Below are 144,179 nucleotides of genomic sequence, written 5' to 3'. Positions count from 1 at the left end.
TTTCGAAAGGGTTTCCATCTAAAAATATTTTCTATATTTTTTATGATGTTATGCATTGGTGAATGGTGTTGTAGACCTTTAATTCCTAATTAATGTGATTAAAATGTTTGAAAGTTCCAATACTAATGTAGCCTCTTATTTATATTAATAACTGAAAACGACATACATGCTCATATAAGACATCTTAAAGTCCCTACAAATAGAATTTATGGCTGCTTAACAATGACTACTCTAAAACATTAAAGCCCACTTGTGAATCGTGGATGGATCCACCAATGTCACCACGAGGATTTTGTCTTGGGATCAACCTAGAACTGGCTACATCAAGTTATGAAGAAACCAAAATAAGATATAAAAACTCTAGATGATCCAATATGCCTAGATCATATCCCCTTTAATAGGCTTGAGGGACTCTCTAAAAACATTATTTTATTATTTTCCCTCGAAAAACAAAGCCAAATACTAAGGGCAAATTCCATGGGAAAATACCATAGGTAAATTCATTAATTATGACCACATCAAGAAAAGGGATTATTACAAATCCTCCTACCCAACGATTGCTTGCCCTCAAGAAATCCACTTCTATCCACAACAAAAGAATCTATATATTGATACCTGGATCCCATAAAATCAAGTGTGTCATTCCACATCTCCATGATAAATGATCATCAATGGATCCTTAGATAATTGGATCCCAAATAATTCTTCGACCAATCCTGCCCTCAATAGATTCACATGGATCCTAATGCCATCTAACTCCCGGGACGTATGGTTTATGATACCATTCTAGCCCTCCATCATGGCCCATGCCTAAGGGCCCAAGCTACAATATTCCCTTCGCTAAGGGTATCCTCCTAGGAATCATCTTATCACTAGAGTTCCAACACATAATCTCTCGCCAAACCATCCTGTGGAATGGATCTAATGCATGAATTGATGCACATGGAATAAGTCTACTATGTTGATGTTGCCTGAGGCTCAACTCATGTTGCTCCACTTGGTCACCAAACATGATTTATTTGGATAAATTTTCCCTTCTCTCCTCAATATATAAAGGCGAGTTGGTGGTGTTGCAAGCCTTATCTATATACCCCTATAGAGGGATGTTCTAGAACTCCCAAATGTACTCCTCTTATTTCCTTGTGAGGGACTTGAGTTGTTCTTAAACACTAGATAGCTTGGGCATTGATTCAACACGTACCCCTATGAGCTCCTCAATTTTCCTATTCTCCTGTAAGACAATGTCTAAGGCTATCCAAACTCTCTACTTCAACATCATAAGGTCTGTATTGAAATGCATGATCTTTTCTTGAAATTCCTCTACTGGCAATTCTGGTGCCATGTTGAATGCCTCCATACATGTCTGCACCACATGCTTAACTATCATAGCTCTAGCTTGAACCTTTGAACGAATATCTAGAAATGGATCATCCTACATACTATGTTTTTTGTGTTGCACCTCATGATCATGACCATCATGATGGTTCAGTATTGTTGGCTCCTCACTCAAATTTCCCTGGCCTCCTCCATCTGTGAAGACAATATGTTGTCCACCCTCTCCAATTATCAAACAAAGATGCAATGTTGGATTGCTATCTATACTTGATTGTTCATATTCTTTATGGGCATCCCGCTTGAGACCTATGGATTTAGTTCTACAAGTTTCTACTACATCATTAGGAGGAATGACCTCCTTCCTTTCCCCACGTACTTTTTCAAGTTGACTGATCGGCTTGTCCTACTAGTCTCTCTTAATAACATTGTGTTGTTTCTCACCATTTGTTCTTGAATGCTTAGATCCTTCAAATGAGTCCTCATGTTTTGTGCTTGTTTCCTCCTTCCTTCCACCTGGACATGAGTGGTTAAGTGCCCAACTTCCCTTATAGATAAAGCATAGTCCTCTCCTTATCAATTCATTCTTTCTACAAGTTTTATTTTCTTTTTTGTTGCTTCTTCTATCATTCCTCTTCGAATTCTTCCTAGTCGACACTTTTCTGAGCAATTCTATGTTTTGCAAGACCAACATTTTAACTAGATAATAGGCGGCTAGTGATACAACTAGTTCATTTCTCCAATTCATCAACAATTTGGATCTTAGTATCTTATGGACATCGACACCTCCTTCTAAAAATAATGACATAATCTTCTACATGCTTGTTTTGACACGTTTTGGATGAGCTGATGTAATGCTGATGTAAAAGTTCTGAAACACTTGAAAGATTAAGTCTTCGAATTCCAAATTTAACATAAATGTGCCAAAGCTGAACTTTTCCATGAGTTCTACTATTTTGTACCAGTTCTGAAAGGTAGGAAGCATGATTTTTTTCAATCCCTAAAGGGTTTCCACTATCAATTTCAATATCTCCCTCATGAGATCATTGTTATAAGGAAATATAGCTCATGTTAGAGTTATGATCCTTCTAAGACAAGATGAAATTGTGAGCCTGAATTCTTCCCAAGCATGCTACTAGAGTTTGGGTTGTATCAATGCAAGCATAGATGGCTTGAGAGCCCAACTGAGTTTCTTCCATTGTGGTTGCCCCACCTAGATAAACATGTGTCTAATTCCTCTAGCTTATGAAGGTCTATGACTGACTTTGTTTGTTGCAATTCAGATCCAAGTTCAAAGAGACACTTACTTCTTACATCTCCCTTTTGGATATCCTGTGACTGTTGAAGGATAACACAACCCTTCTGAGAGCAAGGACTATTGTTCTATTATTTCTTCTAATCTGTACATTATTTCCATTTTTTATTCATAGAAGTATTGTAGCCCAGAGGATCCACTGATGTATTACTATGTTGATTTCTGAGGCGTTTCCAAAAGTTAAATGATGACATTATGATTTTGAATCAATGGATCTCAATACTTAGTCTTCCTTCTCTCCTTGGATTTATTAAATAAAAATCAATTTACATGCATTCAAGAAATTGATCTATGCTGGGCTGGAAAGGAAATAAATGATAAATCTTTAGCCTCCATCAAGACATTGAACCTCTGCAAATAATAGTGGAGAAATAGTAACCCAATGAAACAATAACTGTTGTAGAAAAAAACTCCTACAAAAAATTAAGGCCTCAAAATTGACCTCCTACAACAAAAGTTGGCAATAAATAATATTTTATAGAGATTTCCTTCAAATAATAAATCCCTGAACAATCCTCCTGATAAACCCTTGTAATATTAATATTCTCTAACAATAATAACAATGATTTGAACACAATGTTTTCAAACCAATGTTCAGAAAGACAATCTATTGGAAGCAACAATGAAGTAATTTCAACCTTTAATCTTGAAGGAGAATGATTCCTTTGGAAACCCTCTGATCTATGTTTTTTGTGATGTCTTATGACCCTACAAGCCCTATGCGACACATGGTATATGTGTATGGCCTCACGGCCTTAAACAACTATTCATGCTAGTGACAATACTAGAATTCCCTATGAGAATGTTTGTTACCTCTCATGAGGTTTTTGGCAGCTGACACTTTAACCCTTAGCCCACTTACGCCAATTAGCAATTGAAATTTCCTAAGAAATTCGACGTATCTTTCCTTAGCATCGAATAACTAGGCTATTTTTAAATATTCTTCACCAGATCCCATGAGCCGGCAATTGGCTCAGTTCAAGGATGCTTCCAGTCCTTTTTCACCAAACAAGGGATCAACCTCAACTAACAATGTGACAAATTTGTTGAATGAAGGCACCTTAATTTTATCTCTTACAATAGGTGGAAGATATTTGTGTTCAAAGAGAAGCAAATAATTAACTAGCTTCTCGGGCCTTCCCATCATTGCTTAATGACTGTTGGGTAGAATACCTTCAGCTCATAAATTAAAGCTCCCCAAAAATTAGTGCAATACTCCCCATACATATAAAGTGATGAAATATGAATAATAATAAATCCTTTATGTTAATGGAACATGGTATAAATTATGGTGATCATTGACCTAATGGGTAATGATATAATAGACTTATGTGACCATTCAACCAATGGGAAAATGATATAATGGTCAACCTAGTGAAATGACCCTTTTTACAAAATATATGTCAGTGATGACTCCTCCCTATAATGAAGACATGAGGAAACCTTAATGACGTTTATGGTATTTTCTCATGGCACCCTTGTTGTAGTTGGGATTGAGACTGTCTTATCTCCATATAGATTTTCATTAAGGAACAAAAACAAAAGCAAAAAAAATATCTGACGTCCTCTCTTCTGCATGTGAATATAACCTTGACTTTGGTCAGTTCGTGGCTGTGACCAAACCCTTTGGCAATGTGACAAAGCCTTCTACACTATGAGAATATATGCAAGGGTTATCAACCTTTGTCATCAGTGTCGCTTGGATATATCCACGCCTGCAGCTGACAGATCAGCCTAGCACCCCGAGGAAATCAAATCTCGACTCCAAGGATCCCGGACTGTCATGACAACACATGCAAGCACAACATCAACTAATTTTCATTATGACCAATTCAATGGATTTCAAAGTTGGTATTTATTTGGAGCACATCGATTGGATGTTAGGCAACATTAGGTCATCTGTGGTCTCTGCTTCCACCACTAATTTATGTTGCAAGCCCGAATGTTGTGCACCGGATCTAGTATCCATCATGTAGCTCCAATTCAACTGTGACTGTCCACAAGGGATAAGAGCTTAGTAATATTTGTGCCACTGATTCCGGACTTGTTACAGATTCAACCTGCCTTTGTTCCAAGACCCTGAACTTCTGTTGTAAACATCGAGCCATAGGAGGTAAACAGATTTTGATTCTTTCATAGATTCAACTTCACGAGATTTATCCTTTGGGTTTTCTAATCCAAAAGCTTGTGTATTCTGAACCTTTCATCTTCCAAAATCAACAAATGAACCATTGTGATATTCTTATCCTTCTTGTTGATCCTTCATAATCGGGTTCAACTTCAGGAATCTAAGGTTCGAACTTTAGAAATTTAAATCTCAGTCTTACCCAATAATTCGAAGATACTTGAGATAGGGTTGTAATAAAATTCTACTATCGCTCTCTGCCTAAAATAATATTAAAACAAAGATCTCGTTACCTCTTAATTGATACTCCTAATATAGGATCTAGATGCATCCAGAGGCACCCTGCTTTCTATACACTCAATTGTGTTTGGAAATAAATTTCTTGTTGAATGGATGTGTTTTCATATGCCCAGATGAAATTCATAATTCTTTGATCCGAGGTCCAAGCCGAATATGCCACATGTTGAATATGTTTGCGACTAGTTGCAATCGTTGACACCAATTCCAACGGTTTCGAGGTCCCAGATCAGTGATTTCTCGATGGTACCTTAAATGTAAGATCCCTGGAACCACTTGTAATCCGGCTTGCAGATAACATTAAATACTTAGTTAGTACTTGGAGAAAGAAACCCTCCTCGACAAATTTGACCAATGGGTTTGGATAAGTACAACAAATCTAAATATTTGATCCTTTGAGTTGAGCTCAACAATTTATAAAACAATTTTCTACAATGGTCAATTATGGTGGCTATGGAGAACCACTGAAATTGACAAGATCTTTAGCTATGGTGACCAAGGAGAATCACTGAATCTAATTTTCTTTAGTTGTAATTTAGAAACCCTCAGGATGGCAAGAAAACTTGGCTCTGATACTGTTGTAAGATCCCAAAAAATTAAATTTCCAATAGATCGGGAACACTTTAACATTTTAATAAAAAAATTTGCAATAAAAAACCATGAACACCAAAAGCATGTGAAAAATGTAGCCTCTTATTTATATTAATAACTAAAAAATTGATACATGTTGATATAAGACATACCGAAGCCTCTACCAATAGCATGTATGGATGCTCAACAATGACTAATCTAAAACACTGAAGCCCAATTGTGAATCCTGGATGGATCCACCACACCAAGGTCATCGTGGTGTTTTCATCCTAAGATCAACTTAGCACTAGCTATGCCAAGTTCTGAACAAAACACAATAAGGTAGACAAAATCTAGATGATCCTAAATGCCTAGCTCATATCCCTTTTACTAAGTTTGAGAGACTCTCTAGAAACCTTATTTTATTATTTTCCCTTGAAAAATGAAGGAAAATACTATGGTAAGAATCCATGGGAGCATACCATGGTAAGTACCATCGGTAAATTCCATCCATTTTGACCACATCAGGAAAAGGGAATATTATAGGTTGAGTGGTGCACAGAGGAGACTGGAGACTCCTTCAGGTTGGAGCATGAGAAAATATTCAATCTTGAGGGTGGTAGGGTGGTGTAAGGTGGATATTTAAGTCTCCTTCAAGTTGGAGCCCGAGAACACTTTAGGGTGGAAAGGTGGTGCTAGGGTAGGATATTGTTGCTAGGAGGGTGTTGGATCATCCTTCTAGTTATAGCTTGTAAAAGCAATGTGTTTGAGCATCCTTTCAATTCAAGCTCATAAAACTAGGGAGTTGGAGCCTCCTTCTAGCTGTTGCTAGAGAGTATTGGAAGTTGGAGCTTCTTATTAATGTAATCTTTAAGATATATATTTAAAAACATTAAGTGGTTTTTCTTCCGAAAGGGTTTCCATATAAAAATATTTTCTATATTGTTTATGATGTTATGCATTGGTGAATGGTTTTGTTAACCTTTAATGGTTAATTAATGTGATTAAAATGTTTGAAAGTTCCAATACTAATCCCCTCCCCCCACCCACCGCACCCCCCCGCACCCCGAGTATTGGTGAATATTACAACACTATACACAAAAGGGTAGACCCAAACCACCGTAACCTTGAACGTCAAATTACCCAATAGTAACAACTAGAGAAGGGACAAAAGTCCTAATTATACCCACTTAATACACGAACAAGAAATTGAATCCACAACTAGTAGGGACTCCATGTTGCCTTATTCTTAGACTAAGAGTTAAGAAATAAGCTCAATTATTAGTTTTCTACACAAAGGAAAACCCAAAAATTTATCCTTCCCCTCCTAGTTGCAATCATGAATGAAGGGTATCCCATATGCCAAGATCTTAGATGGCATACTCTTATGTTAGCTTTCCTTTAAACCAAATTAAACAAAATATTAATATTACCTCAATATTCTGGAATTCCCTAGGAGTCGCTCCATGAGTGCTTGGTTGCTTCCCCTTCATACCAAGAGTACATACTGATAGTAGCCATAGAAAACCTTTCTCCATTTTTTGATACCCAGGACTCTCTGTATACCCAAGTTTCATTGTAAGCCCCTTTACACTGACTAGGTTCAATAAGGGAAAAAAACATTGTAAATTATAACAACGCCGGACCAAAGTCCCAACCACCAGTGAAGACTCATAACCTCCATCCACTGCATCATCTTCATCAAACATAAGAGTGTGAACATAACAAGCCTATTCATTTTTTACCACTCCCCAAAATCTTGGTTTCTTTACTCATCCACCACATCTAAAAAAGTTATTTAAAATATTTAAATAAATAAATTTCAATAAAATAATTAATAAAAATATCATAATAAATATTGATATCATTTAATATAATTATAAAAATTTAGATTTAATTCATTAACTATAATATATAGATTAAATAGAAATTCAACTAATCTCTTTCTTTATATATATATATAATCAATGTATATTTTTTTTCCAATAATTAAATAATCTTATAATAAATTTGTAAATTTTATTAGAATTAATTATTATTGTATTTACACATTAAAATATATTTAAATGAAATGATAATTATCATCAATTAATATCAACTTAACATATAATCATTAAATAAATTAAATTAACTCTAAAATAGTTCAATTAATATTATTTTTTTATTAATTTAAAAATATTTATATTTTATATCTAATATTTATTAATATTAAATACAATCTAAAAAATAAATAAAGATGAAATTAGTAAATAAGTTAATTAAATGTATATTTGATAAATAATTTCTCAACATCTTTTTTATTTTTGAATTCAGGTTTGTGTGATCCATAATGAATTAAGAAAATTATTTTGGTAGAAATTGCATAAGAGAAATTTTTGGCCAAGGCGTTTTGAACCAACAAGCATGGTTCATCATTAGGACCAGATGAAGATGTAGACCAAGGAAAAGGCTTAAATAAAGAGCAATGTAGAGACCATAATTTCAAGTAACAACTATATATGAACACTTATATTTAAATTATGATATTAATTTATTAATATATTAAAAAAATATTATTAAGTAACGACTATATCAAATGACTAGTTTTTCAAAATTGATATTTAAATTATGATATTAATTTAGTAAAACCAAATATTAATAAGTAACAAATAGTTTTTGAAAAAAAATAAATCAAAATCAAACTCTAAACAAGGTGGAATATATATATTTTTTTAAAAGGAGTCAAGACCCTAATCGAGATATGATCAATAATGATTTGGAGATTTCTGTGGTGTGGTTTTTGAGATTGTGCACTCGGATATTCCACAATATGCATTTTTGTGTCTATGTTTCGAGTTTAGAAGAAGACTCATCCTCAGGACTGATTCTTCAAAGAAGCGAAACGGGGTTAGAAATATGATATGCTGTCAAAGTGGGGCGCCGACTAGCTCAAGGTGAATTTCTTGAGCTAGTTGAAGGCTTTGTGATTTTTTTGGTTATGTAGTTTATGCCTAATGCAGGCAAAGGATGGAGTTAGATTGGAATCGCGACAATCACATTCCCTTCTTTGTATCTTAACCCTCATTTGTAGAATCAGTCTCAAGGATGAGCCTTATTCTAGACTTGAAACGTAGACATAAAAATGCATACTGCGAGATAAGATCATTTAATAAATAAAAATAATTAATAGAAATAAAATAAACTAAAATAAAAATAGATAAATAGATCAAATATATATATATATATATATATTCAAATAAAAATAATCAATAAATAAAACAACATCAACAGTGTTATATGGGGCTAGCCCGCGGGGCTCTGGATTGATGGTGAATGGGTGCACTATTAAGGCACTCCTTGTGATAGGTCACTGGTTCAAATCCCCTATGGGTGCTTACCTACTAAAAAAAAAACAATATTATATGGGGTTGAGGCCCATTAAACAGATAAAAAAATACTAAAAGGAGTTAAGAAAGAATAGGATGATAAAATACTTAAGAAAACACAAAGGATCAAGAATATAAATTCTAATGAAGAATAAATCAACAAAAAATACTATAAAAAACAAAACTAATACCTACATAGATAAATAAACAAAAAAAATAAATCCCAAAAAGAAACTTAAAAAACTAGGAGTACAGGATAGGCACCCAACTTCTACTAATAATCAAATGATCGTATCTATTTAAATTATTGGGTCTTTTTTCAATTTCTAGGGCCACCCTTAGTTTACGATGATGGAAATTAGTAACCCTAGCAATGACTTAGGCATACTTAATGCATATGTGATGCTTAGATTAATCTGCATGCTCTGCCAAAGTAGAGGAGCGGGTCTTGCCATGCTTTATGTCAACGACATGCTCACGAATCGTTTGATTAATCGAGCGACAAGTCTCACTAATGTAGGGAGTCCCACAAGAGCATGGGATAACATAAACATTGTTCATATCCTTTGGGTTCACTGGGTCATTTATCGATCTAAGGGAGCTTCGGATGGTATTTAATGACCAAAAGTTTGAAGCCATCTTATTCTTCCTTAGGCTCCTCATAATCTTGTCAGTGGTCCCTTGGATAAAAGGAAGATGAGCACCAAAAAATTGATCCCTAGTATCTTTCTTAGCTCTAGGACCTTTTTCAACTCTGAGGAAAGCCTTAGTACATTGGTGTCTACTATACCCATTATTAAAGAAAGCACTTAGGAGATGTGCTTTCTCTTCATTGAGATGGTTGTCATCAGAAACTCTTCAAGCTCTATTCACTAAGTTGTTGAGAACACCAATACTTTGAGTTGGGAAATGATGAGAATTAACATGAAGATATTTTTTAGTATCATTTTTCTTATGAAATAACTGATGAGAAAAATAGCCATCACCATTCCTTGAGAGGAGGACATCAAGGAAGGGTAAACTACCATTACTTTCAAATGCCATGGTGAACTTTATGGAACTAGATTGATTGTTCAAATAGAGTAAAAACAATTCCAACTCTTCCTTACCATGGGACGAGATGACATAAATGTCATCCAAAAACCTCTTCCACATCTTAGGTAGAAGCCAAGAAGAAGTTAAGGCCTTTGATTCAAAATCCTCCATGAATAAATTAGCTACCATAGGGGAGAGGATGGAACCCATGGTGACACCGCAAGTTTGCTCATACAATTACCCCTTGAATGAAAAGAAAGTAGATGTAAGATAAATACCAACTAAATTAGCCATATTAGGATCCATAATGTGCTTGGTGAGTTCAATGGCCTCATTTAAATAATATTTTTCAAAAACTAGCTGTTTAATATAGCCGTTACTTATTAGTATTTGTTTTTAATATATCAATAAATTAATATCATAACTTAAATATTATTGTTCAAATATAACTGTTACTTGAAATTATGGTCTCTACATTGCTCTCTATTTAAGTCTTTTCCATGGTCCGCCTCTTCATCTGGTCTTGATTATGGACCACACTTGTTGGTTTGAAACATGTCGGTCAAAAATTTATCTTATGTGATTTCTACCGAAAGAATTTTCTTAATATTTTTTATTTATTTACTGGTTAGATTCTTATTCTTTAACTAGTTTTATTGTTTCTTGTTCTTGATACTGGGTAAAGTGTTCATTCGAAACATCTAACATTTCACCTCCTTATTAGACAATTTTCTCCAAAAATCACTTCTACATAAAAAAATGATTAAATATGCACTACATCTAGATTCTATTCATCTAAAAATTATATACCAGCCTAGATCCATTTTGACCCCGAATCTATCAAGCGCCGAGATGGATCAAATCACTCGACGTGCAAACCTATTTTTTGAGTGTAAAACTTGAGGAAAGGTTTTCACCTTGAGAGATTTGATCCCTCTCGTTTCTTGATAGATCAGTGGTAAAGATGGATCCGCAGTTAAGATTTGAGATCTGGAATGTTTTTATTTATTTATAATTATATTAATATTAATATTTATAGTTATAGTTATAGTTATAGTTATATTTATATTTATATTTATATTTATATTTATCAATACTTACATTGGTAGATGTATGTATTTATTTTTTAATAGTCTTATTTTTAAATATTATTTTAATTATTAATAATTATTAAGCAGATAGTATGGAATTAATCTCCACTAAATATCTTATAATATTTTTAATAGTAATCAAATATTAAAGTTGAGATTTATCTTAAAAGTTGTTATGCTTGATTAGTTAACAAAAAAATCATACAAAAAAATGTCATATGAAATGAGTTATGGTCCTTTGGGCATCTAATATTGATAAGCCATGATATTGTAACACGTCATTTTTGCATGTTAAGAACTTCCATGGTTAATAATATTGTTACATGTTTTTTTTGTATGTGTATATATTTAACTCACGTATTAATTTTTTATAATTAATTATAACAATAATAATTTAAAATAAAATTATAAGTTAGTTAACTTTCAAGATTATTTTAGTCTTGGCAATGTGAGATGTATAATTAAGCAAAGAGTTATAGTCCATATCCTTGTTTAATACCCATTTAATCTATATGGTTATCCTAGTAGGTGTATTTATTTTGGAATATGATGTTGGAATATGATTTTTAGAATTTTAATTTAATTGTCTACTAGTTCAACCATATAAATTAAATTCTTGGTAAATGTTGATAGAGATCAAAACTTAATATGAATCAAAGTATTTCATCATATATTTTAAGTTGCTAAAATTGAAATAATCATTAAAATTATCTAAATTATAACTTTATTGTCATTATTATTATTAAAATAATTTATATAAGTTAAACGTATATACATTTTAAAGAAATGTGATGATCTGGATTCTTAATCAATAAGTAGGCTTTGTTACAATACCATGAGCGAATACCATGACTTATCAATACGAGATTCTCGAAAAATCATAACCATTTCCTATAACATTTTTCATATCAAATGTTTTTTAATTCATCAAATTGATTGAATGGGAAAAATAAGGCATAACTATTTTGAAAAGAAGATATCATTGTATAATTTGTGTATATTACTAGACATATTCTAAAATATTTTTTGGGGGTTAAATCTCTATTCAAAAATAAATATGTAATAATAATTATTAGATCAATGGTAGGGATTCAACTATAATGTATTATTCTAAAATAATTTTACTAGCATTCACAATTAAAAGATTGGTATTTATCTTTGAAGTAGTTATTCCATTTTTCCCCTTTTAATTAATTAAATTAATTAAAGAAAATGTCATATGAACAAGTTTCACGGGATTTAGCTATAAAGTAATTTCCATTTTTCCATGTTAATTAAATGAATTAATTAAAGGAAATGCCATATGAAGAAGTGCCACACTAAATGAGTTATCATGGTATTGTAGTAAAGTATGTTTAAAAATTTTGAATCTCCATAGTAAAATACGGGTGAATCTCCCTGGTTAAGAATGTTGTGAAATGTTTTTCCTATTTTAAATAAATATATGTTTAAATTATATATTAATACTTTTTAAAATTAATAATAATAATATAAAATATGGTTATAATTTAGTTATTATTATTTTTTTTTAATTTTAAAAATGTGAGATATATATGTTTATCATGGATTGGTGTTTATTGGCCTTTACCAAACATTTAATTTATATCATTATGTTAATATATATGAATGGAAATCTACAATCCTAACTAGTGAAGGATTTTTTCCCTAATCACATTTATATGGATCTAATAAAACTTTTTAACTACATTTCATCTTTTCCATGCACCCATTATAGCATATAAAACACATATAATACATTTAGAGGCCAAAAATATAAAAAACATAGCAATTTAAAATGTTATGTTTGAATAAGAGTTAGTGTTAGAGAGAAAATATCATTAATAAGCCTTTTATAATAAAGATACAAGGATAATTTGTAATTTATTCAATACTTAATATGGATTTGAAAGTCATAATGTGGAAAATATGAATCATAAATAAAATATTTCAATGTCAATTATGTATACATTATATAAAATGAGTGAAAATAAAAAATATTATAGTATTAGTTTTATATATATATATATATATATATATATATATATATATATATATATATATATATAGATATTCCATATTAACTCAAGATTTACCAATCAAATCTCTTAAGGTGCAAACTTTTTCTAAACACTCAGAGAGATGTTTTCTTTGAGATAGATTTATGCTAATTTAAAATATCATATTTAAATTTGACATACCTAATTTTTTTAATTGACAATTATTAGAAAAAACATATTGGTAATAAAGATAACTATTTTTTTAAATTTATAATGATTTAATATCACATTTCAAATAAAATTGATGATATAAAAAATAACTTTCTAAATTATTAATGTTATAATATTATCACATATTTCAACTATTAACAATTATATCTATGTATATTTGTACTTGTAGGTTCAAACTACTTATGTAATATGCTAAAACAAAAGACTTGAATCTACTCTACTCATCAGCAGAAACAAAAATTGATCAATGAAAACACTAAGAAGGAAAGGAAGAATTTGAATCACACATAACACAATATTTTTCTTAGGAAAGAACTACTCAAAACCCTGACTATCTATATTGCCTTAACCAAAAGATCTGAGAAGAAAATACAATGCTTTTTCAACCTGAACAATTCTTGCACAGGTACAATCTATCTCGCTTCCTTACAAACCATCTCAAGTGAACACTTAGGCAATGTTGCATCCTGCCAAGCCCCTACTTCCTTACACAATTCTTGAGAGAATTATCTAATATTTTGTAACACCCCCTCCCAGGTATACCCAAAGTAACCATGCCAACCAGGGTAAACATGAGGAAAAATGCTACTATGATAGTATTTTACCCCCTATGTCACCTTAAGTTGGTGGAATCGATGGAAAATCGCATACAGTCAACCAACGTCATCAACAAAACCCTAAGGAGACAAGTGAGCCACTCAGATAACCTGTCCTTGGGTCCCACTACTATTCTATAAACCTTAGGCCATATTCGCTCTCATGTTATGGGTAAGTGATTGGCCGAAAACCTAATTTTTCTCTCACAGGCATGCTTGCTAGTGACTGTTGTCCAAAATTGCCAGTTTTTTGCTAGCAACACCGAGATGTAAGCCACTTTCAAGCCCAAAATCCTGGCCTCTACCGAGAACTTGTTGTAACTTCCAGAATTCATTCAAAACACGATAAAAATGTTGATCAGTCAAAAATCGCCTCAAAACAAGGCCCGAGCATATGCAATAGGGACTAACATTCTGTCAAACACTTGGCATCAACGATACCTACAAGTTTAGGATACAAGACAGAGCATAAATGACTAAAAAATCTTATGAACCATAACCATAACGATCACCTCCTTCTCCATTGAACTACTACATCATCAATTAGGTCTTGCATTAATCCATTTAATAGTTACAAGTAAATATATGAATAATCACGACATAAACCAATCATTTAATCATGCTTATAACGAACATAAAACCATATCAATATCAAAGATATGACAACCATTAAATCCACATATAAATGAGTACAAAAGTAGGATAAATTAGCTTTTATTAATCATAAGTAAATTAAACCATGTTTAGGGCTTCCACGTACCATCCAACCATAGACATGGTTGAACCAAATCTCTCTTTCAACTAGTCATCCTTGTGCCATATTGCAAGCATGAATGTGGGATCTCATAGAATAACCAATCCAAGACAAACCAAGGGAATCTGGTAGTTAAAACACTTCCACATTGATCAAAATGTGATCCCACCAAAATCGGTGTTCTAATCACAATTGAATCAAACTTGGAATGCCATCCATAATCCATCACTATCCTTGAGGAATTTTTGTCTCCTTGTCTCTCAAGCTTTATCGCATCCAAACACAGATCACTAGGACATAAATCGATATTTCTCCCTTAGGATTTACCATGTATCCAACCAAAGCCAGTCAAGGTATTCCTAGGCCTTTCAGAATGAACCTTCAGACCACCTCTGCCCTAGATTTTGAAATCCATCCGACAATTCCAAAGCTCAAAAACTGAAATAACATCCCAACAGACCATGGAATCTAGAAAGAGACTAGGCTAGTCTGAAATCCATTGTCATAACCCAGAAAAACCATGATATTGACTACAATAGAACCATACGCCAACATGAAAAGAAATGCATGTCCAAACCAGCTAGGAAATCACACATAAAAAAGGTTACCTGCAAGTATTCTTGTTGAAGCTACTTGAATCCTGCTTTCCTTTCCTTGATCCTTTCTTGCTTTTCCTTTCCTTTCCTTGCTTTCCCTTTCCTTTTCTTTCCTTTCCTTTCTTGATCCAAGCTAGAGTGCTCCAAGAAAACTTTAAGTGACCAAGAGGGAAAGACAGAGGAAGAATAATGACAGAGCTCTAAACTTTAACTGACAAAAGGTTGAATAGAAAAAAGCCATGAAGTGATCCTCAAAATCCTTTTTATGAATGAGGCCTCTATTTTCTTCATTCTCCATTATTTTCCTTCAATTTCCTCATCACACGTAACCTGTGACCTTTCACCTTAATTTTTTCCTTATTTCCTTTATTTTCATAAATAAATGTGACAAAAATGCCTTTTTTCCTTTTACTGCCTTTTCCTTAGCCTTTTCCAGTTTTCCTTAGCTAAAACACACATCCATTGATGCCCACTAAGATATATTTTCCCAATATTCAGCTTGGAATAAATTTCACTTAACAGTGATCTTATTTTTTCCTTTATTATCTTTTATTACATGAAATTTTCACTAGGGTTGTTACAAAACCCTCTCCCTTGGGGAAAAACATCCTCGGTGTTAAACCACACCAAGACCTTATCAAAACCATTGAAAATAAAATATATTTCTTATGGATCTTTATAACTTAGCTTCCTCCAGTATTTATAATGAAGAACCTGCTCAAAAGAAAAAAATCATGACAACATGATAAGATAATAACCATACCTCTTATTGGAGATTTATAACTTAGCCCATGGTGGTATTTACATCCATATACATATACATAAACAAATACCAAAACATGAGAAAAAAATATGCCAAACATAAACAAACATCAAACCAACACTTCTTTCCCTCAACTAGAAAACAATGAAGGATATAGGGCCCGCATATGATCTAGCATCTCCCATGTAGCTTCTTCTAGACCAAAGTGCTTCCATTTCACTTTAACTTTCTCTATGGCTCTATTCCTAAGAATGAGATGCTTTTGCTGCAATATGCACTGAGGCTCGAGCTGAAAATCTCTTTCTTGCTCTACTTGTAATATATACCAATCAATAACATGATCAACATCATTTATGTGCTTCTTAAGCAATGAAATATGGAAAAGATCATGGAATTTGATTATTAGAGGCAGTGCAAGTTGATATGCCCCTAGTCCAATCCTCTCAAGGATCTTGAAAGGCCTGCAATAGAATGGTGCCAACTTGGCACATGAACCAATCCTCAAAGATCTTTTCTTTGATTTGATGCACAAATACACATGCTCCCCAACCTAAAACTCTTTGAACACCCTATGTTGACATGCATAACTCTTCTATCTATCTCTTGTTGTCTTTAGATTCTTCTTTCAACATGTGTGATCCAATAAGTACCCTTTTCACTAGATCACTCAACCTAATGGGAGTGTTACAACTCCGTCCATATAACGCCTCAAAATGACTCATCCTCAATGACTCTTGATAACCATTATTATATGTGACGTCAACTAATGGAAAATACTACTCCCATTTCCTTTGTTGGTGCATCACCTACATCCTCAGCATATCATCCAAGATCCTATTGACCCTCTCCATCTGTCCATTTGTTTGTGGATGATAAGTTGTACTGAAGGTCAATTTTGCACCCAAGCCTGCAAATAGCTCCTTCCAAAACATGTAAGTGAACTTTGCATCCCTATCCAACACAATATTCTCTGGAACACAATGCAGTCTCACTATCTCTCTAATGAACACATGTGCTACCTGTTAGGATATTCCGACACATAGGAAATAGTTAAGTACAACTTGGTCTAGTATAAAGTTAGGTATAGAGTTAGGTAAAGTGTGTTTCTTTACTATGTACATTTTGTAACTTACAATCCGACGGTCACGATATGTAGTGATCCGACAGCTCATTCTCTCCTCGGTATTACCGACACTTGATCCGTGGCTTAACACCTGATTGGTCCATGATTTCTATTTAAAGCGCATGGAGGGTCATTTGTAGGGTAATCCATCTATGAGAGAAGCATATGTAAATTTTCATTCATTAATTAATAAATTGCCTGAAGTGGCCGCGTTGGCTCAGGCCGTGGACTGTTTCCCTCTTTGAGGGTTTTAACCACGTCAAAATACTAGTGTATTGATCTGTGATCTGTTTGTAAGTGGTGTCCTTTGGTGTTCTGTCTGAGGAACTTACCCTGTAAATTCCTACATGGTACCAGAGCTATTTGAGGGCCGCATCCATTGGTGATCCAAATTTGAAGCTGGTAGAACTGCATCCGACTACTGTTTCCTAGATCTACTGTTCATAACTACTTTCAGGCCGAGAGGACTGCTCTGTCATGTTGGTAGCATCTGTTCCAGTGAGGATCCCCTTTCGTTTCACGTGAAAAGGTTTCTGGTAGCCCTAGCTGTGTCATTTTTAAGTTCTGGAGGTATACAGTATTTATTTGCAGTTTACAGTCATTTTCTCTCTGTTTATTTTGGTTTTCGGTTTATTTAGCCTTTTTTATTACCAGATCTATACCTTTCATTTCTACGTATGCTCTTTGCCCTGTGACTCTATACGATCTGGGAAAATCAAAAACAGAAAGGAAGGATTTTTCTCATGCGTATGCTCTTTTCCACTGCGCCTTAGTGTGATCTCGGAAAATCAGAAACATTGAGGAAAATATTTAGTTTCTGGCTAAAGCTAACTTCGAGCCGCAAGGTTCGTTTTTCTTGTATGTCCATGTTGGGTTTTGGGTTTTTTGTTTTGTAGGGAAAAAGAGCTCTCTCAAAGCATGCACGCAACCCAAAGCATCCCCCCCCCCTCTCTCTCTCTCTCAAAATTTTTGTATAGCTCACTTGGTGCAAAGCTAATTTATGAGAGTAGAGGTCTTGGGTTCAAGTCTCCATTTTGTGGGGGCAGATTTTTTCATTTCTGCACATTCCCGCACTTCGTCGGCGACTTCGTAAATTTGTTTTCAAAAAGCCATAACTTCTTCATCTGGAAGCCATTTTCAGAACCGTTTTTTTTTAAACGTCCTAATTTTTCGAGATCTTTAAATTGGTACAGTTAGTTTCAGCATCTATAGCTTCTGTTTCTGTTAAAAATGGAAAGTCCATGCCAAGTCATTCTCTATAGCACTAACTACTTCCAATCGTGGTCCTACATTGTGGATTTACTTAGAAGTAAAGGTCTTTATAGAATAGCCACAGGCGAAGAGACCAAACCAAGAGATGAAGATAAGGCAGCTAAATGGGAAAATAGGAAAGACCAAGCACGTGGGTTGATAGGGATGTCTATTTCTCCAGATCTTAGATTCCATATTGCAGAACTTGATACTCCTGATGAAGCAATACAACAAATTACTAAAGTCTTTGGAATTAAAAATGAACTTAAAGCCCATCAACTTGAAAATGAATGGCTTACATTGGAACCCAATAATTTTTCTTGCATTGAAGATTTTTTGTCCAGGTTTAAGACCCTTAGACTTCTCTTGGAAGGTGTTAAGGTTAAGAAAGAAGATAGTAGCCTTATCTACTCCATTCTTACTAAGTTTGGACCAGCCTATTCTGTGTTTGTTTCCACCTTCCATTCTACAAGAGAAGCCTTCATTTCTCAAGGACAAACCTACAAGTCCCCTTCCTTTGATTCCTTTTGTGATTCTTTAATAAGAGAACAAGAAAAACTCTTACACCTTGGTCTTCTTCATCTTGGAAACTCTTTTAAGAAAGCGTTAGCCGCCCAGCAGCAACCAAATCCAAAGAATCCTAAGAAGTTGTATCCTAAAAAGAATGGTCCTAAACCAAACAAGGGTCCTAAGCAATTTCAGCCTCAAAATGAAAAATCATTTCAACAAAATGATAAGACAAATAAAAACAAAGGGAATAAGACTGATAGACATTGCACCTTTTGTAATCGAGATGGCCACTTAGAATCCAAATGCTTTAAGAAGATGGAAGCCTTGGAAGCAGCAATGAAGAAGCATAACATCCATTTGGAGAAATCTTCAACTTCAACTTCATCTTCAGGAATGGCACTTTCTGCATGTGGTTGTCAATCATCTCGGTCCGACTATGCACTAAATGTATCTTCTTCTTCTCATTCTCATGAGTCGCTCATTGATTCTGGAGCTTCTTATCACATGGCCAAAAACAAAGCCATGTTTTCTTCTTTAAATGATTGTAACACCAAAAATATATATGTTGGTGATGATAGATCTCTTAGTGTTGTAGGGACTGGAATTGTTCATCTAGACAATGGTCAGTTTAATGATGTATTATGTGTTCCAACCTTATCCTACAACCTTCTATCTGTATATCAGATAACCCATTCAGGTGAAGGTAAAATTGTTGAATTTTCACCTCACGATGTTGTAATTAAGGACCTAAGAGATCCTAGACAGATTTTAGCTACTGGCATTGCTGATGATTCTACAAGGTTGTATAAGTTTCACAACTTTGGGTCATCATATCTTCCCTCAGTATTTTTTGCTCATAATGATGAAGTGAGCAAACTTTGGCATGAGTGATTTGGTCACTTAAACTATCGCTCTCTTCAGAATCTATGTAAAGAAAATATAGTGACAGGTCTTCCAATGGTATCTTGTAGAGATGGTGTTTGTTCTGGATGTGTACTCGACAAACATCATCAGAACAATTTTGAAAAACGTGCCTCTTGGAACGCCTCAGCCCCTTTATAGCTCGTGCATAGTGATTTATGTGGTCCACTTCTAGTTGCTTCATTCTCTGGCTACAAGTATTTCTTAACTTTCATTGATGATTTCTCCAGACGCACTTGGGTATACTTCTTAAAACTCAAGAGTGAAGTATTTAACATGTTCTTCGCCTTTAAGGCCTTTGTTGAAAAACAATATGGACATCAAATTCTTAAGCTAAGATTTTATAATGGTGGAGAATATGTTAAAAACACATTCATCAACTTTTGCACTGAGAATGGAATTCAAATGCAACATACTGTTCCATATACTCCACAACAAAATGGTGTAGCTGAAAGGAAGAATCACACCTTAAAGGAAATGGCTAATTGTATGCTTCAATCTAAAGGACTTAGTATTAATTATTGGGCAGAAGCAATTAAATGTGCAAATTACATAATAAATCGCACTCCTACTAAGGTTTTAAAGAATATCACTCCAGAAGAAGCATGGAGCTCAATTAAACCAGATGTAAGTCACTTTCGTGTTTTTGGAAGTGAAGCATGAGCCCATATTCCAAATGAGAAACATAAAGCTTTAGAACCTAAGAGTGAAAAATGTATTTTTGTTGGATATTCTGAAGATGTCAAAGGATATAGACTTATTCCACTTAAGTCCAAAAATGTTATCATTAGAAGAGATGTAAAGTTTGCTGAAAATATATCGGCCTGCGAGCCTAGTTCGGCGGAAGTGCCACCTCTCCCTATCTCTTCTACCTTTGAAAATATTTCTTCTTCATATGATGAAAGCGAGGATGAAACTCCTCCCCCACCTTCTCGGGATCCTCCTTCAGCTCCTCAGCTTCCAAAATGGGTCTGTGCTACTCGGGATGCAGCAGGTGATCTTGCCGGTGATCCTACAGATCAGCGACGTACACATTCTCAGTTCGAGAGAGCCTCTTCTTTACTGGCTCAAGCTTCAATGAATTATGATCTTGACACCTTTGCAGAAGCTTCAGGCCATCCAGATTGGGAAGCAGCTATGAATGAAGAATATCATTCATTATTGGCAAATGATACATGGGATCTTGTTCCTCTACCAAAGGGACGAAAAATTGTTAGATGCAAATGGGTTTACAGAACCAAGTATGGACCAGATGGGAAAGTTGATAAACATAAAGCTCGTCTTGTTGCTAAGGGTTTTTCACAAGTTGAAGCCATTGACTATACTAAAAATGTCTCCTCTGCTGCCAAAATGAACTCTATCTGCCTTGTTATTTCCCTTGCTGCCTCTTTCAAATGGGAAGTCCATCAGATGGATGTTAAATCCGCCTTCTTGCATGGGGACTTGCATGAAGAAATATATATGGAACAACCTATTGGCCTTATACAAACAGACTCCAGCCTTGTATGCCGACTTAAGAAATCCCTTTATGGTCTCAAGCAAGCTCCTCGAGCTTGGTATGCCAAAATGGATAACTTTCTCTTAGAATCTGGCTTCTCTAGGTGTCATTCTAACAATACTGTCTACACCAAGAAAGTGGTCAAGTCCCTTATCATTCTTGTTCTTTATGTTGATGATCTTATCCTGACTGGTAGTGATCCCAACCTTATAAACCATGTGAAGTCTAGCCTTAAAAGGAAGTTTGAAATGACAGACTTAGGACACTTACATTATTTTCTCGGTGTTCAAGTCTTGCAATCCAAGGAAGGTATTTCCCTTTCTCAGTCCAAGTATGCCTGTGATATTCTACGCCACTTTCACATGGAAGACTGTAAGCCAGCCTCTTCTCCCTTTTAGTCTAGAGTCAAACTTTCAGTCACTTGTACTTCTCCTAAAGTTGATGCTATCTTATACCGTCAACTTGTAGGAAAAATTTTGTATCTAACCCATACTCGTGCTGACCTTTCCTTTGTTGTTGGCCTTGTTTCTTAGTTTATGAAAAACCCACGTGAAAGTCATTGGAAAGCAGCTAAAAGAATACTTCGTTATGTTCAAGGTACAATTCAGTTTGGGATTCATTACAGTGCCAAAGCATCTCCTCTATTGGCTGGTTTCACTGATTCCAATTGGGCTGGTGACGCTGATGATCGGAAGTCTACTGCAGGTTATGTGTTCACTCTTGGTTCAGGACCTATTACATGGGCTTGCAAGAAACAAGGTGCCATCTCTCTTTCTTCAGTAGAAGCAGAGTATCGTGGTGTCGTAGAAGCTAGTAAGGAAGCCTTGTGGCTTCGTCAGATCCTGTCAGAGTTTGGCTTCCAATAGCAGCATCCTACACTTTGGTGTGATAATCAAAGTTCCATTCAACTATGGAAAGATCCAGTCCAACATCAGCACAGCAAACACATTGAAATGCACATGCACTTCATCAGAAAGCTCATTCATGACCATGTTCTTGAAGTGCAATATTGTTCAATAGATGATCAAGTTGCAGACATCTTTACAAAGGCTCTCACAAAGGCAAAGTTCACTAAACTTCGATTTATGGTTGGAGTTCAGGAAGTTGTCACTAAGGGGGGATGGACTCTAGTGCCTCCTTCCTTCTCTTATTGTGTCATATTTGTAAATCCTTCAATCCTATCCCAAGTTGTTCTTAAAGGGGGATGGTAGGATATTCCAACACATAGGAAATAGTTAAGTACAACTTGGTCTAGTATAGAGTTAGGTAAAGTGTGTTTCTTTACTATGTACATATTGTAACTTACAATCCGACGGTCACGATATGTAGCGATCCGACGGTTCATTCTCTCCTCGGTATTACGGACACTTGATCCATGGCTTAACACCTGATTGGTCCATGATTTCTATTTAAAGCGAATGGAGGGTTATTTGTAGGGTAATCCGTCTATGAGAGAAGCATATGTAAATTTTCATTCTTTTATTAATAAATCGCCAGAAGTGGCCACGTTGGCTCAGGCCGTGGACTGTTTCCCTCTTTGAGGGTTTTAACCACGCCAAAGTACTGGTGTATTGATCTGTGATCTGTTTGTGAGCGGTGTCCTTTGGTGTTTTGTCTGAGGAACTTACCCTGTAAATTCCTACACTACCTCACTGGCTAAATATGTAGTCTTCGACGGAATGAAGTGTGCTACCTTGCTCAACCTGTCAACCATGACCATAATAGAATCATGCTTCCTCACTTTCCTCGGAATACCTATGATGAAGTCGATGGAAATGACCTCCCATTTCCATTTTAGAATCGGAGTAGGCTATAGTAGACCAACTGGATGCTTGCATTCCACGTTTACCTGTTGATAGTTAAAACATCTAGGCACGAATTCTGTCACTTCCTTCTTCAGATTCGGAAAATAGTAAAACTTATTCACCATTGTAAATGTTTTATGATATCATAAATTAACTGAATATGGTTTCACATGAAACTCCCTCAAGATAAGCTTCTTGAGGTCACTGCAATTCGACACATAGATCCTGTCTCAGAACCTTACCAAGCCTTTTTCCATGAGATGATAATTTGCATCCTGATCCCCTATACCTGCACATAAACTTGTACCCATGCTTGTACTCTTCTATAACCTGTGCATGATCTCAATGTATTTGTCGTCCCGCTGTCCTAAATGAAAGATCCTATCTTGTAACTCTATCCCATATGAGCTTATAGCTACTAAATGATTTACTTGTACCTTCCTTCCAAGAGCAGTTGCAACTTGGTTCTCCTTCCTTTGATGTATCTGATCTCGAAGTCAAACTTAGTAAATGTAACCAACCATCTAGCATGCCTCACATTTAGATTCAGCTGGTCAAACAAATACCTCAACCCACTGTGATCGATCATCAATGTAAACCCTCTACCTATAACATAATATCCCCACATCTTCAATGCATGTATTATAGTTGTTAGCTCAAGATCATGCATTGGGTATTTATGCTCGTGGTCATTCAATTTCCATGACTCATAGCACACTACCTGCCCTTCCTGCATACGAACTCCACAAATTCCCCTCTTTCAAGCATTTTTACACACTACAAATTCCTTATCTGGATCCATAATATTTAGCATTGGTGCATGTGTCAATAACTTCTTAATATTCTCAAAACTGTCTTCACATTCTGCCATCCATTCAAACTTCTTACCCTTCCACTGCAATTATGTGATAGGATATGCAATGTGTGAGAAGTTCCTAATGAACCTTCTGTAGTAACCTACTAATCCGATGAATGATCTCACCTCGTCCACATTCTCAGGAGTTTCCCATTCCATGACAACCCTTATCTTGTCTATAGCTACTACTCTGCCTTCCTTGGAGATAACATGCCCCAAGTAATGTACTTGAGTCTAAAATAAGATGCACTTGCTAAGCTTAGCATACAACTGATTCAGCATGTTCTTCCTCATTCTTAGAATATACTAGTGTGTCATCAAAGAATACAATAACAAACTTGTCCAAATAACGACACAAAACATTATTCATCAAACTCATGAATGTAGCAACAACAAACTCATAATGTCCATACCTAGTCTTGAACACAACCTTCAAGATATCCTCTTTTTTAATGCGTACTTGATGGTATCTCGATCTCAAGTTGATCTTAGAGAACACTATTGCTCCCTTTAGTTGATTAAACAAATCATCAATACTTAGTATGGGCTACTTGTTCTTGATCATTACCTTATTCAGCTACCTGTAGTCAATGCACATTCTAAGAGTACCATCTTTCTTCTTTACGAACAATAGTCATACACCCCAAGGTGGTACACTGGGTCTGATGTATCCTTTGTCCAACATTTCCTTTAACTGCAACTTCAACTCTGCCAACTTAGGTGTGCTCATCATGTAAGGTGCTTTCGATGTTAGAGATACCCTTGGCACTAAATAAATAGAAAATTGTTATGAAACCAGCTCAAGAAAAAGATAGAAAAGATATATCAACGTCTTAAAATTCAGCCTCTTTGAGGGGGCAACCTCCTTTACATTACAGAAATGAACAATTCTTGGATGATACAAATGATAAACCCTACTTTCTATATATAGGAGTCTAAGGAGTCACAATATAACCCAGTCGACCTAACAATAATAATATAAAGCCACAAAAATAACAATAGAGGGATTCTATGGCGCACAGTAATAACAATATAGGGATAATAGGGGCACAACAATATTAATAAGGGGTACAATTACAATAGTAATGGGGTAATCAATGGTATTATAGGGACCCAACTGGTGGGCCCCAATATTGCAACAATAATTTTGCAACTCCTGGAACTCCCTTCTTTAATTTTATCAACCCGGTAGTTCGTAACAAACTTGGAAGCGACTGTGTTGTATGCATAAGTACTAGCTCTTGCCACAACTGTCACTTGGTCAATTGGCACAGGTCCGTTAGGAGATTAAGCCAACTTCTATGAGCTTTGAGAAGAATTTTTTTAACTGATGGATGAAAGCTAACTCAAAGAAGGTTGATCTACTTGCAGAAAGAATCTGGAAAGCTCAAAGGAAACGTAAACCCTAGAAAACCCTAATTTTACCAGCTAGCCCTACTGATGAAAGAAAGAGGATGCAAGCTACTGGAAGAGATTCCATTGACTTCTAAGAAGGCAAAATGCGTGTGTCTAAGCTACTTCTATGGTAAAATCTGAAGAAAACATCTTTTGGTATTTTTGAATAAGTTATCAGAAGTATCATGCATGTGCTTTCACTGATTTTTGATTGTGCAGAGGTGGATTGGCGAGATGAAATGCTTGCAGACGGTTGTGAAGGTTCAAAGAGTTTCACAGAGTTTGGATATCAATAAACCGCTTTCATGAGCTTCTACAGGAAGGCTGTGGGGGTTCTACAGGATGTTTGAGAAGGGGGTTTTGGAGGGTTGATGAAGGAAGAAAGGTGAAGAAGTGGGTATGGAGGTTAAACAAGGGTGTGAAGAGGTCAAAGAATTGGTCGATGGAGCTAAGGAATGGCGAGGATGGTTGGATTTGTTCAAGGAGGAGTGGAGCATTGTTGCACAAAGATATGGGCATTAGGGTAAAGTGAGCAAATGGTAAACGTGAGGCAAGAATCCAAAGTAGAGGATGGAGCAAGTGGGATTGATGGAGTATGGGTAGATGGAGAAGTATTACAAGTGCTTTGCAAGTTGTTTTTCAAACGGAACAGACAATGACTTGAAAAACCGATGACCTAGATACTTTATTCTAATCTGGCCTAGGTAACAGCAAAGGAAATGAACAGAAGTTTATTTGCAATGAAACCATGTATAATAACTATGCAATGAAGCAAGCAAGAATCTAAACATGTAACGAACTTTTGCAAATAAAAATCGAATACTAATGATTGCATGGCGAAGCAAAGACAGTGTTTTTGGGCAACAAGGTCACCTTGATCCCAGCTCCTAATCCCACTGAGGGAGAGGTGAAATCAGAGGTGCTTGATGGACTTTTTCTGAAGATCATCCATGTTATTAACTTATCAAATCAATCTAAACATGAAAATCATTTTTAATCATCAAAAGCAACCTAAACCAAAAAACAAGATTTAAATCTAAATACCATATTTTATTCTAAGAATGCAGCAAAAACACATAAAGGTAAACAAAGGGGGTACTAGGAACTTGAGATGGGCCCAAAACCAAGAGCTACAGCCTCCTAAAAGAGATTAGAGCTGGTGAAAAAGTTGGATTCATCTTTATTGATCAGAAGAAATGCTACATTCCAAAAACTGTCCACAAGGAAAAGCTTGAAAATGCGCTAAAATGCAAAGCTAACCTACTGCCTAAGAAATTACTAAAATCGAACTACAAACTAGCTAACTTCTGCCTACAAAGTGACTAACTGAAATGAGGCCCTAAGCCCTCTTATTTATACAAATTGAGGACCCCAACAGCCCTCCTAAACTTTAGGAACTCGACTACCAAAACTTGTAGTTAACAGCACCTTTACTAGCCCTTGCTCGGCTGCCCTTGTGATAATTGATTTGGTGGCCCTTGAACTCCAAGATGATCGTGGAGAATTCGAGGTAAGGACCCATAAATGAAGGGGACACCTTCCTAAAAATCCTCTCCACGATTTTGGCTGCCAAGTGCTCATTTAGACCTTTGATTTTGTCTCCAAATTGACCAAAAAGACTCCATAAAGCACAAATTAGACTTGTTGGCATAATGACTAACCAAATTCACTCTATTAGCATAAATATAATAAAAAACATGCAATAAACTAATGAGAATGGTGGATAAAGTTGAATTCGGAGGCTAAATGAGCCCATATAATTATCCATTTTTGGGGCTCATCACCAACATGCCCCTCTCCTTCAAAAAAGTGTTTTCCTCAATGCTTGAATAGTTTTGGATACCTCTGTATAAAATTCTCATCCTCCCATGTGAAATCTTCAACGGATAAGTTCTTCCACTTGATAAGATACTCTGAAATTGATCGATTTCGTAGCTGTCAAGTTCTTGTTTCTGTGACTGCTTCCGGTTCCAATATAATTTTTCCTTCCTCGTCAAGTTCTGGCAATATTGTTTGAACTGGGAGCTTGTCGCCTATAACCTTCTTTAAACATGAAACATGGAAAACTAGGTGCAATCGAGAAGCTGCAGGAAGCTCCAATTTGTATGCCATAGTACCAATCTTTTGCAACACCTTGTATGGACCATAATACTTTGGTGATAATTTATTATCCTTCTTAGCTTGCTTGAGGGACATTTGCTTATATGGTTGTAGCCGTAGGAATACCCAATCACCTACATCAAAACTTCTTTCGCTGTGATGTTGATCTGCCTGTTGTTTCATTCTATTCTGTGCCAACACGAGGTTATCCTTTAAGAGTTGGAGGACTTGTTGTTGATGTTCGATGTGATGTTCCACTGCCTGAACCTTAGAATTTTCTCTTAAATATGATGTGATGGATGGTGGTTGATACCCATAAAGTGCCATAAATGGGGTCATTTTTGTTGCTGTATGGAAGGAAGTGTTATACCACCATTCAGCCAGAGGCAACCATTTGACCCATTGTGTCTGTTTATCAGATACAAAGCAACGAAGATATCCTTCCAAACATTTGTTTACTATCTCAGTTTTCCCATCAGATTGAGGATGATAAGATGAGCTATGAGCTAACTGAGTACCAAGACAAGAAAATAATTCTGTCCAAAAATTTCCAGTGAAAATGGGATCTCTGTCACTTACAATAATCTTTGGGTTTCCATGTAGCTTTTGAATTGTTTCCATAAATGCAGTAGAAACTGTACTGGCTTTAAATGGATGTGATAATGCACAAAAGTGTGCATACTTGGTAAGTCTGTCAACTACCACCATGATGACACTCTTTCCCTCAGACTTGGGTAAACCTGTGATAAAATCCATTGAAACCTCCTCCCAACGTTGGCTTGGAATGGATAAAGGTTGTAATAGATCCCATGTCTTAATTGTTTCAACTTTATTTTGTTGGCAAACCAAACAAACTTTTGAATATCTGATTTAAGGCCATCCCAAAAAAATTCCTTCTTAACCCTGTGGTAAGTTTTTAAAAATCCTGAGTGCCCTCCTAAGGGAGAAGTGTGCAATTCCATAAGAATCTTTTGTTTTAGCTGGGAATTCTTACAGAGGTATAAGCGATCTTTGTACCATAATGAATCATTTTGCCAGCTAAATGTATCAGACGTACTGGAATCTTGTTGTAACTTTTGAATAAGTGCCCACACTTCTTCGTCATTCTTCCATTCCTCCCTTGCTTCGTTTATCCAATCTGGTTGGATAATAGAAATGGCGCACAACAATGCTTCCACATCCTCATCCTTTCTTGAGAGTGCATCTGCCACCACATTTTGCTTCCCTTTTTTGTAGATGATTTCAAAGTCATAACCCAACATCTTTGTGACCCACTTTTGTTGCTCTTCAGAGGATAATCTTTGTTCTAAAAAGTATTTAAGGCTATCATGATCCGTTTTTACCTTGAAGTGTCTTCCCATTAGGTAGGGTCGCCATTTCTTAAGTGCATGGAGTATTGCCAACATTTCCTTCTCATAAATAGCTTTGTGTAAAAACTTTCCCTTGATTGGACGACTTTCAAAAGCAATGGGTCTTTCATCTTGCATTAGAACAGCACCAATTCCATTTCCTGAAGCATCACATTCCACAATAAAGGTTTTTGTGAAGTCCGGTGTAGCTAAGACCAGTGCTTGGCACATTGCCTCTTTAAGATGTTCAAAGGCCTTTGTTGCTTCCAGAGTCCATGAAAATGCATCTTTCTTCAATAATGTTGTTAGAGGTGCTGCTATTCTCCCATAATTCTTAACAAACTTGCGATAATACCTTGTCAACCCAAGAAATCCTCGCAGATGCTTTATGGATGTGGGGATTTTCCATTCCTTAATGGCTTTAATTTTGCTAGGGTCTACCTTAACCCCTTCATGAGATACAATATGACCCAGATATTCCACCTCTTGGACTCCAAAGAAACATTTGGATCTTTTTGCATATAATTTTTTTTCCTCCAATAGTTGTAGCACCCTGTCAACATGTTCAACATGATCCTTCCAAGACTTGTTGTAGATTAGTATATCATCAAAAAATACTAACACAAATTTTCTAAGGAATGGTTTGAAAATTGAATTCATCAAACCTTGAAATGTTGAGGTGCATTGGTAAGGCCAAAAGGCATGACCAAAAATTCATAATGACCCTCATGAGTTCTAAATGTTGTTTTCAGAATGTCTTCAATCTTCATTTGATTTGATGATATCCTGAACGAAGATCCAACTTGGTGAAGTAAATTGATCCATGCAATTCATCCAGTAATTCATCAATGACAGGAATGGGAAACTTATCTTTAATAGTGAGCTTGTTGAGCTCCCTATAATCCGGACACATGCGCCATGATCCATCCTTCTTGTGCACCAATACTACTGGAGCTGAGAAAGAACTTTGACTCGGTTGAATTATACCAGCCTCTAGCATTTCTGCAACCATATGTTCAATTTCACTCTTTTGGGATTAGGGATATTTGTACGGCCTGATGTTTGGAGGAACACTTCCTGGAATCAGATGAATAGCATGATCATGATCACGCATAGGTGGGAGACCTTTGGGAGTCTCAAATACCTTGGAATGATTGTCCAGGACTTTTTTGAGATCTGGAGAAATAGATGATTCCGATGTGGAAACATCTAGCGAACATAATTGTGCAATTACACCTCTTTGTTCCTTTTTTAGAAGCTTTGTCATACCATTAGAGCTGATTATCTTTCCTAGTTTCCCTGCAATACCCCTTAATTCAACTTCCTTTCCTTCCGTAGAAAATTTGATGAAAAGTTCTTGAAAATTAAAAGCTATTGTACCCAAGGATTGTAGCCATTGGACTCCTAGTACAACATCAGCACCTCCCATTGGAATGGAAAGCATTGGGCTAGTCAATACATATTCTCCCATGGATAGCTTGATATTATGGCACTTTCCAGAGCAATTTATTGTTCCTCCATTTGCAATCATCACTTGACACTCTGGTGCTGGATATAAGAAGCAATTCAATTCTTTTGCTACCTTACAATGAATAAAATTGTGGGTACTTCCTGAATCAATCAACACTATTACCTTTTATTCTTGATTTGTCCTTCTATCTTGATGGTTTGAGGAGTGGTAATTCCCGCCAATGCATTACAAGATATGGTCGGATTCATTTCTTCTTTATCTAGGCTTTGTTCCTGGAGTATATCCTCTTCTTTTGACCTTTCTTGCTCCTTTTCTTCTTCCTCTTCACAATCTATGTAGAATAATTTCTTCTCAGCACACTTATGACCTTTAGTGTATTTGCTATCACAACTGTAACAAAGCCCTTTTGCTCTTTTTTCTTCCAATTGTTGTGGTGTCAACCTTATAGGTTGTGGAAGACTAGGGGCAACAACACTTCCGTCTTTATAGTTGTGAGTGGTATGCTTCCTGGTTGCCATAATTTTGTTTCCATTTTTCTTGCTAACCTGAATGCCTTCTCTAATGAATCAGGTTCCCAAAGGCGAACATCATGTTGGATATTATCCTTTAAAGACCCTATGAACACATCAATCCTATGCTCCTCTGGAATATTTTTTACCCTTATGTTCAATTTTTGGAACTCCTCAATGTGCTCCATTATTGAACCCTTTTGTTTGAGACTTATCAATTGGCTAAAGAAAGTGTTGCTTTTTGTATCCTCATAATGTGTTATCAATTCTTCCGTAAAAATTGCCCAAGTGATAAATTGTTTACGAGAGCAAAGCCATTGATACCATATAAACTAATTTGGTTCCAAATATAAAGTTGCAATACGTACCTTTTGTGTGTTTTGCACATTATTGAGATCGAAAAATTGCTCCATCTGTAATATCCATGTTGCGGGATCCTTGCCATCAAACTTCCTCATATTGATTTTTGGAATATGGTGGGTCTTCGATACAACATTAGAGTCTATGAAATCATGATTACCATTTCTTTTGTTCTCATCATGAGTTTCCATTACTACCCTTTCACCATTAGTAAGCATTTCTTGTAGAAACTTTGTTAAATCTGTCTTCAAATCTTCCATGCCTGTCTTCAAATCTTCCATGTTAGTCTTCAAATCTATCTTCAAATCATCCATCTTAGCTTCCACGTCAATCATCTTAGCTTGTACGCCTTTCTTTAAACAGTCCATCTTAGCTTCTACACCTTTCTTTAAACCATCCATCTTAGTTTCTACATCTTTCTTTAAACCATCCATCTTAGATTTTGTTCTTTTTTGTGCAAGGGATAGTTGTTGCACTTGGTGTTGTAATTTTGATATATCATGTTGCATTTCTTCCTCTTCTTCATGAGTCATGCTAGAGATTTCAGGTTCCTTACTAGGTGTTTGCATTTTCTTTCCTTGGGGCATTAGTTACCAATAATAATGCTCTACTATGCCCTTTGGATTCCTTCAAAAAAAATTTCAAACCAATCTTAAGCAAAAATTTAAAAGAACCTACACACTTTTTTTCACTTTGTAGGAGCTCGATATTGCCTCTGATGTATCTCTGTACATTCAAATCATCTAGTTTTTCAATTGTGACCTGCAGTAGCCCTCTTTGTCCTCTTTCCAATGCCACCAATCTTATCTAAATGGGATTCTACAAGGAAGAGTTATGCGAAATCTCCCACAGTGACCTGATTATAGACTAGTTCAGTAGAGCAAACTTGTACAACGTGCCACGAGTCACTATTTTGACCTTTGCCTTTGCCAAATATATAAAAGAAACTACAGTCTATCTTCTTTCTATACCTTCTTACAACATTTCAATCTGATGCTCAGAGAGAAAGTTATGATGATTTTCCCCAGGTCAGCTGTTTCGAATGTAATTCAGGAGTCTGCGAAAAGACCAACTTCCTCAGATCATATCTCCGCAAATATAGCGTGAAAAGATCTAAAATTCCGACCCAAGCTTCAACACGATGTCTTCTCAAAAGGGTTTTTTTTGTAGCTTCTGAAATGTAATAGAAAAAACGTTATAGCGAAAATTCCACGATGACCTATTTGGAGCAACGAAACCCTAGAATCCAAAGCTCTAATACCAAATGTTATGAAACCAGCTCAACAAAAACATAGAAAAGATAGATCAACGCCTTAAAATTCAGCCTCTTTGAGGGGGAAACTTCCTTTACATTACATAAATAAACAATTCTTGGATGATACAAATTACAAAACCTCCTTTCTATATATAGGAGTCTAAGGAGTCACAATATAACCCAGCCGACCTAACAATAATAATATAAAGCCACAAAAATAACAATAGAGGGATTCTATGGGGCACAGTAATAACAATATGGGGATAATAGGGGCACAACAATATTAGTAAGGGGTACAATTACAATAGTAATGGGGTAATCACTTGTATTATAGGGACCCAACAAAAATTATACCTCCCTATGAGGTGGCAACTCTGTAATGTCCTCAGGGAATACATCCTGAAACTACTGCAAACTAGGTACTTGCTTAACACCTCTACATCCTCAACCTCCTTACTCTTTTCATTGGAAATGTGTACTACAAACATCACACAACCTTTTCCACAACTACACTTAGCTTGCATAGCGATCACCATCCTCACTTATATAGGCTTCTTCTCTCCTTGCAAGGTCCTCTTTTCCCCACTATCATCCACACACTCAATGGCCTCTTCAAAGAAATCCACCTTGGTTCTATGAAGGTATAACTAATCCATCCCCAAAAGCATGCTATACGATCCCAATGGCAATATGTTCAAATTCGCTTCTGTAGGCTTACCATTTAACTCAAATGCACAAGTTCTTACCAAATGGGGAACTTGCTTCTATGTACCTGTAGCCAACAGTACCAACCAAGATTCTGCATGCACTTCTTTTCTCAAACCACACTTATCCACCAGGTCAGAACTAATATAACTATAGTTAGATCTAGGATCAATCAAGAGATATCAACTTGATGACAAAGCTTATCGTCCATCTCAATGATCAATGTTTGATGATTTGCCTACCTATTGTCCTGAGATGGATAAATCTGAGGAATGATATGACGAAAATCACCAACTATATGTGCCTCCCGAGCACTATAGATCTATGGTTTACTGCCACGCCATTACTGTGGACAATCCCTCTTACGATTATCCTGACCACATATGCAACACTACAATGATTCCCCACCACCGCCTCTATCTTTCTTCTCTCCATATCCCTTCTTGACTGTATTGAATCTCTTGTAAGGAATACATTATCTTTATTACTTCCATCTTGAGGTCTTCCTCTCTTTGGTGTCCATTTTCCTAGCTTTGTCATTTCTCTTCAAGTCATTTTTCGGCTCAAATTTGCGCTTCGAATTCTCATAACAATGCTTAATCCTACAGATTTCCTCCTCCAATGATCTAGGATCATCGAACTCAATCTGGTCTTTATATGCAACTGGCAATCTACTGATGAATCTCTAAACCTTTTCCTTCGCCTCTCTGAGGTAAGGCATATATCTCAACAACTCCAAAAATCTACTAGTATACTCCTCATCTACCATAGGACCCATCGAAAACTCATAAAAATCCTTAGCTCTCTCATCCTAATACCTCTTAGACGAGCACTTCTTCTTGAAGATCCTTTTAAATGCATGTCAAGTCAAATCATCCTCATTAATTTCCTTGAAATTCTTCATGTCTTCCATCCAAATACCTTCTCTACCATTCAGACTAAAAGGCTATCCTTGCTTTCAATTTTTCTAAGTAATCATCCAATCTAAGGAATTTACTCATGCCAAGTAGTGAAGCCTCTGCCTCTTGCAATTTCTTAATGTCTCCATCAAATGTATGTGACTTTCCTTCTTGAACTCATCCGAAATGTATCCCATATGATTCTTCCTGTACGAATGATAATTATGATGATCTGATGTCTATCAAAACCAAAACTAGATTAATACCTGTGTCTATCACCCCTCCTATCCGTAGTGTCCAGCATGCTACCATCTCTGATAGTGTTAGATCTATTTGAATTATGTCTACTATGAGACCTAATTCCATATGCCCTATTAGTTATGTCCTCATGTCCATGGCTAATTTGAGAAGGTCCCTATCACTGCATATCTAACAAACTTTGAAGTAATATAGAATTCACCTACAATAATTTCTCTTGTGCCTACATGATTTTGTGATTGTCTTCTTTGCAACTCCCTATATCTTCTTTCAAGCTTCTCAATGTATGTTCCAGGTGAGAAGAGTGCCCTCCACCATGTTTCCCATCACATTCATAGGGAGATTCTATGTAGTCTACCCAGTTGCTAGCCACCTGATCTCTTTCCTGCAAGGCATACTATGTCAGCTAAACCAAATCACCATAAATCAATGTACCTTCGCATAACTCGGGGATGATACATTTTCTAAAAGATCATCAAGTCAATGTGATGCATGTACAAAATAACCATAATAACATATAGACATATATCAATAAGTGCATCAATGCATAACCATCATACTAGATAGCGTCTAGTCATTAATGAAAGGCCACATCCACAATGCATTCTATGACATCATGCATGAAAACAACCATTACTCCAGTATACACATTGCTTCATGCAACTATCCACATACATAAGAAATACCTAATCACACATATACATATTCACATGTAGTCAATCATAAGCGATCAATTATTGTAATAAACCTACAAGACTGATGCATGTAATCAAATAGCCAAGAATGAAACCCAATGTACAAGGATGTAATAAACATGCATATAATTGTATAACCAGTCATATAATCATGACGATGCATTCCATAAAATTGAAATTAAGTTCCTCATGATAACCTTACTACTTCCATTATCAGTATGAAGCAGTGGAACAACCACATGGAACACAAGTGTAAGTGCCACACACGCAACTGACACTAATGCATGACCAACACATTCACCCATATATATAGCACTAGATATGACCCAAAGATAGTGCAACCATGCTCTGATACTAATATATAACACCCCTTCCCGATTATATCCAAAGTAACCATGCCAACTAGGGTAAACATGAGGAGATATGCTACTGTGATCAAATTCAACCTCCTATGTCACCTTAAGGAAGTGGAATCGATGGAAAATCACATACAACCATCCCACATCATCAACAAAACCCTCATGAGACAAGTCAACCACTCAGACAACATGTCCTTGGGCCCCACCACTATTCTACAGCTCTTAGGTCATAGTCACTCTCATGATATGGGGAAGGGAGTGACCAACAAACTAAAGTCACTCTCACGGGCCGGCCTACCAATGACAGTGGTCCAAAAGTGTTATTTTTGTGCCAACGATCGAAGGATTTAAGCCACTTTTGTAGCCCAGAATCCTAGCCTCTACCCATAAATTGTTGTAACTTCCAGAAATCATTAAAAACATGATAACAATCCTGATCAATCAAAAATCACCCTTAGTACTAGGCCCGAGCATCCCCAACTGGGATTGACATTTTGTTAAGCACTTTGCCTAAACGCAACCTACAGGTCTAGGATAAAAGACAGAGCATAAATGAATGAAACAACTTATGAGACATAACAAGAGGGATCACCTCCTTCTCCATTGAACTATTAAATCCTCAATTAGGTCTTGCATCCATCCATTTAATAGCTACAAGTAAATATATGAACAACCATGACATAAATCAGTCTCTCAACCATGTTTATAAGTAGCATAAAACCATATCAATATCAAAGATATGACAACCATTAAATCCACATATAAATTAGTGCAAAGTAAGAGAACTTAGCTTCTATTAATCATAGGTAAATTTGACCATTTTCGGGACTTCCACGTACCACCGGACCATAGACATGGCTAAAGAAAATCTCTCTTTCACCCAATCACACCCATGCCATATTCCAAGCATGAATGCGGAATCTCATATAACAACCAATCCAAGAAGAATGAAGGGAATCCATAGGTTAAACCACCTCCCCCCTCATCAAATCGTGATCACACCAAAACCGGTGGTCCGATCACAACCGAATGGAACTTGGAATACCATCCGGAATCCATCAATATCCTTGCGGAATTTTTTATCTCCTTATCTCTTAGTATTTACCACAATCCAAACTCGAACCAATAGGCCCTAAACTGAGATTTCTCCCTCAATATTTACCATGTATCCTGCCAAAACCAGTCAAGGGATTACTAGGCCTTTAGGAATGAACCTTGTGACCACCTTCGCCTCGGATTCTGAAATATTTATGGCAATTCCAAATCTCATGAAACCAAAATAACATCCCAACATATCATCACATCAGGAAAAAGGCTAGGATAGGCTGAAATCCACTGTCATAACCTGGCAAGACCATGCCACTGACAACAAGAGATCCATACGCTAACATACAAAGCCATGCATGTCCAAACTAGCTAGGAAATCACACACACAAAAGGCTGCCTGCAAGTATTTCTGCTAAAGCTGTTTGAGTCATGATTTCCTTTCCTTGATACTTGGTTCATTTTCCTTTCCTTTCCTTGCTTTCCCTTTACTTTGCTTACTTTTCCTTCCTTGATCCAAACTAGAGTGCTCCAAGAAAACTTTAAGTGACCATGAGTGAGAGGGAGAGAGAGAAAATAATGGGAAAGCTCCAAACTTGAACTGACAAAAGGTTGAACTAAAAAATGTCACGAACTAATCCTCAGAAGACTTTTTATGAATGTGGCCTCTATTTTCTTCATTTTCCATTATTTTTCTTCAATTTCCTCCTCACTTGGTCCCTGTGACCTTTCACCTTACTTTTCTCCTAATTTCCTTTATTTTCATAAATAAATGTTCCAAAAATGGGTTTTTTCCTTTTAATTATTTTTCGTTAGCCATTGCCAATTTTCTTTATCAAAACACACATCCAATGATGCCACTAGGATATATTTTCCCAACATTCAGTTTGGAACAAGTATCCTTAACCACGGTCTTATTTTTTCCTTTATTAACTTTTATTACATGAACTTTTCACGACGGATGTTACATATTTAATTGGGAAATTCCTCACTCATAATTGTGCATTCCATCCATAGACCTTCTACTATTTGCGTGCACCATCTGTACAACTCATAAAATTATACAACTGATAGTACATTATCCCTAAGCTCTAATCTCAACTGGGTCTTCCTCTGAACTGACATGCATGAGTCATTTATGAGTGAATATATAGTTAATTGGTGGAGTAGCGAAGATTCATTGAAGTTTCTTCCCACTACTAGACCTCCTACTAGTTCCTCCAATTGTTTGAACTAGATTAACTGAATTTAAATCAATTAGACTGAGTTAATTAATTACAACTCAATAAGAACTTAGGTCGGGCCCTAAAATATAGGGATCACTCTACATGAATCTAGATAGACTTCCAACTCAAATTTACTGAGCAAAGTAAGTCATATTAACTTAGTTAACTACTAAAAGTTCTTATGAGAATATAATTTCGATTTAATTCCTAATTTAATTCAATGACAAATTAAATTAGGAATTCTTGTTGTTATTTTCAACACTCCCTCTCGAAAAGAAAGGGATTATCTGCTATCCTAATCTGGCCCCTATGGAACTCGAGTTTGCATCATGACAAGGCCTTTGTAAAAATATCTACATCCATCTCCTCTGTGGGAATGTACTCTAGAAAAATGATTCTTCTCTCCTCTACACACGATCTCGAAGATGGTGATACTGGATATCATTGTGCTTGGACCAATCATGAAAGACTAGATTCTTAGAGAGTTTGATACAACTCTGATTGTCACAGTAAATCACAGTTGGATCCATCTGCTTACCAAAAAAACGAACAAGAATCTTCCTCATCCATATAGCCTTGTAAGTTTCTTGACTAAGAACCATGTACTCTGGTTCTGCTGAACTGAGTGCAACTCATCTTTGTTTCCTGTTGTACCAAGAAACAACTATTGACCCAATACTGAAGATCCCACCTAATGTGCTCTTCCTGTCAGATGGTCTGCCTACCCAATCTACATCGCTGAAGCCTTGAAGCTTCACTCCCTCTATCTATTTGTACCAAAGACCAAGCTAAGTGGTGCTTCTAAGGTATCTCAGCACATGTTTGGCAACGTTTCAATATAGTTTTTTCAACTTAACCATAGCTTGACTAATATGCTTAAATGCATAACACATGTTTGATCGTGTGTTCACCAAATACATGAGTGAAACCACAAGATTTCTATATATAGTAGCCTCCACTACTTCACTACAAGTAACATCCTCCTTGCTCCAGTTACCAGCTAGAGGAGTCTCCATGGGTTTACTTCTCTCCATGCGGAACTTGTTTAGCATCTCGTTGACATACTTTCCCTGAGAGACAAATAGTTCCGCATCTCCTTGCCATACTTGCATCCCCAGAAATTAGTGCATAAGCCCCAAGTCCTTTATTTCGAACTCTCTTAGAAGATCCTCCAACATGGCAATAGAAACCAGGTTCTTCTTCAAACCCAGAAGATACATAACATCTCGAAAATTTAGGGGAGAACCATAATCCATCTAAAAGGAAACTTTACCGATATTGGTTGCACTATTCCTCCCATCATCACCAATCTCAATATGCATATGGAGATCCTTCTCCTCCAAGATACTGAATAGCTCTTTATTACTAGTCATATGGAATGAAGCTCCATTGTCTAGGTACCACACACTAACCATCATCAATGACACCATACAAGCTATGATGGAAAAATCTATTTTGAACTGTGAAGAAATAACTTCATCTACCGCTCCTCTTGAGGGCTTCTCACTAGCCTTCTTATGCAGAAATTGTCTGGCAAAGTGTCCCAACTCGTGATAGTGAAAAGAACTGATTTTTGACATGTCCTTCTTCTTTCCACCCTAATAAGAATACAATTTTGAATGGGATGACTTACCTTTCCCTTTCTTTGCCTTACTAGCTAAGGCATAATTCTCCTCATCATCATGCATTGATGAGGATCTGTCTCTGGTGTTCTGCCAAATAACTTATTGTACCAAGTCAAACCAAAATCACTCCCATTCTGGTATCTTCTACCTCCCATTGACTGAGTCCTGGTAACTATGCTAGCTCTTCGAAATTCCTAGAAGTGTTAGGCTCACCAGATTGTCTTCTGCAACAGTAATCCGAACACTTTCAGGCTCATCCTGACATTTGTTGAACTTGGTCAAGTACTTCAGAATTGAGTTTCCCTTCTCCATCTTCATATTTTTGAGCTTGTCCTTCAGTGCCAGCTTCCTATGGTTACTATTTTTTTGAAGCAGGTTTGTCAATGACTTCCACATTGTAGATGAAGTTTCCTTACCATGGATATTCGAGACAATATGATATTGAACTCCTTCTAGGATAATCCTTCTCACCTTTTCCACACACTTTTTACATTCAGCCAGATCTTTAGCATCAGATGTTGGAGGCTTCAGAATATCATGATCTTTGAATTACTTTAGCCTGTTGTTTTCCAACACTACCTCCATCCCGTCCTTCCAAGCTATGTAATTTGAGCTTCCCTTCAGGGCATACTCAAGCGTCAAACCATAGAATGGGATCCCGATGTTTCTGGAGTATGAAACTGCAAATTCGATTTCACCTACACAATAAACTCGTATTCTCCTCTTCTATAATGTATTCAGATCTGATACCATATAGATTTTTACTTGTAGATTCAAACTTCTTATGTAATATGCTAAAAAAAAGACTTGAATCTACTCTACTCATTAGCAAAACAGAAATGGAACGATGAAAACACTAAGCAGGAAAGGAAGAATTTCAATTGCACATAACACAACATTTTTCTGGGGAAAGCAATTGCTCAAAACCCCAACTATCTATATTGCATTAACTAGAATATTTGAGAAGAAAATACAATTCTTGTTTAACACGAACTATTCTTGCACAAGTACAATCTATCTCTTTGCTTCACAAACTATCTCAAGCCAACACTTAGCGAATTTTGCTGCCTACCAAGGCCCTGCTTCCTTGTGCAATTCTTGAGAGAATTATCCCATATTTAATTGGTAAATTCCTCACTCATAACTGTGTAATCCATTCATATTCTTTCTACTAGTTCCATGCACCATTTGTACAACTCGGAAAATTATACAACTGATAGTACATTGTCCCTGAACTCTAATCTCCACTAGGTCTTCCTCTCACTTGACATGCATGAATTATTTATGAGTGAATCTTTCGTTAACTAGTGGAGCAGTGAAGCTGCATTGAGGATGCTCCCCACTACTAGACTTCTTACATGTTCCTCCAACTATTTGAACTAGTTTAACTAAATTTAACTCAATTAGACTAAGTTAATTAATTAAAACTCAATACAAACTCAACTTGCACCCCTAAAATTTAGGGATGACTCTAGATAGACTTCCAACTCCAATTTACTGAGTCAACTAAGTCAAATTAACTTAGTTAACTATTACAAGTTGCTATGGGAATATATTTTCCATTTAATTCCTAAATTTCATTCAAGGAAAAATAAAATTAAGATTTCTTGTTGTTATTTTTAACAATCTATGTATAAAAATTTAATATAAGTAACACAATAAGTCTCTCTTTACCTGGGCCCCTAATATTTAGGGATCACTCTACATGACTCTAGATAGACTGCCAACTTGAATTTATTGAGCCAACTAAGTCAAGTTAACTTAGTTGACTATTACAAGTTTCTATGAGAATATAATTTCCATTTAATTCCTAATTTCATTCAAGGACAAATTAAATTAGGATTTCTTGTTGCTATTTTTAGCAATCTATGTCTGCAAATTTAATATAAGTTACACAATAAGTCTACCTTTTTGGTGTGCAGTTCTTGAGAGAGACATTTCACAATCTCTTTACTTGAAAATTTTCCATAAAAATATCACATGTTTAAAGTCTAATTTTTATGACTAACCAAGACCATAGGGTTAATGTGAACTACATTTGAGTTGTTTATAATTAAATATTGTATTTTCATGTAATATATTGAGTAATTTTTTTATAAAATGTTGAAAATTAAGTCTTGCACTTTGCTTAACTAATTAATTTTATATATGATTTTTTAGTTTATTAAAATTTACATATCTTTTTTAAATATATAATATTTTCACTAACATATATTGTAAAAAAGTAATTATCCAAACAATAAACCAAATTCAAGTAAATTTATTTAAAATACAATATCTTTAAGATTTTAATTAAAACCCTTAATATAAAGCCCTTCAAATTGCTTTGACATTTTCATTCACGAACTTAAAAATATACTAACAAATAACCAATATTATTTAGATTTATATTAATACTATAAAACAATATAATATAATGTACCAACATTATGAAGAAAAGAATCAATTTTCATGAAAGCAAAAGCTCCCCCACATAATGTTAACACCATTTCAATCCTGAATACCCTGTGTACTATTGAGACCCTCATTGAGGTAACCACAAACCAATTTTGGAGATCAGGACCCAACCTTCCTAATCTCAGAGAGGGCTCTCTCCTTATGATTTAACATTGTTTTAGTTAATTAATTTTAGGCTAGTTATGTTTGTACTTGCGTTTTCATTTGAATTTGGATGGTGGGATCACTTACTTAGATGAACAGAGGTTTGCTTTTACCATTCAGCTATGAGTCAAAATTCAGACAAAATGGACTAGATCAAGCTTCAAAAGACAATGCCTACAGGGAAAGATAGGTGAGTTTTTATAGATATCAGATCCTGAATGGTGAAATTGCTTGTAATCGGATCCAGGGAGAAATTAAGGGTTCCCTAGGCTGGATTATGGAAGGAATTAAAGAGGTCAACCAGGATGGGAGAGAAATTAAGGGTTCTCAATTACAGGTATCAACTGAAAACATTAAAATGACTAATCGTGGAAAATAGAGTGTACTTAAACAAGTTCTGAGTTATATTTCTAGTTAATACATTCAAATTTGGAATTAAAATTAAGTTTATGAAAACATAAGAAGGTAACAAAATCACATAAAGAAGATACTTCTCTACAAATAGCTCATCTCATGAATCCTGCAGTGCAATGCTTTTATTACTTTCTCCAGTCTTTTGACTTGAAATTGGTACAATCACCCTTAGGTTCAAGATCAAAATAACTCTACAAATGTATAATAATCCACCTTCAATACTTTGAACTATGAAGTATTTCTACAAAAGTAATTTACAAAATATCTCAAACTGTATTGAGAATTAATCTAGGAAAAGGAAAATATCTTCATGCAAGAAGATAGAGACAACTTTTCAACTACTGCTTGATGTCCTTGTTATTTAGGTTCTATTGTCTATGATGCCTAATCTTTTTCCCTTTAAGCTACTTGGCTATTTGGTCTTAACACGCGATGTTCTATTTTAATTTTGACCTTTCATCTAATACACTTCGACTTTGCTGACCTGTCAATATCCTTTTACTATGCTCTTTTACTTTTTACTGTACACTTATATTTTTACTGTGCATTTACTACAGTAAATCGTTTAGTTTTTCCCATGTCTCCTCATCTGGTAATTGGATATTGAGCATCTTTCTGTATATTTCATCTTCCTCTGTGTATTTGGCAAAAGTAGGCTTATTGACAAAAATGTGTTTTACCTCATGCTGGAGGTAAAACAAGTTTTCAAAAGTTTGATACAATACTTTGCCTATTGGTATGCCGCTCATGGATGAAGATTTTACCTGATCTCTAGCCACTTTCTTGATCTTCTTATTGTAATCCTCACATCTCATTAGCATATCATTTATAACTAAGGGACTACGTAATTCCTTTTGCCTCAAAAGTTCTAACTTAACCATGAACTTGCCAATGGCCAATTGCATTGTTTGACACTTATCTTCCAAGTTCAACATCAAATTCTCATGGTGAGGACTCTTTTAAATTCCAAAATTGTACATGTCCTATTAGGTATCTCTAACTTCTATAGCTCATACTTGTTCTTGGAGTTGAGGAAGTGGATGATTCTTGTAGCTTCCTCTGGCATGTCTCCAACTTCTTCTTTGAATCTCTGAATGGCTTTTGTAGCATGCTTTATAAACTCAACTTGTTCAAAAATAACCTGGATGGATGGCCAAATATCATTGACAGAGTCAATGATATTGGCCCATAGTTTCTCCTTAGCCTTACCTATAGGTTCAACGAGTGTCAGTTCTTTCTCTAGGCTTTTGATTCTTTTTGTCATCCTTGTGGCCTTCTGTTGTTCTTCTTTGTGCATGATTTGGGCCAATTTGTAATCTATTTCCAAGCTGGAGAATTTCTCCTTAAGTCTATACATCTCAGTGCTCTGAATGGAAATTTATTCCATTGCTTTAACCAGCCTATTTTCTTCATCACATGTTGATTCTATTGGTGTAGATACTATTGTTGATGTAGTTGGTGTAGATACCGGGAGTGTTGTGGCCATAGCAGTAGTGGGGGCCAAGGACGTTGCCAATGTAGAAGGCACAATTGTGGTAACTGTTGGAATGATAGTTGCAGGAGCATGATCGGGACTACTTTGTTTAATTTGAATCAAGCTATCTAATTATTTATCCATATCCTTCAACTAACCATTCAATTGCAGCACTAGGTCCATCATCTCTTCATGATTGTTCTGACTTTCTAGGACCTCCTTTGTCTGTGGGTGTTGTACATGAGGCAGCTTAAGCTATTTCTTGAGGGATGATATGTCTTCATTCTTCTTCTTGATTAATTTCTCTGTGGCCTTAATATCACTTGGGTTATGGCCTAGTTCAATGACTAAGTACTCCAAGGAATTTATTCTGTTGTCTTTGGCCTATGAGGAGGCCTTCTCCAATTTGTATTAGGCTGTCACATTATCTAATGAATCTTGCAGCTCATGGATAGCCATGGCCTTTCCTGTGAGGGTGGAGTAAATCATTTCCCCAACTTTCTTGTGGAACTCTATCTGATCAATGGGATGAACATCCCTGGCCAACACCTCAAAATTTGTCTTCTTGTAGTCTGTTCAGGTCTTTGGTTCTTGTATAGTGGGCTACAAAAATGATACCTGCATCTTCCATGCTTCGATGTCAAAGGCTGGCATCAATTTGGTCTGGTTTGGTGGTGTAAGCTTGAGGTATTGGGCATATGTCTCACCTTCAAATTCTCATTCCTAATCTTTATTCCTTTGAATCTGTCTTTGACATCCTTTTCCCTATCAACTAGCTCGACAAAGGAAGAAACTTCCACACTCTATTTTCTCTCTATCATTTGTGTGTTAGAGGTTGATGGCTACTGTGATTCACCTGATGCAGTTGTTTCTTTACTTCTCTGCCCCATTTCCTCATTGTCAATTATTTCCTTGAAAGAAATGTTCTCCTCCTGTTCAGACACAGGATTCAAGTTGGGCCTCTTTCTTAGTTTAAACAGCTCATCAGTAGTCTCTATGGCAGAGCTGGATGCCTCCTCCCTATTCGTCTTAGTATTCTTCTCCTCATTGGCTGGGGTCTGAAGGATAGGAGGAATTTTCATTGCCTCACCTTGTTCTAGAACCTGCAAGAAAGAGCTATTGTCAAATTGTCTTTCAAGATCAATTAGTGTGTCCTCTACATCCACAACTGTGGTTTCCATATCAATCAATGTGTTCTCCACCAACTGATCTTGGTTAGCAAACTGTTCAATGTCAGGTCTTGGGTGGTCGATGTATGGTGCCAAATTGACCTTGAGTCGAAGTCTATTTATAACCCAATGAGGGTCATACTACCACATGAAGTTGTTGCTGAATTTCATCTGTTGTAGTAACCTATCAGCCTCTAGTCCAGCTTCTCTATTGTTGCAAATGAATGGGCCCAATTGGTTCTTCACCTTGAACTGTGTTTTCTTCTTAGAAGATGGGAAGTGGACCTTATGGAGTACTAAAAAAGGTATGTTTTTTGATGATTATTTCAATATCTTTTCAGTAGAACTTGCAAACCTTTTTGCATCATGAACTCGGAAAACGATAAATAATTATAACAAAACATGTGAGATTAATATGCAATACTAAAACGCTGACAATTGTCATTTCCTTATGCAGGAAGGAGTGAAAATGAGAAGTTGCCATTACAAAGGAAAGGACAAGGACAGGTTAACCGTTGTCCCTTTGATGGGAGACCGAATGCAAACAAGGCAAAGCAAATCAAAGTGAATCACCCAGAAAAGGAGGTGGAGATATCAGCTCGGCGCAGGAGAGAAAAGAAATGATTGAGGATTAACGGTTTAGCGAATCCCTCAGGATCCTTGATCTTGAGGGATCGTTGTTTTATCTATTTTTGCACTTAGACATCTCCGTCGTCACCCTTATAAAAGGGACAACACTGTTAGCTCGGGGAAGAGTTAGACATGATTATGCTTTTATGTAATTTCTTTTAAGATCAAAACATTGATCATCGAGTCTCGATAAGAATTGGTTTATTTTAATTCTGCTTTATGCATTAATACAAACTTGGTGATTACTTCATCTCTGAGTTTGGATTAACTTCAAGCGGTGTACCCCTGGAGGCTAAGGGCCCAACCCTGGAGGACACTTGCTCCTGTATTATTACGTTGGTTTATGCGTGGTCTGCCTTTCATCGTTATTTGGTAATATGATGTGTTTTATAAGTTTACATCACATGCTCTGTTATGTTTAATTCATTAAGGTTTCCACAGGCAAAACTATTGTATTGACTCTGCATCATATTACTGTTCTTTTCAGAGTTAATCTGATATTACTAGTCTTAACATAATATTGTTACTATTCCATTACAGAGTTTTTGTGATGTGCACCTGTTCATTCACGTCACTTAATTCATCTTGGGAGTTATGTTCTTTACGATTGTTGGATTTATAAAAAATGTTGTTCCATTTTGAAACGCAGTTGTATTCCTTCTAACTGAGATTGATACTTGGATCAGATTACTATTTAAGTGTGTTGTGTGCGTGTTTGGTTTTCAAGAACTGTTCCATAGTTCATCAGTAATCAGTGTTGTTCCATTGGTGTGTGTTGTTCGATCTGCCTTAAGAGTGAAAGATTTCCGTTTGATTACGATTACTGCATTTGATTTGATAGATTAAGTTTGTTACTGCTTGTGAGACTTAGTTGCTGTTCTATTTCTTAGCTACTGTCCTATTTCAGAATTGTTGTTCCATTGCAGAATTGTTGTTTGATTTCTTATTTGTTGTCCCATTTTCTTATCTGTCATTTCATTTACTGGCATTTGTTATTTTGGTGTGGGAGACGATCTAGAAGTTTCCAGGACTTCCCCGAGAAACTCCAGACTCATTGGTTGGGACCATACGAAATCCAGAAGGTACATGACAATGGGATCCTTACTCTAATCACTATTGACGGTTCTGGATATGCCTTCAAGGCAAATGGCCACCGAGTTAGTCTCTATCGCAAACCACTCACTTGGGAGTCCTTCTGCCAGCAGCTACGCCGAGACTCTGATATGGAGATTTTGGGAGAGGAAGAGAATTCTTCCTCACCTGTAATTCATTAAGGAATTCATTCCCTTTTACAGTTTGTACATAAGTTCTTTTTCTTTTATTTTGAATCATTTTTTGTACATATTTTTGAATTAATGTTTTGTTGTCATTTTTTGTTGTTCCTTTTTCGAAAAAACAACATTTTCTTCCGGTTGTTCCTTTTTAAAAAGAGCAAATCCCTTTGGATCAGTCGTCATCTCATTGTAATTTAGATCCTTTTCTTTATTTTTGCGTGTTTTGCTCTTCCTTTTTCAAAGGAACGACATTTTTGATTTTTTCCGTTCCTTTTCCAAAGGAATGGAATTTGTATGTTTTTGTTGTTCCTTTTCCAAAGGAACAACATTCTTGATTTTTGTTATTCCTTTTCCAAAGGAATGACATTTGCTTGTTCTGTTGTTCCTTTTCTAAAGGAACAACATTTCGATTTCTACTCTTCCTTTTTCAAAGGAACGACATATCTGCATGTTTTGCTGTTCCTTTTCCAAAGGAACAACATTTTTTATTTTCGCTGTTCCTTTTCCAAAGGAACGACATTTTTGCATGTTTTGCTGTTCCTTTTCCAAAGGAACAACATTTTTTATTTCTGTTGTTCCTTTTCCAAAGGAATGGCATTTTTGCATCTTTTGTTGTTCCTTTTTCAAAGGAACAACATTTTTGGTTGTTGTTGTTCCTTTTTCAAAAGGAACAACATTTCCATGTGTTTGTTGTTCCTTTTCCAAAGGAACAACATTTTTTTTATTTTTGTTGTTCCTTTTTCAAAGGAATGGCATTGGAATGTTCCATTGTTCCTTTTCCAAAGGAACAACATTTGTGTGTTCTGCTGTTCCTTTTTCAAAGGAACGGCATTTTCTGCTATTTGTGGTCTTTTGTTGTTCCTTTTTCCAAAAGGAACACCACTTGCATGCTTTTGCTCTCCCTGTGAAATAGCTTGTTCCTTTTGCTGATCTAAATTAAGGATGCATATTGCTCCTGTTCCTTCAATTATTTTAAAATACAACAATGTACTTATGCAATGGATACAAAATCACAACATCCTGAAATCAACCAATCATAAATCGCTATCTTTATAAGGCTCTGCATTGGTAAGAGGACAAAAGGAAGGACACACTTATTTATCATCTTTTGCTGTCATTGTTCTACTAATTCTGCTATGATTGTTCATCTTTATCATGACGACCCCTTTTTACTCCTCTTTGATTATTATTTAGGAATAAGAGCAAAGGGTTTATATCTTCCTATTGAGATGTTAAGACTTCTTCCACCATTCCTACTCTTAAGGAGTGTTGAACCACCCCTTGTGTATAAATAAGGGAAAGTACTTTATGAAAAAGAAAGAAAAAAGTAAACATGACTTATAAGTTGTCAAATGTAGGATAGGGGGTCTCATCAAGAGCCAGCCTACCATGATCATGACGACGAAAGCGAAGTAGCATTCCCACTATGGCCACCACACCAGGGATATGGTCCAAAAGGTATATCAAATAAACAACCCTTGGAATAGGATGTCTCATCACGAGCCAGCCTGCCCACTTTTCGCTCCTTCCTTGTGAATGGCATTATGGTTAACTGGTCACCAAGCCAGCATAATGGCCTACATTTTGACATCACACAACATTCCCTAAGTATACACAAAGGATCATGGTTCCATGGGTGAAATAAACAACTCTGCCAAGGTTATGGACACCTGGCGACAGCAGAGCACTGTTAATGGTATAGAAGTGACATTATTTACACCAATAGGTGAGTTATTAACACCCTTCTGTTTCTTATACCTTAGTAATTTTTTTTTCTGAATTAAGACTAAATCTATTAAGGAAAGAAATATGGTACAAATAGAGCTTTCAAAGAAGCGAAGCTAAGGAGTAAGGGAGCCATAAATTATATGATATCAACCTCGGTCCCTAAAAAAACCATGACACAAGCAGAAGAAAACAGAGAGGAACCGAAAGAACGAGCTGGTCTAGGGAGTCTACCTAGCATGGGAATAATCTTCCAATCTACATTTTCTTCCTTTCTTTTTGCTGACTTTGACCCAACCAGATGGATCTGGCTGGACCGGAACTATTTGCAAACTGATCTGAGCTAAAGGAGGAGACTCCTTGTCTGAATCAGAAGGCGAAGACTCATGAGGACGTTTTTGCGAGAACAAAGGCGCAGAAGGATCCATGGCGTGGGCTGAGGGCGGGTCCTTCGGTTGCTCCAAATTCTCCTCGTCCACTTCCAAGTCCTCCTCATCAGAGCTAGAGGACTCTATGTCATCGATAGGGGTTCTGTCACAAGGTTTCCACCTCTTGGATTTGGATTTGCGAGTGAAATTTTTCTTTTTGTCGAGGAACGTTGCACATGTGTTTTGGAGATGCCCTGTCTGATGGAAATGGTGACACCTGAAGTCTGTATTCTCATAGTCCAAAGTTTGCGTCCAATGGAAGTCCCTGACTTTGGGGATGATCTGATCTGGCAGCCCTTTACTGATGTCTATTTCTGCACAAATTCTACCATAGGTGTATATTCCTTTCTCCCCCCTTGAGGTATCCGTTGCCAGGAAGCGGCCAAGGGTGTCTCCAATTCCTTGAAAGACAGCAAACTGCCATAGATGCGCAGGGAGATTTGGAATCCTGACCCATATAGGAAGCTTGGAGATGACTGCAGTGGAGGGGTCAAAGTCTGGGAACCAGGGGGAGACGAAACATCCAGCTGATCCCCAGAACCAGGGGCCCCCCATTAAGGCTTTCTGGTAATCTTCATTGAAGGAAATGACAACAATAAAGAAGCCTTTCGAGCAGAAGAATACTTTGGAATTGTTGGTCCAATTAGAATGGATCCACTGGTATAGATCAACAGTGCGGGGCCATAGGCCGTTAAATCTACAGATGAGGGCTGATTCTGCAAATGTCTGGTATTGATCATCCAAAGATGGATGAGTGATTTCAATGGCAGGGGTTTCCTCCATTTTGTCCACCAAGAAGGGTTTGGGAGCCTCGGCAGATTGGGCAAGCTTCTTGGCAGGTTGTGCATGTACTGCATCTTTGTAGGAGAAACCTTTGGAGGCAAAGGATTGCCCGACTGCCCCTCCCCTTAGTCGAAGTGATAGGATCACTGTGGCATTTCTTTCAATATTATAAAAGGAAAGAGGCAGATTGTTATCAAGCTGCTTACGAACAAAGAGGAGCCGCAGAAGGGAGGAAGGGATCCCCAACCTCAGTTCAAGAATCTTTGATAGATGGCACACTGTGAAAGACCGCTGGACTTCTAGGAGTAGGGTTTTTCCAGTCAGAAGAATTATCTGAATCTGGAAACTCGCTTGTTGGAAATGAGTAAGATCTCGGCTGCCTAAATGAGGAATCGAGGTTGAAACATTCAGATCCCAAATTCTCCTTCTAGCCAGATGCAGGAAGCTTGGAAAGTTCTAAAAATGAGATGCAGAGTATCGACTATTCTGGGGAGGCAGAGCACGGCTTTTGTTAACCCTGGTTGGGTTTACTTCTTCTTCGGAGCGGATCCGGTGCGAACTGCTGGATAATCTTCGGCATCTGCGTCTGACGACCACCACAACCTCGGCCTTTCCTGTGGCTTTCGATTTCCCCTGTTGCTGAATCTTCGCAGGGTGAGCAAAACTGGGGCCATTCCTGCGACCATTCCTGTTGCAGCGCCACTAGAGAGAGTGGGGGCTCGGCTTTAGACGCCCCATTCCCCGAACCGTAGCACCAGAAACCCTACTCGATGCATTTTGTTCTTCCATCGCTTTGTCCTGTAATAATCTGTAAACTCTTAGACCTTAGTAATTAATCATATATCATTCCTTGAATTATATAATGCTTGTAAATTTATTATCACCAATCATAGCAGAGTAATTGACAATGACCGCAGGAGATTAGAAAAGTACGATAGATGTTCTATCCTCCCAGCCTCGCATCATATCACAGTAGCCTCTTACGTAATAAGCGATCTAACTCTACGCCTCGATTTTGGTAATTCGTTGTTTTTGTAAACATGGAATATTTCCATACATTGTTCCTTTATGACTCTATTTCAGAGCGGGCGCTGCTCCTTTATTTGACGGCTGGGACAACCTATCACATTGCGGGGGGGGAGGTTAACCTCATTATTCCCTGGATTACGTGTCAGCTCACTATTCGGGAAAGTTGTGTACTAGGGTATGGCATGGCTCAATGGCATACTATTTTTATTTTTTTGCACGAATTGTTGTTCATAAGCCATTTCTATTATATACTCTGTTTTTTTGAACAAGTCTTGCGTCTATTAGCCTCTCTGTGTTTCAACAGCACGAACAATTGCCATTCCATTGAGAGTTTACAATGAAACCATGGGAGGAAGATCGATCCGGAGGGAACCACAGGTGTTGACAGTCTCCGCTGGTACCCGGGAAATCCTAGCAAGAGCAGGGTGGCTGACTTATCTCAACCGCTTGCATGAGTCTAACGAGAGGATGGCAACTGAATTCCTGCAAAATTTGCAAGAGGATTACTCCACAGTGAGGGGGAGACATATAACAGTCACCGATGACATAACCGCAGAAGTCTCGGGACTACCAGCCACCAGACCTGTATGGACGTTAAAAAAGGAGAGATTGTAGAAGATTATAGAAATCTTCCAGGACGAAGGCCAGAGCCTAGCAATTAAAGGAAAGGGAGTTCTGCCAGCAACGCTAGGAGAGCCCTAGGCAGAATTGGCAAGGACCATTAAAAGCTACATCACCTGTGAAGGCAGAAAAGACGTGGTAAGACCACGACATCTTAAACTCTTAGCTGTACTAAAGCAGAAATGCTCTGTAAATTTACCTGCATTTTTGAATTCGTTACCTCATGACATTGGACGGAGCATAAAAAAGGCACAACACTTAGAGTCAGTTGTTAGTCATCATGGGTTGATTCGGTTAATTGTCAGTCATTGCCTCACCCAATGGCAGAGTAGCTGGGAAGAGCTAATTGCCATGATAGATGGGGGGTTGACAGAACCATCCCAAAAACGTAAGCATGCCACCAGTACACCAGAGCGTCCAGAAAAACGCAGAGAATTAGTGAAATAGAAACATGCCACCAATACATCCAAGCATCCAGAAAAACGCAAGGAATTGGCAAAGCGTAAGCATGCCACCGGTACACCTGAACGGCCAGAAAAATGCAGGAAATCGATCCGGTTAGCACGGATACGAGGGAGGCTGGAGAAGCTCCAGGTTAACAAAAGTCGGCTGGTAGAAATTGAAGATGAGCAACCCTCACGGCCAGAAGAAGAGGCCGAGAAATCTGAAGAAGAAGAGAAAGAAGAGGCCGAGCAATCTGAAGAGGAAGAGAAAGAAGAGGCCGAGCAATCTGAAGAAGAAAATGAAGAAGGAGCCGAGCATTCTGAAACAGAAGCTGAGCAATCCGAGCAGGAGGAGGAAATGGAACAGCAGGAAGGTAGCCCATTGCAGGACCTAGTGGGAGAATATGAATTAGCCATAGTCTTGGCCAATATAGGCAAATATGGCCAACCTTCCAGTCCGTCAGACCTCCATGACGAAACGAAACCCCAGGAGGAAAATGCACCTAAAGAATCACATGCAAAGGAGGCAGAAGAAGACAATCTGCATGTTCATGATAAAGAGATGATAGGAGATACTGAACAGGAAGAATCCGTTCCTAACCAGAAGACACCGGAAGGAATTCCGGAGGAAGCAGGGGCAGAAAGAGAAGTGGCCCAAGAAACGACAAAGCCAGTTACGGTTCCTGCCCCAGAACAGCCAGAGCAGAACAATGAAGAAACACCCCAGAAGGAAGATCCGGGAACTAGTCACAGTCTGGGCCACAGTGAACAGCCTGTTGTTCTTTCTAAGGAAATTTTAGAAATTAAAGAACTGCGAAAGGAACATCAGATATTATTGAATATAATAGTCCAACTCCACCAGCAGATTAGGATCCTGAAAGCAAGGCAAATGGTAAAGAGGACTTCAGGTAGGAAAAAGGTGACCACTCCAGCAAAACCCCGCAAGGTAAAGGGGCAGAGGATCAGAATTCGTCCTACTGTTCAAAACCCTGTCGAAAAGCAAGCTGTTGTTCCAAATGATGCTGAGGAACAGACTGTTGTTCCAATTGAAAAGGAATAGCAACAGACTGATATTCACGTTAAAATAGAAATGGATGACATGATGACCTGTGATAAGGAAATTCAGATGGATGCACCACTTTCAGGAGTGATAAGGTTTCTGAACTCAAAGAAACGCAATAGGAAAGTTCAGGTAAAACTCCCGGCCTCCACTGTTGCATGGAGAAGAGATCCAAAAACAGTAACCCTGCGAAATGGGTTGAAGCAAGATCAACAAGAAGCAAAAAAGCATAGAGAGCAAACGGTCCCTCGCGAAAAGTATGAAGAGCTACTGCAGCAGCTTAGGAATGTCAATCAATCCGAAAGCCAGGCTTTTGAACGTTGGCGGAAGGAACAAGAGAAAGTCACAAAGGTAACTCGTAGGCTAGATATCACTATCAAGCAGATGGATACCTTGTGTTCTTTATACAATGACGTCTTAGCATGTAGAGCCCTTGCCAAGAATTATGCCGTGTTTCTACTGGAACGGTATTTGCAATTAAAGATAAAAGCTGTTAAAGCAGGTGCTCCCATACAAATTAACACTGTCAATGATTTTATAGACTACTGTAAGCACTACGGGGTTAAAGTCCAGAGACTGCTTTGTGAGTTCTATTTACATAACCTTGTATTAGACCAGGAGACCGAGCTGAACCCTGGCCCTTTTGTTGGATACATCCAATTACAGGCGTTCATCTCATTTGGGGTTAATCAAATTAATTGGCTTAAAGCCTATAATACTTTACATAGGCAAGAAAACGACTTAGATTTATGGGTAAGGGCTGAGCCTAGGAACCTAGTACAGTTGTGGAAATCACATAGAAACCTCATGAAGACTCCGGGTGTAATTGAAACATTTGGAGCCATGCATGAGGCACTCATTCGACAGGGATTACAATACTTTCTTTCTATCAAAGACCTTGCCATTGATGCAGCTAAATTTCGGTATCAAATCTCTAATCCGAATATCCAGCTTAGGGAACCGTTTAAGTATGAGAATTTTAAATTAGCTGCCAACTGCTTGCACCTCTATGGTGAAATCATTTTGAGGGCAGGGCCATCTTGGTTAGGATATAGGTTCGGGAGTCCAATTAGTTGGCACCCTGCACCCGGATACCAAGCCCTGTATGAGATGCCCAAGGGTCAGACAGGCCATTTCTTTGACTACCTAGTTACTCATCATGGTTGTAGGCCTCCACATGAGATTCCATCTCCAGCCTATTCTCTCACTGCCTTGCATGTCAACTACAATGTTTTCATGAGGGCATGAAATAGGGTAAGAAAGGGGTGTGTGGAGTACTAAAAACGGTATGTTTTTGATGATTATTTCAGTATCTTTTCAGTAGAACTTGCAAACCTTTTTGCATCATGAACTCGGAAAATGATAAAGAATTATAACAAAACATGTGAGATTAATATGCAAGACTAAAACGTTGAAAATTGTCATGTCCTTATGCAGGAAGGAGTGAAAATGAGAAGTTTTCATTCCAAAGGAAAGGACAAGGACGGGTTAACCGTTGTCCCTTTGACGGGAGACCGAATGCAAACAAGGCAAAGCAAATCGAAGTGAACCATCCCAGAAAAGGAGGTGGAGATATCAGCTCGGCGCGGGAGAGAAAAGAAATGATTGAGGATTAACGTTCGGCGAATCCCTCAGGATCCTTGATCCTGAGGGATCATTGTTTTATTTAATTTTGCACTTAGACATCTCCACCGTCACCCTTATAAAAGGGATAGCATTGTTAGCTCGGGGAAGAGTTAGACATGATTATGCTTTTATGTAATTTCTTTTAAGATCAAAACTTTGATCATCGAGTCTCGATAAGAACTGGTTTATTGTAATTCTGCTTTATGCATTAATACAAACTTGGTGATTACTTCATCTCTGAGTCTGGATTAACTTCAAGCGGTGTACCCCTGGAGGCTAAGGGCCCAGCCCTGGAGGACACTTGCTCCTGTATTATTACGTTGGTTTATGCGTGGTTTTCCTATCGTCATTATTTGGTAATCTGATGTGTTTTATAAGTTTACATCACATGCTCTGTTATGTTTAATTCATTAAGGTTTCCATAGACAGAACTATTGTATTGACTCTGCATCATATTACTGTTCTTTTCAGAGTTGATCTAATATTACTAGTCTTAACAGAATACTGTTACTATTCCATTACAGAGTTTTTGTGCTGTGCACCTGTTCATTCACGTCACGGAATTCATCTTGGGAGTTATGTTCTTTATGATTGTTGGATTTATAAACAATGTTGTTCCATTTTGAAACGCAGTCATATTCCTTCTAACTAAGATTGATACTTGGATCAGATTACTATTTAAGTGTGTTGTGTGTGTATATGGTTTTCATGCATTGTTTCATAGTTCATCAGTAATCAGTGTTGTCCCATTGGTGTGTGCTGTTCGGACTACCTTTACAGTGAAAGATTGTCGTTAAATTACGATTAATGCATTTGATTTGATAGATTAAGTTTGTTACTGCTTGTGAGACTTAGTTGATGTTTTGTTTCTTAGCTACTGTCCTATTTCAGAATTGTTGTTCCATTACAGACTCGCTGTTTGATTTCTTATTTGTTGTCCCATTTTCTTATCTGACGTTCCATTTACTGGCATTTGTTATTTTGGTGTGGGAGACGATCTAAGGCTGTAGTGAGCATTGGCATTTATTGTCTGGCTCCTAGATCCACGATCTGTTCTCTGATTTCCTTTTCCATCAGTTTCCAAAGGGATGGTTTATTGCTACTGAACCCTTGACTGATAAGTTACTTAGTCTTTTGAGTGTGTGATTTATTGTTTTGAAGTAGTTAAGTTGTAGGCAAGCATCCATTTACTCTTGTATTTCTGAACACTGTACTACTAGCATTACTCTAGCAAATGATAGCCTCAGACTGAGACACTCTTTGAAATAACAAAACGCTCCCGGATTGACATATTAATGTGAGGTAGTTAGAGGTGAAAGAGACCCTTTTTATAGCTCTACAGACCTCATCTGAGTGGATGATTTGTCTAAAATACTCAAGTACAAATATCATCATAGGGAGGTATTTGGGAAACTTGTAGCCAGTTAGCTCACAGCAATAAATTTTGATCTCATTGTGGTTCTAGTAAAGGTACCAATCTCCCACCTTGCTATTATTAGCCAATTACAACACCCTCTTGATGTCTTGGTTGATCCTTGGCTGAGTATTAGAAGTTAGCATGTTCATGACTAGGTATACAAAGGAGTCTATGAAGCCTTTGTAGGTAAATGATGTGGAAAACTTCTAGACCAAGGGTGTCTAGTAGACCACTGATCTCTCCTTTCCCTTGGTATCTAGCTTCTGAATGTAAATAGGGAACTTGTCTATCTAGTAATACAAAAAAATATAAAACAACACTGAAGAGTATTTGAAAACTCCTTCAGTGGACAATCCGGCGAATTGTTCATGCATTATGTTTGCAATGAACTAAGCATAATCATACATGATAGTAGGAGGCTTGCATGGAGTGAAAATGGATAGGAAGGCCATGATGACCTCATCCACATGCTCATCTGAAGTATATCCTAGGATGCATGAGAGCATGACGATTATGTCTCTACTAGTCTCTAAGAAAATGGTGGCAGCATAGGGTGGGGTATCTATAGGAGTATGGTGGTCTTTAATGATGAAATTGTGGAAGATTTTCTTTATCTTGATAGGGTCTAATGAGATGTATAGGTCCAATAGGTCTCTAATGGATAGAGGGGTTTGATTAGGGCTAGGCTCGATTTGCAGCATTTGGTTGATGGACTCAGGTGTAATGGTGAATAACAACTCCTGGTTTGGGGAAACAATAGCCCTTTGGCTAGGGAGATAAAAGGCATGAAAAAAATGTACAATATATGGGAATAGGTGAAATTCTGGGAATATGTATTTGGGTAAATTTGATTCCCAAAGGTGAAAGTCATATGCATGGTTTACGGACCTGTCCTTACTCCAAAAATAGAGTTGTAGAAGGTGGGTTGGAGTTGCAGTGTCTCTTATTTGGAAATCCCTGTCTGCCAGGGCCAAGTGGTCAATGTCCAGGTGAGGGGTTGACATAGGTCTGTCATCCAAAGAGGTCTGGGCAGCCATCTTTAGGATAAAATGTGGGAGTTAAGGTTATACAGGCTGAAACAAAGAGGTCTTGAAAACTCAGGTGCAGTGATAGGGTAATGGAAGTTTGCAAACAAGGGGTTTTGGTATTTAGGTGGAAATACTCTCAATTCAAGGGAAATGAATTAAATTCAATTACTTTGATGTTTGAATTCACTGTACATTTTTGAATTTGGAAGGATCATTCTGGTTTATTGTCAAAATACATGGAAATAGTGGCATAGGTTGCAAACTGGTGTGAATAGTGGCCGCAGAAGGTACTCTGGCTTCAACTGTGCATTGGATGGCTGAATTGGGCGTCAGGGGTGTATTTGGAAGGTACTCGGTGGTCGAATCTGGTTGCAGAAGCTCGGAGATGTGCATGAAGGCTTAGGAAGCATTCAGAGGGAAAAAAGGGTAAAAATGGGTGTCTTCATCCTTCTAATTGGCAACGGTTAGAATTTGGCACGAAGTTCATAATGAATAGTTACTGGTTTGGGCTTTCATCGGGGAGGTAGTATCGGGGGCCATCCCACCGCTTTTGAACGATGGGTGATATTTTCCTGAGAGCACACAAATTAACGAGGGGTTGCCACGTAACCAATGGGGGCCCAAGGAATACCACTCATATCTCGTGCTCTCAGGCTGGTAAAGGTCGAGAGGTGAATGGACATGATATGGGTCTGCGCCATCAGATTTGGGGTTGACAGATCTAATGGTTGACATGCGATGAAGTTGCATAGCGAGAACTGGAGCAGAAATTATTGGGGTTGAGGGGTTAATTACAATTGATTTGTAATTAATCTATGAGTAATTGTGGGATTAGTTTACCACACTAGGGTGGCGGGTTAAACAAGTTTTTTCGAGAAAAATGACTATGTAGCGGAATTAATAAAGTAATGTGGGGGGGCGTTAAACTTAGGATAAAGGGTTTTATGGGTTTTTTGGGGTTTTTAGGGAAATTAACAAAGGGAAAATGATTTTTTCAAAGGGGAAAAGGGTTTCACACTAGGGAAAAAAGGTTTTTGGGTAGGGGAATGAATTTGGAGGGTAATTTGCTTGGGAATTGTGTGAAACCAAGGGGTAGGGGTAAAATGAAAGGAAAATGTGTTTTCATAAGAAATGAAGGGGTAAAAGAGGAAATTAGTAAGTATGTAGTTGGGGGTGAAATGAAATGAAGGGGAAGTTAACCAAATCAACTTATGAACATCATTTTACTTTTATAAATGCTCCTGCACACTAAAACACATGATTAAGCATGATAAATGTGCTTATGCCTCAAATAGCTTGTATTTCTGCAACCTTTCTTCTACTTACCGTTTTACTTACCCTAGCATTTTTTCTTCACTTTGTTGGGTGCATTTAAGCTAGCACACCCTTTCTTTCCTTTTTATTTTATGAAACAAACTATCTACTTCTAACCTTATATCTTCCAATGACTCATATTAAGCTTATGAGCACATTTTATTTCCCTACCTAACTACTGATCTGCCAAGATTAAACTGTTTGGCTAGATCTTTATTCTCTAACTATAAACATGAAATTCAAAGCATGAAGTAGTCATGGTTAAATAGTTTGAATATCATGGGCTGTGGCATATATGACAAGCTGAACACAACCATTATTTTGCATAATAAAGTAAAAAGTAGTTAGGTAGAGAAATAAAATGTGCCCATAAGCTTAATCTAAGCCATTAGAAGATATAAGGTTAGAAGTATATAGTTTATTTCATAAAAGAAAAAGGAAAGAAAGGTTTTGCTAGCATAAATGAACCCAACAATGTGAAGAAAAAATGTTAGGGTAAGTAAAAGGGTAAGTAGAAGAAAGGTTGCAGAAATACAAGCTATTTGAGGCATAAGCACATTTATCATGCTTAGTCATGTGTTTCAGTGTGTAAGAGTAGTTATGAAAGTAAAAGGATGCTCATAATCTGATTTGGTTAACTTCCCCTTCATTTCATTTCAACCCCCACTACATACTTACTAATTTCTCCTTTTACCCCTTCATTTCTTATGAAAACACCTTTTCCCTTCATTTGAACCCTACCCCTCAGTTTCACACAATTCCCTAGCAAATTACCCTCCAAATTCATTCCCCTACCCAAAAACCCTCTTTCCCTAGTGTGAAACCCTTTTCCCCTTTGAAAAAATCACATTCCCTTTGTTAATTTCCCTAAAAACCCCAAAAAACCCTTTATTCGAAGTTTAAATCCTCCCCGACATTACTTTATTAATTCTATTACATAGTCATTTTTTTCGACAAGACTTGTTTAACCCACCACCCTGGTGTGGTAAACTACTCCCGCAATTACTCATAAATTAAGTACAAATCAATTGTAATTAACCCCTCAGCCCTAACGACCTGAAAGCAATATTAATTAACAAATAAGTTTATCTTTATTCTAGTATTATTTAACAATATAATATCATGAAACATATTTTATATTAATATTTTATAAAAATATAATATACTTTTTTTTCTAAGTAATACTATTCTATTGAAAGGAAGCAAAGTAAAAATACATCGAGGCTCTGGCCTCTGTGGTGTAGAACAGAGTTATATCAAAATTCTCAAAAAAATTAACCTTGGCTGCCCAACGAGGGGAAACTAGATCGAGTGAGTCTCAAAACTTAACTTAAAATACCCACACACGGGTCTTGATTCATAATAATTAGAAAACATGCTAAAGAATTTGACAATGAACAGAAGAAAATCCTCAGACAACATGGTCATGAAACCACTAACGAACGACAAGGCGATAACTGGCAATTGGATCATAAGTCTGCCTCGACCCCTTGGATGTCCCCAAGGGCGAGCTCTTCAACAATTCGACATGCTTATTCATACCAGTCGTCATATTCTGCTGACGTGCCACGTGATATGCCACTGGTTGCTTGTATGCCTGCTGAGCTGCTCGCAGCTGCATGTTTTCCTGACATGTCATCCCAAATTCTTTCAACCGCCTTCATGAGACCCTCTCGACCTGCAATATCATTCTTGCTTCTAGCTGTCTCTACTTCCTGCCGAATACCTTTTTGCCCTAACATCTACTGCTTGCTTGGTTCATGCTCATCCCTTTTTCTCTTAAGAGCCTTCTACTGATTGTTGTTGGTCCTTTTCTCTGGTTCACCGAAATGGGTCTGAGCTCCCTGCTCAGTTTGCGGACTCATTTCCTCAGTGAAGGTAACAAAGACTGTGGCTATCATAATTGGACGATGCAGAGTACTCTGGAAGTGAAAGTGAGTTGAATGGTAAGACGGGTGAGGGGGAATGGGGAGATTTTCAGTTTGGGTAGCAGCGTTCGTTCTTTGGACTCCATTAGCCTGTGACTTGCCTCTACCACTGTAGGTATCAAGGTATCCACCCAAGCGAGGACTATGGGAATGAATGGTGGAGGGGAATGAGGAAGGAGAAGAAGAATCAGCGCTAGGTGCTGCAGGGGTGCAAATGCTGCCGCCTCGTCTACCTCCTCTTCTATTGCGCATACGATGTTGAGTGCACGCCATGACAAAATTGATTTTTGAGTTTTCAGTTGGGGAGACAGAGATATCTTGAGGATTGAAGTGGCTATTTAGAATGAGAGGGGAGGAATTCTGAGCTTGATTTAGCACATAATGGGGAATTTGGGAAAAGTGGAAGCCATTGCCTAGATTGACACAGCTTAGGATCCAACAATGCCTTCCAGTGATGGTGCGGGAGCTCGACACTACAGCTTGGGGGCGGTAAAAGCAATTTAGTAGGGGGGCGATGAATGAATTGTGCTTAATGAGGTCCATGGCCTTATGCTTGCTCCAATTTTCTCGACTAGAGAACCAAAGTAATTGTGCTTGCAGGTTGACAGGAACATGCCATAAATTGGCATGGAAGGGAACACGAGTGGCAATGTGGCCAAGCCGCCTACCGTCCTTCTACATTAACTGCATCATTAATACCAGCATCTGGGTATATAACAATATAATATTATCAAAAGCATTTTACTACAATTTTTAAAACATGATTTTGAGATGCAATTATAGTTGGGTAAATTTAGATATAAATTATATAGATAATTAATTGAAAGTTTTTTAATTATATTAATAAGCATATTTATTTTGAAATACAATTATATGAATTTTAATTTAATTATCAATAATATAAAGTCAGTTGTAGAGATCTAATTTCCAGAAATATTCTAAAATATTTTTCCAAAGTTTTCTCAAATTAAGTTTGAAATTTATCTCCAAAGTAATTAAGCCCTTTTTTTTTCCTTTTAATTAATTTGATTAATTAAAAAATTGTCATATCAACCAATTTCATGTGAAATGAGTTATAATTTTATAAGCATGAGGTATTAATTAAATATGATATTTGTCTATACCTATTTACAAATAAAAAGTTTACATAATAAAATAAAAATTAATATCCATAATTGAAAATCTTATTACATTGTCTCCCATCCAAATCCACAATAACAATAAGTATACCTTCCCTATCTTCAAGCTCTAGATGAAAAAATTCTTCTGAAACCAATAAGCCATCAACTTTGACCAACTAGCTCAATGATACACACGTTACAGTAGTGGTTGCCATTGGAAAGTCTGAGAACCAAGAGAAGCTCCAAACAAAACACAACATGTGAGACCACAGATTACCGCGTATTGATATTTTTGAAAAATACAAGGGGAGTTACTTTTTAAGTAGTTAGAAATAGTTAGAATCAATGATAGTCGAAGAGAGGGCAGAGACAGGAAAAAAAGAAAATCCTCCATATTGTAGGGATAATTTTCGTGACCACCAAGAATTTTCATGATTGGAGAGAAATGTGATGCTTAGAAAAAACGAGATAATTTTAAAAATTAGATATTGTATGAGAGAAAAGAAATTTGAAGAAGTTGAGGTTCCAATGGGAGAGAAAGACTAGACCTTCATTAACAAGATTCTAGCCTAATTATAGCTTGATGCTAGAGTTTGAGGAGGTGAAATTGGGAAAGCTACTGAGTTGTACAATAATCTTAATAAGGAAACTATGGTTGTTACAATTGAATTGGTTGTGATTGAATTGTATAATATATAGAATAAATATATTCAAATATTGCATTGATGTTGTCTAATAAAACTTAATGTTAACAAAAAGATAGATAATGACACCTTTTATATATACATCGTGAGAGAGAGAGAAATATACATATTTAGATAACAAGGTTAGCAAGATTATGGGTCAACACTGAGAAGAGGCTCTCAAGTTAATCCTTAACCCTCATGTAGCCTGTCAAATGACAACCCTTCAAGAATATTGAAGAACTAAAACCCATCATCCAGGAATATTTTTCTTGAATATAAAGAATTCCCCTAAATTATATATATATATATATATATATATATATATATATATATATATATATATATATATATAATGGCTACATGAGTGATATAACGCACCAAGGAAAATTGAACATAGAAATGCATTTTTTAATACATGGGAGGCTGCACTACTGTAAAATTATTAGTCTCGGTGTGATGGTTATGACCATGGAAACCATTAATGGACGAGCCCCCAAACAAAATATGGAACATTGCTAGAGAATTGTTGACCAATTCAAATAACTTCATTGATTTTTCTTCAATTTGGTTCTTGAAATTATCACTAAATTTCCCTTCTACTAGAAAAATTAACTTATGGAATCCATCCTCACATGTTTCCTAGTTTTTAACATCTAGACTAAGACAAGTGCTGACATCTATTATATTGTCCATTGATTATTTTATGTGAGAGCCTAGGGGAATTCAGGAAGACTCCTGATTTTTGATTTTTTTCTGCAAATTAGAAATCTCTAAAAGGAGAGAAAATATTTGTTGTACATATAAATGGATCAATGTTAATAGAGTGGGTAGAGTATAATTTTTTACTCCAATTATGTGCGCTATTCAACTTTTTTCTTTTTTTCGAATGTGAAGTGCTTGTCTCACTCACTCAAAACAAGCAGGTTTTTAGATATTAGTGGGAGGAAGTATTAAAATGCTTTTGTTGTTATATGGTTAATGGGTGTGGAAGTGAAATATTCTTCCTATCAAAAAGTTTTATGTTAACTAACATAACATTTTTCAAGGTGGTAAAGATTTTGATGCTATTTTTAGCAAGCGCAGGTGGAGTTGCCTAAATTTCAGCTAGCAGGAGAGAGTGTTACAGTTCCTATTTTTCCATCTCGAGAAAAGTAAATTCACATGCTAGAAGGATAGGGAAGGCTCATATTGGTAATCCAAGTTTTGTATATTAAAATAAATGACAATAGTTGATAGCCTTTTTCTTGTAGATTAAATACTATTTTCGTTTGATTAAATTGTTCTCACAAATATTTTAATTGGACACTCCACCCATTATCAATACTATATGATAATATTCTGGTAGGCTCAAATAAACCATGTATTATGAAGTTACATCAATTTTTTTAGGAAACAAAACCTAACCCAACTTATTGTGAAAACATTTAGGGAGTATGGTAGAGGCATACTTTCCTTTATGTAAGAGTAACATTTCTTGCGATTCATCCATTCCTAAGATTATACTACTACTGCTCTGTTGTAAAAGGGTTGCACATGGGCGAAAAACAACTCAATATCCTGATATACTATAGAGTCAAGACCCATTTCTGACTAGTAGGCGTGTTGTAACCAGATCTACCATCCTATTCTCTGAACTTGTGTAAGAGTTTTATAAATCAACATGTAAAGTAAAGCCTCTTCAACTACAACTAATTGTTTACTGCATGCAAAAAATAAAGAGATGGGATGTGTCCAACTAATCCCTATTGAAACATCACATGGATACATATAAAAAATATTCCACAACAGTACATCTATCTTAAACATGACTAACAACCAATCAAATAATTAGCAGATTATGAAACTGTTCATTAATTTTTCATGAGTAACATTCAAAAGTTTCTGCTCTTTATTTTATTGTAATTGAAGTTAAGGGATGTTTTATGATATTTCACTCAAACTTAAAGGTTTTTATCATATTGCAATTGAAGTTGGTTGTGTTATTCAAATAGTTAATCTAGGTTTTACATCGTTAAAAATTAAAAGGGACTTCCATATGTCTTTGTACAAATCATTCAATATTTCTTTGTTTGAATTTTTTCTGTTTCTAATAGATATACCCACCCTAGTGTGGGAATTTCCAAGCATTAGGACCTATATATAATAAAATTGCAAATCAAATTCATGGGGTTGACTCGCTAATACAAAATGGCTAATTAGTTACTAAACTAATGACTAAAATTTGCATATAAATGACCACTTTTTAGACAGTGACCAATAGTAGCTAATTTACAGTATCACTAGACCGATTCTCTTCTCTCTCTCTTTTTTCGTTTGTTGCTCCAGTGTTATTTTTCTCTTCTTTCTTCAATTATTATTTCTTACCATCAATATTGAGTTCCTTTTCTGAAAACAAAAGAACATAGACTATAGAGTGTAAGCCATGAAAGGTGATGAACATTAAAATATAAACTAAAGTAGACTACGAAGAATTTATATGGCATATACCTCAACATCAACAATGTCAAAGCCATTTTCCCCCATAAAAGCAAGAAAATTGACCAAGTTTTCTTCAGTTGGGCGATAGTGGCCACTATGTGGCCATATGACTTGTATAAACAAAGAAAATAAAATGTCCCCATAGAAAGGAACACCTTAGTAACTTAGTATTCAATCTTCAGTGAAAGCTTAAGCAGAATCATGCCAACTAAGTTACATGCTAAAAATCTCAAGTTGTACATAACTTGTGAAAACAAATAATGTGAGATGTGATGTCTAATCCTTGTCATTTTATTTGAAACAAAATTTTATTCTCTAATGCATGAACTTGGTCGTGGATATAAACAACATGAAAGTAAACTTTTCTAATAGTCATGAAAATATTTTAACACAAAACAACTAAAAGGAGTTCAATCAACTTCGTGTAATACTAATTTCATCTTCAAGATTTGGTTGTTGTTTAAATGGACATGACACCAAATATTTTCAATTTCATAGTTAAAATACAAAAAAAAAAAATGTCTGAAATACAATCAAACAATAAAGAGAGTATATCATAGAATGGACATTGGAATTATAGAAAAATTGTTCACCTTCCCACTGATGTCTTTTCTCGCATTCCTCAAAAAATATTTTGCCAAAACTAACCAATGAGGTGAAGGAATCACAACATTAAAAACCATAGCAATCCCTACTAGAAACATTTCCAAAGTTGATGGCTCAAGTGCCTCAAGGATCTCCAACAACAAATTAATCATATCCAAGTCATGCTCTGCATTGTCTCCCCATCCTTTTTCCGATCATATTTCCTGTAACCTTCCCACACGAGATTCAAGTAACAATCAAACGAAGGCATTGAAATTTGGTTTTATCTTTTATATCTAAAAACATTGAATCTAAAAATATTTTAACACAAAACAATTATAATACTAATATTGTATTCAAGTTTTGGATCTTGTTTAAATGGATACCAAATATGTTAAATTTTATAGTTAAAAGTCAAAACAAAATCAAAGTAAAATTTCAAATTACAATCAATCAATAAAGAGAAGACATCATGAAATGGGTGTCACAATTATAAAATGTTTTTTTACCTATCCACTAGTGTCTGGAATTCCTAAAATTGATTTCCCAAAATAACCACGAGGTGAAATAATCACAAAATTAAAAAACATAGGAATCCTTCCTAGAAACATTTCCAAAGTCGATGGATCAGGTGCTTGAAGGATCTCCAATAACAAATGAATCATATCCAATACATTCTTTGCATTTTCTCCCCATCATTTTTCCAATCCCATTTCTTGTAATCTTCCCACGCTTGGGTCTAGCAACACTCAAACAAGAGATTTTATATTTTTTTAGAAAGAATGGAGATTTTTCAAGTAGGCTAATTGTATGTGACAAAAATGGTTTCTGCAAATGTATCCATAAATATGATGGATATTATTCATAAATACTTGCAGAAGGTTTGTCAAGTCAGAAACTTGTACGAGTTTGAAGTCCTAGTTGTGTGAATGTTTTACATATTTGATGCAGATTCAATTTTGTTCTTCTTTATTTGAGCTTTGAAAGCCCTTCATCTGGTGAACCTATAATAAGAGTACCTCTACCACCATAACCCTTAAACAATGTTGGTGCCTCACTTCTTCCAGTCCTGTAAGTTGCTAGGGATGCAAAATAACAGAGGTCATACCCATAGAGTATAAATTTACAGACTTTGATTGTTAACCCAACCATTGTTAGTGTGAAAGGCAATTTTATTGCTTGGATCATTTGGAATACCTAGAAGGTTGCCTAGAAGATCACCTCGCTACTCTCTGGAGTTGGCCTTCTATTTTTTTAGATTTGATTATGAGTTTACTTCTGGTATCCTTCTTTTATATCGGGGTCACCTTGTAAATACCACTTTGTATAAACATCATTTTACCTAAAACAGTCTCATTGACCTACTTTAGTAGTCATTTATAGGATATTAATACATTTATCGTATATTTTCTTATTTTATCTTATCTACCAGTCTAACATATCCATAAATTATTTTACAACCAAACAAATATGCTCAATAGATACACTAATACAATCAACAATCATCTAAGTCAAGATTAAGATATCAATTTTGGCATAGGCAACAAAAGAAAACAACTTTCTATTGAATAACCAGCCTTGAATAATTCTTTTGAAATCTCATAACATAAACAACTGGGAAGAAGGCCAACACACCTCTCTTCAACACATCAACAAATAGCATTAACCCACTATAATAGTACAATATGATGCCCAACCAAGAAGGAATAAATCTGAAATGAAATGATGATGACCTTGGGTAAAAATCAACCCTTATTTTTTTTCCAGAATCAAGATTCAAACCTGCAATTTTATCTCCAACCGCAAATACAAGTGTCTACGTAATTTATCCATAATGAATTATTTCCAATCGATAGGAGACCTCCTTTTATAAGCTCTCTTTACAATTTGTATGGAATAAAATATACATGAATAATCTAGAATTTCCTAGTTGTGGGATGTTCTAGTAAGAAAGCCTTCATTATGACCTTGAGATAATCAAACCATCAAAGTTTCACCCTTCTATACTGAATGCTCCACTAAAATATTGTTTTTCCTTAACATTTGTGCCTTTCTAGAGGCTTCTCCATGCAACAACCCCTTAAAATAGGGTTTATTAATCATAAATAACATTATAATAATGTCAAACATATGCATACAATTTTTTAATAAATAAAAACAATATTAAACTACAAATGTATGTGAAAAAAGGTTCCATCAGTACAACACAGATTAATTATATTAAGGACACACTTTAAGTTTCAAAAAGAAAAAGATATATATATATATATATATATATATATATATATATATATATATATATATATATATATATATCTATATATATATATATATATATATATATATATATATATATATATATATATATATATATATATATATATATATATATATATATATATATTAAAGGCTTAGATGCATTTAAATAGGCATTAGAAAATTTTATAAAGTGTTACATGTTCTAGCCCTTACCATCAACCATGTCCAACAACATCCTCTGCAGAAGCATCCAACATGCCAACCATTGAAGTGTGCATGAACACTGTCTCAAAAAATATACCTTCTATATATTTGTCCTAAGATCCAAAAAGAAGGAGGTGCACTATTTAGATTATTGTCTAATGATACTCTAGCTTCCTCACCGATATCTTCAAAGTAGCATATCTTTTCATGTAATCCATCTACAATTAAATATTTACCCTTGTGATCCATTATATAGCTTCTAGGTTCCTCTTTATTAGGTTTTGGCCTTTAGGGCCTTGAAAATTATTTTTTGTTTTTTTTAGAATGAGAATTTGAACTTTAGAGCTCTTGAATCATATTTCCCTTTCTTCTTCAACATTTCTCCCAACACATTATTGAGACATGTATCACTATAGGCTATGAAGTAGAGATTTATAACAATGGCCATGCACGTTCCTTGTGCTCTAAACTTCTATACATTGTGTGTGAGTTTCATGCAAACTCTCTCTTAGCATTTCTTTTGTTTTTCACATGACAAATTTTGGAAGTAGGCAACTAATTATTTTGGTTGTTCAATTCTGAAGCTTCATCCAATGTGTTTTTGCCCAATTTTCTCTGGGGCACAAAGCATGATGCTCTCATACGATTCCTCCAAAAATCTCTACAATTTCTTTTTGGTGTTATGTGTACTTTGAGAATTAGCTTAGACTTTGTAGGGATTCACAAATTCCATGGAGTTTAAAAAAAAATAAACTGTTTGACCTCAATTTCCATTTTTTCTCTTAGGATGTGAGCAAATGTATGATTGTTATTTCCAAGGGACAAGTCGTGCTGACTTAATTCATATGGATCTGCAACATAATTTGTCTCACTCATCATATGGGCCTAAAAATCTTTGGCCAAATATCTCAAATTACATGCTTGAAATTACCTCTTATAAGCATCCCAAGTTTCTGGCAACTTTTCTTTACTTCTTAGATTCTAGTAGTGGGTCTTACCATGAAGTAATTTCAGCCACTTAAGCAAGATGCTTTCAACAAACATCAAACCAAAGGAATCTAAGTGAAAGGTAACAAGATATAAGCATAACGAGGCTTAATTATTGATTGCAAGGGAAAAAAAAGTAATTAATTGTTTGTTTCTCTTGGAATCCAACTCAAATAGTACATTAGCTTTCACTCAAGTCAAACATGATGAGGTATTTGCAGAATTAGTAGTGGATTAGTGCGCTTCTTGTGTATACAAATCTCTTAGGGATATTCTTTAAGTGTATGCTCCCTAATTACGTGTACGATTTTTGATCGTCTAATGGCAGAAAAATTTGTCCCTCTTCAAGGAGACAAAGTGTAACCTTCATTATTTTTATTAAAATACATGTAAAATTTGAATTTCATGTTAAAAAAGAAAAAAGAAAAATCAAATTAAAAAAAAAAAAAACTGTGTAGCTTTCATACTCAAATTGCTAAATTGGAAAGACAAAACTATTGAATTTTGTAAACATTTAATGGTTGATATTTCCAATAGATAACATCATCAAGTATTTCTACTATACCACCAAAATAATATGAAGCAAGATGGAGAATATTGAAAAGAAAAATCAATTATTGTAATTGCAAGAGGAGAAACAAGACATACCAACAATGGAAAACTATGAAACATGAGCACTCCTCATTCACATTACCTAATTGTGATAATACATGAGTGACTATGGATAAATACAAAGAGATAGCCATTAAATTCAGAAAGACACATTACATGTGAAATTTAACCTTTTCAGATGATAGTTATCATTCTATAAAATACATACTACATTGAATATAATTCACCATAGAAAACTACTAAAATAAAACATCATTATAAACATGATGATCATGACTAATCTAATGTTAACTCTAAGATGCTAAATTGGTACACTTGGGAAAAAATAACTCGAACCTTGACCAAGTCACCAAATAATTATTATGTAAGTTGTCTGCTCATTGTTCCTATAGGACGATCATGGTAAAAATTGTTCAAAGCATGCAACTAAGGGGAAAATCCATCATGATTCTATCACTAGGATCGAAATCCACCTATATTGAAAATGTATCCTATTTTTTGAAACGAATCTAATCCAAAATACCAAAAAAAACAAATATTGTGATACGATTTCAAGGAGATTAATGCAATTGCATGTTGTGCTAAGGCATATCCAATAACTAGGAATATAATCCTTTCACCTATGATTCATTTAGGCCCATCTCTCTTTGCCACTTCTTATATAAAATTAAAGGTAAAATCATTACAAGATGACTAACGCTTAGGACCCATATTGTCTAAGATCATTTCTAAAAAGCAGAAAGGTTCTTAAAAAGAAAATGAAAATTTTATGCCCATTGTAATAGCTTGGGAATCCTACATTCCATTAAAAACAAAAAATTACTCTACTTTTCCATTAAGCTAGACTTGTCCATGTCCTATGATGGGGTGGACAAGACCTTTCTAGGATTGTTAATTATACATATAGGACTACACAATCTAGTGAAATTGTATGAGGATTATTATAACTTTGTCCTTTGTGTTGTGCTAATTAATGGAGTTGTTTCATAGTTATTTATTCCCCATGAAGAACTAAGATAAAGATCGTTAGACGTCTTCTCCTTTATTACTTCTATTGATGGAAGGTTTAATCGAGGTCCTAAGAAATACAAACATAAGGGAGATTTAAATGGTATTCAAGTTGCAGAAGGAGTTAAAAGAGGAGTTATCTTGTTCAAAATCCTAAAATAGTAAAACCATAAATATATGAAAACCATAAGCAATACATCAAATTATTAGGTGATAACATATGAAAATGACAACATTTATTACTTGAATCAATCACAAAAATGAATAATCAAACCATCAATAAACATTCACAAGCGAAACTATCGCGTTTCAACAATCGCCATTGTATTTCTCAGTAAATTTAAAATAATGATATTCAAAATATATTTTTATCGATGATACATACAATGCCAAACCTTTCAATTCAACTATTAAGTATCATTGTTGATCTCCAACAAGATTTCCCAAACAAATCCAATCATATGGAATTGAGAAATGGTAATGGATCGACCTTATGTGCTTTTATAAGGTGTGAATAGAGTATAGGGGGCTAGACAAATTTGAGTTGGGATTTTGTTTTTCTTTCTAATTTTGAATGAATTTTTCCAAACGATGATGGGAAATTTTTTGGTCGAGTGCCTTAGGGCCTCCTTTTTTCAAGGGAGTTCCTGAGAGTCCCCTCAAGGAAGGGGAAGATTCCATCCTCTTTGTTGTTGGGTGGGGCTGAGGTAATGTTCATGCTCATGTTTCCTTTTGTTCCTTAAAAAAAACATGGGGAAATGTTTCGAATGATAATTTTTAATATCATAGGGTTGTAGGGAGCATGCCCCTACCTTGGGGAATGCATCCTCTTATAAAGGATAAATATAAACCTGTATTGAACAACTCAATGTATGCCTATCATCCAACAAAAATCAACTGTCATTTTACAAAGTGGTAGTTCTTGGGAGAGAGAATTTAATTTAAAACAAAATAAAAATAGATAAAACCTTTTTTTAGATCAAAGAGTTTAATGATAGTATGAGGTATCTTTGATACAAGATTAAAGAAAATGAATATACATCCAGTGACAGGTTATGAATATGAGAAAATCAAGAAAATAATTTTTTGCTACAATGGGTGGAGCTTGATGGGGGAACACTGCCACTGCTCAAAAGTGTTAGAAATTCTACCCTTGTCTTTTGCATGTTCCTCTTTATCGTTTCAAAAGGTAATCTGAATTTTAACCACATTTAGAAAATTATTTTATCACTACCAGTGTGTTGGAAAAAGTGAAGAGCAAGCAATACCCCTTTTCAAGTGGAAGAAAATCGTTAAACCAAAGAGAGAGGGTGGATGGGGCTCAAAGATATAATCCTTTTTCAAATGCTTTGGCAGCTAAGGGGACTTGGAGGAATCATCACTTTAGAAGGATTGTCACAATTTGTCATGAAAAAGAAGTATGTTGAGCCCCTCGACATTGAAAATTCTATAAGGTATTCAAGAAAACCTGTCACAAGAGCTTTAATAAGTTGGAGAGCAAGTGTCGAGACCATTGTCATACCATCTCATAGGGGATCATTTGGCTTAGCTAGTTGGTAAAAGTTAGTAGGGGAGGTTGCAAGCTAACCCTTGGGTTGGGGCTTTCAAAACTCCTAGATGTCTATGGAGTTAATGGACAATCTTTAATCTAAAAACTCTTTTTAAGTTTTTTGTAAAAAAAATTATGATAAAAACAATGCAATGTCTAAAACTAGAAAAGAGGAGATTAGTTACGATTGCAAGATGATTTGGCTGCTCCCTGTTGACAATTTCAAGAATTACATCTCCTAGACATGCCAAAATCTTGTTAATAGACTGCATATATAAAGATGGAAAACAAATCCGTTAAGCCAAAGAACAACATTTACAAGACACTCCATACAAAATATCTGTTAGGATATCACTTAATAGATAAAACTAATCTAAGATACAAATGTCTTATACGATCTCAACGAATATGGCTTCCCATATCATATGCCACTACATCTAGTAATAAGTGAAATGAGTCAAAGATTTCATAATGTGAAGCATTTTAATAAGTATTATGATTTCATGTGCCAAAAACAAGATTAAATCCTAGAAAACACATTTTTCTTTCACAATAATATGATGGCTAGTCAATTTGAAATATTATGTTCCATTATTTCATGTTTCAAATGGACAAAGGAAGAAATGGAAAATTTAAATCAGGCTCAATTGGACGGAATATTTGATACACTCTTACAATTGTTAAACAAGAAACGCTACTGCTTTACACCATTCATTTAAGGAAGAAATCAGTAGAGAAACTATATAGAATGGAAAAGAGTGCCCAAGATGGCCTTCATTCTATTTTAGTCCCTCAACTACCTAACATTTATCAAGCCCTCCCTCGGCACATCTCCTACGGGATAAAATCATAAATGCATTAAGATATAGATATTTCATCAAAAACCACAGAAATCGAGATTAGAAAAAAATGCAAAAATTAAAGGAAAGAAACCAATCCATTACAATATAAAATAACTATTTTGGGTTCATTCCTCACTTGCGAACAAGAGAATAATTTGACCACATATTTAACTTGCAGAATTTGAGGGCTATAATTTGTCCTGTTGGGTCTAACGCTTCAAGATGTGTCTTAGAGTAGATTCTTGGACAATTCACCATAAAACTAGATATTTATAAATGAGCTTGCATTTGTGAGGTATTATGTTCTTGAATTTTTTACATTTTTTCATTTTTATCCTCTCTAACCACCAACACAATGGAATAGTCCAACAAAATGAACAAAATAAACACCATTGTCCTAAAACAAACTCCATCAAGATAGTTTTGGATACTGGAAGGGCATTAAAAGCTACACTGTGAGCATCTAAAAAAAGTGAGATTAGATTATTTTATGAAGATGGCATGTGTGGCTTGTAGAGTTCAAGGGCTGCACTTTCTGTTGAAGGATTTGAGACTGTGGGTTTGTCCTCAAAGAGAAATCTTGGAGTTGAATACTCACGAAAATATAATAATCACACAATATAGAAACAAAGTAGCTGTAGCCCAAATCAGATTATATTCTATAAAGTTTTGATTTGATACAAGATATTGTTCCCTATGCATGTCCCAAACTGAGTCGGGCTAAACTTGATGATTGAGTTGATTCGAGTTCAATATGCGCATGCTAGGGAGGACGAAATAGGTGTACGAAGATAGGCAATAAACCAGGCAGTACCCATTGAGGAAGGACGTGGGTGGAAGAAATCAAATTGCATATTTGCAAGTATTGTGTAAACTGTAAATTTGACCATCCTCCCCTAAGAAAACTTGACACAACTCATGGTCAGCAACCTATGAAGTTAACTCTTGCAGACTTCCCAAGATGAGAGGATGAGGCTACATGCATGTTCTATATGAAAACTGGAACTTGTAGGAATGACACAACTTGCAAGTTTTATCATCCCCCTCCTGGAGAAGTTGTAGCCAAATTTGTTGCAATGGTTGCAACCACTGAAGATACCTAAGAAAATTATGATAATATAGATTGAGGGAATGTTGGAGCTAAAGCTACAAATGAAAATATAAGAGATTCATGAACATTTCATAAAGTGGATTAAGGTTTCCTATTTTAAGGAGACAGGAAGAAAGGTATATTTGTTCAAGGTTGTAAGCTTTCACCATCAAACTTCTATTTGGGGGATGCAAGAAAATATGTCAAATTTAGGGTTGTCACATTTTCTTGTGAAGATGTTGTTTGGGAGTTTCTCTGAACATGTCAAAGTTTCCATGCATGCCTAATATCTAATATTTTGAGGAGCATTGAAATTTTTATTTTGGTTGTTTCATCTGTTGTAAGTGGTTGATTGTATGACATAGGGTAAATAATTTTACAATGAATATGTTATTGTATCTATCGCATGAATGTTCAAAAATTGGCTATGATTTCATCACAAAAATATAATACAAACCTAGATATATAGAGATTGACTAAAAACTACTTCGATTCTGATTGATAATAAGCAGAGAGAGAAAATGCAGCTAGAGACTAAATACTCACCATTTGGTAAACTCGTCCCAAATCTTTCATTTATACCACTAAATCAAGGGCTCTCCAAACATGTTACTACATTATTGAGGGAGGTGTGTAACAAGTTGATATAAGTGATTCTTAGACAATTACGATCTTAGCATGGCACGCAGAAGCCATTCTATACACCAGGTACTTGGTCCCAGAATTAGCCACTCAAAACCTATTGGTTGAGATTGTCATTTTGCGCTAGACCAAAACATCTTCCAATGGTTAGACTTCAAACGAAGCCTTGTTTTAGCTTAAAATCAAAGGGGTAATAAATATCTCAATATCAAACAAGTTCTTGGATCTTGAAAATAATTTTAGGGAAAAATCCTATGAATTTAATATAGATTTCCTTCCCATAAACAAGTTTCTACAGCAACATTAATAGATTTAATGAGAAGAAATGGAAGAAATTCACACCATGTTTGAGCATTTTGGGAAGGGTGAGTGAAAAATTGTAGACTTTCTCAAAGGAATCGATCATGGGACGATCTGAAGTGGGTGGTCCCATTCCCCCTACTCCTGAAAATATCATCTACAATCTCTCCATGGTTGTTGCTTATGCTTTTGTTTCTGGAATGAACTCCCTAAGAAAGTCCCAAACCTAGGACTTTTCTTCAAGTAAGTCATAAAAAAGACTCTTATGAATCATGGGTAATGAGGGTTTGACAACTACGAGTCATCCAACAACCTGGTCCAGCTCTCTTTGCCCACTGGATGTAATACATCTTCCACCATTGGAATCCATCTCAATAATGTTAATTTTCTCTAGTTGTTGCATTATATGCCATGCTATAGAACCACTGCTCTTACAGAAATGTGGTGGGCGAGACCCATTTCTCATACTCCCACCATAGATCTTGTGGAAAGCACCAACTCCAATTCCATGTCTCATATAAATCTTGTGGCCCACAGAAGTTTCTTTGACATAATACCAATCAGGATCATATGGATCAAGTTCCTTGAATGTGGTGCTCTTCACAAGATCGGTCCAATGGGGAAGCTCAATCTTTCCTGAACGCTTGATATAGGTATGGTCTTAACAAGATCAGTCCAATGGGGAAGCTCAATCTTTACCCAACGCTTAAGATGGGCAGCGTAAGCCTTGACGAATTCGTGAGGTGAAACATCTTTGACAGTACAAGCGATCGCCATGGAATATCCTTGCCACAGGTTCTCTTCAAGCTCCAACTAACCGACAGCTCTTCAAGATCCAACACATGGAAATAATCTATTTGTATTTAAATAATTAAACGAAGGGAGTAATAAATTATACCATCATGAAAGGTGATTGATTAACGATTTTTTTTGGGTTATGACTACCCGTATTGTGTAATGGGTTGCCTTTGTGGGATTTTTGCACATCATTTTAGACTATTGTTGGTTTTGTGAGAAAACATTTTTATTTTTGTGGGTTTTTTTGGTGGTTTTTTGATGTTGTTTTATCATATATCTAATTATTTTTTGTGTATGTTGGAAATAGTTAATCTATTTTTGGTATGGAATTTTATTTAGGATAGAAAAAGGAACTTATTAAAGGAAACAAAATATTATATTTAAATTTTAGATATGGGGTATTATTCATGGAAGAAAGTTAATATTTCTCGTAGTTTGAAAGTAAAAGAGAGGTTGTTGGGGTGAGCCCTCAATATAGACTCGCTTAAGAGCCCAACAAGTTACTCTATTCCAAAGTGTAAACATGTAAACATTCGAGACTTCAACCTAGGTGGGGAGGATAACATCCAACCACCCATGCTAAACTCAATTGACAAAAAAATTATTATATTTATTTATCATTTTTATATTTTTTATGTGTTCTTTTTTAAGAGTGGGAAAATCTATCATAACTTAGTTTTTAATGTGTTTTCATGTGTTATGTTGAGAAAGAATATTAACAATAATATATATTTATTTTGTGGTGTTTCAAAATATTTTATAATATTATGAAATATAGTTTTTTCTTATTAACATTGAGTATAAGAATTGATTTACATTAGCATATAAATTCAGATGCTCCAAGATATTTATGTCAATCAAGGCATCCATAGAGATATATTAGAAATAAAGCATAATTTTGTATAAGCACCTTTTTATGTTTTAATTTTAGCAAAATATTTTAATGAAAGCTAGCAACCAATGGTTCCAATAAAGATTTTATTTTCAGCCCATTTATAATACTTAGGAATATTGGTGCACTACTATGTTTTTTCATTTCTGGATTGACCCACAATAACGGGCTCCAAATGTGTGGGTCAAAAGGGTTTCTATATTAATAGAAAAGCTATGTTTTTCTTATAAGTATGCATAAAGTCAACAGTATCCCTGATGGTCATATGCTTAAAGAATGGAAAATTATAAAATATGCACACTCGTTTTACATCACTACCATTAAGTGGATTATTCTTACTACCACAAACGCCACCATTTTCAATAAACTACATTCTTTTTTATCCATTCTGAATAATGTAACCACTTGTTATTTCCAATGATGCTTCATGATTCTCTTCCTCACAATTGAAACATGATTTTTTTCCATGATATCGATGATCCATTTGAAGATAAGCATGACGCCCACAATAAAAATGCTTGTAAAAACTACTTTAGAGACTCACAAGTTCTTTAAATATATGGAAAGTGGGATGTAATAGCGAGAAGGATATAGATAGAGAGGGAGAGAAGGGGAAGAGAGGGAGAGTGTGCGTGTATATGTTTAGGGGGTGAGATAGAGAGCGGGAATAAAAAAGAGACACAAATACAAATATAGATATTATATAGTATTATATAACCAACGTAGGTCCATATTAACCCTATTCCTATCAAGTGCCAAGATGGATCCAATCTCTCGAGGTGAAAAAATTTCCTCAAGTTTTGCACTAGAAAAAAAAGTTTGCACCTCAAGAGATTGGATCCCTCTCGGCGCTTGATATATCCGTGGTTAAGATTGATCTAGGTTAGTTAATATGAAATTAAAGTAGTTTTTATTTCATATTTTAGTCTTAAAAATTGAAATTTCTCTTCGAATTAAATTCAAACTGAAATTAGATACAATTAGACTCAATGAATATATTTTAAAAAAATATGTAAAATAATTTTTTTTATTCAAAAATATATTTTTAAATTACAAATTATTAGAGATAAATAATTCAGAGTTGGCTCAACTATACACCTTGTGAGGAATCTAAATAAGTGTTTAAGGAAGGATAACCTTTGAACCAATATTTAACAACCTTTCAATCCCCTATCACTTGTAAGTTTACATTGCTTGACACAATTAAGATGACTAACATAAAAAACTAAGTCATATTATTGTAGTATCTTTTAGGTAGTTGTATTTTTGTTCTTAGACTAAATTAGTCATTAATGTTAGTCATTTTTAGTTGTATTACTTATTAGCTAGTCACATATTTTAACCTGCGACTAAATTAGTAATTTATGTTAGTCATTTTTAATTCATTCACTTAAGATTGCTCATTTTTTGTAGTATTTCACTTGGAAAAGCTGTTGTGACTAACTTTTTTAGTCACCTAGTCACTAATTTCAAATTTTCTACTAGTGATGCCCTTGTCTTAGTGAAGATGGATCCTCATGTAGCATGGTGCAATCTCATAACGTTTCCAAAGAATGTGGATTGAACAATGTGACTCAGAAATTGAAAATCATTTGCTTGAAGCAGAGAATGTACAAAAATGCACATGTAGAGTTCTATTTTTGTTAAACCTCGTGTGTCACAAACTAGTCCAAATACCCAAAATAAGTTAAACAAGGACCAACAAAGGTACATCCATTCACCTTAAGAGAAAGTGGTAAATGACTGTAAGATTTTAGTCAAGTGAGATAATTCAATATTGAAAAAGAGCATCTTTTTTATCAAATATTTGGTATTGGAACATGAAAGAGCATCTTTCAAGACTCAGAGGAAATCTATGGTGGAAAGGATAGTGATTTATCTTTATCTTCTAGCTTTGAATGAAATTATGTTTACTAATTTTTATATTCAGTGATCTTCTATATATGACAAATATACACTTTATGATTTTTCCTTTGTAACATTTGGTGCAATTGCTAATAACAATATTATAATTTAAATATTCTCAATTTTATTATTAATGTGTATATATTTTTATTAATAAAAATATTAAAATTTAAATACTTATAAATATAATTCACTTTATGGAAAGGTCAATTTTTAGAATTATCTATCATATTTATTTTTATTTTTTACGCAAATAGGCATCATTCCCATATTTCAACTCAATCTCTCAATATCTGAATATAGACAAAAACAAATAAGAAAAATCAAAGGAAGTAAATTCATGTCTACCTTTGGAAGTAAATTTCATTTCAGTGGGTATTTCTCGGCCTAGTGGCAGAAATCGTCATTGAAAATAGTGCCTAGATTGTTAGGTAGCAATAGCGGCGCAGCTCTGGTTACGGTGATGTGTTCGATACCCTTCTGACCATTCCGTTGACATATTAGACATCAAGGGTAGGTGAATGAATATTCTTTCACTGTAGCATTTTACCTGCTAAATTCATCGGATTTCATTAAATTGGTCATATACAACACCGATGATAAAATTTCTTCAATAACGCTCTTTAAATTTATGATGAAGTTCTGCGCAGATAAGAATTTAACTGTGAGGGGAATTCCTGAGGACATTATCTATCTTTACAAGGTTCTAAGAATTCTATTGAAACTTTATGGAATAACTCCTCTCTGCTCTCGGGATGGCTTTTTCTTGGTGGCCGATTGTATGGTCTCTTTTGGCTTTGCGGCTAGATCTTATTTTCTTTTTGCTCAGTTAGAATATTATACACATATATTTCTCATGGCTGTCAGCTTTTTTTCCTGGCAGGTTTTGTTGATGGTCATCTGTATGGTTTTTGCTTTTTTTTTGTGGCTAGATCTTGCCATCCTTTTGCTTAGTTTGATTTATATGAGACAGATATCTTCTTATGTCTTTGTACATATATACTATTTCTTATATAAATATAATTATGCTTTTTCGTCGTGAAAAAAACTCTTACTGTGAAAGAAGATAAAAAAAAACCTTTCTTCATTTTGTTGAAAGGAAGAAAATAACTAAATCTTAAGTAATGATGGTCAAGACCTATTCGTAAAAAATAAAACATAGGATAATGATATAATTTAGTACTTTTTTCCCTTCCATGAGTTTTTTATCTTCGTATCCTTGTTTCATATTTCTTCATGTGTATTACATGTTATTAAAACCAACAAAATTGTGACAGAAACGACATGTGTGGCAGAGGAGGATTGGGTGTTATTTATAAGATAAAATATCAGACGTGGATTTAATTTTGTTTTCCTAACTATATCCTATGTTTGTAGATGAAATATAATGAGTTTGCTAAACACGGAAGACTTCACAAAACATCAACGTTTGCCTTCGTTTCCTCAATTTTATTTGATGCTTAGATTTCGTCATATCTTAACCAACATGGCAACATCACTTCACTATTGAAATGTTCTTTATTACTTCATGTTCTATCTCATACCGGTCATTCAAATTATGATTTTCCAAAAAAAAAAAAAAATTGTTTTAATTGAATCTTCTGTGATCTATATTGTGTATATTGAAAATTTTTGAAAACTAATCACATGAATTTTTTTTTTTATCTTTATGGTTCATGTTCAGGATAAAATGATGAATCACACTAAATGTTCGAAAAGGGTCCACTAAAATATCTCAGTTGATTTTTCTTGAAAAAATTCCAATATACACTTAATTCATGTTCTTAAAATTCATCGAATTCATACTGTGTGCACTATCAGGGCTTTTATGAATGAAATGATAATTAACTTTGGAAGATTTGTATGGTGGAGCGGAATTCAGAGACATTCCTTTTGTGTATGTAACGTTCAACAAGTACGCAGACCTAATCCAAATTCCTTTTGGACCCCCCACCAGACTTAATGAGAGACATAAAATTTTCCTCCCTGCTAGATTAATTACCTTGAAAAATAGAGAATACATGCATCCCTTGAAGTTGCAACTAATAAGCTGTAATACAGTGTTGCCCTGTTCTCGAAAAACACTCAAAAAAAATCATAGTCACAGTTTTAATACATTGCGTATTTCTAAGAAACTGAGGTAGTCCATTCCATTTTATTTGGAAAAGTAAAAATAAAACCACAACCCTTGGTAGGTTCTTCTCCACAAAAACATTGCTATATCATTTTAACGGATTCTAGCTTGAGATCGAACACAAAGACCACATTGTCAGGTAAGGCATTGAGGGTACCTGGTGGGTTCGTACTAAGATTTATATCTCTTATGAGTCTATATTTAGATCTCAGCATGATTGATCTGCCTTTCCACCCAAATGAGATTCGAGCTTGAAATAATCTCAGGCCAGCAACATAGAGTTTATATTTAGATCTCAGCACGATTGATATGCCTTTCCACCCAAAAAAGATCCCAGTTTTGAAATAATCTCAGGCCAGCAACATGTACAGAGGTATATAGCATCTATACCATATGATGGATAAAAGATAACACGTATTTAATTTTTATTTTACTTTTATAAGGCTCTGATCTTTTTATATTGAAGTAATATAAATTGAAATTGAAATTTTATAAATGTGTTAGTTTAAATTTGGAAATATATTTAATATCCTTAATATTTTTAATGTAATTTGAGGGTGGGATACATTAATTTTACGGAAGATGAATAAAAATTTTAAATAAAAAAAGTATTTTTAAAAAAAATTTAAATAAAAAAATATTTTTTTAAATGTTTTTATAAATTAGTTAATGGAAGAGTTTAATTGATAATCATTGTGTTATAAAGTATTATTTGAACCATGATATTTAAGGTTTAAATTTTCCATAGGTCAAGCTAATGACTCCTTTGGCATAGGTTATATCCCTAGCAAATGAATCTTACTCTCAACCCTTCCTCATGAAATTTGAAGATCTTTCCGGAACTAAACCCCAGAAAAACCAACTTAATTACACCTCAAAATTACTTTATGTAGGTAACAATAGCCTACAATGAAAATCAATATATATGTGTTTATATATCTCATCTTGTTTTTTTGGAATGACCATTACATCATTAGTAAACGCTTTCATTCGGTTCCATCACATTTGGTCTTCCCTCTCATATCTTTGGTATGATTGCATTGAGGGTTTTTGGGTTCCTTTCTCCCATACCTTTTTTACGTTTACATTGCATATTTTGAGTTCTTCCTCTCATTCCTGCTATATGGTTGCACATTGTATTATCTTGTGCTATTTGGTGGGTGAGAGGATTGGGGGGAGGGGGATTTCCATCCTCCCACATTTCACCTTTCCCCTTTCCTCTAGCTCCACCTATGGTCATTCCTCATGTCTCTAGGTTCTTGTTTGATCCCCATGTTGTTGGATTATCCTACACCATTCTTTGACCCATCGCTATGTTTCACTTACTCAAAATTGCATCCAAAAATTTAAATTGGCTTTTCAATGCATAGGGTGGTGATTCAATCATCAAAGTTGTGTTGGGTATTGGCTTCTCACTAGTACAAACGGGACAAAAATTTGATGTATGTTTGTCACATGTTCGACTCATTGTTGTCGGTTATGTGGCACATTAGAGTCATAATTTCCATTGGTGTATTTCCGTGAGATAGCTGACACTTTTACTACTCGCTAGATATTCGATGGCGCGAATATCAAATATCCAAAGCTCGTGATGACCAAGAAAGTATGTAATCATCGAGAATTTTCTAATGAATTATGGTTGGATATTCAATGCAATATATGATGCCAACCTCATCAGTCATCAAATATCTGATAAAAAATTGCATTGGATATTGAATGTCATAATAGCTCATGCGACAAGAATGTTATGACTTTGACAATTTGTTCTTTTTCTCAGAATTTGAATATATGGTGATAGTTTATTATCATGGATGCTGGATATTCGATAATGACTAATTAAAGTTGAAATTCTCATGGTTCTATGAGCATTAAAATATATAAATATAAATAAATAAATAAATAAATAAATAAATATATATATATATATATATATATAATTTAATCCCCATTCCTATGTCTAATGAAGCAGCCCATAACTAGCATTTGCACCAAGAGGTGCAAAGGGCACGTGGATAGTGTTTTCAGTTTTTTTAACCCTTGAAATATATATACAATAAAATATGAAATAGAAGGGTTTCTAATGTTTCACTAGAGGTCGAGGATTAACTAGTCAACCAAGCCCAACCGTTGGTTGGTCGAACGAGCTCGGAAGTTGGGTATCTCTTCAAAAGTCTAAAGTGTTGAGGGGATTAACCATGCGGGACATCATTTTCTAAAAGGGGTTGTTATTTGGAAGGATATTGTAGCTACACATAATCTTATATATTTCTTTGTGATTAAAAACAACTAAACATTACATTTTTTGTGCACTTTTTTTATGAAATCTACATGCATTATTGTGGTTTATATTAGTTAGAATCAAATTAGTAGTTCTGAGGAAAATTGTACATTTTATCAAATGCCAAAATCGTCAAAGGTGACAAGTTTCTATCACAAGTTCCATATATCATGTGATTAATCAAACATTCAGGAACATATCGACAACATAATCAAACATTCAAGCACAAAGCAGATGACATAAGCAAGCTCATACCTTAATGTATCGCATGGGAACATAATCAAACATTCAAGCACAAAGTAGATGACATAAGCAAGCTCATACCTTAATGTATCGCATGGGAGGCTATCCTGTCTGCACAATTAAGTTTGCATGATATAACTTTACAATAGATCATATCAAGCACAGATGAGGTCATGATATCTATAATAGTCACTAGCTAACATGTCTACATCATAAGCTCGTAAACATTTATCATTCATACATAATAATCACATATGCACAATCAATCTAGATTACTACAACACAGTGCCACAAATAAGTCGACTCATACCTGAATGTCATAAGGGTAACCATTTTCATAGACCAATCCAACTTATGATGATAATATAATATCAATATCTTAAATTAATGACCCTAATCATCAAGTTACTTTCATATAACAGCAAGATATATCATGCTCATCAACAACATATAACCTAATCATCAAGCTAACTATCATATAACAACAACAAGTTATATATCATGTTCATCAACAACATATAACCTAATCATCAAGCTAACTATAATATAACAACAACAACTTAACGTATAACATACTCAACAACAACATATGACATAATCATCAAGTTTTCTAACATAAAACAAAATAGCAATGTGTACAACCACAAATTACTATCATTCCTCACTATCTAACACATGTGCACATAACTACACTAATCTACTAGCATAAATTCATGTATGTAACCATAACATCAATAGAATGAAAGGCATACACATAATCATAATGCACATAACAATCCTTAACCTACATACTTGCATGCCCAACATACAAACTTCTATGACAACATGATCTTCCCTTAAGGTCCAATTTTGCAACTTCACTTTAATGATCTTCATCTCCTACTCTATCTCAACCAACATATCAGAATAATAACAAACAACTACCATCATGATGACCTAATTATATACAACGAATTCACAATGCATGTTTGAACTACCATACATGCATAACCATAACCATGATAATGTGTGCATAACAACATATAGACAGTGACATTTATAAAAGATGCATATATAATCATACACTCATGACGACACAACCCAGAACAATTCCATCACCCTTCACATGGAAACGTCATTAAAACCATGATCAAAACCATGCAAATGCAACAAGCACGTGGAATATAAGCATAAGGAACACATATGCTACTGACATGAATGCATGACCAACACACAACCCATCCAGTCCGAGGGGTGAACCATGCTCTGATACAACTCTGTAATACCCTCCTCTCACATATATCGAAGTAACCAACCAACTAGGGTAAACATGTGACGTGAGGCTCCTATAATATGAGATGACCTTAAGGAGGTGGAATTGATGAAAACACATCAAACATACCTTCCACATTAGCAACAACACTCCTAGGAGCCATCCCAACCACACAGGTATCATGCCCTTGGGTCACACTTCATTTTTAAGATATTAAACCTCTAGACGCTCCCATGCTATAGGCATGCCAGTGTATAGAGATCTCTGGATGATCCCGCAAGCCTCCATGCCTGCATCCAGGGACCATTTCCCGTAGACCTATGCCAAAGTCTGGGGAATTTTAGGCACTTTTCAAGCCCAAAATTCTGGCCATCACCCAAAACTTTCTGAAACTTCTAGAATCCATTAAAATTGTGATGACAAGACTAATAGACAAAAAACTAACTCTAGGATTAGGACCGACCAGCCCCTACCGGGACTAACATTTTTTCAGACATATCACAAATTTGTAATCTATAGTTGTAAATAATAGATTTAAGCATACAGGTCTCATACTTATCTAAGAATTGCTAAGAAGCAGTGTTCCCTTACATCATTAGCTGCAATACCATCTAATAGTTCATAGATACATTGTTTATTCATTTACAAATAAAAACATGAGGAGAGCCATATGACATCACTACTATAATATGTAACACCCTCCTCCCAAATCTACCCAATTAACTAGCCAGTTTGGGTAAACATGCTATGAGAGGCCACTATGATATGATTCGCCCTCCTAAATCACATTAAGGAAGTGGAACTGATGGAAACACACCATATAAACATTCAACATCGATATTAAGACCCTCATGGACCAATCGAACACTTCAAGCAGCTTGTACTTGGGTCCCACAGAACTTTTGGACAACTTTCCCTTCTCATGCTATTGGCATGCCATCGTCGAGGGACCTCTAGATGCTCTCACAGGCCTGCCTGCCAGTGTCTCCGTGTATTAAGCCACATTTTCAGGCCCAGAACCCAGGTCATTGCAAAGAACTTCATTACCTCCAGAAAATTAAATTAACAAGGAAAATGGCAGTGTAGAAGTAATCATTTGAATGAGGCCTTGACTGGACCCCTTCTATTCGTGACTAGAATTTTGTCAAACAAATCAATGCCTGAAATCCAAAATGTGTAATGTACAGATGTAAACGATATATTTGAGCATAGGGGTCTCATACTTATCTGAGAGTCACTACCAAGCATTGTTTCCTTATCACATTAGCTGTGGTTTCATTCATTAGACCATAGATAAATTGATCAGTCATTCACAAGTAAAAACATGATGAGATCCATACATAGATTTTGTTATAAAACACATAAACACCTAGCATAATAGCATATGAAATACTCATGAAATCACATCCATATTAACCACATATAATCCAGTATAATACTCATAAAGATAAAAGGAGAAATAACCTCATATTGATGACGTGGAATCCAAACTCTGGATGTGACTTCCATGTTCTACCCTATTATCACTCCAATATTTCTCTAGAGTTGTTATGAAAGAAATGATTAGAGGTAACCACAAACCTACTTTGGAGATTAGGATCTAGCCTCCCTAATTCTTAGAGAGGGCTCTCTCTTTATGATTTAACTTTGTTTTAGTTATTTGATTTTAGGCTAGTTATGATTGTACTTGGCTTTTGACTTGGATATGGTGGTGTGATCACTGACCTAGATGGGTAAAGGGATTTCTTTTACCATTCACCTATGGGGTCAAGTGTCAAGACAAACAGGACTGGAGAATGTTCTAAAACTAGTTTCTACAGGGCAAGGTAGCTGAGTAATTTCAGGTCTTAAGGCTGGAATGATGAAGTTGGTTTCAATCAGATCAAAGGAGAAATTAAGTGTTCCTTAAGCCGGATAATGAAAGAACTGAAAGAGGTCAATTGGGATGGGAGAGAAATTAAGGATTCTCAGATCTGGATATCAGAAGAAAACATAGAAATGATTAACTGTACAAAACAGAGTGTACTTAAACAAATTCTAAGATAAATTTCGAGTTAATTCATTCACTTTTGATAACATGTAAGTTTGTGTAATACATAAGAAGATAACAAATTTGACAAAGAAAGCACTTTGTTGTAATAGCTCAACACGTGAATCCTATAATACAATCTTTTTATTACTCAGTCCAGTCTGCTGACTCTTAAAATTGGTACAATAACCCTCAGGTTTCTAATCAATACAACTCTACAAATGTCTATCGATCCACACTCTAATACTTCAAAAGAAGAATTATTTATACAAAATTTACAAAATATTTACAATAAATGATGTCTCTAACACACAAGATATTTTTAAACTATATATGAACTAAAATCTCTAACTACTGCAGATTAATAGTTCTGGTGGAATGTCCTATGCAAATGCTATTACTGTGGAACTGGGAGCAGGTAGGATGTGGACCCAAATTTTTGGTTGTGTTGGCAGATGAATTAGTGGATGTGGATGTATCTCTCTTTTTCTTAGTAATTCACTCAACTACTTGTTGATCATTTGACTTGATAATCTGAGCCTTCCCTCACTGATGGTTGATATGGTGACTGCCCTACTATTTTATCATCCATTAGTGTCACAAAATATTTTGGAAAATATATAATAATATATATATTTGAATAATATTTCTGAAATATTTTAAATAAAATTTATAATTAAATTTCTACAAAACCATGTGTAGTTTTGTTCTTATCACTCCTTCCTCTATAAATTTATTTTATCTCTATGTAAAATCATTTTACCCTTGTAGAATACCTGGATGGTTTTTTAAAACCATGTGTTGATTTGTATGGTTAGAAGAGTATTTTCACTTTACTCTTTTACTTTCACCTGCAACATGATTTTAACCCTGTAAATTGATTTCACGATGCCTGTAAATTGATTTCACCATGCCTGTAGATTGATTTCACCTTAATCTTTTACCTTGAAATGGATTTACATGAATGCTATGTTTTGTCTCCTGTTCATGAATTTCATGTGAAAATTTCCCTAAATTCATGGCATCCATGAATTTTATTTCATGTATCGTTGTAAAACCATTTTACCTTTGAATCTCATTCCACAACCTTAGTCTTGTAGCTATATAATTTACCCCAGGCATGGTTTCATCTGTAGCTCTGAAATATTACCGCGTTCCAATATCTCTCTGTATTTCACATGAACTTAATCCACCCTATATTCTCGTAACATTTATACTAGCATTTTCACCAGATGTTGCAAAGGAAATGTCGTAAGGCATAAATTGAGGAACAAGCTTGACATGTAAATGATCATTAAAATAAGAATTAATAAAGAAAATTGCATGCAAAGGTGGAAGATAAAGCTAAATTATTTACATTATTAGAAGTGTATAGATAGTATAATGCTTGTAATAAAGCTTGGCTCTTGATCTTCTAAGATGTGAACAACATGATGTTGATATTTCCACATTTGAAATTGCATCACAACTTTATGAATGATTCTTTATACATAGATTGGACACTTGCATCTATATCCCATGAGTTCATTCTATATATGGTCAGTTCTAGGAAGAGTAGTCCATTAAAATTGACAAATATAGGCCAATCAATACTCATAATACATAATACTCATAAAAAAACATATATTCATCTTTTATTAATGTTGTTGAAAAATATAATCATTGAATTAAAGGATATATTCATCTATTATGTGTATTTATTTACGATGTGGTTTATAATCATTAAATTAAAGGATATATTCATCTATTATGTATATTTATTTACTATGTGACTTTTGGAAAATATACTTTTATCTAGATTAAGTTAAATCCAACACCAATATTATATGGAAAAACCATGTATTCACTCAAAAATGTTGTGGCCAAAACTAAAAGGTGATTAAGATTTACCATTATCTACTATTTCCATTTCTTTTTTAAAAAATGCAAGAAGCATAATAAATCCAAACTTGTTAGTGCAATGAGTGCACTTAATAAATCTAGTTCAACAACATTTAAATTTTAAGAGAAACCATTGTAAACAATTTTGGTACTCGAACACTATTTTCCATCCATCATTCCTATAACCAGAAAATCATAAGTTTAAATTTTAAGAGAAGCCATTGTAAACAATTTTGGTGCTTGAACACTATTTTCCATCAATCATTCCTATAACCAGAAAGTCATAACTTGGCAACAACGTATGTTCTGGTGATACAAAATAATTGGGAGAACAACAGAGGGTGAATAACAGAAACCATTGTAAACAATTTTGGTAGTTGAACACTCTTTTCCATCAATCATTCATATAACCAGAAAATCATAAGTTGGAAACAACATACATTATGGTGATACAAAGTAATTGGGGAGAACAACAGAGGGCGAATAAGAATAACAAACCCTACATAGCAATGGAAATAAGCTTAAGTAGTTTGTCAATCTCATTAACAAGATAAATGGAGTACTATTGTTGTTGTCTCCATTCGTTTGAATCCAAAGCTACAACCCAGTACAGCACAGTAGACAAAAGTAACTCTAAGGCAGACACACAGAGGCATAAATTACAATTACAATGAAATTCCCTTAATAAACTCATTTTTTCCCTATAAATAATTCTACGGATGTAAGCTTTCAAGCAGTTTCAAGTATGGTATATGTGAAAAGTATGAATTTTGTGAGTCTCCCTCAGTCTTGACAACTCCATCCTCCATTGTTACTCATTGCCTTCTATGTCAGAAAATAAACCCCACACTCCAAACATATTCTATATAATCTCATATTGTTCCCCTCTTAAATACAAGGAATTTATATTGTTCCCCTCTTAAATTCAGATATTTTCCATTCAAATTTTCAGGTTTTGTGGAGAGGAGGAAGATGTGATTTTGAAGCAGATGGTGCACGGGGAGGACATTGATAACACTTTGCAAAGGGACCAAATGAGTCAACCCAACGCACGAAATTCAACACGCTACCCTACTATCAACACCCAAATCACCACAAATATGTTCACTAGATAAATCGCTATCCAGAAAGGTGGTTAGGGTGGTTTTTCCACACCATTCTGAAAATCAGCCATCAAGATAAAAAAATTATCAATATAAATCCTTCTGAAGGTACAATCAATAATTTATTGAGTTATGTTAATGTGAAAATAAAGGAAGGATAGTGAGTGAGTAAGATGTCTACTTTAAAACATTTTTATTATAGATTTTGAGAATATTCTAAAATTTGATAGATAATTAATCTAATTAAGCAAAGCGGAAATCACATCAGGGATGACGCATTTTGAACCAAGAAGTGTGGTCAATTGCCAACAAGTGTGGCCAAGTGTGGTGTGTGGTCAAGTGCTAACAAGTGTGGTCAAGTGTGGTTCATCATCAGTACCAGATGATAATGAACCACACTTGTTGGTTCAAAGAGCATTAGCGAAATTTTTCTTTTATGTGATTATTACCGAAAGACTTTGTAAGATGTCTACTTCAAAACATTTTTATTATAGATTTTGAGAATATTCTAAAATTTGGTAGATAATTGATCTCATTAAGAAAATTCTTTATAGAAATCACGTAAGAGAAATTTGTTGGATGACGCGTTTTGAACCAACAAGTGTGGTCAAGTGCCAACAAGTGTGGTCAAGTGTGGTTCATCAATTTAGGATGGGTGAGATTATATATAAACACTATTATAAATCAATGTTAATCTTAAATTTCTGATTGGTTGATCTTAAATTTCAGATTGAACCAACAAGTGTGGTCAAGTGTGGTTCATCAATTTAGGATGAGTGAGATTTTACATAAACACTATTCTAAATCCACGTTAATCTTAAATTTCAGATTGGTTAGTCTTAAATTTCAGATTTACTTCACAAGTGTGGTCAATGCTCACAAGTGTGTTCAAGTGTGGTTCATCACTTTAGGATGGGTGAGATTTTATATAAACACTATTCTAAATCCACGTTAATCTTAAATTTCAGATTGGTTAATCTTAAATATTAGATTTATTTCAAATTGAACCAACAAGTGTGAGATTTTATATAAACAATATTATAAATCCATGTTGATCTTAAATTTTTAGTTGATTTCAAATTGAACCAAGTGTGAGATTTTATATAAACATTATTATAAATCCATGTTAATCTTAAATTTTCAATTAGTTAATCTTGAAACAACAAGTGTGGTCAATGCCGACAAGTGTGGTCAAGTGTAGTTTACCAATTTACGATCGGTGAGATTTTATATAAACAATATTATAAATCCATGTTAATCTTAAATTTCCTATTGGTTAATCTTAAATTTCAAATTGAACCAACAAGTGTGGTCAAGTGCCGACAAGTGTGGTAAGTGTGGTTCATCAATTTAGGATGGGTGAGATTTTATATAAACACTATTATAAATCCATTTTAATCTTAATTTTCCAATTGGTCAATCTTAAATTTCATATTTATTTTAGATTGAGCAACAAGTGTGGTCAAGTGTGTGATGAGCCCCAAAAATGGGTAATTATATAGGCTCATGTAGCCTCCTAATTCGACTTAATCCACCATTCTCATTAGTTTATTTCATGTTGTTATTATATTTATGCTAATAGAGTGAATTGGGTTAGTCATTATGCCAACAAGTGTAATGTATGCTTTATGTAGTTTTTTGGGTCAATTTGGAGACAAAATCAAAGGTTTAATGAGCACTTGGCAGCCAAATTCGTGGAAGAACAAGGGAGTGGATTTGTAGGAAGGTATCCCCTTCATTTCTGAGCCCTTACCTCAAATTCTCCACCAGCAGCTTGGAGTTCAAGGGCCCACCATCTTTTTGGCACCGTTGCTGAGGAAGCGTCAGAGTATAGTGATTGCTACTTTTCTTCTATTTTCTACTACAGCCTTCTATTAAGTAGTTTATTTTAGCAAGCGTAGAGTAGATTGTTTCATTTCCATTCTGCAATTTCATTTCCACAAAAGTAGATTAGAAATTTCCTGCTTTCATAAATTAGCATTTCAATTCCCGTAATTTCATTTCTGCAAGTGTAGATTAGCATTTCAATTCCGCAATTTCAATTCTACAAGTGTAGCCTAGCATTTCGTTCTTGCAATTTCATTTCAACAAAATAGATTAGTCCTTTCCTGCTTTCATTTCAATTCCGCATTTTCATTTCAACAAGATAGATTCTGGTGAGTTGCAATTCAATCTATTTCAGTTTTGCATGTACAAGTAGAAAAAAAAAGGCAAAAATCAACCAAAAATATTTCCTTGCATGCCTTATAGGAGTAGAGATAAGTAAAAAAAAATGTTTGCACAACACCCCCCACTGCTTCACATAGCCAACCTTCTCTCTTATTCGATGGCTGTGATTATGAAGAACCCCTAGGTGGACATCAAAACATATTTGAAGAACCTCTAGGGGAGAAGAAGAAGAGAACATTCCTCTGGAGCAAATGGCTACAAATAGAAATGTTGGGAGCAGTACCTTATCCAAAAATGATTTTGCAAATCAGATGGAAGATTTCAAGAGCGAGGTGAGGCAGTTTCTTGCCATGCAACAGGATACCTTGTGGATCCAAAGGAAGCAAGAGGAAGCCAAGAGGGCTTTGGCCATCTTTTGCCCCAGGTGCACTAGAAAGCATCCTCGGAACAAATGTCCATTGCACTCCACAGAAGTGTGTTTTGTCTGTGAAAGAGACCATCCCACGAATCAGTGCCCCTCCTTGCCCGGAATTAAAGGTGCATATTTGAGGGCAAAAGGAGCCACTGAACCACTCTATTATATGAGCCAAAGGAGGCCACATGGACCCATACCTTACCAGCAGGGAATGCAAGGGACATCCCAGACCAATTACAACCCCTATCAATCTACTTCCATGCCTTCTTGGGGTTCCCCTACTCATCCTTCCTCGTCCACACCTCCTCCTTTGTCCTTCACATCTCCATATTATGCCCAACCAACTGCTCTTCCATTTTAGCCCTACGCTCAGCCACATCCTCATTGGAATGCACCTCATGAGGGGTGGAGGCCCCAGTACAACACTCCTCACACTCCTTTTCCTCCACCACCTACCCAACCACAACCCCATCCACATCCATCTCAAATATACACCTCCACTCAACTACCTGTACAACCATTTCCAAACCCGAACATTGGAATAGCTCAACCCAATTGCAAAGCTAAGGCACAAAATGTCTAAACGACTCCTCTTGAACTGAATGATATTCACCGTAGCTCAGGAAGAGTATTGCAAAAAAGAGACTATATTGAAAGCGTTGAAGGACCACATCCAGCATAAGAAGACTCAAAACAAAAGATCAAAGAACCATGGGCTACATTTGATGAAGAGAAGACATCAGAATCAGAGATTGAGAGAGCTCCCTCATGGTTACCATCAAATCCTCCATGTATTCAAGAGAAAAATCAGCGAAAAGAGGAAGATGAGAAGGTCATGGTAGAAGGTGACATGAAACATGATCCAGATCAGGAAAAGGACCAAGGATATCAGAGCTATATTAAGATATGGTTTCGGACGGTCACTAAGTTGTAGCAGTACTCTCTTCCTCAGCTATGCTTGATCCCTTCAAAGTCATATTATTTGGTCTCTGAAATCTGGATCCTTGTCAAAGCATGCATTTGAAGCCTCCACATCATTTTGTCTCTAATCTCGTTGTGCACATGGCTCCATTGGAAGTATTCTTATAATTGAAAATGATTTTGTTTTTGAAGTAGGGTAGGGTAGGAAAAGAAGAAAAAAAGAAAAAGAAAAATGAAAATAAGAGGAAAATAAAAATCCAAGGTGAAAACCTCCTCGGAGGTGCCTTAGATTGGCTCATTTATTGGCTCATTTATTGAAAACCTCCATGAGGCGATCAATGGGTTGGAAAGAAGAGAAAATAAAAGGAGAATAATATCCCTAGGTGAAAACCTCCCTTGGAGGCACCCAGGGCAGGCAATTAGGGTGAAAACCTCCATGAGGCGCCCTAGTTTTTTTCAAAAAAAATAGAAAAAGAAAAAGAAAAATAAACCTAATTTCCATTGAATAATTGTAGGTTGTAGCAAGGACATTGCAGGTTAGGAGGATCACTCAAAACAAAGACAGAGGAAGTTTTGTGCCTTCTACAGGAAGTTTTGTGTCTTCTACAAGAAGCCTACAAACAAGCCAAAATTGATCTCCGAAGAGGACCCGAAGGCTAGAAATATGTTCATGAGTTCTGCACACATCCATGTTTCCATCCCTCACCCTTCTCCATTATTTTTTCCATCTCATTGTGCTTCTTTCCTAAAAACTATGTGTTCTACAGGAAGTTCCTGTAGAAACTACAGGAAGCTAGAAATGGATTTTAAAAGGCAATTTGGCGAACATGATAGCTTCATAAAGGGTTCATAAATCCTCCTGTAATCTTCAAACTCCTCCTCTATCATTTCCATGCCTGCATCAGAGCCCAAGCTCATTTTTTCTTACTGTGAAAACTGCCTGCAGAATGCTTTGAAGCAAAAATACATAGAACAAAAATTTGTTTTTTCCCTCACATGAAAACCATATATCCATTTACAAATTTTTTTTAAGGGGAGATGTATAGGGATGATGGTAACATGCTCGGGCAATTTCAGCCAATTCCAGTGCACGGTTTCCAAGAAATAAGCCTCCATCACCTTCAGCCATTTTTTCACTTTCTCCATATCCATGCATCTGTTTCAAAATCTGTTTCATGGAGAGATGCATATGAGCGATAGTAACCTACCCAAGCAGTTTTAGCCGATTCCAATGCCCGGTTTCCGCAAAATTTACCCCTGTAATCTTCATCCATCTTCCGCGTTTCTCGATATCCATGCATCCATTGAACACACTTTTTATATGGGAGGTGCATAACAATGATAGAAGCATGCTTTGAAAGTTTCAGGTCAATCCAATCTATCGTTTGGGAGCTATGGAGAAAACAAGTTGTTGTCTTGTAAAAATTCAGCATCAACAACATGAGGGTGCAAATCTAAACGCTGAAGTAGGATCCTGCAGCGTAGATCCAGCCAAAGGATACATGCACCAGAAAATAATCCATGTATCAGCAAAAAAACCAGCATGCATCCACAGAATATGAGCATGCAACAGCAAAAAGGACCAAGCAGCACGTCGACTTACAGGTATGTGTCAAAACTAGTTCCTCTATTTGCATCTATATGATTCGAAAGTGCATGAATGAATGAAGTGGTAGGATTAAGCTAGAAGGTTGGCTAGTCAACTCAACACCCTCGGTTGGTTTGATTGCACTCATCCTAGGATCACCAGCACATGTGTATAGTCACTGATGGGAAATTTAAAAAAAACAGGTGGTGGTAGATGTTGAACTCCAACGCAAGTGATGGTAAGGGATTACAGGCAGAAGACATCCAGTCCCATGATGACACTGCAGTAGAGACCAACAGTCCAGATAATGACAATGCACATTTCTGCCACCTCATCTTCTCACACAAATCACGCTGCAGTTAAACGATGCTCGACTGAAACTATCACCACTCTTTGTTCATTGCATCTTCACGACATTCACAACTGAAGAACGCGTACTCCACTTCTAGATCAGCTAACCAGTGGTCCTATACAAGATCCCTGCCTGATTTTTCGAGATTTTTGCCTCTCCTTTTTAAAATCTCCCGCCTATGGGGCTCTACAGGAAGCGCAGTTTCGTTCTATAGGAAACGAGAGCCTTCTACACGAAGGCTTCTACAGGAAAAGTAGAAACAGTGGTGCAGAAAGAAAACCCAGGATTTTCAGCGAATTTCAAGCTCAAAATGAGGTAGGCTCAGGAAAACTTCTTTGTGAACGATTTGTTTATGCAAGGTGGTGAATTAAACATGGCATCAGATTGGAAAATCAGTGAAAAATCTGCCTGTGTATTGGAAGTAAAATGTTTGCCTGTGTATTGCACTAAGTGTCCCAGTTTTTCTGCATCAAAATTCTCCTCCACATTTCCTTTTTAAAAATTCTCCATAGGGAAGATATGTGCAGTTGTGGAGGCCAGCATGTGTGTGTAAAAAAAAAAAAAATTGAATTTGCATATCTATCTTTGTGTTGAGAAGAAAACTTGATCTCTGTGCTCTATCTGTAAAAACAAAATTCTTCCTTTCATAAACAGAGAGTGAAGTTCTGGGTGATAGTAGTTTTCAAATAGGGGAATTTACTGCCATTTGATGTTGTAAGGAGCACATGAAAAATTCCTTCTTGGGTTCGGAAAAAACCGAATTCAGATGTCCTCTATTTCAATGATTGACTGTGTTTTTCCCACTTGAGCATTTTCTTTTTTGGTTAAAACACAAACTCAACAACATGCCAACTGAAGAAATTGAGAAGAACATTGATGAGGGAGCACAAGACATTCAAGCAGAGAAAAAAGAGGAAGAACAAAAGGAAGAAGAGGAATTTGACAAAACTGCTGAGCCTAAGACAAAAAAGGACAAAATAGCAAAAATAGAGAAGGCGAAAAAGGAAAAAGGTTGGGAAGAAAAAGGCCAAGAAAGCCCAAATGAAGGCTGCCACAGCCAAAGCAGGCACACAAAAACAAAAGGAAAATACACACCCTGAGATCTCAGCAACACACACAGAAATAGTTGACACAGGGATTTCTACAGGAAGCAAGGAAAAAGAACAGTAAGAGGATAAATCACTTGAGATATGGGCTAGGGAGGCAATAACTGTGCTTGCTGCCTTAAGCACACTTCCAAAACAAAAAAGGAACCGAAAGAGGCAAACTTCCATGTACTTTAAGGCAAGGAGGAGCACATGGATCAAAGTCGGCAGATCCCAACCACAGTCAAAGGAGCCAATTACCATTGAGGACACCCCAGCTAAACAAAAGGAGGAGTCTCCTTCAAAGATATCCATCACCTATGAATGAGGAAGCCCAAAAACCTCCACCTGGAGAGAGAGAATTAAGATGATGGACCCAAAGACACTTCTACAGGAAGTTGAGAATTCTCTACAGGAAACTCGAGCAAAGCTAAAAGAGACCGAGAAATTGGAGGAAAAGGCATCCAAACCATCATAGGAAGAAGGAAAGGCTGAGGAAATATTGGAACCCAGCCCTTAGCCTAGCTTGGGCTCATACTACAACCTGTTAGAAGTTGGGAAGATAATTCTTCAGAAATTTGCGGTACCACTCTTCTTTGCACTAGAACAAGAAAGGGTTAGGATTGGCCATGGTGAGGCATGTGGAAAGTAGTCAAAGGACCAAAGTACAAGAGGAGAATGAGCTGCTGAAACAGCAGTTACAGCTATAGGGAAGTCATAACAAAGATAGGCCCTCCATTTTGGGAGAATAGCAGCAGTAAGAAGGGCCTCCAGCAGACAAGGAAACATGTGATGAATAGCAGAGAGAGGAAAAGTTGCAGGCTAAGGTTGAGGCTTTAACAAAACTGCTATAGGAAAAGGAGCACAGGTAGTGGGAGGAAGTAGAGAGAAAAGCATTGTTTCATGGCTGGGAAGAGGACATCACCTCAGAAGCCTGGGATGTGAGAGAGACAGTCAAAGAAATCAAAGATGAAGAGATAGATTAGTTTTTTAGAGGATGAGCAACACTTTCAGTACGGGGGTGATGATGAGCCTTAGAAATGGGTAATTATATGGGTTCATTTAGCCTTCTAATTTGACTTAATCCACCATTCTCATTAGTTTATTGCATTTTCTTATTATATTTATGCTAATAGAGTGAATTTGGTTAGTCATTATGCCAACAAGTCTAATGTATGCTTTATGCAGTTTTTTGGTCAATTTGGAGACAAAATCAAAGGTTTAATGCGCACTTGGCAGCCAAATTCGTGGAAGAACAAGGGAGAGGATTTGCAGAAACGCGTCCCCTTCATTTATGAGCCCTTACCTTGAATTCTCCACCAGCAGCTCGGAGTTCAAGGGCCCACCAGTGTGGTTCATTAATTTAGGATGGGTGAAATTTTATATGAAAACAATGTAAAATTTGAAACGAGAACTGATACTGTTACCCATTTCATAGAGATAGTAAAAAAATGACCTGATTTTGAAAATGGGTGATGTAGAATACACGTTTTTTTTAGAGCATAGTTTTTGGCACTTTAATTTTTTTCATGTGAATTATGTTTTAGAATGCTAGTGATTTTCATGTTGATTTTAAAAATTGTGTATTCTGCATCACACCCTTTTTTTAAAAGACCTTTTTTTTAACTTTAAATTTTCTAGTGTATGAAATGTAAATAATTATTTTCTAAATTTGATAGTTTTTGAAGTGGTCATTTTATTCATATTTTCTTGTTTTCTATCTTAATTTTAATTTTTTTTTTTGTACCGGGGTTTTTATTGTTTTGCATTTTTAAATTAGAAAGTCGATAGTTTGAATTTTAGATAATCTACATATTTATACATCTTTAATTAATTTTTCAATCCACATGAAATAATTGTTTCTAAAAGGCAATATTTTTTAACAATGGACATAAAAATAACCATTTTTAACATAAATATAACAAAAAAACTAAATGTTTTGATACTTTTTGGCTAGAATTAACATGTCAAAATCACAATTTTTATACAAAAATATTAACTAAAAATGGTCAAATAATAGTTTTTTTTATAAATTTCATGTCAAAAAAATAATAATAATCACTTCTTTTTTTTAAATAATAATTAACTTAAAAATCAGTGCGAAAATCACAAATTAAAAATATTGAACACATAACAACTTTAATTGATTGATTATTCTTTTCATAAAATGTCAGAGTCAAAACATTGCAAAGCTTGATATCCAGGTATAACTTAAATTTAATCAACAATGTCGCGCAATCCAAACTCTTCGTCCTCTATAGTTTCATCATTGTCTTCTTCCACAATATTTTCTTCTTCCTTTTGCGCATTTTCCTCTTCTAATGGGTCTTTGATGTCTGCAAATCTCCAAATATATGTCTTTAAAAACATTCCATGTAATGGTGGTTGGGGTTCCTTTGCCTTTTTTTCCACACGTGATTCACTAAAGTCCCCTATTTTCAACCCAATTTCTTGCATTGCATCTGGAAGAAATTGAAGAGCATCAATTCTTTGCTGAATGAAATTGCATTATAATGGATCTTTCTCAATTGCAATGCAATTTCTTCCTTTTTGAAGGAAGCATGCTAGTGTTGTACCTAATTATTAGGCACAAAAAAATAATAAACTAAATTAGTACAATGACATATTAATTCAAAAAAGAACATATTGAAATTCAATTCCATGTGGCAAAACCTACCTGAGCCAGAAAATAATTTCAGAACCCAATTTCTTTCATTTGAACATATGTCTATAAGATAGTTAATCAATAATTATGGTTTTTGATAAATGTTAACTATCTCTCCTTTCGTTTCTTTGTCTTCATACGTTGGTTTTCTCACAACAACATCATAATTCAGTATTTGGCTATGACTCTTTCTATCCACCCGATTCAAAATCATAGACATATGGCTATCATCTTTTTCCCAACTATCAATGTGAATGGACTCACAGTCATTTATAAATTGTTGATCTTCATTGTTAAGAAGATTTGAATTTTGCTTGTAACATGAAATAGTAAAAGTTCAGTTAACTTGTACATAAATGAATTTTTCAACATTAATCAAATATACCTTTTAAACGTCTTACCATGTAAGCTGCATCCTTGAATTTTTTTTCCCCTTGAAGCTTGACAATATCATTGCCAATTGTGTGTCTGAATGAAATGTCACAAATCTCCATAATGGTGATGACGTCACTTCTACAAATCCTGCAACCACTTAATTAAAAGCTTGATAAGTATAAGGGTCACTATCATAGTAAATGTTTTGAATATTCAAACCATGGAGAATATCCGCAATAACTAGGGCATAATCCATTTTTGGTATCAGTTTAGCAATGTCTTCACAGTCACCTTGTATTACTTGATATTGAATAGTGTCTAGCCCATTCCAAATCAAATTATTAAGAGTTGGATCAAGTTGAACATTCTTAATACGTTGCTTCCTCAATCTTTCAATCTTTATTTTTTCAATAAAAGTCTTGAAACTGTCTGGTGCTCAATTATCTTCTTTCCTCATCTTTTATCAAATAAATAAAAATATGTGTAAGTTTTAAATTAAAAATGGTACACATATGAATAAAACTGAATGTATAAATCAAGATACCTTTTTAAATGCAAGATAAAAAGCTTTTAATGTTGATGTAGAACTTGAATCTGGATAGTTGCGTACAACATCATCCCAACTATCTTCATTCAAAAATCTAACCATTTGTTCCTGAATTTTCATGTAAACTTTGTGACTGCATAGATAAAGTAAAAAAAAGTTAATATAATGATATGTATAACAAATACTACCAAGAACAACATGTTTTATTTAAAAGATAACTGTAATCCTAGAAATAAGTAAAAATAATTCAGCAAACTTACTTTTGAAATTCTTCAGACATTTCTTCCAATGATAATTCCCCTGACCTCACACGAGACAATATTTTTTTGACAATTTTTTCATCTTTCACTCCTTGCATCGCCCTCCAAGGCGTGATGGTCATATCGTCTGCAAGTTGCTTCAGTTCAGGAGCTAATTTATTGTTGCTACATATCAATGGCTTAGACTTTTTGACCCTCTGGTTTTTAATGCCAATGTCTTCCCACATGCTAAAAATATCATCAATCAACTTCCAAATATCTCCAGTTCTAAATGCCAATTGGAAAATGTTATCAACACCTCTGAATAAATCACTATATTTGTTGTCTTTTCCACCTTTTGAATTGGTTTTATCTTCAATTTGATAGCTTATTTCCATACAACATTCCTTTCGGAAATATGCAGTAATATACATCCTATCCCCACCACATTTTTCTAGGAACTCACTATGAATAAATCTAACCCTTTGGATAAAAGTCATAGACATCCTATATTCATTATCTGAATTATGATCCCATGCCACTAACTTTGCTTCTGTTTCATTTAAACCAACATAAATGATACATTTCATTGTTTCAAAATGTGGGTTATTAGGATATTCCTCCATCAATTGTCTTTGAGCTTCAACAAAATGGTTCCCCCCAAGCACATAATAATTGTATTCAAAACATTTTGACTGATCAAATGCTTCTTTGTTGGGAACTTGAAGTGGATCAACAAGAAGCACATAACTAACCACATGAGCATATGGATTGTACCTCATCAATCTCTTCAAGTTGTGAACATGCAGATGATGTGGCTTTCTGACTTGATATTGGCATTGTCCTTCACTTGCCTTGTATGTTTGTCTGACATTTAACTGAAATTTACAACCACCATCAATTAACTTTCTCTTTGTCAAATTCTATCGAATGGAAATTTGTTTTGTTTTGATAATGCCATCATCTAAATCAGCTCCTGGTGTAATGATTTCTCTGCTTTCTTTTGAAGTTTCACTAGGTTCTTGACTGCTGGTAATGACTACTTCAAGATCTTCAACTCTACTTTTCTTCATCATAACATTCTCAATAGATTTATTCTTAGGCATTGTTACTTTTGGTCTCTTACAACTTTTCTCAGTTCCAATGTCATCTTCAGTAATGGAAACATTTGCTTCACTGTCAATTTCAACTTCATCGTCCTCAAAAGTAACTTGTTTACCCTTGCTAGATTTATCCATCAGAGGCCTTTTTTTTTATTCTTTGGATGTAGTTTTGTAGCATCATCAATTACTACATTTCCATGTTTTCCATATCTTCCTCTGACACTGAGTAAAAATGGCTGACAACTTTCATGATATCATTCTCTATGAAATGAATGCCTCCTAACCTAATTGAACAACATTCAACAAAATTCTGTCAAACAAAATATCATATGTCAATAAAAACAAAGTTAAAAAAATATCGCGAGACACTTTCAAGAACACAAAATAAAAATACAAATAACAATACTTACGATGTTTTGTCTCATCTCATTTAAGATTTGTTTACACAACTTTGTAGATACCTCTCTCGTGTCATATAATGAATATGATAGTCGGTATTTAATCCTTTCATGTGACTTGGGAGCTTTTGTAAGTATGCAAACAACTTCAGTGTTTGGTATCGAACACATATCTATGACTCTTCCCATCACCTCCAAATTTTCATTATTATGGGTATATCAATATATAGATATATATTCACATTTGTGCTCTCTCTTTCTTTCACATACCAGACTCTTTAAGGAAATTTCACCTCTTTCAAATTTTTCCAGTATGAAATTATCTTCTAATCACTCAAGGCACTTGAAATATTTTTACTCATGAGCTTAGGTGGAGTTCGTTCATTAATGTTCTTTGAAGATGCACCTTTAAGAGTCTTTGGTCCAGAAAGATTCACAAAAATTTTCCTTGATGCGATTTTCCTAAAAAATAAAAACACATAAATTAGTAAATAAAAAAACATATTAACTTAAATTAACAACCAAAATATACCATAAATTTTTTATTTGTATAATCAGAATCGCCCAGCCACCTCTAACGGGCAAGCGGGTCGATGGGCGGGCGGGAGGTCGGGTGAGGGATGATGGGGCTAAGTGGACATCTAGGCAAGTATGGGCGAGCCCCACCTACCCACGCGCCCCCCACAACCACCAAGCAACCTATCCCCAACCCATGCCCTCCCCTCTACCCCCCATACATATGCCCCCCTCTACCCAACTGACCCCCCAAGCCCCTTACACATGCCCCCTCCCCTCAACCCCCTTACTCATGCGCCCCAACTCTCCACCCCTCCTGACTCTCCACCTCACCAAAACCCCCTACCCTGGCCCACAACCCTACCCTCACCCATACACCCCTCACCTCTCGCCCCCCCGGCCACCACTAACCCCCTACCCCAGCCACTCCCCTCTCCTCCCCTCGCCCACACCCACTTCCCCCTCTGCCCCACCTCCCCACGCCCACACCCCTACCCTCACCCGCACCCCCCTCACCTCTCGCCCCCCTCAGCCACCACTACCCCCTACCCCAACTGCTCCCCTCTCCTCCCTTCGCCCTCAACCCCCCACCCCGCGAGCCCCGTGCCCACCTCCCCTCCCTGACCCCCCCCACCTCCTGCCACCCTTCACTCCCCTCGACCCCACACCCCACCTCCTCCCCTCCACTCACCACCCTCCCCTCGGCCCCGGCCCGTACCCTCCCCTCCACTCACCACCCTCCCCTCCCCTCCACTCACCACCCTCCCCTCGGCCCCGGCCCCCACCCTCCCCTCCACTCACCACCCTCCCCTCCCCTGTGCTCCCCTCGGCCCCACACCCAACCTCCCCCCAAGTCGCGCCCCCCTCTCCCCTTCACCCGCGACCCTGTGCCGGCCCTCGGCCCGGTGTCGTGCCCCCGGGCGGCCCGCGGGGGCGCGGCGCCGGGCGGAGGGCCTGCACGGGGCTGCTGTGCAGGCCCTCGTCCCAGCGCCGCGCCCCCGCGGGCCGCCCAGGGGCGGAGGGTCGATTCCGAGAATCGACCCTCCACACCCGAGCGACCCGTGGGGGCGCGGCGCCGGGCGAAGGGCCTGCACAGCGGCCCCATGCATGCCCTCTCGGAATCGACACTCCGCCACTAGGAGGCCCGTGGGGCGCGGCGCCGGGTGGAGGGCCTGCACAGCGGCCGCGTACAGGCCCTCCGCCTGGCGCCGCGCCCCCGCGGGCCGCCCAGGGGTGGAGGCTCGATTTCGAGAATCGACCCTCCACCCCCAAGCGGCCCGCAGGGGTGCAGCACCGGGTTGAGGGCCTGCACAGCGGCCCCGTGCAGGCCCTCCGCCCGATGCCTAGCCCCCGCGGGCCGCCCGGGGGTAGAGGGTCGATTCTCGAGATCGACCCTCCACCGCTGGGCGGCCGGCGGGGGCGCGCCGCTGGGCGGAGGGTCCGCACGGGGCCTCTGTGCAGGCCCTCCACCCAGTGCCGCGCTCCTGGGTGGCCCGCGGGGGCACGGCGCAGGGCGGAGGGACTGCACAGGGCCGATGTGCAGGCCCTCCACCTAGTGCTGTGCCCCCGTGGGCTGCCCGGAGGCAAAGGAGGCCGGAGGAGGGGAGTGAGGGGGAGGAGAGTGGAGGGGTGGTACGGGGGTGTGGGGAAGGGAGGGAGAAAGGGGGGGGCGGTCGAGGGGGTGGGGAGGGGAGAGGAGGGGGAAAGGTGGGGCCGACCGAGCGGGAGGGGAGGGGAGGGGGCGTGGGGGATGTAAACGGGGGGCACACGAGGGGGTGGGAAGGGGAGGGGAGGGGGAAGGCGGGGGGTGGTGGAGGGAAAGGGGGTGGCGAGCCCAGGGGGGGTAGGGGGGGGGGGCGGCCGAGGGGGTGTGAAGGGGACGGGAAAGGGGGGGAAAGAAAGGGGGGAAGTGGGGAAGGGAAAGTGGGTGGCGGGCCCGGGGGGGATGTGGTGGGGTGGGAAGGGCAGTCGGGGGGAGGTGGTGTCGGGCAGGGGGGTGTTAAGGAAAGACGAAGGGGGGGGGGGACGGTGGGTAGGCCAGGGGGGGTGCATGGGTTGAGGGAGAGTGGGAAGGGACATGGGCGGTATGACGACAGCCCACCCACGGTTATTGGGCGATTGAGTTTGATCAGGCCCACTATGTTCACGATTGAAAAAATTGTTATTTTGGCTTGGAAAATTTGTTAATTTAAAAAAAAAAAAATATTCTTCATTAAATTAATTTAATATGAAAATTTTGAAGAAAAAAATGAACTTACCTTTCACTTGCGATAATTGTTCGTTGAATATGTTGTTATATAGCTAGTTATATCGCTACTCCACAAATTCACGAGTCTTTCAACGAACTTCAAAAAACCTATATGTGACGTGTGTAATAGTGATAATGAAATTTAATATATAAGTGAAATTAAGAAGATGTTTTTCCATACGATTAATATGGGATAATTTGTTTTAAAATATTATAGAGCGAATATTGTAGAATTGTTTTACAACGGATTGAATGTGGGATTAATTTGTTTTAGAATATATTATAAAAATTAAAAAAAAAATCAGTTGTTTAGTAAATATTATATGCTTTAACTATTAGAATAATTAATGTACAAGTTGTAGTTTACAATTTTAATTTTAGTGATTTATTTCATAAAAAAATTTAGTTTACATTTTTCAATCAATTGTGGAATAAAATAATAAAGCTAAATAAATCTAACAAACTTTTGGAGGGAAATATTTTCGCGAAAATTTTTGGAGGGAAATATTTTCGCGAAATTTTTTGGGGGGAAATATTTTCGCGAAACTTTTTGGAGGGAATATTTCATTCTTTAAGCTATATAATATTCTTAGGAGACTCCATTTGTATCATTCAACATCTCCTATTTGAAAGGGATGGATTGTTCTGATAGTGAAGTTTCGATTTATACACCATCAACATCTTCATCGTGTAACAACTCTATTCATATTGATGAATATAGCGGGAATTCTTCCACTATGAATAGAAAGTCAATTCTTCCACTTAGTCCCGATTCTAAAGACTATGAGAGCAGCATTGATGAAAGAGGGGATGGAGAATTTCAAATTAGTAAAGAGTCACAGATTCCAGTTAGTCCTAATTCTAAGGACTATGAAAGCAGCGGTGATGAAGAGCATGATGGTGAAGTTCAAAGGAATGGAGTGTCACGATGTCCACTTAGTCCTAATTCTGAGTACTATGAGAGTAGTAGTTTTGAAGATCATGATGGTGAAGTTCAAAAGAATGGAGTGTCACGGTGTCCACTTAGTCCTAATTCTGAGGACTATGAGAGCAGCAGTTTTGATGTGCATGATGGCAAATCTCAAAAGAATGGAGTGCCACGGTGTCCACTTAGTCCTAATTCTAAGGACTATGAGAGCAGCAGTGATGAAGAGTGTGATAATGAATTTCAAATGAATGGAGTGTCAAAGTGTCCACTTAGTCCTAATTCTAAGGACTATGAGAGCAGCAGTGATGAAGAGTGCGATAAATAATTTCAAAAGAATGGAGTGCCAAAGTGTCCACTTAATCCTAATTCTAAGGACTATGAGAGCAGCAGTGATGAAGAGTGTGATAATCAATTTCAAAAGAATGGAGTGTCAAAATGTCCACTTAGTCCTAATTCTAAGGACTATGACAGTAGCAGTGATGAAGAGTGTGATAATGAATTTCAAAAGAATGGAATGTCAAAGTGTCCACTTAGTCCTAATTCTAAGGACTATGAGAGCAACAGTAATGAAGAGCATGATGACGAATTTCAAAAGTATGGAGTGTCACGGTGTCCAGTTAGTCCTAATTCTAAGGACTATGAAAGCAGCAGTGATGAAGCGCGGGATGATGATTTTCAAAAGATTGGAGTATCACAGTATCCTCTTAGTCCTAATTCTAAGGACTATGAGAGCAGCAGTGATGAAGGACAGGATGATGCAGTTAGTCCTAATTCTAATGAGTATAAAGGTAGCAGTGACAAAGGACAGGATGTAGCATCTTCAATAAGTAAACAACCACATTTTCAACGTAGTCCTAATTCTATGGACTATGAGAGTAGCACTGACAATGCACATGAAGAAGAATATCCATTAAACATCGACTCAGGTTTTCCATTTAGTCCGAGTTCTAAGGACTATGACAGTAGCACTGAAGAAGGGGAAGATGAAGAGTATCCTCTAAGTCAATATTTGAAAATCAGAGCTGATCATAGTGTGGATAACATTCCTCTTAATGATGATGAAAATTATTATAAAAATGATGATCCAATGATGGAGATGCTGCTAAGAAATATTGTATCGAGGAGTAGGAGCTGGCCTTTTTGTATCAATGCAAACTATTCTAGTTATACAAGGGGTAGAGTAGAATATCTGACGAGAAGAAGTTCTATCAGCGCTCTCATTTCAAGTGAATGTTGCCAAAAGAATTTCTTGAAACATATGGATTTCACATTTGCATTAGAAAGCAGGAAGAGATATTTGTCAATGAATAAAAGCACGAAAAACTCATATTTAGTTGGCTGCATGAAATCTACATTTTCAGGTTATGATTATCATATTAGGAATTTATTATTGTGTAGAAAAGCTTTCAAAATGTTTCATTCAATTGGGAATTTTCGTCTCTCGAGAATTCAAGAAAATTTGGAAAAGGATCCCACATTTTATTGAGAAGTACATCATAAAAGACAGTTTGGGCCATTATCAAATACTGCAATGTCATGGATGAAAGATTTATTTTCAAAGCATGGAGAGTGTATGCCAAATAGAGAGACAATACATATTCCAGATAATTTTTCAAGACGAGAAATCTACAACTTATACAAAGAATATGCAGAAAGTGTTGAGGGACATGGCCAATTTATTACATATCAATATTTTGTGAAGATATGGAAGAAAGAATTCAATAATGTCCGTATTCCTAAGAAGACAAGGATGGGGATTTGCAGTACATGTGCTTCTCTTAAATCAAAAAGGGACAAATGTGAAGTCTCAGAAAGAGGTAAGCGTTCATAACTTTTACTTTTAAGATTGTATAGTCATCAACTATGAAAACATATTTCTTAATGAATTTCTATTATGTTGTGTAGATTTAATTGTCAAAGAACTTCAGGAGCATCGCGAACAACAAACAAATGAATGGAAGAAGTTGTACAAGCATCGAAAGAAGTTTTATGATAATCCGAATAAATATTTGGGTTTGATAATTGATGGTATGGACTAGAATAAAACACTTTTACCACATTTTGTTCGCACACCCAAAAATTTAAAAGAGGAAAATTTTATTCAGTTTCACTTGGTCGGTTGTATGGTCTTCAATGGGAAAATGTTGCCAAGGGTGTACTTCACAGCTCCAAATATTCATAATGATGCAAATCTGACCATAACCATAATTCATGATGTGATTTCTCATTGGTCTGGTAATCTTCCTGAAGTTTTGTATCTACAATTGGACAACACTTGCCGTGAAAACAAAAATCAGGTTTTTTTTGGATATCTGAACATGCTTGTTGGATTGAGAATTTTTAAAAGGTAAAGGTTGGTTTCCTTCTTGTTGGGCACACTCATGACCATATTGATCAGATGTTCAGTCGTTTTTCAGTCACATTGAGGAGGAAGGAAGTTGGGAGCTTACCATCACTAATTGAATGTATTTAGAAATCATACATGCCAGATCCTACTTTTGATGTGTTGGAAGAAACTGTTGACATGCGAAGGTTTATTCTAGGATCATATGGTGAGGGGAAATGCATTGAACAACTTAATGATATTAGCTTCCAACATCAATTTCGTATCAAAAAAATTGATGGGAAAACACTAATATCGGGCAAGCAGTTTTCAACTACTACAGAATGGGCATCGTCATCTGGTTTACAATTTTTGAAGTTCATTCCAGATCGTCCAATATTTGCATCAAAAATATTGTTATTACAATCAATTGGTGAAGTTCAGAATGCACGGAGACAGAATAGACATATAAATTATTCTGATTGCCTAGAAGAAATTAAAAAATGTATTAGATATATATATGAGTACTTTGACATTGCTGATTCAGTTTGGTGGGAGTCATTTTTCAATAATCAAAGTGATATCATTTCAACAACAACAAATGAAGATATACCTTTGAAAAATCCATTTATTTGGCCACAAAATGTGTCGAATGAACATGAGCGAGTAAACATTGTTGAACATCAACAAAGTTAAGGTATTATTAATTCTTCACAGGCAATGGAAAGAGAGATGTATATTGGTTCCAGAAGATCTTGTGCACAACGTGAAGCCATGGAAGACCTTTATAGGGGTTCAGTACATGATATTAAGGAGGGTTGCATGATTGCAGTGCTAGCAGATGGAGATCCCAATGGCTATCCATTTTGGGTTGCTAAATTTATAAAGTTCTTTACAGAAAATGAGGATGTTACAGGTGTTGAAGTACATTGGTATGCAACAAATACAAACCCATTCAATGGTGTGTATAAGCCAGAGATGGTAGTTGACAAAAAAAATGGCGGAAAAGGAAAAAGAAAGGGTACAAATATAAATCGCCGCCGCACATACATATCACAATTGGAGGATGTTGACATACTTGTCTATTACTTCAATTTAACAAAGAGAGGAACTCTTCGCTTCAAGACGATAGAGATTCTGAAAAAGTTGTTACCAGAAGGAACAATGTTGACATGGGAGTCTGCTGAAACCAGTCGTAGATCTAGAAGACTTTTGAAACCTGGAATGTTGGGCATGCATGTGGACTCAGATGGGGCACTAGTTGATGAAAGAGAAGAATATGGAACATCTTCGTCAGCATCCAGTCACTCATCTGAAGATGTGAATTCTGATGGTGTGCAAGAAAATATGAGTGATTTTGAATAATTGTTTAAGACAGTTTATATAACTGATGTATGCATCATATATTCAAATAAAATTAATGTTTTCCATATGTTGTTAAATGAGAAGTTATGAAGCATTTTTATGTTGTTGGATTATATGTCTTAAGTATGATAAATTTTATTGTTTAAATATCTACAATGCAATATCAAATTAGAGATATAATGTTTGTTTATTCAGTATAGAAATAAAGACTTTTGAATTCATTTAGTTATATAATTTGTTCATAATCTCATGGTTTTTAATTTTACAGTTGAAAAAATTTCAATTTCTTTTGTATCTAGCATGTTGTGGTTGAAAACACATTAAATTTATAGTTAGGAAAGAAAAATGATATTCTACCAAAAACATTAATGTGTTTTTTCCTCAAAAATAACTTTGTTTGAGACATAAAAAAATTGGTTTTATTAGTATTTTTAAAAAAATTTGAAAATTGACCCTAAAAAAAAAGATCATTCTTCCAGTACCATTACTTTAATTTTGAAGCTATATTTTGCACAAAAATTTAATAGTAAATTTCGTATTCACTACCATTTTTAAAACATGTTCAAAATTGAGGCCTAAAAAATAAAAACGTCATTCCAGTATACACACTTTTCGTTTTTAGCACTGTTTTTGATGTTTTTTTGGGGTTTTTTGGCCAGAGTTCCCGTTTTGAGTTTATAGTTCCCATTTCAAAGTTTACATTGCTTAAACACTATTATAAATCCATGTTAATCTTAAATTTCCTATTGGTTACTCTTAAATTTCAAATTTATTAAGTTTTACAGCTAGGCTAAATAAAAAAGGATATAACACTTAAATTACTATAAATGCAAGTTGATTCTAAATTCCAAATTTGTTATTTAAATAGAAATACCTAGTTTACAATCCAATTTTATGATGAGTAAAATTTTATATTCATCTCCAATTTAGGATGGGTGAGATTTTATATAAACACTACTATAAATCCATGTTAATATTAAATTTCCGAATGGTAGGATATAGCACTTAAATTAGTATAAATGCAAATTGATTCTAAATTTCAAAATTCCAAATATATTATTTAAATAAAAATAATGTTTGGATTTTTTGTTATTCAGATTGATTTTAAGTGATATATTAATTATTTTAATTGAATGGAAAGTATTTTTCTAATTTGAAAAGCAAACCACTTTCTAATTTAAGTGATATATTAATTAATTATTTTAAAAAAATGTTTGAATTTTTTATTATTCAGATTGATTTTAAGTGACATATTAATGGCATGTCCTCACAATTGGGCGGATTCGATCCCGAGACCTATCGATTTGCTTGGTGAGCTAGGGTTGGAGTCGAATACAGGATTTTGGATTCAGGGTACCATGGCGAGGAGTGCAGGGGGGAGTGCTACTCCTTCCTATAGCCAAGCAGTCAGAAGAGGAAGTTTGGATGTGAGAAAGAATCATTTCAAAAAACCAACGAACAAGATCTCAGAACCTATAAGTCAGGGGACATATGGAAGGAGTGGAGATCAGGATCAGGAAGGGAATCAACAGGAAATGAGAAAATAAAAGGAGAATGGAGGCAATAGTGAAAAACAACTTCCAGAAAGACTACTAGAGTCTGCAAACCCAAGTCAGGCATTATTCCTAGGGTCATATTTAGCGACCCAGTGATACAAGCTCATGGAGAGCATATGATGGAGCATGTAATCATATGTAAGTTCATGGGGTTATGGCCAATGGAGAGGGCGTTACATGTCTGGATAAGGAGGGATTGGAAACCAAAGGGAGAAATACAATTACATCTGGGTTCTAAGGGATTTTTCACAGTACTGTTCACAAGCCTAGAAGACAAAGACAAATTTTTTGAAGGGGGGCCCTATTTCTATGTTGCGGCAGGACTCTACATGTGGCCATGGATGATGAACTTTGTCTCAGAACATGAAACATTCACATCAGTACCGCTTTGGATCAGGCTATATTCCCTTCCTTTGGATTATTGGCTGCCGAAATCTTTGAAAAGCATAGGCAACAAGCTGGGACATTTTCTAAAGATCTCAGAGGCAACTCTGAAAGGAAGAAATACCTCCTTTGCTTGAATATGTGTGGAAATGGATCTATCTGGAGCCCTACCGGAAGTGATCATTTTAGAAGTATATGAGGAAGAATGGGTTCAGACAGTGCACTATGAGCACATACCATTTAGATACCGCAAATGCCATGAACATGGGCATCTATATCAGGACTGCCCCACAATCAACAGGGAAGATAACCAAAAAACCACTATGGAGAGAGATCACGAGGGTTTCACCAAAATTGGGAGTAAAGGAAAAGGGGGAAATCATCCACACAAGAAGGCAAATGAGGACAAACACACGCGACAAAACAGCTTCAAGATCCTGGAGGAAGAAGATGGGAACAAGGAGATAGTCTAGGACATGGAGAATGTAACAAAGGAACAAGACAGGGTAGCTGACATGGAGGATATCACAGTAGAAAACCAGCAAAAGGATGCTCTACTAAGCCTGATATAGATCAGTAGGGACTAGGAGATGACTCCAAGTGAAGCAGGAACAGAGGACCATGAGTTACATGAGATTCTGGATAAGGAAAATCTAGATCTATGGGAATTTCTAGACCAAGGAAAAAAGTAGGGGTGGAGTCCCTGCCAAACGAGGACAATGATAGAGTAAAACAACTCTTTCTCTGGAGGTCACAAGCAAGGGGAGCTAGAGTCAAATGAAATCATGACATCCAGGAGCCAAGTGGGGTCAAGATGATGGAGAATACTCAGGCACATTCTCCAAAGAACTCAAGTAGGAAAAGAGGAAGAAAGAGGTAGAATGAACTACTGAAAAAATGTGGTAAAATGTTGATCAACTCAGGTAAGATGAAAGATCTTGTTATTCCTTTACTAACCTTTCTTAATGAAGTTCAAAACCTGGAATATTAGAGGAATAGGAAATAGGAGGAAACAAAGATATCTTAGTAACAGAATGAAAGAAGAAAAACTAGACATGGTTTTTATTCAGGAGACAAAATGTTCGATGGGAAAGATAAGAGATATTCATAATAAGTGGTTATTTAAATATGATTATTTATAGGTTCAGGAAATTCACTCAGCGGGGGGGATTCTCACTTTGTGGGACCCACAAAAGTTGGGAATTCTAGATACTGAAGCATCCAGGAACTATCTCTCCTTGTTATGCCAACCTGTAGGGGACAAGGAGATATACATGATTACAAATGTTTATGGAACTCAAAAGCAAGCAGACAAGCTCAAGCCTCTCACTTCCCTAGAGGAGCTAAGAGCAAGACATTCCATTTTTCCCTGGATCATTGTAGTAGATTTCAATATGATAAGATCTCTTTTGGAAAAAAATGGAGGCACTAGACAGCTAGGCGAAGACTCCATGGCCTTCCAGAACTTCATTATGAACATGAGGTTGGTGGACACGGAAACAATTAATGGAACCTTCACTTGGAACAACAAAAGCGGAGGGGGCCCATCAAGTTTCTTCCAAACTTGATAGGTTCATGATTTCAGAGGACCTCTTTCTCTCAAGACCTGCCATAACAACCTCCATTCTGCCCTTTGAAGGATCAGATCATTGGCTTGTACAGCTGGAAGCCACCTTTATGGGCACTTCGAGAAAAAAACCTTTTAGGTTTGACAATGCCTAGCTCTCACATCCTAATTTCACTAGTAATGTTGAGAAATGGTGGAGAGAGGAGTTGAATATTCAAGGCTCAAAAATGTACATGCTCTAGCAGAAAATTAAACATATCAAACCCTGTCTTAAAGCTTTAAACAAAAATGAATTTGGGGATATCTTCACAACCAAAAGAGAAATTGAACTGAAGCTCTAGGATATCAATCAGATAAACATCTCGGATGGCTTCACCGAAGAGCAACAAAAATTAACTGACTCTCTACAGGAAGAATGGGAGAATCGATGCTTACAAGAATAAATTTTCTAGAGGCAGAAATCAAGAATAAAATGGATTAAAGAGGGAGAAAGAAACACAAAATTCTTCGACAAAACCATTATGGCTCACAGGGTACACAACAGAATCACAAAGATCAAATATTCTCAAGCCATTGAGCTTGTTTCTCACAGTCATATGGAATCACTCCTTGTTCAGCACTTCTGCAACATTGCAAAGGAGCCTCTGGAGGACAGATCTAGGTTCATTGACCATTTCACTCTGTATATCCCTCAGCTGGTTACCAGAGAGGACAACCACAATCTCAATAGGCTAGTTTCGGAAGAGGAGGTCAGTGAAGTGATTAATGAAATGGAGAGTGGAAAAGCACCCGGCCCGTATAGATTCAATGTAGACTTCTTCAAGGCATATTGGGAAACTGCCAAACATGACATCCTCGAGGTTGTGGATGACTCAAGAAGATCCGAAAAGGTTCTAAAGGCTCTGAATGAATCCTTCATAGCACTAATTCCAAAGCAGGAAAAGGCCATGACTCCGGATGGTTTTTGGCTGATAGCCTTATGTAATGTGGTGTATAAAATTATCTCCAAAGTAATAGCCAATCGACTCAAACCACTTCTACCCTCTCTCATATCGGAGGAGAAAACAGGCTATGGGGAGAGAAGACAAATCCTCAACAATATCATCCAAGCTCATGAGGTGGTACACTCTCTCAAAAGAAACAAACAAGTTGCAATGATCATTTAGTTGGACCTCGCGAAAGCCTATGACAAATTGAGTTGCGCTTACACAAGAGCAATTCTGAAAGACTATGCTTTTGATCAGAATTGGATAAGATGGGTCATGGCGTTAGTTACTTCAACCAGTTTTTCCATACTGCTTAATGGAGCTGCGTCAAGGACCTTCACCCCCTCCAGAGGGCTCAGACAAGGAGATCTGCTTTCACCATTCCTCTTCGTCCTCATGATGGAAGGGCAAGGTAAAGCGATTAAAATGGAAAATTCTAAAGGAAGAATTTAGGGTATCAAACTCACTATGGATGGAGAGGCAAACACTCATCAAGAATTTGTAGATGATACTATGTTGCAGGGCATACCTACAGCCGGGGAGGCCAGAGCAATAAAAAACATCTTAAATGACTTTTCTATGGCAGGAAGCATTGAGGTAAGTCTTAACAAGTACAAAGTTTTTTTCTTTAACACTAATATTGTTATTCAGAAAAATATTACCAGAATTCTTGGATTTCAAAGAGAATAGCTACCTTCCAAGTATTTTGGCATTCCTCTTACTCATAAACCGCTAAGCAAGAAAGTGTGGGAACTGATTTTAAATAAACTTTAGGACAAGATCAAAAAATGGACATGCAGATCAGTAAACCTGGCAGGATGCCTTGTGCTCACACAGGTGTTCTTCAGGCCATTCCGATTTTTATGTTTTTAGCTCTTCCTACTCCTCTAGGTATTATGTAGCAAATAAGAAGCGTCCAAAGGGACTTTTTGCTGGGCAGAGGGGAAGAGAAAAAGAAGTGGGCTTTAGTAGCCTGGGACATGCTTTGCAAGCCCAAGAACCATGGTGGATTGGGGCCTCATGATCCTGAGACCCTCAATAGAGTCTTGGGAGCCAAGCTTTGGTGGAGATGGATTAAGGAACCGAATGCCCCCTGGGCTAATATTTGGAAACAAAAATATGCCAAGCACTAGTAGGAGAAGGATCACATTAGAATGTCAGGGGAAATTAGGGGCTCCCATATTTGGAACCTTGCCTAGGATAAAAACATAATTTAGCACCATTGTTTTTGGCAAATTCGAGTAGGCGATCTTGCTCAATTTTGGGAGGATAACTGGCAATAGGAACCCAACCTTTATAGGGATGAATTTGCAGATCTCAAAAATGACACAGACAACAAAGGTATGGTACTTGTAAAAGACTTCTGGGATCAAGAAAGGAATAATGGAAAATGGAGGGAGTGGAAGGATCTAGGATACAATGATGAAAACCAGTTGAAAACCAAGGCAGAAGCCCTCACCCAGGAGCTAGAGCATAGAAGGATTCTTGTCTCTTCCTCCACGGATCAACTAAGATGGGGAAAGAACTCTGAAGGAAACTTTAACCTCAAGGAGGCCAAACAGGAAGTCACAAGATTTAACTTTGTGAATCCTGATCGGATATGGATGAAACTTTGGCAAAGTCTTTATTGGATGAAAACAAAGCTATTCATCTGGCTATTGCATCAAAGGAAGATCCTAAATTGGGAGAATCTCCTCAAGAAAGGCTTCATTGGTCCTTCTAGGTGTTACCTTTGTGGCACTCATGAGGATACGATTGAACACCTTCTCAACCTCTTTCCTTTCACTTCAAAGGTGTGGGACTGGGTGGCTGTTGTTTTCAGACAAACTGATAGGGATAGTCTCAACATATCCAACACTCTAAGGAACTAGAGGAACAACTTCTCAAGGAATGAGATAGTTAATAAAGCTTGGATTCTAGTTCCAGGTTTTGTCATCTAGCATGTGTGGAAAGAACGCAACAGTCGAATCGTAAAAAACAAAACACACAGGCCCCAACACATAATTGAGAAAATTCTAAGGCATCACAAAGACACAGTAAGAACCTTACTAACGGCCCTTCCTAAAGATCCTCCCCTACCCCATGAGGAGAGAATTTTACTTCACTTAGGTCTCCAATCTATGAACCCGCTGTGAATAATGAAGGAAGTGAGCCTTATAAAAAACTTTGCTACCATCTGGAAGCCTCCTCCTTTTGGTTTCTTAAAGGCTAATTATATTGATGGAGCAGCTAAGGGCAACCCAGTATTAGTAAGCTTTGGGGGTGACATAAGAGACGATCGGGAACAAATACAGATAATCTTCCATGGCCACTTGGGGAAGGCCACAAAAAATGTGGCTAAGCTCATGGCATTAGAACAATGCTTGGAAATCTTGATGAATTCAAGTTCACACAATGTTATAATTGAATCAAATTCTGAATTAATTATTAGAGTGGCAAAGAAGATTAGCAATGGAACCTCTCCAAATAAAGTGTCGAAGAACTGGAAGCTCTTTCAGGTTTTTTACCGCATCTATTCTCACCTACGAACCCTTAAAACTGTCAGATTTGCTCATCTGAAAAGGAAGGCTAATATGTTACCAGATCTATCAGATTTTCTCATGTGAAAAGGAAGGCTAATATGTTAGCAAATCATTTGTCGAATGGAGGAGTCACAAACAGGGGCAGGGATTCTAGGTATGCTTGGGATTCGCTTCCCAGAGGTAAATTGCGAGAGGACTGTCTATGTCACACTACCCAGGAACTAACAGGTTGGATCATAGGAACCCTGAAGACCAGTGGGATGTTGGAGGACTCCACATTGTCTAACCCACCATGGTTCAACTATTTTCAAAGGTTTGGATTCCCTTTGATTGAATGATGAAAGGTTTTACTTAGATAGCTCCACAGGGTGGGGTAGTCCACGTCATTTAGCTTAGGTTGTGGTTGATAGAGAATCTAAGTGAACGGGATTGGCTCAAGTACTTCCCACTGGAAGGAATTAAGGTTCAAAATGTGGTGAATGGACATGTTTGTTTTTTTGCGAGTCAACCAGTCCAATACCACAAGTGGTATATCGGGCGAGGTCTGTACGGGTTCCAGTTTTTTTGTGTTTGGCTCCGATTCCACTCTTTGAGTGACACATTGCAGAACAATGAGAGAGAAAATTGCCCACATTGGACAGTTAACTCTTGCGTTTCTGGTCCTTTCGATATCCACAATGACCATTGGATCTTAATCAGTGGATCAATGGTGACGATTGTTTGTGCGTTTTGGTCAGACCTGAAAAATGTTTAGAGTGTTTTGCTCTAACTTCCTCGGGTCCGTTTGTCCATTTGTCAATTTTCAATTTGACTTGTGGTGGGAGCTTTTTTGGGTCCATGGCGAGTTAGGGACTTTCTAGGCTCCTTGTGCTTTGTTTGGCGGTTCTCCCCAGTTTTCTGGTTCAGGTTCTCTTAGTTTTGGGTGATTGGTTTAGTTTGGTCTGCCCGGTTGACTATTGAACTCTTGCAGAGCGGGTGTGGCTCCTTGTAAATTATGTATATTTGACTAAATTTAATAGAAGTTCCTACTCTTACTTGGTAAAAAAAAAAGTGATATATTAATTACTTTAATTGAATGGAAAGTCTTTTTCTAATTTGGAAATAAAACCACTTTCTATATTAATTATTTTAATTAAATGGAAATACTTTTTCTAATTTGGAAGACAAACCACTTTCTAATTTAAGTGATATATTAATTAATTATTTTTAAAAAATAATGATATATTGATTATTTTAATTGAATGGAAAGTCTTTTTCTAATTTGGGAGGCAAACCACTTTGTATATTAATTATTTTAATTGAATGGAAAGTCTTTTTCTAATTTGGAAGGCAAACCACTTTCTATATTAATTATTTGGAAGGCAAACCACTTTCTCTATTAATTATTTTAATTGAATGGAAAGTCTTTTTCTAATTTGAAAGGGAAACCACTTTCAAATTTAAAAAAAAAAATTGTTTGATTTTTTTATGATTCAAATTGATTTTAAGTGATATATTAATTATTTTAATTGAATGGAACGTATTTTTCTAATTTGGAAGACAAACCACTTTCTATATTAACTATTTTAATAGAATGGGAAGTCTTTTTCTAATTTGAAAGGAAAACCACTTTCTAAATTATTTTAAATTTTTTTTTCTGAATATGACTACTTCTATATTAATACAAAGATAATTTACATCAAGGCCATGGCCTCATAGTGCTAGCCCAAAAATGCGGCATGATTACAAGCATAGCATATTAGTATGCGAAAACCCAGCTGAGTATTGCCCTCAAGAGCTGTAGAGAGCCTGAACATGACTAGAGCAAAAATCCGGAAAACCCCATAGTTGTTCATGGAACTGAGAATTAAACCGGGGCTATGCGACAACCAAAACAATAGAACTAGACCAAATAGCTGTGACCAACTATGCGACAACCCATTACTGATAACAAAAGTAACTGTGACTGCAACCGAAACTGAAAACTGAAGGCTGGCAGAATGCCCCTTTCGCATGAGAAACTGGCAATTTGAGCTAATGCATATATCATGATATCTAGGAAGGTTGTAAGTGAACCTTCTCGAGCTTGTTGAATTCCAGGAAAACCAAAAAGAACTAACCTGTTTAAACATCAGGAGGGGGATTATTCATGCTTTGAGAAGCTTTGGTTTTGCCAGAGCCTAAAGCTTTTCTTTGTTCGAGGTTCGTCTGGATGCAGCCTAGTCTGTCTTTCGCTGGCCTATCCGTAGTCGCCCTGAGGGAACCAGCCTTCTGACCTGAATTAAGCTCATTGAGCTCGATGGTGACCATGGCCATAAAGGAGAAAGTGCCATGACTACAGGGGAATTGTAACCGAGCGACGTTAGTCATGGATTGGAAGGAGCTCGGTGCTACAATTTGCAATCCTCTGCCTCTACCCCGACCACTCCGAGCAGCTAAGTACCTATCTGTGTGGAAGTTCGAGCAGGAAGTTGAGGATTTCGACGTGGAAGAGAAGGCCTGGCATCCAATTTGCCCTCGGGAGCTGCCTCTCCTGTATCTCATCCGCTATCGAAGTTTCGGCATAGCTAGACGAGCAGGGTGGTTCGGGCAACTTGGTAAACAATGGAAGCAGTTAGGGATGAGAACAAACTTTGCTTCAGCTCATAAGGCTGAAAGGGAGAGCAACAAACGAGTGGCTAGAAAAAGAGCAGGGGAAATAGAGGGTAACTTGAGGGCAAAGCCAGAAGTTCCTCCAACGAACCAAAGCCCAGTTTACTCTTGAGAAAGTTCGAGAGCAAACCGCTGCATTTGTGAAGGAGGAGCCAAAGCAAAAGGGAGGAATGCAATTGTGGCTAGCTGAAAGCGCCATGATCAAGAAATTAACCAGCAAAAGAGGATGTACTGGCCTCATTAAAGCATCATTAATCAGGAGCACGAGGGAAGTTATGACTAGAGCTGTGAGAGGTTGAGTGGCAGTAAAGATCAACCACATGCCCATCCAAACAGCAATCCACGTACCTATACTACCGTCAGACACCCGGATCCGGGATCTAAATTATTTTAATTGAATGGAAAGTCTTTTTCTAATTTCGAAGACAAACCACTTTCTATATTAATTATTTTAATTGAATGGAAAGTATTTTTTTAATTTAGAAGGCAAACCACTTTCTATATTAATTATTTTAATTGAATGGAAAGTCTTTTTCTAATTTGAAAGGCAAACCACGTTCTAATTTAAAAAAAAAAATGTTCAATTTTTTTATTATTCAGATTGATTTTAAGTGATATATTAATTATTTTAATTGAATGGAAAGTCTTTTTCTAATTTGGAAGACAAACCACTTTCTATATTAATTATTTTAATTGAATGGAAAGCCTTTTTCTAATTTGAAAGACAAACCACTTTCTAATTTAATACTGAGAAAATGTTACAAAATTATTTTATATTATATAAACATTTTGAATCAATAAAATTAAATTAAAGTTAAAATTAAAATAATATTTAAAAAATAATATTAATAATAATTAATTAAATCAACCTAATTTTCTTTTATATCAATATTACAAAATTATATTATGGAAGAGATATTATAAGCTTACACTATATAAACATTTTGAATCAATAAAATTACATTAATGTTAAAATTAAAATAATATTTAAAAATAATAATAATAATAATAATAATTAATAAAATCAACTTAATTTTATTTTATATCGGGATTTATCAAGCACCCACAATGATTAAATTAAGAAAATTTCTAAGTTGTTAACATTTCTTCAAAATTTCTTATCAAACAATAAGTTCATATAAAAGATTCCATGCTCTCTCAAGGCTAGATAAATCAAAAAAATAAGTTTGAAAAAAAAGAATCCCTCTCATGACTACATAAATCTAGAGTCAAACTGCATCTAAGATGGTCATATATAAATTCAAAACTTATAAAAAAAATTAAAATTATCAATATATAGATATCATTAAATGTTTCACTTTAAAGAAATTATTACTGAGTATTATAAAATGTGTAAATATTCATACCTTTCTCGCCAAAGTTGTCCTATAAGTTAAAATGTGAGCCATGGAAGGTATAAAGTAGATTGTAAAGCTGGGTAGGAGAGAACCTCCTATAGTGTTGATAGTCCTGAAGAAGGGGAAATGATTACAATAAACCATATGGGAATCACCACGAACAGCCTCGCCAATGCACACTTCACAATGCTCTTTGTATCGTGCATTCCGATAACCTTTTCCCACACAAAGTATAAGGGGGTGCATGCGAACTCGAAGGTAATGAATTGCAACCATTTCAAATTTCGAAACTCTCATTTATGCTTCGGATACTACAACAACAAAGAAATTATAATGGAGATTGTTGTTTCAGACCTTTTGAATGAGCATTATAATGACTGCCAAGTCGTGGGAAGCAAGGAAAGGGAATTTGTGTGATCCAATAGTGTGTCTCCAGAAGCCTAGTAAACTGATATTGCAAAGGGGGTAGAGTCAGAGTAAAGACATACAAAGTTGCCAGCATGTAAATTGCCTTAAATTTTTTAGGTTTCCACATGGCATGCATTATTTCCCTGTTACCAAAATTGAAGGTCTGTTAAAAGTGGCATACTTCTAATTTTCAGTAGAAACCCATGAAAGCGAAGGAAAAAAATGATTGGGAACATACACTGTCACAGTGTGACCACCAAAAGTGTCGAGTTTATTGATGGCCCCAGTGAAGTGGAGGACCAGCTTTGTTGGTGCGGAATGCTTTACATCATCTATCTGCACAGTGTGTATCAGGAAAAAAACCATTGTTCAATCATCACACTGATCTTCATAGAGCGGTTCTGCGCTGGGAGCCGGAGTTGGATCTCTGTTGATAATCTAGCGAGTAGTAACAAACATTGAAAATACAATTTCATGGCCTGAAAGATGTAATCAAATTCTACCTTACATTCTTAAAGAGTCTCTGAGGTTGGAAATTGACACAGTTGAGATGTCGTTCGAGTCTCCCAGGCTGGAAATTAACACAGTTGAGATGCCGTCATTGTTGTGATGGGCCGTAGAAATGGAGTATGTGATTGGCATGTGAAAGGCAATAATGTAACAGCTGCAACCAATTTAGATTTGATTTGAACACACAGAAATGAATAGGGAGAATGAGCAATAATAATGAAGTGAGGGTAGTTAGGACACAACTGAAAAGGAGTCAGTTAAGAGATCAATGGAGAGTAAGGAGTTCGTTATGAGATAAACGGAAGGTAAGGAGTAGGGTAAAGAGGAGTCAGTTATGAGATCAATGGAGGGAAACATTTTAATCATCTAAAACTTAATCTGATGGTCTATAAGAATGACAACGAAGCTCAGAAAAAAGTTCATTTCAAATGCAGATGCCTTATGGCGTTAATATTTAAAACCAAAACAATTAATGGTTTATTGCATCGCTTTTGAATGGTGGGTGGTATTTTTTCAAAGGACGTGATATAGCATGAGGCTACTACGTAGTAAAAGGATGGGTTGGGAAACCCACTAATCTCGAGTGCTTTTTGAGTCTTAAGTGTTGGATGAGTTGAGCGTGCGATATGGAATTTTAACCATTCATTTGTTTTTGCAAATCTCGAGGAAAATAAAAAAGGGGGTTTAATTCTCAATGTGAGGTGGGCCATTGGTTGACTTTGCAAGGGGAAGTGATAGTATAGGCTTGCAGGGAGAAATTAATATAAGGGTTTTGTGAAGTAAGGGGTAAAAAGATGGATTCTACATATATATTTTTTTGTTTTATTTTATGGGATTTATCTCTGTTTTAACCATTACTGCCTCTATGTAAATTATTTCTTCTTGCTTTGTGATAATTGTCTTTTCTTTTTGAATAAAGCCTTTGAATACATTTCCTTGCGAATCTTGGAGTAAACATGTTTTGGAACTAGTATCAAAATTGTTTGTCCAAGCTCCCGTTCCGCTAATCACCTGCAAAATAAAACAATCATTAATAAAGCATAGGTCTGGGGGGAGGGAAATCAATGGATTTATTGAAATAAGATGTTTTTGGATGGATTCTGGACTGTGGATGGATCAATTCTATTTGGAAAAGGCTTTTCATTTATTCATTTTAAATAGAGGTAAGGGAATGGTGGAATTTAATATTGTAAAAACTCTATGATTTTTCACATTGTGCAGGTGTGGATAGATGGTTTACCACACAAAAATGGATGATAGGGCTTCCAGGGATACATAGTGAAGCAATCGGAGGAGGCTTTCGGGCAGGAGGAGACAGTTGAAGCTAGTCCTCCTAAGAGGGCTTTTTTTGGTTTTAACCTAAGAGTGGTTAAATTTGGGCACGGGATTAATAAATGAATAATGGGTGGTTTCATTTTACGTGGGGAGGTGGTTTTATGCAATATTGCACGACTTTTGGATGGTGGGTGGTATTTTCTATGAGCACGCAATATAACCTAGTGTCGCCACATAGCCAAATAGCAGTCAGCCAAAACTGTGAATCTCGCGTGCTCTTGGGCTGTTAACTATCGGACGATGACTCTGCATGATATTGATGTGTGTCGTTGGATCCAAAGGTGGGAGATCGGAGGGATATTGCGCGATGAAATTGCGTGGAGGGAGTTGGAAAGTGGTGAGTGGGGCCTGGGGTTTAATTAAAATGAATTGTAATTAATTAACAAGTAATGATGGGTTTTTCATACAAGAAGCGGTTAAATAAAGGAGGGGACCATGGTTTATATTGTGGGGTTTTTAACTATACACCAAGGCTTGGTGGGTTAAAAAGGGGTGTAAGGAAATTATAACTTAGGGGATTTATAAAGCGGGAGTTTAGGAAAAACTTAGGATAAAGGGTTTTTTGTGGGTTTTTAAGGGGTAAAGGGAAATTAATATGGGGGGAAAGTATATTTGTGACGGAAATGTGTTTCACACTAGGGAAAGGGGTATTGGGAAGGGGAAATGATTTTTTGAAGGGTGAGGTGCAGGGAAATGTGTGAAACAAAGGGATAAAAGGTCAAAATGAATGGAAAGTGTGTTTATGAGTAATGAAGGGATAATGAGGGGAAATTAGAAAATAAGTATGTGGGGGTCTAGTGAAATGAGGGGAAATTAGTGAATAAGCTCTGGTATTTAGACCTAAAATCAAATAGAACCTTTTAGGGTAAATACCCAAAGTAATACAAAATTTTTGTGAATGTCCTCTTTCCTTTGATAGTTCCTCCTGCACTATGAAACATAAGATTTAAGCATGATGAAGGTGAATTTTAGCTAGCAACCTTGTGCATTGCAAAACATCTTCTACCTGTAGGAATTTACAGGGTAAGTTCCTCAGAGAGAACACTAAAGGACACCACTCACAAACAGATCACAGATCAATACACTAGTATTTTGACGTGGTTAAAACCCTCAAAGAGGGAAACAGTCCATGGCCTGAGCCAACGTGGCCACTTCAGGCAATATATTAATAAAAGGAACTTCTCTCATGAACGGTTACCCTACAAATGACCCTCCATGCTCTTTAAATAGAGATCATGGACCAATCGGTTCTTAAGCCACGGATCAAGTGTCAGTAATATCGAGGAGAGGATGAACCGTCAGATCACTACATATCGTGACCATCAGATTGTAAGTTACAAAATGTACATAGTAAATAAACACACTTTACATAACTCTATACTAGACCAAGTTATACTTAACTATTTCCTATGTGTCGAAATATCCTAACATCCCCCCTTAAGAACAACTTGGGATAGGATTGAAGGATTTACAAATATGACACAATAGGAGAAGGAAGGAGGCACTAGAGCCTATCCCACCTTAGTGACAACTTCCTGAACTCCAACCATAAATCAAAGTTAGTAAAATTCTCCTATGTGAAAGCCTTTGTAAAGATGTCTGCAACTTGATCATCTGTTGAAAAATATTGCACTTGAAGAACATGGTCGTGAATGATATTTCTGATGAAGTGCATGTACAGTTCAATGTGTTTGATGTGTTGATGTTGGACGGGATCTTTGCATAGTTGAATGGCACTTTGATTATTACACCAAAGTGCAGTCGGCTGTTGCTGCTGAAAGCCAAACTCTGAGAGGATCTAGCGAAGCCACAAGGCTTCCTTACTAGCTTCTATGGCACCATGATACTCTGCTTTTGCTGAAGAAAGAGAAATGGCACCTTGTTTCTTGCAAGCCCATGTAATAGGTCCTGAACCAAGAGTGAACACATAACCTGCAGTAGACTTCTGATCATCAGAGTCACTAGCCCAATCAGAATCAGTGAAACCAACCAATAGAGGAGATGCTTCGGCACTGTAATGAATCCCAAACCGAACTATACCTTGAAAATAACGAAGTATTCTTTTAGCTACTTTCCAATGACTTTCATGTGGGTTTTGCATAAACCGAGCAACAAGGCCAATGACAAAGGAAAGGTCAAGATGAGTATGGGTTAGATACAAAAGCTTTCCTACAAGTTGACGGTATAAGGTAGCATCAACTTCAGGGGAAGTGCAAGTGACTAAAATTTTGACTCCAGACTGAAAGGGAGAAGGGGTTGGCTTATAGTCTTCCATGTGAAAATGGTATAGAAGATCACAGGCAAACTTGGACTAGGAAATTGAAATACCTTCCTTGGATTGCAAGACTTGAAGACCAAGAAAATAATGCAAGTGTCCTAAGTCTGTCATTTCAAACTTCTTTTTAAGGTTGGACTTCACATGGTTTATAAGGTTGGGATAACTACCAATGAGGATAAGATCATCAACATAAAGAACAAGAATGATAAGAGACTTGCCCACTTTCTTGGTGTAGACAATATTGTCAGAATGACACCTAGAAAAGCCATATTCTAAAAGAAAGCTATCCATTTTGGCATACCAAGCCCAAGGAGCTTGCTTGAGACCATAAAGGGATTTCTTAAGCCGACATACAAGGCTAGAGTCTATTTGTATAAAGCCAATAGGTTGTTCCATATAGATTTCTTCATGCAAGTCCCCATGCAAGAAGGCGGATTTAACATCCATCTGATGGACTTCCCATTTGAAAGAGGCAGCAAGGGAAAGAACAAGGCGGACAAAGTTCATTTTCGCAACAGGGGAGAAGGTTTTGGTATAGTCAATGCCTTCAACTTGTGAAAAGCCCTTAGCAACAAGACGAGCTTTATGTTTATCAACGTTCCCATCTGGTCGATACTTGGTTTTGTAAACCCATTTGCATCTAACAAGTTTTCGTCCCTTTGGTAGAGGAACAAGATCCCATGTATCATTTGGCAATAATGAAGGATATTCTTCATTCATAGCTGCATCCCAATCTGGATGGCCTGAAGCTTTTGCAAAGGTGTCAGGATCATAATTCGCTGAATCTTGAGCCAGTAAAGAAGAGGCTCTATCGAACTAAGAACGTGTATGTCATTGATCTGTAAGATCACCGACAAGATCACCTGCTGCATCCCGAGTAGCACGGACCCATTTTGGAAGCTGAGGAGCTGAAGGAGGATCCTAAGAAGGTGGGGGAGAATTTTCATCCTCGCTTTCATCATCTGAAGAAGAAGTATTTTCAAAAGTATAAGAGATAGGGAGAGGTGGCACATCCACCGAACTAGGCTCGTAGGCCGATATATTTTCAACAAACTTTACATCTCTTCTAATGATAACATTTTTGGACTTAAGTGGAATAAGTCTATATCCTTTGACATCTTCAGAATATACAACAAAAATACATTTTTCACTCTTACGTTCTAAAGCTTTATGTTTCTCATCTGGGATATGGGCCCATGCTTCACTTCCAAAAACACAAAAGTGACTTACGTCTGGTTCAATTGAGCTCCATGCTTCTTCTGGAGTGATATTCTTTAAAACCTTAGTAGGAGTGTGATTTATTATGTAATTTGCATGGTTAATTACATCTGCCCAAAAATTAAGACCAAGTCCTTTAGATTGAAGCATACAATTAGCCATTTCCTTTAAGGTGCGATTCCTCCTTTCAGCTACACCATTTTTTTGTGGAGTATATGGAACAATATGTTGCATTTGAATTCCATTCTCAGTGCAGAAGTTGATGAATTTTTCGTTAACATATTCTCCGCCATTATCAGATCTTAGCTTAAGAATTTGATGTCCAGATTGTTTTTCAACAAAGGCCTTAAAGGCCAAGAATATGTAAAATACTTCACTCTTGAGTTTTACGAAGTATACCCAAGTGCGTCTAGAGAAATCATCAATGAAAGTTAAGAAATACTTGTAGCCAGAGAATGAAACAACTGGAAGTGGACCACATGAATCACTATGCACAAGATGTAAAGGGGCTGAGGCATGCCAGGAGGCACATTTTTCAAAACTATCCTGATGATGTCTTCTGAGTACACATCCGGAACAAGCACCATCTCTGTAAGATACCATTGGAAGACCTGTCACCATATTTTCTTTACATAGATTCTGAAGGGAGAGATAGTTTAAGTGACCAAATCGCTCATGCCAAAGTTTGCTCACTTCATCATTATGAGCAACAAATACTGAGGGAAGATTTGATGACCCAAAGTTGTGAAACTTATACAACCTTGTACAATCATCAGCAATTCCAGTAGCTAAAATCTGTCTAGGATCTCTTAAGTCCTTAATTACAACAATGTGAGCTGAAAATTCAATGAATTTACCTTCACCTGAATGAGTTATCTGATATACAGATAGGAGGTTGCAGGATAAGGTTGGAACACATAATACATCATTAAATTGACCATTGTTTATATGAACAGTTCCAGTCCCTACAACATTAAGAGATCTATCATCACCAACATATATATTTTTGGTGTTACAATCATTTAAAGAATAAAACATGGCTTTGTTTTTGGCCATGTGATAAGAAGCTCCAGAATCAATGAGCCACTCATGAGAATGAGAAGAAGAAGATACATTTAGTGCATAGCCAAACCGAGATGCTTGACAACCACATGCAAAAAGTGCTATTCCTGAAGATTAATTTGAAGTTGAAGAGTGCTCCAAATGGATGTCATGCTTCTTCATTGCTGCTTCCAAGGCTTCCATCTTCATAAAGAATTTGGATTCTAAGTGGCCATCTGGATTACAAAAGTTGCAATGTCTATCAGTCTTCTTCCCTTTGTTTTTATTTGTCTTATCATTTTGTTGAAATGATTTTTCATTTTGAGGCTGAAATTGCTTAGGACCCTTGTTTGGTTTAGGACCATTCCTTTTAGGATACAACTTCTTAGGATTCTTTGAATTTGGTTGAATAAATGAACTCCAAATTTTTGAATAGTGTAACCAGTGTTTGTGTAGATATCCTCAACTTTCCTTGTCTTTGCAACCATGACAAGCTATGAAGAATCATTACATTGACCTCTACTTGCTTCTCCTGAGCCCTTGCAAGTATTTCCTGAGCCTCAACCAACCTATCATTGTCTTCTTTGCAACTTTCGATCTCTGCTGTCAAACTCCTCAATGTATATGATAGACAAGGAGAATGCTTTCCTCCTTTCTTCCCAATTGATCTGTAAGGAGAGTCACGTGAACTGTAGTCTACCATTTCGCTCATCATATTTGATTCTCTTCTTCCTGCAAGTACGCCATATGAGATAAACCAAATAGATACCAAAATTAAATCCATACCTCATTTATGTTTAGGGGAGGCTTATCTCATCTGCAAGATCGATCCACATTAGCGTGATACATATATAATCATAATCACAACAATATAACAACATCATGCATGACCATACCAACTGTACACCATATCTCCATGCATGATAACCATAACCATGAAAACATTAGACTTTAACCAAAGAGAGCACAACCTACTCTAATACCACCCTGTAACTCCCTCCTCCCACATTTACTGACTTTCATCGATTTATTGGGGTAAACATGATCTGAGGGTCACTATGATAAGACTCAACCTCCTATATGACCTTAACAAAATGAATTCAATAGGTTAAGACTTTACTGACTTCCCTCAAGTGTTATAGGACCTCTAGGAGCAACCCAACCCCTCCAGGTTTCCAACCCCTGAGATAACTTTTCTTTTCACTAATCTAGAGCCCCAACCACTCCATTTCCAAGGCATGCAAGTGATTTTAGCCCTCCAATCACATTGATAAACCTACCTCCATGCAACAATGGACTTTTCCATTCAATTCTATCCTAGCGACCACTAATTTTGAGCCACGTTTTCAGGGCTGTGACTCAGGCCTCTGACCATAACTCACTGAAACTTCCATAAATGATAAATGACATAGAAAAAAAGTTTATAAACCAAAACTTGAACCAGGACTTGACCTGACCCCTCCCAACCAGGATTGAAATTTCATCAAACACATGGTGAACATGCAACCCACAAGTCATGAATGCATATTTGAACATAAGGATCTGAAAACTTATCTGAGATTTAACAAGAATAGTTTATGCCTTCTCACAATAGCTTTCATAACACTAGTTAGGTCATACATTCATTAAAAATACATTCATTGAGTGAAATGTGATACAGTCTATACTTAGATTTATCAATTAACCATGCTTATAACCAACATATAACCAAATAAATAACAATTATAGAACAAAAATGTAAGCCACATAATAACAAGTACATTTACTCATCAAAATAATAGGAACTTAACTTTTATTACCCATATGCAAAATCCAACCAAGCTAGGGACTTCCACGTACCACCTAACCATAGATTGAGTTGAACCAAAAATTTCTTTTAGCCAATCACCCCCGTGCCATATTCCAAGCATGAATGTGGGATCTCATGGGATAAAACCATCCATAAACAACAAAGGGAATTGAGAGGTTAAACCACCTCCACCCTCACCATACTACGTTGTCACCTAAACCAGTGTCGAGATCACAAATCCACACCAAGCTTGGATGCCTCATAATTCCTTCACCATAAATTAAGAAATTTTCCAGTCTCCACTCACCTCTTGAGGGTTTCCCAAAGAAAACCATCCCCACCCTTAACCATTGGGATTTTCGTGAGACCAACCTACCATGATCCAAAACCTTCTAGAAATATATAGCTCAACTAAGAAAGAATCTCATCACACCATGGCTATCTAGAAATGGCAAGGCAAAGTTGATACCACTGTCAAAACTAGGCAAAATCCATGCCACCAACAACAAAGAAACCAAAATACACACATGAATATGCCATGCATGCCAAAACCAACTAGGAAACCATACATGCAATATGTTACCTACAAGTATTCCTGCTGAAGTTGCCTAATCCAAAATTTCCTTGAGTGATCCTTTCTTTCCTTTACTTTCCTTTGCTTTCCTTATCTTTCCTTATCCTTCCTTTGCTTGATTGCTTTCTTTCCTTCTTCTCTTGGTGCTCTTTTCCTCTTTGATTCTAACTCTAAAACTAAACTAACCAAAGGATACCAACTGATGCTTTGATGCATTTGTATCCTTGATGCCTCTAATTTCTTCATTCTCCCTCTATTTTCCTTCAATTTCCTCGTCACATGAAAGCTATGACCTTTCACCTCCATTTTCCCCTAATTTCCTTTATTTTCATAAACAAATATGCCAATTGATGCCTCTTTACCCTTTCAAAGGATTTTCCATTTCCTTTGCCAATTTCTCCTTAGCCTTAAACACAAAAAGTGCTTCCCACTTGGATATGTTGCCCAACATTCAGCTTGGAATATGTGTCCCATGGTCTTGGTCTTATTTTTCCTTTATTAACTTTTATTACATGAACTTTTAACTTGAGGTTGTCACAAAAATACATAAGAATGAGGGAACAATGTGAAACATTTGTAACAAGTGGTTCCATATATATATTTCTTGTATGGTTAAGACAATCGATCTTTCAGTGCCAGCTTCCTCTAATTGCTGCTCTTCTGTTATAGATCTTTCAATGATTTCCACATAGAAAATGGTGTCTCCTTCCCATGGAGACTCGAGACTATGTGGTCTCGAACTCCCTCTAGAATGATTCTCCTTGCTCTAGCCACACATTTCTTTCATTTTGCCAATTCTGCTGCATTAGATGCTACTGGCTTGGGGACTTCTTGATACATGAAGCCATTTAGACTGTTATCCTCTAATATTTCTTCCATGCGATCCTTCTAGGCTATAATTCGAGCTGCCATCAAGGGCATACTTGAGTGTTAAACCATTGAACGCCATTGGTGAAAATGAGATGTGATAAGAACTCAATTTCTATATTCAGGAACCTCAAACTGCAAATTTTTCCCTTATTATATAATGTTCTTCTCTTTGATCACCTTGGGTCTGATACCATGTAGAAATTCCCACTGTAGATCACCTGATAATGCAATATACTAAAGCAAAATAAAAGATCTACTTCTACAACAAACTGGCGGAAGCTTAATCGAATTTGACCAAGATCAAATAGAACACATATAACAGAGAATGAGAAATAAATCACACATGAACACAGAAGAATAACCCGGGGAAAGCCTCAGCCTAAAACTCCAATGTTTGTACTATCATACAAGTGGAAATATGTTCAAGTTACAAAAAGAATTAGCTCACAAGCTATCCTACTCTCTCTGCAATCCAACAACACTACTCATAGATAGTCAAAGGCTCTCACAACCTTCTCCTCTTCCCTCCAAGCCTCCTATTTCCTTGCGCAGTTTTTCCTGGGGCCCAATGCTTCCACTTGTGTGAATTCCCACCTCACACTACTCACTTGACTCAGAAATAACTGCAAAAACCTGAAGGAGATGAATCCTTCTGCATGGATGAGTTTCCTATATAGGAAAAATCCTCCAATTGATAGTACACTATCCCTTCCTCTGATCTCAACTGGGTCTCTGACTGAACTGACATGCATGAGTTATTTATGTTAGAATATTTAGTTATCTGAAGTGCAACAGTTACATGCATGGATGCATTAACTAACTGAACTCATAATTAATTCAACAAACTATTTGAGCTAATCTAACTATACTTGACTCAGTTAACTGAGCCAACTAATTTCAACTCATCCTTATCTCTTTAATTGATGGATAAATTCCTCAATCAATGGATAAACTGGTTCATGTCCCCAAATAGACTTCATGTTTGATTTTCTACAACTAATTAGCTCAAGATGAATTAATTAATTATTTTACAAACATCTGCTAAGGTTAAATTCGAATTTTACTTCTCAATTTTAGTTCAGGGACTAACTAAAATTGGAATCTATCCCGAAATGCTATTTATAGCAGTGTTATTTTTAGCACTTCCATTTTTCATTCCTTGTTTCTATGTCCAACTCTGGTACCTGAACTGCTATTTATAGCAATGCTATTTTTAGCACTTCTATTTTTAGCATTTCTTGTTGCTATTTTCAACACATAGATCCTCCCAATATGGAGGCCATCATGAAATGGACAATGCCTACTAATATTTTTTTGGTTAAGAGTTTCATTGGGGAAACAGAGTACTTGAGGAAATTCATAGCCTCATTTTCAGTGGTAGAAACAATACTCCATGCCATAATAGCAAGTGGGAAGAGTTTCCAGTGGGGAAAGGGTTAAAAGATGGCTTTCAAGGAGCTAAATAAGAAGATCAATCGAGCACCAATTTTGGAATTCTCAAGCTTGCAACAAATCATTGAGGAGGAGAGAGATGTGAGAGGGTATGTTATGGGAATAGTCTTGATGCACAAAGGGAGGCTTGTATGCTACCATTCATAATTGCTTCATGGGGATGTTCTTAACTATCCTACCTACAACAAGGATCATTATGCCCTGATGCATGTTTTGAAGAAGTGAAAGCACTATCTTATGGGAATGGAGACAATAAGTCACATATACCACTAGCCACTATAGTACCTATAGGCCCAAAGTAAGCTACAACAGACCAGGTATTATAAGTTGATGGTATTTTGTTAAAATTGGAAACTAGGACCATAATACACCTTGGGACATCTCATTTGATGGAGATGATGATTGAATTAAATTCCTCTCTTAGAGAGGACCAAAATTGATATAAATATCATCCAATTTGGACAAGAAGAAGTGTGTTTTTGAATTTAGGCCCACATATGGGAAATCTTTTTAGGTTGGCCACATCATAATGTAGGCTCATCAAGCCTAATTGACACGAATCTTCACCCTCAAAGAGTTGTATAAATACAAGTGACATCTCACCTCATTTGGAATCATCATCAAACACACATTCTTTCCTCTCCTCTCATTGGTTCATACAACTATTAGCCAACTTCTCTCTCCCTATGGCAATGACACATTTCTCAGCTGAATTATAAGGCTGAAAATTTCAGGAGCTAACTAGGTTTTACTAGCATTGACTAGGGACTCTTTGACATGTTTTGACTACAATTTTTGGATAGATATTTTTATTTCTTTAGCCTTCATTTCTGGGCACAAAATTTGATAAGATATGGTTAGTTTGATTAGTGCTGACTACAACTTTGACCGCAAAAAATTACAACAAATTCTCTCTCTCCTTTAAATCAATTGACTAGATTGTTTTGGGTTGATATTGATAAAAAAGGAATGTTTAATTTAATTGAAGTTCACCAAGATCAAGGAGGAAAGTTTGACAACTTCATTGGCCATCTTTGACTTTATCGTTAGGCTAAAGTTTGACTACAGTTCACTACATAATTCTCCGTGTTGTTTTGAATTTGATTTGGAAAGTCAATTTCTACTTTTTTACTCTCTCTCTATTGAACATTTGATGTAATAATAATAAGATTTTTTCAAAGGGTTTTCCCCACATTTTATTTTTTCCCTATCATCCATCAAATCTGGTGTCCTCTTGTCTTGGCTTGTCTTTTTCATCTTGTTTCATGTTCTATCTACTTTTACTATGAATGTGATTGATGTGATTGTTATTGGAAAGCTAAATTGAAAATTTCATTGGGTTGCAAAAGGAATACTGAAGTAATTTTTCTAAGCATATAACATACCATTGTTAACTAAAATTAACATGGTATCGATGCCCAGGTGAAGACAAACCCCAATCAAGAGTGAGAAAAACAAATCACTAAGAGAGATCCGTTGGAAAAGACTATTGGACTAATGGCTACTACATTTTACTTCAAATCTGAGGATAAGCTCAAGGAAAAATTTGACTATCATGCATGGAATATGACTTTGGACTTGACTTGGGAAAAGCATGATGCCATGGACTATGTGAAGAGAAGAGTGGTGGAGTCTCCTTCAAATTCACCTGCTGCTACGAAGACTAAATACAAGAAAGGTGAGTTCAAAGCTAAGAAAATTATCATAGATGTTGAGCCTCCATTTTCTCCAAATTTTCATGATTTAACTGAAAAATTGTACTAAGTGTCTATAATCATTATTATTAATTTAGTGAATTATTAAGTTATTATCTAGAGGCATTTAGAGCTGACAATTGTTGATCTGTGAACTCTTCTTGTTTTGTTAATTTAATGTGAAAATGTAATTAATGTCGAGCTATTTTGTGGCAGGTGCTAACATTCCTATAATAACATTTCCTATACTAGTTGTGCCTGCACCAATATGCCTCCACCAACATGCCTGCACTAATTTGGGGCTTTCATACATTGACACATCTCTAGGGAAATATGAAAGAGGTTTTTGTTCAAAATATTGTTTGAACACTTCCACATAATATAAGATACACCCAGGTCATACGGATTTATGTTTAGGCAATAATTAATTCCTCAGCCCCAAATTCACAGCAGTTTCCAAACTACCAAGTTCTGTGACGTTTTCCATGCAGGTGAACGAGAATAGAGAAATTATAAAACATGGGTTTTGGTCCCAGTATATCAAATTGAAAAAGCCTCAAATTTTTTTCTAAAATTAGTAATGGTATAAAAGTTACATAATGGTCTTTGAGGCAGTTTTCTAAAAGTAGATTGTTTTTCCAAAATCTTAGCATCTAAGATTTCAAACAGTCATTTTAGGGCACGATTTTTGAGGCAATGGTTGTGAACCAGAAAATTATGAGAGAGGTTATTGTTAAAAATGTAACAAGATATATTTTATCCAAACAGTTTTCTGAAATTCGTTGGTTAAGAAGATACGCAGGGTTCTTTGGAGGCATTTTGTTAAAAAAATCGATTTTTCGAGAATTGTAGAAAACGACAAAATTTGGGAAATTCCTACCATATCTTCATTCCTTCAATGGGTAAATGGTTCTATTGATATTTTATTGATGAATATCAGTTTGGATTCAATCCCCATGTTGTTTGCTAAGGAATAGAGCCAAAATTATCATGAAATAACATTATAAAAGGAAGAAGCCACGTAGGTGTGAAGGTTGGGGTTTTTGTATTTAGCAAATTGTATGGTGTAAATCATTTTTCTTTGTAGGAGGAGGGAATCGATCTTGCTGTGTAAGAAGGGAGGAGTTGCGCACTAGTGGGATGATCCATGGAGGGGATAACTACAACCAACACAACATTGTTTTATGAATTTGTAACAAGACTCCTGCAATGAACTTCTTCGACATTTAACTTAGAATTTTGGTTTCTACTCTAAAATGAGTTTATTTGGCAATCGCTTCTGAGTTTTATTTCTCCTAAATGTTTTAAAGCCTATGATTTAAATTGTTGCAAGGGCAACGAGCTGGGCCCACCAGCCAGTCCGTTGCCCCAATTGTCTTAACTTTCTTTTCCTGCATTTTAGTTTTCTTGGTGTGAGTGTCATCTTAGATAATTTTGTAATTTCATTTCATAGCTCTTCCTTTAGTCATTTCATTTCCAATTTTATTCCAAAATATTTATTTGATTACTTTGGTTGTTTAAGCTTAATATCAACGCTTTTGGATGTATTTTCATAAGGGCTGAACTAAAGTAAACAGTGAATGTTTTAACTACATCTCTTATTTATTCTTACAAAGATTTACCGTGATCTCATTGCTGCATAAAAAAGTTTATTTCTAGAATGCAATGGTGAAATAATTGCTGAGAAAGAATTCTGGTTAACTTAAATTAACATGTATTCATGATTTCCTTTGAATATTATGTGAGACAGATTCCTACACTTTTTCAGAAACGCATTTATTGTTGCACTTTTGCAAGCAGATTCTTGGATTAACATAAGAAAAGATTGTGAATCTTGTTGACAAAATGCTCACAGAATTCTTCATTATAGTTAAATGTTGTATATATTATAAGGAAGTATTTAGTAAGATCAGGGTAAATAACACAAATTATATATTGGTTCTTATAGCATATTTATCTTACAACTAAAAATTGAATTTCCTTTAAGAGAAGCAATGTATTATTATCTTGAAACTTTTTAAAGCAATCGATTATTTCCTTATATTAGTTGGAATGCAGTTGTTGTGTGATTTCTAGTTTCATGCTTGGAACATAGTAGCAATTTTTAAGATGTTTTTCATTCCTTATTTCTTGAATCACTTCTTTTGAATGGGGTGTACATTCCTTTATCCTGTGGACAACTAAGGAAGACTTACTGCAGGAGTTAACTCAACCCAGAAGAGGATCCAGAAATAGATTCCCAGAGTGCGTTTAATTTTCTTTGAAGAGGCTTGTTTATTTTTCCTAAATGATGCTCCTTTTGAATTTCTTGCAAGAGCTTGGTTTTTATTTAATAGATCCCCAAGGTCATATTCTGGCATATATTGTACTACGCCTCTAAGTTTACTTACCCGGATTGACAAATTAAATGTTGGTGTAAATCTTGCATTTATACTTTCCTACATTTTGGTGTTGTTGCTAGGGGGAGCATTGTAGGATAAGGCCTCAATGATTTTTTATGTTTTTCCCTTTCCTTCACAATTTCATCTAAAGATTAATGAGATTCCACAGGTAACAATGTGCACAATTAATTTGTGCAACAAATATTTATCCAAATTGTTACAAAGGAGGTTAATTTCCAGAGTACTCTGAAATTTGAGTTAGATCAGTGACCTTAATGTCAAACAATTTCCAACTTCCAACTACTTGAAACATAATATTGAATTCCCAATAAATGTCAAACAATTTCCAACTTCCAACTACTTGAAACATAATATGGAATTTCAAAGTGGGATTCCAACAATCTCTCCTCCTTTTCTCATTCAAGTTTTTTCCCTGAATTAGCCAAAATGGCCATGATTTTCTCTCAAAAACGTGCAATCAATGCACATTAGTCCACTAGGCATAACATCTCACTTTTACTCATCTCATTAAGCAAAATATAATCAAAATATGTACAGAATTATGAGAATATTTGATTTAATTAAGATTGGAGGTGTATTAAGGTCCATATAGTTACCCAATGATGAGGCGCATGACCTCCCTTCAGGGACCATGGTTTGAGGAAGAACTGCCATTCAGCCGCAAACATACATAATTTTGGTTTCTTATGAAATTTAGGGCGTTCTACTAATTAGGTAATCATCTTTTAGTTTTAGAAGATAGGTTGTGGTTGTCATTTCTGATATCTTAAGTTTTGTATTGGATTTTATGTTGCTTTCATAATAGGTTTCAAGCATTTCCATGCATGAACTTGGCAAATAAATGATGCCAATTCTATTTCGTTATATTGTTGTAAACCCTTCTTATTTTGAAATGATTTATGGATAAATGCCAACAATGTGTGTATGTTTCAAGAGTTTCAATATTTTAGGAAGAGCTCATATCATCATCCTCATCCAAACCATACCCACCCATGGTTGCCAAAGGCCACTAAGTTCTCAATCCAAGTTATCATTTCACAAGGACAACTTGCCATTCTTGTTGAGCAAATCCAACCATCATAGGACTTTGGTTTGAGTTCTAAGTTAGTTCCAACCACTTCCTTGCCTTATTCCTTCCATCGCTCACCTTCCCTAAGCTCCATACCACTGTCCAAATCACTCCTTATGCTTTCGGCTTGTTCTTGTAGGAAAATAGGGGATCTTGTAGGTGAACTAGGACATCCTGTAGGAAGACTTGTAGTGGCCTGTTTTGAGCCCGATTTGTGAAAAATTCATCACGGAATATAGGATAAGACCCCTACCTACCTCCCAAGCCATTTGACCAATCACACTCATCTCTCTCCACACCTATCCCACCTGCCATTCAACCAAGAAGGATTAGCATTCATGTTTTCACAAAAAGACAAAAAGAAGAAGGTTGTTATGCTTACTCATATGCACAATAGTTAAGTGCTTGTTTAGATCAGATTTCATGCTTAGGTTAGTTAGGATTTCACATATGTTAAATTAGAATTATTTTGAAGCAAGGTATCTTAATAAATAGCTAGACGAGTTGTGCTTTTTAGGCATCTATTTCAATCTTTCATTATTGCAGTAGGTAGCATTTCAATCCTCTCAATTATAATGCTGCAAACACTCTTCAAATCCAACATGGCATGTTACCATTTGCGACGTTTTACTCTGAACTGAAATTGGAAGCTCTGCTCTAAACTCTGAAATTTACTGAAACAGCAGCTATGGGAGGAACCCTCATTACACATGAGCCTGGCACGACAGCAGTCCTTGAACTCTTTCCAGAGATTTATCAAATTTTCTTGCAAGCAGGATGGATAGAGTACTTCAGGAGACTTCCGGACTTTGACGAGCAGCAAGTCCTTGAATTTGCATGCAATTTAACAGAAGGATTCTCTGTCGTCCAGGGGGTTCAAATCCCAGTCACGGAGGAAATTATAGCCCAAGTTACCGGGCTACCAGCTAATGGCACACGGTGGTTCAGCAGAAAGCACCTGATTCTTAATGCGTAGCAGGATTTTCTCCGACCATGCGAGCAGGTAGAGCCCAAAGGCAGAGGCGTAGCACTTCGGTCGTTACCTCAACTGTGCCTGAAAGTCACTGAATTTGTCAAGCAATATCTGACGTGCGAAGGCCGTTACCAGGTAATTTACCAACACAACTTCGTCCGGTTAAATCATTTGAGAAATGGTTAGTTAATAAACATGCCATATTATCTATTGGGTTGTCTCAAAAACATGTCACGATATGCTGTTAATGCAAAGCGTCCACTTCTTTCCTTAAAACACCACCGCCTAGCCCAATTGCTGATTAATAGAGCCCTCGCTCTAAATAACCCTCCACCGCCCATTAATCCCCATCAGGAGGCAGAAATTCCACAGCCAGAACATGAAATTCTTCATCAAGAAGAGGAAATTCTTCACCAAGCTGAGGACACACCTCAGCAAGATGAAGAACTTCCTCAGCAAACGGAGGACATGCCTGAAAAAATCCCTCTAGAAAACCCTTAGCAAGCAGAGCACATTCCTAAACAACTCCAGCAAACACCCCCGCAAGTTGCTGAGAATGAACAAGCAGCAGTAAAAATAACCACGAGAACAACCCCATCTCCCAAAAGAACCAATCCTTCCATTCCCATACTTGGTATTTCTACTGATGACTCCGATGACAATATCCCTATTACCCTGCTTAAACAAAAAAGGCAGCAGGAAGAGAAAACCCCATCGAAAAGAAGAAGAACTAGGGTTTCAGCTAAGGCACCTGCTACCCCGGCTACTGTCCCCATCCTAAAGAAAGCTAGCCTGAAGAGAAAAACACCTGAATTCCCTGTTTCTCTACCAAAGCGAAGAACTCGGTCATCGGTAGCAGCTGAATCTTCTAATTCCCCCAGTTCAACGCCCATCACTATAAGGATCCACACTCCCACCAGTCCTCAAAACTCCTCTCCCTCACCCTCGGAAGCTGAGATGTAGAGTGTTCATAGGTTCATGACATCATATTTTAAGACAGCTAACACACAAGAACCAGCTGCCGACACCCAAGGTAATAGTGACCAAATGGCTACAACACAAGAAACAGCCACTACCCCAGGTGACACACAAGAACCACCTGTGGGGAATACTGATCAAAATGATGAAACACAACCTCTGCCTCCATTGGAATCTACTGCTCCACAAGACCAGCCTACCATACCTGCCCTAGAGGAAGAAATTGAATTTCTGAAATCTCAGATTCAGGACTATCAGGAGGAAATAATAAGGGTTAAGGAAGCATATCAGAATGAATTCTGCCTGCATGTTTTAGCACGGGTAGCGTCTGCAGCAGAGAAGAGTAAAGATAATGAATATGTGTGTACCAATTGTGGTGAAATATATACTCAAGCAGGATATAAGGTAGTGGCAGAACCAATGAAGGAAGCCTCTACTGTTGTAGATGAAACAAAAGAGCCTGTTGTTACACAGACGAAAATGCCACAATCCTCTACTGAAATAAAAGAACTTGTTGACACACAAGAACCAACAGGCTCCCCAGAAAAGGTAGACGCAGAAGAACCTGTTGTCACACAAGAACCAACAGGCTCTCTAGAAAAAGTGCAGACAGAAGAACCTGTTGTCACACAAGAACCAACAGGCTCTCCAGAGAAGATGCAGGACCAAACTGAAGAGCTTACTGACACACAAGAACCAGTAAGTTCCCCAGAAACTGCACAAGACCAAACTGAAGAGCTTACTGACACACAAGAACCAGTAAGTTCCCCAGAAACTGCACAGGTCCGAACAGAAGAACTTACTGACACACAAGAACCAGTAAGTTCTCCAGAGATTGCGCAAGAACAAGCAGAAGGGCTTGCTGACACACAAGAACCAGCAAGTTCCCCAGAAATTATGCAGGAAGAAACAAGGAATGAGAAAGAGGAGAATACAGATTCACCTCGGCCTACCCAAATTGCTATGGAAGAAGTAGTTACACAAGAATCAGGAAATGAAGAAGAAAACACAGACTCATCTCGGCCCACTCAAAGTGTCATGGAACGAGAGGAATAAATAGAAGGAAATAAGAAAAAAGGTATAGACTCACCCCGGCCTACCCAAACTATTATGGAGAAAGAAGAAATAGTTTCAGGAGGAAATGAAGAAAAATTGGACTCACCCAGCTCTATTCAAATTGCCAAGGAATCAGAAGAAGAAGAAGGAAGTGAGGAAAAAGGCACAGACTCACCCCAACCCACCCAAATCACCATGGAACAAAATGAATCAGTACAACAGGAAGAAGAGACACTAGCCAGAAATGAAGAAAAAGATGTTGGATCATCCGAGCCTACTCCTACAGAGTAGGTTATCCTTGTGGATGCCTTTACACAAACAGAGCTTCCCTTCGTTAGTGATGTATGCACAGAAACAGATAGTTTTCAAGCATTAAAGGGAGAGTGGTGGAGAGATTATGAGCAGTCACAAGGCAAAGCATTCCAACAGCAAAAAGGGATCTGGTTTAGTCATGCATACAAGAACTGGGAATCACTTGAGAAATGCAGAGCCCAGTACAAAGAGATCAAGGAACTAAAAGCCAGATTGACCCAGATGTTTGAGTTGTTCCAAAGACTACTTGCCACAAGGAAACCCTCTTTTAATTATGCAACATTTCTAAGGGAAAGACTCACATCTTTGCAAATAAAGGTTGTTAAAGAAGGTAGACCTCATCAGGTAGTTACATCAGAGCAGTTTATGCAAACCTTTGCAAAGGCACCTAAAAATGATCAAAATTTGTTATGCGAGCTCTATCTCCATAATGAAGCCATGTCCGAAGAAAGAAATATGAATATGGTACCTGTAGTTGGCGACATACAGCTGAGAGCCTTTATCTCCTTTTTAGCTAATCAACTTACATGGCAGAACACCTTTGCTTCAGCTCAACATAATGAACAAAATTGTCTTCTGTGGATTAGAGCTGAACCGCAGAACGCGGCCACCTTTATTGCACAACACCTGAGAATGGTAAGCGATCCTGAAATGAAGGACCATGTTAAGCAACTGCAAGCAATGGGCCTGAAAGACTGTCAGCATTATGTAAAGACTAAGGTATCCTCGGCTGTGAAGGCAAACAAATTGTTTTGGGAGAACTGCCCCAAGGAGAGGTAGGAATATCACCCTTATAATCCACCTAATTTGCAGGTAGCACTCTCAAGGGTACCTCATTATGTTCAATGCATGCAACACTGTGCTGAAAATTGGATGGGTTACAGATTTAGATTTCCACTTTTATGGCTATCTGGTGAACAATACAAAGGACAGTTTGGATTATCGAACAGGGAAGAAGCAGCAGCATCGAGGCAAATACAGACTGCCTGTGGATTCAGGAAGAAGTTTGATGCCACTTCCTATAACTATTGTCTCAGTAATCTACATTGTTCATCCCAGTACTCCGACTTAGACTCAGAGTAGGCATTGCATAGGGAGATGCAATCTCTTCAGTTGGGGGGGATGTTAGGACTCAGAATTGACCAATTTTGACCTTATATTTTTGCCATAATATTATCCTTTTCAGTCATAAGTTGTAAGCTTTGATTACATAATGACTTAATCTCCCCAAGGTACGAAGTAACTTTCCGCATATCTATATGTTTAATTGTTCATTGCATATTCGTGAGTATCTTTATATTTATCTTTGAAAAGCTGACTAAGTTGCCAAGTAATTGTCTTAAGCCTGCAGGAATTATAATTTATAGTTGCTGTAACACCAGAAACAACAACTACACAGTTTCCGCAACACCAGAAACAGCAACTACGCAGTTGCTGCAACACCAGAAGCAGCAACTACGCTGTTGCTACAGTCAGCAACAACAACCATCTAAAGCAGGTTATTTTGCAACAGCTGGGAATAACAAACGGCAACTATCTGAAGAATGCTGACGCGACATGATCACGCAGCTGTCTAAAGCGGGTAGAACACAGTTACCATTGCCTAAATTAGGAACAGCATGGGGAAACGATAAAGGAATACAAGGATCCCAAGAAGACGGTTGAAGTCGGTTATCAGCTGTGTAACAGCCAGAACCCAAGAAAGAATATACTATTATACTGTTGTAACGGCGTTCAGTAATTCTTATTTTTGATAGAATGGGTTAACTGAATGAACTGTAATAATCTATTGTAATAGATGTCTCCTCTAGAAAGAGGAGACATCTACATTAGAAGGGGGGTTATTGTGTGATCTGTAAAGGAGATTTTGAGAGAGATCAGCAAGTCTGAACTTTATTGTACTTGAATCTTTTGGCAGATGAATAGAAGATTGTTATGAGCACTTAATCTAGCCTTTGTTTTCTGGGGAATCTTGTGAGAGGGACTGGGCCCACCTTCCTCACAAGATTCACCCGTTTACTTTTCTGTCAAGTGTGTGATAGTTTCTTTCTGCTGGTACTCTGTTTGGATTTTGTAGCATTACCTCTCGTATTTCCGTTTTGCTAGTACTCTGTTTCATTAACTGCTTGAAGTTGTGCAAGGATATTTCACCGGTGAATTAGAGTGCAGTGTGTGTTAGAAATCTGGTTACAGGGGCAGGTGCTGAACGTCCTCACCTGGAGGATAGGGTCCTAATCCTCTGCCAACAGAGCATCCATCACTTTGCTTTTCAGATTTGTAATCTTAATTAATTATTTGTATTGTGATAACTTAGCGTAAGAATCACGTATACTACAGCTTTTTAATGCTTTTAGAATTAAGTACATACAGTACGCGGTAGCCTTTCGAATAAAAATACTTTCCGAGGTTGACAATTAATGTGGTACTTGATTGTTTAATCAATAAACAATTCAACTAGCCAACAACCATGACAACAAAGAACCACATGCAATACCATGCATGCCAAATCTAACAAGGAAATCACACATGCAAATTAATACATACAAATAATCCTGATGTGGTTGCTTTATCCTTCTCTTCCTTACTTTCTCCTTCCTTCCTCTTGACTTCCTTTCCTTTCTTGATCCAATTACAAAGTGCTCCAAGAAAAATCTATGTGTCCAAGAGTGAGAGGGAGAGAGAGAGAGAGAGAGAGAGAGAATAATTAGAGAGCTCCAAAACTGAACTGACAAAACATAACACTAACCAAGCTTGGGAAAAACCTTGCGAAATGATCCTCATAATCATTTTTATCGATGTGGCCTCTATTTTATTCAATTTCCATTATTTTCCTTCATTTTCCTCCTCACATGCAACATGTTACCTTTCACCTTCCTTTCCTTGTAATTTCCATTATTTTCATAAATTAATGTGCCAAAAATTTCATTTTTCCTTTCCAAAGCCTTTTTCATTGCCTTTGCCAATTTCCTTAGCCATAATAAACCAATGAACACCCACACTAGGATGTCTTGCCCAACACTCAGTTTGGAATGTGTGTCCAATGACCTTGGTGTTATTTTTTCCTTTATTAACTTTTACATGGAATTTTTACCAGGGTTGTCAAGTGAGCAATGAAAAAACCTGAACATGATCACACACTTAAAACAATTGATGACATAACATTGATCACTCATAACATATAAACAACATACTTCCCTCAATGCAATGACATTGCGACAAAGTTCCTCAAGTGCGACACTAAACATACACTTTACAACGACAATGACGACATGTGTGAGATAGTGCTTGATACTTTTGGAATGAGTGTTATACATGTATACATGATCACAATGACTCATTAGCACCAAGGTTAGCCCTTGAAACAAACAAAAACTAGATATGTGTGATGTACAATGCTTGCCATGCTAAATGAGGGCACTTTGATTTTATTCTAAACAAGACTAGATCACTTAAAGAAAACACACGTGATGTATCTTAATACTTGTGATGACATCATTAAAATTCATAGTAGGCTCTAAAATTTGTATGTAGGAAAATGTTTCGGAGGGTATTGCAACAACAACAACACTTGGCGATACACTGGTTGAATTCTAGCTTCTCTACCTTGGTCAAATATTTTATGCAGGGTCTAGTTCCTCAGGGAGTATTGATTCATTGTGCATATTACTTTGGGTTCCCACTTACCCCATGTATAAATGTAGTCCCCTTCATCATTTCTTGGTTGAAAATAATCATAAATCTATTCATATCACAATATTTCAATCGAGGAGAAGGGTAACGTTATTCATGAGCTTAATATTTTCATAGTATAGTTTTTCATATCTAGTATTTCTTCGATACTAACAAGCTTAAACAATAACCTGGAGGAGCCACTTCAATAACAAAAGCATTGCTTCGCTACCAACGAGCATGGATAGCACCTCAACAAAGTTACTTACTTCACCTCCTTGTGCATGAATCCTTTCTCTTCTATCACCCTTTAATATTTATTTATTTTATATAGGATTGTGCATCAACATTTGCATGGGGTGGAAGAGCGATCTTGACTTATTGAGAGAAGAAGAGGTTGTTCCTTTAGAGAAGCATATATAAAACCTCTAATATAGGTTTTCTCATTTTAGATTTTATGCTTGTACTTCTCTACTTGATTGAATCACCGTGGAGAGCACAAAAACATAAAGAACCGACTGTAGAAATGAGGTTTCTATAATAGACACGAATGTCATGGTTTGGCACAATGATTTCCCTACACAGGGATCATATTTTTTGTTAGAACATCATTGAAAAAAAAGTGTAACCAAGATTAATAAGAAGGATTGAAGGTTAGCCAAATGTTGCAATGTGACAAAACGCTTTTTAATTTTTCCACATACAATGGAACCAAAAACACACTTACATAGGATGCTTATTCACATGAATGAAGAGACAAAACAAAATATTAAACATGACAAAAAATAAAAAAATAACAAAATATGTACATAGAATAGGGCACAAACCTAGACTGTTATTGAAAATATTATTTCAAATCTTGGCCATTTACAGGAAGAGATTCACTCTTCTCACCCAAGTATTGGAGATGATAATTGGCATGGACAAAATTATTATGAACAAAAAATAGCCTGATCCACAGGGACTCGAAATTAGTGTGTATCCCATCCAGAAGAGTCATCTTCTGGTGAACTTGATTCTTCTACTGCTAGCTGGCATAAACCATAACCCTTGATAGTGTGAACTAGTTTGAAATAAATATCATACTCCTGTAAGTTTTCCATCCAATTTTCTCTTCTTTCACCGAACTCTTGTTGAAAAAACAATGATCTGACATCTGGTTGTGGCACAAAGATAATACAATGATT

The 144,179-nt window shown here is 36.5% G+C and overlaps 2 pseudogenes; both read right to left on the bottom strand.

Annotated features, from left to right (window-relative positions):
- Window positions 1-74,834: 74,834 nt before the first annotated feature.
- On the bottom strand, window positions 74,835-75,385 carry LOC149183216 (small ribosomal subunit protein eS19z pseudogene; annotated as a pseudogene).
- Window positions 75,386-88,968: 13,583 nt separating this feature from the next.
- LOC149183215 (auxin transporter-like protein 4) lies at window positions 88,969-137,870 on the bottom strand (annotated as a pseudogene).
- Window positions 137,871-144,179: the final 6,309 nt, after the last annotated feature.

This window comes from Pinus tabuliformis, chromosome 3_2, assembly GCF_031772625.1.
Source record: "Pinus tabuliformis cultivar Carrire ecotype Pingquan chromosome 3_2, CPIR1, whole genome shotgun sequence".
NCBI classification, from domain to species: Eukaryota; Viridiplantae; Streptophyta; class Pinopsida; order Pinales; family Pinaceae; genus Pinus; species Pinus tabuliformis.
Note: the sequence above shows the minus strand (reverse complement) of the source record. Positions and strands in the feature narration are given on the sequence as shown.